Source organism: Marmota monax, unplaced genomic scaffold (genome assembly GCF_021218885.2).
Source record: "Marmota monax isolate L192 unplaced genomic scaffold, Marmota_monax_Labrador192_F-V1.1 WCK01_AAM20220418_F8-fsc00035, whole genome shotgun sequence".
Lineage (NCBI taxonomy): Eukaryota > Metazoa > Chordata > Mammalia > Rodentia > Sciuridae > Marmota > Marmota monax.
In genome coordinates this window covers 16165377-16309555 of record NW_026691961.1, presented here as the reverse complement: position 1 = coordinate 16309555, position 144179 = coordinate 16165377, and the positions used below count along the sequence as shown (strand labels likewise).

At 40.0% G+C, this 144179-nt stretch overlaps 2 protein-coding genes, 1 long non-coding RNA gene and 3 pseudogenes across 7 annotated transcripts; 4 read left to right on the top strand and 2 right to left on the bottom strand.

Moving 5' to 3' along the window:
- Positions 1-2637: 2637 nt before the first annotated feature.
- On the top strand, positions 2638-3628 carry LOC124080850 (RING finger protein 11-like; annotated as a pseudogene).
- A 64220-nt stretch (positions 3629-67848) lies between these two features.
- On the top strand, positions 67849-69155 carry LOC124080786 (eukaryotic translation initiation factor 4E-like; annotated as a pseudogene).
- A 21472-nt stretch (positions 69156-90627) lies between these two features.
- Positions 90628-125666, top strand: Gspt1 (G1 to S phase transition 1). Of its 3 annotated transcripts, none has more exons than XM_058579941.1 (15): positions 90628-90647; positions 103230-103271; positions 103363-103404; positions 104127-104345; positions 105663-105696; positions 108518-108595; positions 110738-110918; positions 111654-111808; positions 111941-112081; positions 113410-113503; positions 114749-114829; positions 117180-117353; positions 118115-118204; positions 118560-118728; positions 121037-125666. In XM_058579941.1, the coding sequence occupies exons 3-15, from the start codon at positions 103383-103385 to the stop codon at positions 121087-121089; spliced, it is 1491 nt and encodes a 496-aa protein (XP_058435924.1). In that variant the 5' UTR covers positions 90628-90647; positions 103230-103271; positions 103363-103382; the 3' UTR covers positions 121090-125666. The 3 variants fall into 3 exon arrangements, with proteins under 3 accessions (XP_058435924.1, XP_046301750.1, XP_046301743.1); XM_046445794.2 differs by lacking the exon at positions 90628-90647 and adding an exon at positions 90720-91282 and having other exon boundaries at positions 104130-104345; XM_046445787.2 differs by lacking the exon at positions 90628-90647 and adding an exon at positions 90721-91282.
- Positions 99514-118566, bottom strand: LOC124093379 (uncharacterized). The gene is made up of 3 exons (XR_006851952.2): positions 118065-118566; positions 117653-117790; positions 99514-99970 (listed from the first exon to the last, which is right to left on the bottom strand). It is a non-coding gene; the product is annotated as an uncharacterized LOC124093379 (long non-coding RNA).
- LOC124093363 (small ubiquitin-related modifier 2-like) lies at positions 110107-110573 on the bottom strand (annotated as a pseudogene).
- A 6274-nt stretch (positions 125667-131940) lies between the features above and the next one.
- Positions 131941-141345, top strand: Rsl1d1 (ribosomal L1 domain containing 1). Of its 3 annotated transcripts, none has more exons than XM_046445761.1 (9): positions 131941-132113; positions 132734-132873; positions 134963-135098; positions 135632-135780; positions 135864-135965; positions 137317-137410; positions 137490-137618; positions 138361-138636; positions 140625-141345. In XM_046445761.1, the coding sequence occupies exons 1-9, from the start codon at positions 132009-132011 to the stop codon at positions 140943-140945; spliced, it is 1452 nt and encodes a 483-aa protein (XP_046301717.1). In that variant the 5' UTR covers positions 131941-132008; the 3' UTR covers positions 140946-141345. The 3 variants fall into 3 exon arrangements, with proteins under 3 accessions (XP_046301717.1, XP_046301730.1, XP_058435919.1); XM_058579936.1 differs by lacking the exon at positions 131941-132113 and adding an exon at positions 132574-132596; XM_046445774.1 differs by lacking the exon at positions 138361-138636.
- The last annotated feature ends 2834 nt before the right edge of the window (positions 141346-144179 follow it).

The following is a 144179-nucleotide window of genomic DNA, read 5'->3' as shown; positions in this document are numbered from 1 at the left end:
GCATGCAGTTACACACAGCAGTTCTGCTCACAGTGGCCAAGTACTCAAGAAATCAGGATGTGCTCCCATAGGTGAGTGAACAACAGAACTGCAGATCATTTGTGCTATGGAGGCTCTGGGGTCTCTGAACATCCCCAGGCCTCTGCTCTTGTCTGCACCTAGATCACCTGACCTGCCCTTACCCTGTGCTCCACAGTGGGGCAAAGTGGGTTCTATATGAAAATACCTATAGATACAGATGGTAAACTCAGGAGAAATGCAGGGACAAAGACCCAGGTCTGAATCTTTACCCATAGGTACCTCCTGGGGAAGGATAGCCAGAGATAGAGGCAACTGTAGTAGCCCCACAGAACCCACCTACCAGGAAGAACCTGAAGGCAGCTCCTAGGACCCACCTTTGATCAGCTTGGAGGACCTTGTGCTGCACCTTAATTCCCCCAACACAACTTATGCTTGTTTCTTTCCACAGGCAGCAACTGCATTCTGAGCAGAATGATGTTATTTGTTTGGTATTGCATAAAGAGCTGGGCCACTGCCTAGTCTGGAGGCATAGCCTATGAAATTCACTGTTCTGGTTATTCTACAAAATAAGTTTGAACATTTAAGCTGAAATAGAGCCCACCATTACATGCCATGATCTGAAAGAATGGTGCTATGGTTTGAATCCTTGACCTCTACTTTTTATGTTTCCAAAGTCCTAGAGTCCAGAAAGCCCAGGGATGCACAAACCACCCCCTTGCATCACCTCCAGCCCCCTATCAGCCATCCACAGTTTTGAACAGCCAAGTTGTCCCTGTTAATCTCAGCAGGAAGGGTCCCTCAGGAAGGCATAGAAGAGGATGCTCCGCTTGGGTCAAGAAATCTCACCTGTGTCCACTGGGCCCACACTGACCCTTTAAGGAGTGAGAGTAATTTGGCTGGGGGCCAAACCCCTCTTCTCAGGAAGACTGAACAAAGACAGAAGGAGAGATGGGAATGAAGGGACTGGTTGTCAGGACACTAAGAATGGATACCTCTCCCCACAGGGGTTGAGTACAGGGACTAAGGAGGGACCTCCTGCTTTCATGCAGGGCCTCCGATAATTGCATAGACACCCTTTCTAAGGAGGCCAAATCCCACTCAAGGTCAGCTTTACCATATCTAAGACAAAGAAGGAGGGATTACATTAATGTTAAAGGCCACAGGATATGTATTACTTTTCCAGGCTACACTATTGATATTATTAATAATGAAGGAAACAGGGAAGTTATTGTATTAATTTTAGTTGCTATAATATCTATATAATATTAACATTTAAGGACACAGGGCAGTAGTGTATCTGTATTAGATACTGTATTAATGATGTTATATTAACAGTAAAAGATGAAGGGCACTAATATATTGATTTTCAATGTTACTGTACAGATTTCATGTTAATATTAAAGGTCAGCTATTATATTACTTTTAGATGCTATAGTATGGATATTATATTAAAATTAAAGGTCAGGGGCTGGGGCAATAGCTCAGCAGTAGAGTGCTTGCCTAGCACATGTGAGGCCCTGGGTTTGATCCTCAGCACCACATACAAATGAATAAATAGAATAAAGGTATTTAAAAATACTTCCTTAAAAATAAAATCAAAGATCAAAGAGTACCTATTATGTTAGTTTTAAAATCTATAATGCTGATATAATGTTAATCATAAATGTCACAGAGCAGCTATAATATTACTATAGGATGCTATAGCATAAATATTTTATTAAAATTAAATGACACAGAAAACCTATTATATTAGTTTTAAATCTATAATAATGATATCATATTAATTATAAATGTCACAGGACAATTATTATATTAGTTTTGAATGCTATAGTATGGATATCATATTCATATCAAAGGTCAAAGTGCAGCTGAATCCAAAATTATACAGGCAGTCAGTAAAGATAGGTATATTGAGTCAGATCAGATCAAGGAGGCCAATTACAGTTAGTGCAGGATGTTGGAGAGGGATTGAAATGCTAATGCCTTCAGAGCCCTTTCTCCACCCTTATCAAGATAATCTGCCCCTGCTCCAACCTGTTGCTAAGGTAACCTGCCCAGGAATTGTCCCTCCCTAGAGGAGTTGTAAAAGTTGCTAGTTAATTCACCCTGGGCCCCCTTCCTGCCCAGATGCTCCACTTTGGCCTCTCCAGCCCATCTGCTTCTCACCTTTTGGCCATCCCACTGAGCATCTCCTGGGCCTAGTCATATATGCATGAAGGAAAGAGATAAAGGGAAAACAGCAAAAGAACAAAGGAAGCCTAAGATATATTAAAAGGCTCTTGGGATTCCAGGATACCAGTTATGGCCCCTAACCCTCCTAGGAGAAGTTTGTTACCCCTTTTTAAATAAACCCTATTTTATATGCTTGCCTCAGTGTGCTTCTCTAATGTTATACTTCAACATGTGAAGAAGCAGAACTCGTCACTGGTATCACAGCCATTTTATCAATTTTAAATGTTCTAATATAGAGAACATATTAGCATTAAAGGCCACAGGTAAACAATTATACCACTTTTAGTTGCTTGAGTATGAATATCACATTAGTATTAAAGTTAAGAGGGCAATTAATATATTAATTTTAGGAGAAGACCGTCAGAACAGTGCAGAGATCACACGCCCCAGCCCTGGAAGATGGGGAACTGCCTCAAATCCCCCACTTTGGATGACATCTCCCTGCTTCAGGAGTCTCCGTCTGACAGGGCTAGCTTTGGCGAGGGGATGCAGCCGGATCAGGAGCCGCCACAGACATATCAGGAACAAGTTCCAGTTCCAGTTTATCATCCAACACCTAGCCAGACTCCGTTAGCAACTCAGCTGACTGAAGAGGAACAAATTAGGATAGCTCAAAGAATAGGCCTTATACAGCATCTGCCTAAAGGAGTTTATGACCCTGGAAGAGATGGATCCTAAAAAAAGATCCGGGAGTGTGTGATCTGTATGATGGACTTTGTTTATGGGGACCCAATTTCTGCTGTGCATGCACATCTATCACCTGGACTGTATAGATGACTGGTTGATGAGATCCTTCAGGTGCCCCTTCTGCATGGAGCCAGTTGATGCAGCACTGCTCTCATCCTATGAGACTAATTGAGCCAGGGTCTCTCCTCTGACATCAAGTGAACCATCATTTTTGGTGGTTTTGATCTTTCGTCACTGAGCCCAAAGAGCCAGGGATTAGGAATTAAGATCACGCACAAAAAGTTTCCTAAAAATTCCTGGATGGCTGCAGATGTTGAGGAAAGTATGTGATATTTTAGAAACTTAGGAGGGGAAGTAGGATGGTATTTTTATGTAAAGCCTTGACCCAGTGTTTAAGAATATATTTGTATTTAGACCTTGTTATTGCTCTAGTACATAGGAATTGTGTAAAGTGTTAAAGCAACTGTGTATGTTTAAATTGTGTGTGTTGAAGATTAAGAAAAACGATAGTGGTTATTTTTCCTAAATGAAATAACTTTCTTCTCTCCATCAAATTTTTTTCTGAAGTTAATGGCATTTGGGTCAAGGTTTTATTAAAAGCTACATTTTATAACACTGGCACAAAAAAAAAAAGTAGTTTTAAGCTTGTTTGCACAGTTCCTTTTTTTCCATTGGAAATGGAATTCATTGCCTTAGGTCTTTTTAAATAGTGTATCATTGTTGGGGCTGGCTCTATGCTTGAAAACCAGTTCTATATTCTGTTTGCTGTTAGGAAATGCAGAATTTTAAGTGATCTCCTAGCTTGTAAGCAAACTGATATGCACTCTCCCTTTTCTATATAAAAATGAGATAATGTGTCAATAAATCAACTCAGCAAGGTGGGTTTAATATTACCCTTTCCTATGTGTTTTATCTAATTCTTTTGGTTGTTAATATGGTGATAAATGAAAGTCAAGGTAAATTTTAAATATTAAGATTTCTGATTTATGGAGCTTGAATTATGCCACCATGCTTATGTAAAAATGAAGGTGGCACCATGGTAAAACTTAATAAGAAGTAGTTTCTCAGTTGTAATAGTTTTGATTTCTCTTTCTTGTAATCTCTCCTTCCCTGTTGTCTTGAACCATAGCAAAAGGATACTGCATCTCTCATTACTATAGTGATGAGGTTATTGAAGTTATATAAACACATCTCAGTCTCTGTTTCTTTGAAAGGTATCTGTTAAGTCCTGCTAGGTGATTGACAAGATTAAGTAGGGAGAATAAAGGTAAATGTGATTCATGTTTTGCACACAAATGCAAAATTTTATAACCACATGACTTCATAGTTGTGATCTCAAAAAAGGAATTTCTCCTTTAATTTTTTTTGTAGTTAATGTAAGAATACTCTAAATCTCTAAGCTTCTGAAGTGTTAGAGGTAGGGATGGTCTAGTAAAGATGTAGTAGTAATGTTTATCCATTTAGCATGTGTTTATTTTTCCTTATGTACTCAAGGTGATTTATTTGTTCAGCTCAATGATATTACAGCTAAAAAACATTCATTAGCAAAAGGAGAAGCAGTCTACACCGAACAGAGGAATCAGAAATGTTTCTTATTTTTGTTGAATTGAATGTTTGACTCTAACACTTTTCTACATACAAAACATAAGTTCCTTAAAGATTCTTCATAATTGTATTATAGAAGAATTTAGTATGTCATAAGTACTTAATTTGACATTCAACTGTAGTAGCCATATGTTGTTTGATTTCCTTATGAGCACCATGATGGAAACACTCAAATGAATTTGAAAAAAATTGGAAGAAATTAGATTATTGGGTTCTGTTAAATTGTTAATGTATCTTGCTTAAATTTTTGTTCATTAATTTATATCCATCTGATTATATAAAGTAAATTTGGAGGAAAAATATATATATTAATTTTAGATAAGATTATACAAATATCATATTAGTTATTAGCCATAAAGCAGATATTATATTAAAGTACTATAATATGGATATAATGTTCATATTAAATGCCACAGGGCATCTATTTATCTGTTTTAGATGCTATAATATGGACAATAAATAAATAGGAAAATTGACCAGGAAATTATTATATTGGTCATAGAAATATATACAGGTCATAGAAAGGATGATATATTAATATTAAAAGTCACAATACATCTATTACATTGGTTTTAGAGGCTATAATATACATATCATATTAGTATTAAACACTACAGGGCAGCTATTATATTAGGTTTTTTTTCTTTCTTTTTTTATTTGTTGCTCAAGAAAATACAATGATCTTGACATATCATACATTCGATTCAAATGGGGTATGAATTCTTATTTTTCCACGTGTACAGATTGCAGAATTACATTGGTTATACATCCACGTATATACATTCAGCAATACTAGTGTCTGTTGTATTCTTCTGCCCTCCCTATCCCCCCTATTATATTAGTTTTAGATGCTATAGTATGTACATCACATTAGTATTCAGGGCCATAGCACAGCTATTACATTAATTTTAGATACTATAGTTTAGATATCTTATCAGTGTTAAGGGCCACAGGGCAGCTATTATACCAGCTTTAAAAGCATTTAATATGGATATTACACTAACATTATAGGTCATAATGCAGCTATTATGTTAGTTTATAATGCCAAAGCACAAATATTATATTACTATCAAAGTCCATAGAACAGTTATGAAATTAGTTTCAAGTGCTATACTATGGATATTATATTAAAACTAAAGGCCAAAGGGCAGTTAAAGTATTAGTATGAGATTTTGTAGTACACATGTTATATCTATTTGAATTAAAGACCAAAGTTTACCTATTATATTAGTTTAAGATGTTATTTTATTACTATTACATTAACTCAAAGGCCAGATGTCAGCTATTATATTAGTTTTTATGCTATTCTATGGATATAATATAAATATGAGAGGCCACATGTCAGCTATTACATTAGCTTGAGATAGCAAAGTATGAATATTACATTGATGTTACAGACCAAAGGGATGTTATTTTATCAGTTTTAGATATTAATATGTGAATAGTACACTAGTGTTAAGGCCACAGGATATATATCATATTAGCTTAGGATGCTATAATATGGATATTAATTATTATAAAAGGTCAAAAGGCAGCTATTATATTTATTTTAGATGCTATATTATGAATATTTTAGTACTATAAAGGCCACAATGTGGCTATTTTATTAGTTTAGATGTGATTTATACATATATATATATATATATATTAGCTTTAGATAAAATAGTATGGATATTATATTAGTGTTGAAAACCACAGGGAAGCTATTACTTTAGGATGGTAGAGCATGGATATTTCCATAGTATTAAAGGACACATGGCAGATATTATATTAGTTATAGATGTTATAGTGTGGACATCATTTGGTTTTAGAGACCACAAGGCAACTGTTATAATAGTGTTAGCATCTATAGTTTCTATATGATATCAGTTTTTAAGGCAAGAGGGCAGAATTTTATCAATTTTAGAAAATTATATTAATATAATATAAGGCAATAGTTACCATAAGGCAACTATTCTTTTAGTTAGAGATTCTATATGATGGATATTATATTAGTAACAAAAGACATAGGGAAGCTAACTAATGAGTTTTAGAAGACTCAATAGGGACATCATATTAATATGAAAGGCCAGACAGCAACTATTATATTGAAGTGGCACCCTCTCTCTCCACAGAAAAAGTCTTAACTGGGCTTCTCCAGGAATTCTCACCATGGCTGATTTTGGGATTGTCAGCCAAAGAGTCTCTGAGAAAAAGTTCAATATGGATACATTTTCTATTTTCTGGTTGCTCTGTTTTCCTTGGCCACTGGCCAAGAAGATACCAGCACTCCAGGTGCTGGGCACCCCCTTAATAATTTTTCACAAATGTATCCAGTATAGTAGTGTTACCGCTGTTGACCGAGTCCTTGCTTCCCCAGTGTTGAAGAATAACACCAAAGAAGCATGCCGAGGCAAGGTCAGAGTAGAAATTAGAAGTTTATTAAAGGACAGCAGAAAAGACTTCTCCCAGAGGAAGAAGGGGACCCAAGAGGTGGAATCCGTGGAAGTAAGGTTGTTTCCCCTTTTTATAGTTTTGGTGACGGAATGTAGGTTGGAAGGCCCGAGGGGTGGGACACAGGTGGGCCAAAGAAGTAATCTGGTCAGGAAGGACTTCTGAGTCAGCACCTTTTTGCTGGGGGCTGTTCATTAACATTTCTTTGAGGTGGACTTTGGAATAGGGCCTTTTCGGGACTTCATTAACATTCCATGAGTTGTCCTGTGTTTTCCCTGAGTCATTCTCCGCATGGTCTCCATTTTAGATTTCACTCGATATTAGATTTATCTAACTACGCTGACTACCTAACTTTAAATCTGGCTTCAGTAGTTTGTAGAAATGTGCTAATGAGGCTTCTGGCCTTGAGCTGGGCTTCACAGAGATGTATACATTTTTTAAGATAAGAGAAGATACCAATTGGGCTCCATAGTAACAGCTGGCAGGGGAAGAAAGAAAGGAGAGAAAAAGCTCTCCCTTTCTCAGGTGTTGTCCTTGAAGTATTAACTTGCCCAAAACAGTGAAAGAAAAAGCTGCTTTTGTGTAAACTTCTGCAGACTTGAACTTCTAAGCCCCTCCCCTTACATGCTGGGTATAAAACTCTGAAATTACCTGTATTCAGGGTTCAGGGGATTGATTGATTACAGCAAAGGCTGTACCCTCTGAACATGGCTGCAGCCAAATAAAACTGTTTCCTGCTATCTTCAGTGCCTTGCCTCATTTGTCCCTACTACAATATCTGTTTTAGATGCTAAAATATGGATCTCATTGTAGGCCATGATGTAACATGTGGGGCATGTTGCATCAGAAAAGAGGAAAACCTAACTTGCTACCCGCTTTCCTGTCCTGGGGCCACATGTGGCTAAGATAGCACCTGGCGATCAACCAGGAGGTGGTGCTGTGGGTGGTGATGAAAAATCAGAGGACCTCTAGGATAGGCTCAGAACCCTTCTGCCCTCGTGGACAGCTCATGTCTCCCATTACAGCCTGTAGGATGGGTGTACATGTGAACTCTCCCCACCCTGCTGACCTTTATCCTGATTGACTCCTGTACATTATATTAGCTGTGTGTTTTCTCATTAAATGAGATCCTGCTTTGACTAGTCTCCCTGGCGCCTCTGATTGTACTCCAACGAGGGAGGGCTGGGTGTGGGTGGCCAGTCGACTTTTGCCTTTCTTGGTTTGTCCTGGTCAGGGCAACTATTATATTAATATTAAATGCTTCCTTATGAATTTCATAATAGTATTAAAGACTCAGGGCAGCTATTATATGAGCTTTAGATGCTATAGTACAAATATTATATTAAAGGCCAAAGCACAGCTATTATATTTATTTCAAATAGTATATTATGAATGTTATATTATCAAAGTCCACATGGTAACTATCATATTAGTTTTAAATGCTATACATATATTATTTTAGTGGTAAAGGCCAGTAAAGGCAGGTATTATATTAGTTTTGGATACTGCACTATGCATATCATTAGTATTGAAGGCCACAGAGAAGCTGTTACATCACTTTCAGATGCCACTGTATGGATATAAGTATTAAAGGCCATAAGAAAGCCATTATATTAGTTTTAGGTTCTATATTATGAATATTATATTGATATGAAGGCCAAAAGACAGCTGTTATTTTAGATGCTATCATGTAGATACTATCTTAGTATTAAAGGACACAGAGCAGCTATTATATATTCAAAACTAAAGGTAAATATGTTTATTATATTAATATTAAAAAACCCAGACAGCTGTTATATTAGGTTTAGATACTATATTATGGATAGCATATTAGTATTCAAGGGCATAAGGTATCCAGTATACTAGTGTCAGATAATATGTGATTATTACTAAGGGCACATATAACATCAATATTATATTAATGATTATGATATTAATTTTTAAGGTCACAAGGCACCTATTACATTAGTTAGAGATGGTATCATATGATTATTACATTAATATTAAGAAATGCAGGGCATCTGTTTTTAGCTTGAGATGTGATAGAATGAATGAATACATTATTATAAAAAACCATTGGCAGCTCATATATTAGTACAGAATTCTAAAGTGTAATAATACATCAATATTAAAGATCACAGGGCAGCTATTGTATCAGTTTTAGAGTCTATGATATGGATATCACAGTAGTATTAAAGAACACAGGTCATCTATTATATTAGTATTAGGTGCTGTAGTATTGACATTGTGTTAGTATTAGAAGCACAGGGACATATGTTAGTTTAAGATGCTAATTATGGATATTATTTTAATATTAAAGGACACAGGGAATATATATTAGATTATTATTTTTAAGTTAGATTACATAAGACAGTATGTATATTACATTGGTATTAAAGGCCACAGGATAGCTCTTCTGTTAGATTGAGAGGCTATTGTATGAATATCATATTACTGTAAAAGACTACAAGGCAGCTATTACTTTAGTATCAGATGATATAGTATGGATATCATACAAATATACCAGCCACATGGCAGCTATTATACAAATTTTAGATTCTATATTATTGATACTATAACATTTTTAAACACATGGCAGCTATTATATTTTAGATATTATATGTTGAATATCATTAGTATAAAAGATTACAGAAAGCTAATATATTAGTATTTGATGCTATAGCATGGATATTACATCAACATTAAAGGCTGAAGGGCAGCTATTTTATTTATCTAAGTGCTGTATTATTGATAGTTTTTTAATATTAAAGTTCACAAATCAGCCATTATGTTAGAATTAGATGCTACAGTATAGCTATCACATTAATAATAATGCCACAGGGCAGCTACTATATTAGTTTAATATGCTATAGTATTGATATTACATTGATAATGAAGACTATAGTGCAGCTATTATATTAGCTTTACATGCAATAGTATGCACATAATATTAGCATTAAAAGCCACAAGGCAGTTATTATACTAGTTTTAGAGGCTGTACTATGAATATACTTAGAATACTATAGGCCAAAATAGTTATTCTATTATCTTTAGATTGCATATTATATTAGTATTAAAGACTATAGAACAGCTCTTCTGTTTTAGATGCTATAGTATGAATATTACATTATTATTAAAGACCACAAGAGAGTCATTTTGTTATATTTATATGTATATCATTAGATAAGAGGAACTAGTCACATTTTATTAATTTTATTACTTTTAGGTGCTATCATACAGATATCATATTAGTATTCAATGTCACAGGGCAGCTATTATATTAGTTTTAGACTGTATAGTATGGAGATCATATTAGTATTAAAGGCCATAGGGCAGAAATTGTATTAGTTTTAGAGGCTATAATATGAACAATATAGTATGGATATTATATTATTATTAAAGGTCACAGGGTAGCTATTACATTAGTGGTAGACTATATAGAATAGAAATAATGTTAGTATTAAAGGCCATAGGGCAGCACTTATATTAGTTTTAGAATCTATAATAGGATAATATATTAATTATAATCACCACAGGTGTTATGGTTTGGAAGTGAGGTGTCTCCCAAAATTCATGTGTGGACAATTCAAGAAGGTTCAGAGAAGAAATTATTGGGCTATAAGAGCCTTAACCCAATCAGTAAATTAATCACCTCATTGGATTAATTGAGTGATAACTGGAGGCAGGTGGGGTGTGACTGGAGGAGACGGGGCATTGGAGGTAAGCCTTTGAGGTATATATTTGTATCTGGCAAGTGGAGATCTATCTAGCTAGTGAGCTAGCTAGCTATCACCTTTCTGATCATCATGAGAACTGCTTCCCTCTACCACACTCTTTCACCATAAGTTCTTCTTCACCTTGAGCTCCAAAGAATGGAACCAGCAATCTGTAGACTGAGACCACTGAAACCATGAGCCCCCAAATATCCTTCCCTCCTCTATAATTGTGCTGGTTGGGTCTTTTAGTCAGAGCAGTGAAAAATCTGAATAAAATAAATTAGTACCAAAAAGTGGAGTCATTGCTGTGACTAACCTCACCATATGATTCAGAAGCTTTTGGAGCTTTTTTGAAATTGGTGCAAGGAATTTTGAGATGCTCAACAGTGCAAGCTGAAAATGGTTTAGACTGTTGTAAGCAGAACTTAATGACCAATTCTGGTGGGAGCTCAGAAGACCAGAATGCCAATGGGACCAAGAACAGTGAAGACAGGGCTTGAGAGAGCTCAGAGGAGGATACTATTGGTAAGTGGACTAAAGGCCATTAATGTTATGTTCTGGCTGAAAAATTGTCTGCATTTTGCTTATATCCTGAGATTTTCTGTGAAGCTGATTTTAAAAGTGATGATCATCTTAACCTGGCAGAAGAAATGTCTAGGCAGCATAGAATTCAGGAAGTGGCATGGGTATTGTTGGTGGCTTTTAACCAAGTTTATTGTGATATTCAGGAGCTGCTGGGGATGGAAACAGACATTGACAACAACCACATGGTGCTGTTTCTTCAGGAATGTAGGATGCTGGAGTTAGGGTGTCTTGGAGGTTTCCACCAAGATTCCAAAGGAAGGCCTGGGAGACAAGGCAAAGTGCAGCAGGGTTGGAGTCCATGCAGGCAGCCCCTGAGAGGGCAAAGTGTGGAGGTGTGAGGAGGAAGCCAAAGCTGCAGTGGAGACCCCCAAGATTAAGAAATGCCAGAAATGTGGGACATCATCCTAGGAAAGCTGCAGGAATCAAGCAGAGACAAACCAACAGAAAGCCACTTGGCTACAAACAACAAGGCCTCAGGGGAAGATCTACACAAGTCCTTTGGAGAGAACATCATGATGCCATGTTCTCCAGATGCCAGCTACAGAACTACAGAACTTGTTTTCCCAGCTGGATTTCAGTCTTAGTTTGTTCTTATCCCTTCTTTCTATGCCCCCTATTTTTTTAAATGGAAATGTTTGCTCTGTACCATTATATATTGAATACTTCTAAATTGCTTTTAATTTTATGGGAGCTCAAAATGCAATATTGCCTTGACTTTGAACTTGAACTTTGAGCAATATTGGAACTGTTGAGACTATGGGGACTCTTTGGAATGGACTAATATATTTTTCATTCTCAGACAAGTTTGAGATTTGGGGGACCAGGGGCAGAATGCTATGGTTGGATGTGAGGTATTCATGTGTAAGACAATGCAAGAAGTTTCAGAGATTGGGTTATAGGAGTCTTAACACATCAGTGAATTAATCACCTGATGGGATCAATTGAGTGGTAACTGAAGACAGGTGAGGTGTGGCTGGAGAAGGTGGGGCACTGGAAACATCTTTGGGGATATATTTGTATCTGGCAAATGGAGATCTCTCTCTGATTTGTGATCATAATGAGAGCTGCTTCCCTCCACCACACTTCCACCATGAAGTCCTGCCTCATCCTGAGTGCCAAGGAATGGGTCCAGCTGTCTGTGGCTTGAGAACTCTGAAACTGTGAGCCTCAAAATGAACCTTTCCTCTTCTACAATTGTGCTTTTAGTCACAGCAATGAAAAATCTGACTAAAACAAGAGGGCAGATATTTTGTTAGTTTTGGATATGACATGTGGATGTCATACTAATATTAAAGGCCACGGGACAGCCATTATATAAGTTTATATATCATAGTTTGTATATTCTATTAATATTAAAGGCTACATGGCAGATATTATGTTAGTTTTAGAGGACAAAAATATAGATATTATGCCAATATTAAAGGCCACAGATCAGTTATTTTATTAGTTTTAGAGATTGAAGAATGGCTATAATATTAATATTGAAGTCCACAGTACAGCTATTATATTAATTTTGGATGCTATGGTATGGATAAAATATTAGTACTAAAGGCCACAGGGAAGATATTAAATTAGTTTTAGATGTAATACTATGGATATTCCAGTAACATAAAAAGTGACAGAGCAGCTATTGTATAAATTATAGAAAATATAGTATAGACATTATAATAATATTAAAGGCTAGAGGGCAGCTAATCTATTAGTAACAGATTTTCTACACTATAGACATCAGATTGGTCTTTAGCACCACTGCATAGCTATTTTATTAGTTTCACGTGCTACATGTGGATAAAATATTAGTATTAAGGCAATAAGACAACTATTGGTATTACATGCCTCACTATGGGTATCATATTAATAATAAGGTCACAGATCAGCTACTACATTCATTTTAGATGCTATGTATGGATATTACATTAGAATTAAAAGTCACAGGGCAGATATAATATCAGGTTTTTGATACTGTGCTATGAATATAATAACAAGCCACAAGGCAGTACTACATTAGTTGTCTATGCTCTAGTATGGATATTATATCAATATTAAAGGCCATTGGACAAATATTATATCAGTTTTAGATGATATAGTATACATATTAGTTTTAGATGCTACAATACCTGTTTATGAAACTAATATCATATTAGTTTTAAAAGCAACAGGACAGATATTGTATTAATTTTAGATTCTTAATAAAAATGTTACATAAATATTAATATATTAGTATCAGATGCTACACTATGGACAGTACAAATAAAAGGAAAAATGCAGCTATCACTTAGTTTTAGATGTTCTAGCAAGATATCAAAGTAATATTAAAGGACACAGGATTAATTATTATATGAGCTTTAGATACTATGTAATAAATATTGTATTAGTATACTTGCCACAGGCCAAGTATTATATTCATTTCAGATGCCATGGTATTAATATCAAATTCATGCCAAGGCCTCAGTGCAGCTATTGCATTAGTTGTAGATGCTATTTTATGGGCATCATATTAGCATGAAAGCAACATTGAAGCAATTACATTGGTTCTGGAGGCCACACTGTGGATATCATATTAATGTTAATGGCCATAGAAAATGTATTTGGATATTATATTAATAATAAAGGAAAGAGGCCAGTGATTTAATGAGTTTTAGTTGCTATAGTATCTACATGATATTAACATGAAAGTTCACAGGGCCGCTAACATATCAGTATTAGATGCTCTACTAAAGATGCTATATTAATGTTAAAAGCCACAGGGCACTAGTATATCAATTTTAATGCTATTGTGTAGATATCATGTTGGTATTAAAGATCATAGGGCAGCTATAATATTAGTTTTAGATAGTATAGTATAGATATTATGTTAAAATTAAAGGTCACAGGGCAATTGTTACATTAGCTTTAAAATCTATAATACTTATATAAATTGTAAATGTCACAGGAAAACTATGATATTAGTTGTGAATATTATGGTATGAATATCATGTTAGTACTAAAGGCCATGAGACAGCCATTATATTAGATTATAGGCCACAGTGTACATATTATATTAATATTAAAGGCCACATGGCAGTTGCTATGTTAGTTTTTTTTTTCTTTTAAATGTATATTTTTTTGGTGGAGTTTTCTTTTTTTTTTAATTTTTTTTTAAGAGAGAGTGAAAGACAGAGAGAGAGAGAGAGGGAGTTTTTTTTAATATTTATATTTTAGTTTTCAGCAGACACAACATCTTTGTTTGTATGTGGTGATGAGGATCGAACCTGGGCCACATGCATGCCAGGCGAGTGCGCTACCACTTGAGCCACATCCCCAGCCCCGCTATGTTAGTTTTATAGGTCAAATAATGCATATTATATGAATATTAAATGCTACAAGTCAGTTGTTATTTTAGTTTTATGGCTAAAGTGTGGATATTATATTAATATTAGGGTTAGATGGTCACAGGCCATCTTTTATATTGGTTTTAGAGGCTGTAATATGGATATCATATTAATATTAAAGACCATAGAACAGACAATATATTAGCTATAGAAGTTATAATATGGATAACATAATGGTCTTTAAGGCTACAGGGCAGCTATTTTATTAGTTCTAGCTGCCACAGTATTGATACTGTATTAGTATTGAAGGCAACTGAACAGCGATTATATTTATGTTAGGTGCCACACTTTGGATATCATATTAGTATAAAAGGCCACAGCACAGCTCTTATATCAGTTTTGTATGCTACAATATGAATATCATGTTAGTATTAAATGCCACAGGGCAAATATTATATTAAATTTTGATGATACAATTATAGATATATCAGTTATGAAGGCCACAGAGCATGTATTATATCGGTTTTAGATGCTACAGTTTGGATACTGGATTAATATTAAAAGGATACAAGGCAGCTATTATTTCAATTTTAGAGGCCACCATATGGATATTATATTAATATTAAACCCACAGGAAATCTATCAATTTTTGATGTTTTTATATGGATATCAAATCAGCATTAAATGCCACAGGCAAATATCAAATGAGTTTTATATGCTATAATATGAATATCATATGAGTACTAAAGACCATAAGGCAGCTGTTCTTTTAGTTTTAGATGCTATAGTATTAATATCTTATTATTATAGGCCACAGGGCAGCTATTATATTAGTTTTATATGCTACATTAGTTTTAAAGGTCAGTTATACAGCAAATATATTACATAAAATTTAGGTGCTATTTTATGGATGCCATGTTAGTACTAAGGGCACAGGGAAGGTAGTATATTAGTTTTAGAAACTGTAGTAGGAATGCTACATTGATATTGAGGGCCAGAAGAGACCTATTATATTTGTGTATGGATATAATATTAATATAGAAGATTATTAGAAGTCACATTATGTATGTATGTATATATGAATGTATGTATGTATATTAATATATTAGTAATATTAAAGGCCACAAGAAAGCTATTTTATTAGTTTAAGATATTATACGATAGAGGCTGGGTTTGTAGCTCAGAGGTAGAGCACTTGCCTAGCACATGTGAGGCACTGGGTTTGATCCTCAGCAGCACATAAAAATAAATAAATAAAACAAAGGTATTGTATTCATCTACAACTAAGAAAAGTATTTTAAAAAATTAAAAGATGTTATACTATGAATTTTGCATTAATAATAAGTGCCATGGGGCAGATATTAGTGTCAGTTGTAGTAGTATGGATATTACATTAATGTTAATGGTCACAGGCAGGTATAATATTCATATTTGATGGTTTATTATGCATATTACATTAGTATGCAAAACCAATGGGCAACTATTGTATCAGTTTGAGACACTGAAGTATGAACATTTATACTAATGTTAAAGGCCCCAGGGTAGATATTATATTAGTACAGATATAGTTGTATTGGTACTGCATTAATATTAATGGCCACCAGGCAGGTTTTATACTAATTTTAGATGCTATAGTATAAATACCAATTAGTAATGAAGCCACTGGGTACCTATTATATTAGTATTTGATTCACTAATATAGATGTCATATTAATATTAAAAGCCACAGTACATATATTAGTTTAAGATGCTATTTAGCTTAAGATGTTAAATTAATACTAAAGTTCACAGGCCATCTATTATATTAGTTTAAGATGCTATACTAAGGATATTGCTTTAGTATTGAAAACTCAGGGTAATTATATTATAGCTTGAGCTCAATAATGAATATCATTTTACCACAAAAGATTACATGAGCTATTACATTAGTTTTCAAACCTATGACAAGGATTTATATTAAGATTAAAGGCCACAGAGCAGCTATTAATTTTGCATGCTATAGTATGGATATTATTGAGTATTAAAGACATAAAACAGCTATTAAATTAGTTTTACATGCTATAGAATTGATATTACATCAAATTTAAAGGCCACAGAGCAGCTATTATATTTATTTTAGATGCTATTATAGAAATATTATATTACTGTTAAGGACAGCTAAATATGGGTAGGGGGATAATATTAGGATCAAAAGCCATAGAGCAACTATAATATTAGTTTACTATTAGTTTTAAATGCTATAATATGGATATTATATTAGTACTAAAGGCCTCAGGGCAGGTATTTTATCACTCTAAGATGATAAGAATATGAATATTACATTAGTATTAAATATCCCAGTACTAAAATTGTGTTATTTTTAGATGACACAGTATGGATAATATTCTAGTATTAGATTTCACATGGGATTTATCATATTATTTTAGATGCTATTGTGTGGGTACCATTTAAGCACTAAAGGCCATGGTGAGCAATTATATTAGCTTTATATTTTATATTATGAATAACATGAATACTAAATGCCACAGGGCAGCTTTTGTTAGGTTTAGATGCTGTAGGATGGATATTGTATTAAGATTATAGGCTACAATAGAGTAATTTTATTAGTTTTAGCAGTTATAATATAGATATACTATTAATATTAAACTGCATAGGTCAGTTATTTTATTAGTTTTAGATGCTACATTATGAATATGAGTGTCAAAAGGCCACAGGGCAGGTATTATTTCAGATTTAGAGGACACAATATTGATATTATATTAATAACCACAGGAAGCTATTTTATTAATTTTAGATGCTACAGTACAGAATTAGTATTAAGGATCAGATGGGGGCTGGGATTGTGGCTTAGCGGTAGAGTGATCACCTAGCACATGCGAGGCCCTGCATTCGATCCTCAGCACCACATAAATACAATAAAGATATTGTGTTCAACTACAAATAAATAAATAAATAAATAAATAATTTTAAAAAGGTCAGATGGCAGATATTGGACTTAGATGATCTCTAGTGTGAATATCATATTAATATTAAATGTTATAGAGCAACAATTATATCAGCTTCAGAGGCTATCATTTTATCATGTTGGGTATCATGTTACTTAAGGCAAAGAAGCAGATATTTTGTTAATTTTAGATGCTATTTTACAGATATCATATTAGTACTAAAGGCCATTATATGTTAGATGTTGATGCTATACTATGGATATATATTAATATTGAAATTCACATGACAGCCACTGTATCAGTACTACGGGCTACAGAAGAGAGGGCAGCTATTATATTCCTTTCTGATGCTATAATATGATCATTATTTTATTATTAAAAGCTTTATGGCAACTATTAGGTTAATTTTTGATGCTATAATATGCATATCATATTAGAATTTAAGGCCACAGGCAGTTATTATATTATATTCTGATGCTATAATATGGATATTTTATTAGTACTAAAGTGTCCAGGGAATGTATTACATTAATTTGAGATGTTATAACGAGGGTAAAATAATAATACTAAATCTATAGGCAGCTAATATACCAATTTTCAAAGCTATCATATGGATAATGTTAGTATTAAAAGGTCATGGGGTGGCTACTATATCAGTTTTACATGCTATAATGTAGACATGATATTGGTGTTAAAGGCCACAGTGAAGCTATTTTATCAGTATTATCTAATAATGTGAATAAGATATTAGTATTAAAAGACACAGGGCAGGGGCTGGGGATGTGGCTCAAGCGGTGGCACGCTCACCTGGCATGCGTGCGGCCCGGGTTCGATCCTCAGCACCACATACAAACAAAGATGTTGTGTCCGCCGAAAACTAAAAAATAAATATTAAAAAAATTATCTCTCTCTCTCTCTCTCTCTCTCTCTCTCTCTCTCTCTTTAAAAAAAAAGACACAGGGCAAATATTATATAAGTTTTAAATATTATAATAAGAATATCATATTAGAATTAAAGGTCACACAGGAGAGCTCTTACATCACTTTTAGATGCTCTAGTATAAATATCATGATAGTATTAAAGGCCACAAAGCAATTATTATGCCAATTTTAATTGCTAGAGTGTGGATAATAAATTAGTATTAAAGGCCACAGGCTGCTTTTCTATCAGTTTTAGATGTGATAGTAAAGATATTATTTTAATATTAAAAGCCACATGGAAGCTACTATATTAGTCTTATAGGTATTATATGGATGTTATATTATTATTAAATGTCACAGGGCAACTGTTATGTTCATTTTATATGGCATAGTATCAATATCATATTAATATCTAAGAGCATATGTTAAATGCCATAAGGTGTATATTATATTAATTGTAGGTGAAATTTTATGGATACCATATTAGTACTAATGTGTGGGGAGCCATTCTCGCACGTGATTGGGCACCTCCCTGATTGGGTGTGAGGCGTTCTGGCCAAACTGTGTCGGAGCTATCCCCACCCTCTCCAGGTGCGAGAGCCTGTCCATGTGGGGGTGTGACTGACCACTGGCCCTGAGACCAATCACTGACCCTGACCTTGGAATGCTGCTGCCCCCCTGACCTTCATTGGATGGAATTTTCCCCTGAATTTCTTGTTCCCCAATAAAAGGCCACTCCCTGGCGTGCTCTCTCTCTCTCTCTCCTGCTAGTCCTGAGTAAGCCTTGTTGCCCCACCGGATGGTTCGAGGCGAGAGCTAGAGGGAGGGCCATCTTGGACCTGGTCATAGAAAAAGGTAATTCAGTCTATGTGTTTATTTTGATCTCACTAGTTAACTTCTATGCTACGAACCTCTTATATGAAACCAGCGTGCTGGTCGCGCAGTGGACTAATGGTACTGGCAGGTACTATATTAATTCCGGATGTTATAATATAAATATTATAGGAGTATTAAAAGCCACAGGACAGCTATTATATTAGTTTTAGATGCTATAGTATGAATATTATATTAATATTAAAGACCATGATGGAGCTGTTATATTAATTTTAGAGCCACAGTATGAGTATATTAATATTAAATACTCATTTATTTTATTTTTTTAAAGAGAGAGAGAATTTTAATATTTATTTTTTAGTTTTCAGCGGACACAACATCTTTGTTTGTATTGAAAAACCAACCTCTACCTCAGAGCAAAGCCTGTCCAAGGAAGGGACATGACCTTTGTCCTTGGAAAGACCCACAGAGCACTCCTAGGCACATTTCCACCCTGCTAAGTTGTTTATCTACAAATAACAGGAGAGATCTGCTGCGCCAGGTGTCCCTGACTCAGTCAGGCTAGGTGGGGATCCATAGCAACCCCCTAGCAGCCACCAATCAGCATGAGACACAGAAATACCTGGGATGCCAGGTGACCCTCCCAGTAGTTTATGGTGGTTGATAACATGTTGGGAAACCATGTAGTTCAGCACATACACCCCTTTTGGCTTAAACCAATCAGTTCAAACAAATTCCCCTCTTGTAGTAACGAATCACCCCTACCCAACTTGTTCCCGCCAGTGAATGTGCTAATCATGTTTTAGAGTTGTTATTTGATTTTCCAGCGGTGTGTGATGATTTGCTAAGAGATGTTATGATGTATGTGGGGGTCCCTGCCTTCTCCAAAGAATGTATAAAAACTACTGCAAACCCTGGGCTCGGGGCCTCTCAGCGTCACCAGTTGCTGTGTGTGCGCGCGGAGGACCGAGCTAGCTTGCAATAAATACCTCTTTGCTGTTTACATCGATCTTGGTCTCTGGTGGTCTTTGGGGGGTCCCGAATTCGAGCATAACAGTATGTGGTGCTGAGGATCGAACCCGGGCCACACACATGCCAGGCGAGCACACTACCACTTGAGCCACATCCCCAGCCCTAAATACCCATTTTAGCTATTATATCAGCTTTAGATGCCACAATATGGATATAATATTAAAGTTCACTGGGGAGTTACTATATCAGTTTTGAATCCATAGTATGGATGATAACATACTAGTATTAAAAGACCACAAATAATCTGTTATTTTACTTTTAGAGGCCACATGATTGATATTATATTAATATTAAAGGCCATAGGGCAACTATTATATTACTTGTAGTTGCTATATTATGGATATCATCATAGTATTAAAGGACATAGTGCAGGTGTTGGGTGCAGAGCAGGCTGAACTGTGTTGTCTGCAGGGCAGGCTGAACAGATGTTGGCTGCAAGATAGCGCACACACTCAAACCCCCCTCTATCTGGTCCTTTATCACCTGTTTGCCTCAATTCTGAACATTCAACCCTGCTCAAGGCTGAACACTTAACCCCCCTGCTGAGAGCCATTGCCAAGTAGGTATGACGCATGGCATGACCCAGGTCATTTGCAGTGACACTGCATGTAAGGTGACCTTGCTCAAGGACCAGGGCGGATCCAGGTTTAGGGTGTATCCTGCTGGGATTAGGGAGTATCCTGCTCCTTGGGTTTAGGGCGGTTCCAGGTTTAAGGTGTACCCTGCTGGGAATAGGGCGTATCCTGCTGCCTCAGGCGCGCCGCTCCTTGAGTTCCTGTTGAGTTCTCCCTGGATTCAGAGAGTATTTGGGATTCAGAGCCCGGTGGAGTGTGTGGATTTTGCCCAGAGTGTGGATTTCCCCAGAACGTGATTGTAGAGTGCTGGGGTGAGTTCAAGAATAAAGAGTTGCTGTTTGAATCTACAAGGTGTGAGTGGCTCGTGATTTTGTGCCCAGTCAAACTGCGGCAACTTGGCAGCTTGCAGACCCAGAGGCCCCATTAGATTTGGGCTATAAAAACTCCCTCCTGCCAGGCCCCCCTCTCTCTTGCTCTCTTTGTCTTTCTTGCGGGCGCTCTTTGTCTCTCTCTTGCTCTTGCTCTCTCCCTCTTCATCTCTCCTCTTCTCTTTTTTCTCTCTCTCTCTCTCTCTCTCTCTCTCTCTCTCTCTCTCTCTCTCCCCCTCTTTCCTTCTTTCTTTTCTCTTTGTTGCACTGCTACAATAAAGATCTTTTGGTTGCTCCAAGTGTTGTGATCACTTTTCTTTCATTTGGTGCCGAAACCCGGGAGAGGGTTAAAACTCACTTTTGGGTCCCTCTTCCTTCGGAAGTGCCACTCACCGGACAGCCTGAACCCATTTTCTTGACCGCCAGAACTCCATCCACCACTGACCTTCAATTTGTGAGTTTCCCCTTCCTGGAGTCCTAAACCCAATGGTGGTGTCAGGAGGATTTGACCGTTGATTGTCCAGCAAACCTCTTTGCCCACCTGTGGGGAGGAAAACACCCCACCACAGCCTTTAAGGCTACGGTGGCCCTTAGGGACTCCTTCCTAGGGCAGAATACCAGAACTATGCTGGTAGTTTACCAGCATAGGCTTTGTAGGTCTCCCTCAAAGGACTGTGTAACCTCCAGGGACACATAACAGAGAACTGAACATCACAGTCCACCCAGACCTTCACTATCTCGGTGGCTATCCTAAAATCCTAGTCCTCACACCTTCAAGACTCAGCTGCCAGAGAGACACCCTCCCCTTCCTCTCTCTTCCCCTGTCTCTCTCTTTCCCCTCTTTCCAGCCCTGGGAGTATCCGGTCTCTCCAGGAGGGGTCCCGAAAAGCCTTGGCCAAGGTCTCCCACGGCTCCGGCTCTGTCCAGGATGAGAGCTTTGACTGTCAGGATTCGGTGACGACCAATCTCTGCAGCTCGAACCTGCCACTAAGGCACTCCTGATTTTTGGCTCTAGCAGGGATGCCCCTTTTGCCAATAAATAAATAAATATAGCACCCAGGCCTGGCCCACTTATCCCTTAGACAACCAAAGCAGATGGCCCCCTTTTGGGTCCCTGGATCCCTCCATTCTAAGGGATCTCTACAATTACTGTGAGCATTCGAAACAATGGGTAAAAAGCTGCTATATCAAAGCTTTCTTCTTGCTTGTGCTCTCTACATCTCTTGCAGACCTCTGCAAATTTTTCTAGCTTGCAAACCAACACCCACAACCACTGATCCCCAATCTCCTCCTCCTCCAGACTCATCCACTACTTTTGATCCTATTGATGAATTTCCACCCTATCGCCTGGCTCAAATAGGTCCTCACCCTGAACCTTATGCCCCAGCCCCTCCACTGTCTCCCCCACCTGAACAACCTGACTTCTCCTCTCCACTCACTAGATCAAAAACCTAAACAACCGCCTTTCCTCAAACCATTGCCTCTTTTCTGAGGTAGAGGTACTGAAGGAATCCTTTCACCCACTCACTCCTCTCTTCTTATGTCAGCACCCACACCAGGTCCCACCAGGTCCTCTTACCAGCTAACCCAAAGCTCAAACAAGCTGAGGAGAGCCCTTGGACCCCTATCAGAGATCTGGTGAAAATGGTCTTTAAAGTTGCTTTGTCATCACCGAAAACAGGTTACTAAGAATTGTCCCTTACAGGCTTTTTGGGATATTCACTCCTATCCTCCCCTCTGCTCTACCTGTTCTACTGCTCAAGTTTTCCTTGCTAGGGAAAATCCTATTCTTTTACATCTCCTTTCTCATTCTCAGATCCACCGAGCTGCTCTCAGCCCCGCCTTCCCGTCTTCCCCTCCTTACCCAGGCCCACAGAAAAATCTTAACTGACCTTCTCCAGAAATCTTCACCACAACTGATTTTAGGACTTTCAGCAAAAGAATCTCTACAAAAAAGTTTAATGTAGATAAACTTCCTATTTTCCTGTTGCCCTGTTTTACTTGGCCACTGTCTGGAAAAAATCAGCACTCCAGGCACTGGACATCCCCTTACTAGTTTTTCACAAAATATGTAAACAAGGCCTGTGGCCTTGAGCTGGGGCTTCAAAGAGAAGGCTACATTTCTAAGATAAGGAAGTTACCAACTGGGTTCCATGATAACAGCTGGTGGGGGTGGGGAGGTTGGGGGGAAGAGGAGAGAAAGGGAAGAAAAGGCTCTCCCCCTCCCAAGTGTCCTTGAAGGGTTAACTTGCCCAGAATAGAAAAAAAAAAAAAACTGCTTTTTATGAACTTCTGCAGACTGAACTTCTGAGCCCCTTCCCTTACATGTTGGGTACACAATTCTGAAACAACCTAAACTTGGGGTTCAGGGGATTAATTGATTACAACAGAAGCAGTGCCCTCTGAATCTGGCTGCAACCAAATAAATCTATTTCCCTATCTTCAGTGCTATCTTAGGTGCCTTGCCTTGTCTGTCCCTACAACAGTATAATTCTATATACCTAAACATTGTTCATGTTTTCATGAAATGGTCAACAGATGTGATTAATTGTGTGCTGCAAATAACAAAATATCTCTTATTAAAATGGAATAATTTGCCTGGGTTCAGAAATTTACAAGGATTGTTTCAAAGTGTGAATAAAGAAGGAGTTAACAGATAGGAAAGAGAAATTAGAAGGTTCTAAGTATGGCTTTAATAGAAGGAAAATATGTTTCTAGATAAGAGAGTCTATATGATTAAGTAAATAAGAGGATATAAGCAAGTGATAAAGAAGGTCTACGTAAGTTGGTTATATATGTAAGTTTTTTGAGCAAGTAATCTTGAAGGAATTAAGCATTATACAACTATGGTTAAACAACAACTGTTATTTTGCAATATTATAATATGTTATTTCTTTAAGAACTAAACTTGATTAATATAAAAACATCAATAGTAATTGTGGTACTCTTACTCTTCTCTGTATATTAAATGTGTTCATATTTTCCAGATATAAAAATCTTTAAGATAGAAGCTTTTTTAAAAAAAAGTATATCAAGCTGGTGTTCTCCAAAAGGTTGCATGGTTATTTTAGGCTTATAAAAATAACATATTGGAGATTTATTTATATCATTAAATTTTCTATAACTGGACCTGTTATCCATAAGATTAATATAAAGTTCTATACACTGGGTACAATTTAAATGTAATATCCTATTGTGTGAGTTAGTATTCATATGACCTCAAGCAACAATATGTAAATTTTATAAAATGATATTTAAAAACAAAGATCAGCTTCAATACTAGAATACCTAAGATTTATAATCTTAGCCTTACCTAAAATAAGGCTGTGCTTCCCATCTTACTAGATGTCAGAATGACTCCAAAGTAGGCCAGACTTCAGCTAAAGCCCAATACTCTTAATTTAGGGTGAAACTGACTTTGCTGGATGTTTATGATCAAGACTTAAAGTTAAATTAAAATGGCCAAGAAAACCAATATTTGGCTCTGGCCCTCTGAGTCAGTCTGAATCCAGGGAACAGGGAACTTCTCTAAAGAGCTTTGCAACTCTGGGCCACATAACCTCCTGATCAGGGAGATTATTGAGACCACTGGAGAATGAAAAGCCAATCAGTGCACTTGCTGTGCATAGGAGGGTCATTGGAGACAGGAGACATCCCTGATGCTTCCAAGGGAAGCCACATGGTCAAGCAAGACCTAGACCCATCCTAGTGCAAATGGCACTAGCAGAACTAAGAAGCTGCTCTCAAGTTCCCCCACAAGCGACCCCTATGGGAACTCGGCTGACTCTTAACAATCGATAGAAACAAAGTCAATTTTGACCAACTTGATCTTAAACACCTACCAAAACCAATTAAGCCAAAACACAGTCATTTCTGGGAGTAATAAAGGACAAGAACAGCTAGAAAAGAGGAGACAGCAACTAAGCCAACAGGCTCCATTGGGAATGTTCAGTCAAGTATGGCCTTGGCTCCTCCCCCTCACAGGACCCCTATTAGTCCTCTATATGTTTTTCCTAATAGGACCATGTCTATTAAATTGCCTACAGAAGTTCATGCAAGATCAGATACACAAATTCACCAACAAGCTCGTCAATCAACTACTTCTTTAAGACTACCAGCCCTGATGCCCAAGATGGAGACCTATGACTCATGACCAACTCCTCTGGCTCCAGAGACTCTGTGCCCATCTAAAACCCTCTCTAACCCCTTTTTCCAGTTTTCACAACCCCTCTTTCACTTCCTAGGAATGAGAACTACTCTCCAGCATGTCCACTCTACTTATTCTGTCTGTTCTACAGTATCCCCACAAGGAAGCATCAAACCTAAACTCCCCCTGATACCACCATGTCTCCCACCTTAAAAAGGCACTTGTTCCAAATGTCCAGTCCTGGACTTCCACCACACCCACTAAACTCAAAATTTCTCATCAACCCTCTTCTTCATTTACTAATCATTATTCTCTCTCAAATTTTTATCTCAAACCACAGATACCGCTTCTACATCCAAGCAACATGACACCAGGATGACACCACCCACTCTCAGTTTATGGGTCAAGGCAATTGCCCTTCCACTGGATGTAATTGGTCTGTCACCCTTACCATTACTGGATTCAACCAAGCCACCTCCAATACTTCCTAGAGTCCCTGCTACAGGACCAGTGGCTGATACCAAGAATCTCCTCCATCCAGGACTGGTTTGATGCCATCAAGGACTTGTGGCTTCAAGGAATTTTTATGGACTTTACCCCTACCATAGTAGTTGTCTATAGCCACTGAGTGTTATTTCTGGCTGCCCTGGTGTTCTCAGACATGTCCCCCGAACATTTCTCCACTTCCCCTTCTAGGTCTAACGCCACCCACCATTAAGCAGGAAGTAGCCAGAGGACTTTACACGGTCCCCCGTATTGCTTAGAAAAACAAAAAGGGAGAAATGTTGGGTGCAGAGCAGGCTGAACTGTGTTGTCTGCAGGGCAGGCTGAACAGATGTTGGCTGCAAGACAGCGCACACACTCAAACCCCCCTCTATCTGGTCCTTTATCACCTGTTTGCCTCAAGTCTAAACATTCAACCCTGCTCAAGGCTGAACACTTAACCCCCCCTTGGGCCAACAAGGCAGCTTGCAGACCCAGAGACCCTATTAGATTTGGGCTATAAAAATTCCCTCCTGCCAGGCCCCCCTCTCTCTTGCTCTCTCTCTCTTGCTCTCTTTGTCTTTCTTGCGTGCGCTCTTTGTCTCTCTCTTGCTCTTGCTCTCTCCTCTTCATCTCTCCTCTTCTCTTCTCTTCTCTTTCTCTCTCTCTTCTTCTTCTTTCTTTTCTCTTTGTTGCAATGCTGCAATAAAGATCTTTTGGTTGCTCCGAGTGTTGTGGTCACTTTTCTTTCAGCAGGTATTATATTAGTTTTGGATGCTATAGTATTGATATCATAATAGTATTAAAAGCCAAAAGTTAGCTATTAAACTAATTTTAGATGCTATATTATGGATATTATATTAGTACAAAGGGTCAAAAGACCACTCTTATATTATTTCTAGATAGTATAGTATTATGTTAGTCAGCTTTTCCACCATTGTGTCTCAAAGTCCTGACAAGAACATTTTTAGAGAATAAAAATTTTATTTGGCACTAACAGTTTCCAAGGTTTTGAAGCCAGATTTAAAGTTATGTAGTCAGTGTAGTTAGGTAAATTGGGTCTAATATGGAGTAAGATCTAAAATGGAGGTCATGTTGAGAATGAATTCCGGGAAAAGTTGAACAACTCTTGGAATGTTAATGAAGTCTGGGAAAAGCCCAAGGCCAGAGCCCATCCCAAAGAAGTGTTAATGAACAGCCCCCAACAAACTTGAAGATGCTGACTCAGAAGTCCTTCCTGCCCAGATTACTTCTTTGGCCCACTGGTGTCCCACCCCTCAGGCCTTCCCACCTACATGCCATCACTGAAAGGACTATAAAAAGGGGAAATAACCACACTTCCACGGATTCCATCTCTTGGGTCCCCTTCTTCCTCTGGGAGAAGTCTTTTCTGCTGTCCTTTAATAAACTTCTATTTTCCACCCTGACCTTTCCTCGGTGTGCTTCTCTAGTGTTATACTTCAACATTGGGGAAGCAAGGACTCATCACCGGTCAATAGCGGTAACAGTTTCAGCCCATAGAAGGCCAACTCCATTGCTGTGGAGCAGGAAAGCAGCTCAGAATGTGGCAAACAGGAAGCAGATAACAGAGCTCTGCTCATCAGGAACAAATACACCCCCAAAGAATGCCCCCAGTAAACCACCTCCTCCAGCCACACATTACCTGACTACAGTTTCCATCCACTAAAACCCTATCAGTGGATTAATGGACTGATTGGGTTAAGGCTCTCATAACCCAATTATTTCATGTCTAACCTTTCTTATGTTTTTTACACATGACATTTTGAGTGACATCTCATATCTAAACCATAATATTCTGCTCCAGCCCTCAAAAGTTCATGTCCTTCTCACAATGCAATATACTTTGAGTCCATTTTCAAGAGTTTAGAGGTTCTTAATGTAAGGGTAAAAGAAATTGAAGTTAAAGCATAAAAGCTAAAGGGTAAAAGACCGGGTGTTGTAAAGTTTCTAAGCTGCAAGGTCTGAGTTAAAATGTAAAGGATTAGGTATTGTTAGGTTTCTATGCTACCTGCAAAACCTGAAATTTCTGTAGCTGTTAAGACAATGCTTGGAACTGCCCAGTAAATATTTCCCCTTACTATTTGGATTGTTTAATAAGGGCTCTGTGTGGTCGCACATAGGCATTGCAGGGCCTGGACCAATCAGTTTAAATGTAACCCCCTCCTTAGGAATGACCTATCACTCCAGCCTGACCTGTTCCCACCAATGAATGAACCAATCATGTTTAGGAGTTGTTGTTCAATTTTCCCGTGCCTAATGATGATTTGTTCTGATGTATACAAAGCCCTCCGCCCTCCCCAAAAAGTGTACTTAAGCAGTGCTCAGCCCCTGCTCGGGGCTCTGGACTGCTTTCCCTTCTTGAGTGGGCACGGAGCCCCAGCATGCTGGTTCAATAAATCCCCCTTCTGCCAATTGCATGAGTGGTCACTTGGTGGTCTCTTTCTCTGACGTTTCGTGGGACCCTTACATTAACAGTTCCAGCATTCCCCCAAAAGTCCAATTCCAAAGTCTCTTCTGAGACTCAAAACAAAATCACAGTGTGAACCCCTGTAAAAATCAATATATACATACATACAATATATAATGACACAGAGTAAACATTTCTATTCCACAAGGGAGAAATAGGGGCATAGAGAGAAGAGATGGGACCAAAGCAAGACCAAAATCCAGCTGGGCAAACAAGACCTGTATTTCCACATCCAGCATCTGAGGCATATGGCATTGTGATATTCTATCCAAAGTGCCTGTGTAGCTCCACTCCTATCATTTTGTTAGTAGAAGTCTACATGGCCTCTTCTTGGCCTGTCTCTGCTCAATTCCTTGAGCTTTCCTTGGCAGATGTTTCATGATACTGGCATCTCTTAATCTCAGAATTCTTCAATGCAGTTTCATCTTCCTTCTCATTTTTTCATTCATCTGCCTCTCAGGGGCTACCTGCAGGGACTCCAACCCTGTTACAATTTGCCTAGTCTCCCAGGTTTTTCTTTGACATCTCCATGGAAGCCTCCATGACCCCCTTACTCCAGCATCTTTCAATCCTACAGAACCAGCACCACATGGTTGAGTTCCCACTATCTCAAGTAGCAGCTAAGCCTCCTGAGACCATGGTTTCAGCAGCCTCTAGGTGCCTGAGACTCTAAGTATGGTGAAACAACTTCCTAGGCCCCCTTGTGCAAACAGGATGGGGATGGTCTTGCCAATTCCTGAGATGCCTTCAGGCCAAATTTCCTAATGTCTCTGTGTAAAGCATTTAGCATCTCTTTTGTGGTTCTAATTTCTTCTCAGTTTGCCTCACACTTTTCTGACAAAACTGCAAGTTATTCAAATCTTTCTTCACTGATTTATGATCCTGATTATCATAGTAAACTTGGCCAAAAGTTGCCAGAAATATTTTTGTCACTGCCTGAATGCTGTGCTACCTTGAAATTTGCACCAGATTATTTACACTATCACCTTTAAATTCAGCCTCCCAGAAAGTCTCAGAAAAAAGCAAAATATACACAACTTCTTAACCAAAATTTAACAAAAATGGCCTCTCATCCTATTTCCAATACAGTTCTCTTCTCCTGAAACCTCACGAGTCCAGTTGTTACTGTCTATACTCCTCTCAGCATTACAGACTTATGGGCTTTCACCAGAACCCCCCATTAAGCTCCACTTACAACATTCTAAAGCTCCAGCCGGCATCTCTAAACTTTTCAAAATTTCTTCCCCCAAAAAAAACAGCTTCAAAGACTTCTGAACCCCATGTGACCATGTGCTGCTATTTACAGCAATTAACCCACTCTAGGTACCACTTTGTGTTTTAGTTAGCTTTTTCTGCCACTGTGATGAAAAGACCTGACAAGAAAAATTTTAGAGGAGGAAAAGTTTAATGGGTATTCATAGTTTCAGAGTTCTCAGTCCAAATATGACCAACTGCATTGTTCTTGGCCCAAGGTAAGACAGAACATGATCATGGCCAAAGGGTCTGAAAGAGAAAAGCTGCTCAGGGCATGGCAAATAAGAAGAAAGAGATCTCTGCTCACCAAGAACAAAATATAACCACCAAAGGCATGTCCCCAGTGACCCATCTCTCCAGCCACACCCTAAGTTAATACCCACCCTAAATTAACAGCCTCTGGTTAAACACCACTTAATCCCAATGTGTGAGTTAATGTACTAATTAGGTTAAGGCTCTCATAACCAAATCTTTTGACATCTCACCTTTCTTCCACTGTCTTAGCAAGTGATTTTGGGGAATTTCATATCTAAACTGTAACAGATATAGATTTGATATTAGTATCAAATACTTTGAAAAGTACAAATCAATACTTTGAAAGGCCAAAGCTTAGCCATTACATTACTTTTAGATGCTTTAGTAATGGATATCATATTAAAGACAACAGGGCAGCACAGATGTTATTATGGAGACTATATTAGTATTAAAGGTCACAGGGCACATATTACATCAGTTTTAGATAATGTATGCCTATTATATGAGTGTTAAAGGCCATACTACAGATATTATATTAATATAATAAGATGCCATAGTATGAATAATATATTAATATTAATTGCCATATGGCAACTATCATATTACAATTAATATTCTATTATGGATATTATATTAGTATTAAAGGTCAGGGAAACTATTGTATCACTTTAGATTCTCTAGAATGGATAACATATTAGCATCAAAGATAATGAGGCAGCTATTATATTAATTTTACAGCCCACAGGATGAATATAAAATCTTAAATGCCACAGGGCAGTTATTATATCAGTTTTAGGTGTTATATATTGGTATCATATTAGTATTAGTTTTAAATTCTCAAATATGGATTCATTTTAATATTAAAGGCCATAGGAAAACTATTGTGTCAGTTTTAGATGATGATATAATAAGAACATCATATTAGTATTAAAGACCACAGCTCAGATATTTTATTAGTTTTAGATTCAATAGCATGGATATTCCATTAATATTCAAAGCCACATAGAAGCTAGTGTATCAGTTTTAGAACAAATAGTATGGATATTGAATTAGTATCAAAGGCCACAGGGAGCTATTATATTAAGAAGTAATATTAGTCTTGAAGCCAAAGTTCAGCTACTATAATAGTTTAAGATGTTATGTTATTAATATTAACTTAATTCAAAGGCCACTGGGCAGCTCTTATGTTAGTTTAGATGTTATACAATGGAAATATATATTAGTAAGAAAGCCTGTAGTGGAGCTCTTATATTACTGTTGGATACAACACTACAGAAATTATATTAATATTAAAGGCCACAGGGCAGGTATTATATCAATTTTAGATGCAATAGTATGAATATTATCATAGTTAGAAAACCAAAAAAAAGGACCTATTATATTAGTTTTAGATGCTATATTTAGATATCATATATGCATAAAATGCCACAGGGCAGCTAATATATTAGTATAAGATGCTATAGTATGGATATTACATCAATGTTAAAAGCCACTGGGCAGGTATTATATTGATTTGGATACTATAATATGGATATCATGTTACTGTTAAAATATTATAGTGTGGCTATCATACAATTGTAAATTTATTATGTTATATTAATTTTAGATACTATAGTATGTATATTAACATAATACCCATAAGGCAGATATTAGTTTTACATGGTATATTATGGGAATAATATAGGTCACAGAACACTTACTTTATCAGTTTTTGATACTATAGTATGAATGTTATTAGTATTAAAGGCCACAGCATAGCTTTTATATCAAATTTACATGTTATAATAAGTTTTAAATGCTAATTTATGAATGTTATATTATTATTAAAGTCCACAAGGCAGTTATTATATTAGCTTTAGATGCTTCTGTATGGATATTATATTCATATTTAAGGCCACAGGACAGATTATATTTGCTTTAGAACTCACAGTATATGGTAGAGGATAGGAAAGGTAGCAGAATACAACAGTTACTAATAGGGCATTATGTAAAAATGTGGATGTGTAACCGATGTGATTCTGCAATCTGTATTTGGGGTAAAATTGGGAGTTCATAACCAACTGGAATCTAATGTATGAAATATGATATGTCAAGAGCTTTATAATGTTTTGAACAACCAATAAAAAAATTAAAAAAAAAATTTAAAAAAAAAAATAAATAAATAAAAAATAAACACACAAAAAAATAAATAAATAAAATGTATGGCAAAATGTGAGGGTAAAACCAAATGACCAAGTGGTTATAGATATTGAATATTTGTTTGCTCTTATATACGGTGAGCTGGGAGCTGGCTCATACCGACCCATGCAAGCCAACTGCTAAATGTTCAAGAATTTCACAAGTCAGTTGTTAAACAAAGCCATTACTTTAAATTATTAATTTGGAGTCTGGCATGGTGGCACATGCCTATAGTCTTAGCTGCTTGGGAGGCTGAGGCAGGAGGATTGCTTGAGCCCAGGAATCGAGATCCCGTCAGGGGAAAAAAAAATTAAATTACTATACACAATTGATTGAATTAAGTTTAAGACAAAGGTAATAAGTGCTCAAATTAATCACTTCCTAATTATTTTTGCTACATTTTATTATTGTTGATGCTCTTGAGGTTATTTTTTGTCTATTGTATAAATGTGGTAGAAATACTATAAAAATTAGTACTACTGTGCATTTCTTCTCAACTCTGTATTCAGTAAAATTATACTGTTAAGTTTAATTCAGTCATGGTAGGAGTAAATACAACACAAATGTGAGCAAATGCTACAAATCAGGCTTCCCTTGATTCCAAAAGTGGTTTGTTAATCATTTATCAGCACACCACTTTTTATAATATAATAAAGGCAAATTTAAAATAAAGACTTGATTTGAGTTCAAAAAAAAAAAAAAAAGAACTCACAGTATGAACATAATTGAATGCAAAAATCAGCTATTGTATTAGTATTACTTGCCTCAGGCCAAGTATTATATTCATCTCAGAAGCCATGGTATTGATAGCACATTCATGTCAAGGCCTCAGCACAGCTATTGCATTAGTTGTAGATGCTATCTTATGGGCAGCATATTAGCATGAATGCAACATTGAAACAATTACATTGGTTCTGGGAGCCACACTGTGGATATCATATTAATGTTAAAGGCCACAGAAAATGTATTATATTAATTTTCCAGGCCACAGTTTTGATAATATGTTAATAATAAAGGAAACAAGTCAGTGATTTAATTAGTTTTAGTTGCAGTAGGATCTACATCATATGAACACTAAAGTTCACAGGACAGCTATTATATCAGTATCAGATGCTCTACTAAAGATGTTATATTAATGTTAAAAGCCATAGGGCACTAATAATATCAATTTTCAATGCTATTATGTGGATATCATGTTAGTATTAAAGATCATGGGGCAGCTCTTATATTAGTTTTAGATGTCATAGTATGGATATTATATTAAAATTAAAGGTCACAGGGCACCTGTTACATTAATTTTTAAATCTATAATATCTATATTGTATAAATTATAAATATTAGAAGAAAGCTATTATATTATTATCAGCTACTATACTATGAATATTACATACTATGAATATTATATTAATATAAAAGTCCACATAGCAGTATTATATTAGTTTTAGATTATATAATATGGATATTATATTGATATGAAAGGCCATATTTTATTAGTTTTATTTTATTAGTTTTAGAATATATAATATAGATAATATATTAATTATAATCACCATTATAATAGGGCAGCTATTATATTAGTTTTGAATATAAGACTGATCACAAGTTTAAGACCAGCCTCAGCAACTTAGTGAGGCCCTAAGCAAATTAGTGAGACCCTGTTTCAATTTTTTTAAAAAAGGGGGTTGGGGCTGCTCTGTGGTAGAGCACTTGCCTTGCAAGTGTGAGAAACTGGGTTTGATCTTAGAACCATATAAAAACAAATAAAGGTATTGTATTAAATCCAAAACTTCAATTATTACATTAGTCCATATACAACTAAAAAAAATGACTGGGAAGCTATTAGCAGCTATTATATCAATTTTAGAAGCTATAGTTGGGTATCATAATGGTATTAAAGTTATTAGGCAATTATTGTATTAGTGATATATTCTACACTATGAATATCATACTAGCATTAAACACCATCATGTAGTTATTTTATTATTTTAAGGTGCTATGGTATGAATACTATATTAGTATTAAAGGCCACAGGACAGCTCTTATGCCAGTTTTAGATACTATATATGGATATCACATTAGAACCAAAGCCACGGAGCAGCTATTATATCAGTTTTCAATGCAATGTTATGTTTAACATATGATACAAAAGGCCACAGAGCAGGTATATCAGTTTTTGTTTCTTTTTTATTGGTTGTTCAAAACATTACAAAGCTCTTGACATATCATATTTCATACATTAGATTGGTATATCAGTTTTTGATACTCTAGGATAGATATAATAATAGTATTAAATACAACAGGGCAGCTATTATATTACTTTTAGATGCTGCAATATAGATATCGTATTAGCTATGAAGGCCACAAGGCAGATACTATATCAGTTTTATTTTTATTTTATTTTATTATTTATTTATTTATTTATTTTGGTTTGAACTTAGGGGATTGAATTTAGGGGAACCCACATCCCAGCCTTATTTATATTTTATTTAGAGACAGGGTCTCACTGAGTTGTTTAGCACCTCACTTTTGCTGAATGAAGCTGGCTTTGTATTATATTTCCATGATCTTCCTGTCTCAGCCTCCTGAGCCACTGGGATTACAGGCATGTGTCACTACGCCTGGCCCTATATCAGTTTTAGATGCTATATCATGGATATCATATTAACATTAGAGGCCACAGAGCAGATGTCATATCAATTTTAAATGCTATATTAGTCTTAAAGGAAACAAGAGCAGCCACTTTATCAGTTTTTGATGCTCTAGTATGGATATCATATCAGTATTGAAGGCCTTGAGCAGGAATTATATTGATCCATAGTGATATAATTCCTGCTCCATGGCCTTCAATACTGATATGGATATTGCATTAGTATTAAAAGCTATGGGGAAGTTATTATATTGACTTGAAATGCCATTATCTTATTTTATTAATTAATGGAATCATTTTATTATAAAAGGCTACAAGGCAGTTATTTTAATAGTTTTGGAAGATAGAACACAGATATTATATTAACATTAAAGGCCAAAGGGAAGCTAGTATATTAATTTTACATGCTGTAAAATTAATGCTGCAATATAGATATCATATTATCATAATAATATCATAATAATATTAAAACCACAGGCAATTATTATATTATCTTAAGATGCAATAGGATGGATTTTATATCAATATTAAAAGCCACAGGGCATGTATTAGATTTCTTTCAGATGTTATACTATAGATATTATATTAATATTAAAGGTCACAGGGAAGATAAGTATTAAGTTTTAAATACCATGGATATGATGTTAGTATTAAAGACAATAGGGCAGGGGCTAAGGTTGTGGCTCAGTGGTAGAGCACTTGCCTAGCAAGTGCAGGGCCCTGGGTTCAACCCTCAACACCACATAAAAATAAATAAATAAAATAAAGACAACAGGACAACTGTTATATTATTTACAATGATAAAGTATGGATACTACATTAAAACTATAAGCCACAGGGCTGCTATTTTATTAGTTTTAAATGCTGTAGCATGGATATAATAAAAGAATTGAAGGTCACAGAGCAGGTATTGTATTCATTTTAGATGCTGTAGTATGGATTTCATATACTATTAAAAGGCCACAGGGCAACTATCATTTCAGTTTTAGGGGGCACAGTGTTGATATTATTAAAGACCATAGGGCAGCTAGTATATTAGCATTAGATGCTATATGTGGATATTGTATTAATATGAAAGGCCACAGGAGAGCTATAATATTACCTAAAGAGGCCACAGTATGGTTATAATATTAACAATAGTGTCACAGGCAGCTCCTACAGTACTTTAAGATGATGTAGTATACACAACGTATTAGTATTAAAGCCCAGCCAGGCAGTGGCACATGCCTGTATTCCCAGTGAGTTAGGAAGCTAAGGCAGGAGGATTATAAGTTCAAGACAAGCCTCAGCCACTTAATGAGTCCCCAAGTAATTTATCAAGACCCTGTGTCAAAATAAATTTTAAAAAGTCTAAAAAGGGCTGGGGATAGGGTTAAATGTCCCTAGTTTCAATTTCTAGTACCAAAAGCAATGTATTAAATCCAAAACTTCAGTTATTATATTAGTTCTATATGCTATACTATGTATATCCTATTAGTGTTAAGCTATTATAGTCATTTTAGGTACTATAGTTTGGATATCATATTACTATTAAATGCCAGAGCTATAGGCATTTAGTTAAGTTATATTAACTTTAGATGCTATAGTATGGATATCATAATAGTATCAAAGTCCACAGGGCACTATTATATTACTTTTAGATTACATAGTATAGAGATTTTATTAAATTTAAGGCTAAACGTCATGGGGCTGATATCCATTTTAAATGCTATATTATAGATATCATATTATATGGATATCATATTCAAGGCCATAGAGTAGCTATCATATCAATTTAAGATGCTATAATAAGGATGTCATATTGGTATTAAAAGATACAGGGCAGGGGCTGGGATTGTGGCTCAGCAGTAGAGCACTTTTCTAGCATGTGTGAGGCCCTGGGTTTGATCCTCTGCACCACATAAAAAAATAAATAAACAAAATAAAGTTATTGTGTCCAACTACTTCTATTATATCAGTTTTAGATGCAATCATATGGGTATTACATTAGTGGCTACAGGACAGATATTATATTAGCTTGAGATGCTATAGCATGGATATTAATTTAGAATAAAAGACTACAGGGCATCTATTATATCAGTTTTGTGCCAATCACCACCCGTTCCTGAGTCACCATGCCAATCAGCACCTGCCACGTCACCAAAGCAACCCTTCTTAAGCTGAAGCTTGCAGACTCACGCTGCTGCTCTCTTCCTCTCCTTTTCTGCTCTCTTCCTCTCCTTTTCTTCCCCTTCAGGCAGCCCCCCAATAAAATCTCTTGGTTGAATTTCCATCTCGAGTGAGTCACTTAACTTTCATTGGATATAGTTTGGATATTTTATTAACATTAGAGGTCACAGGGAAGTTATTATATTAATTTTAAATGCTGGGTATGAATAATGGAATAGTATTTAAACCTCAGGGCAGTTATTATATTAGTTATACTTGCTATAGTATGAATAGTACGTCGATATTAAATCCTCAGAGCAGCTATTATATTAACGTAGATGCTGTAGTATGGATATTATACTAATATGAACGGCTACAGGAGAGCTATACAATCCTATTCTGCAGCCACAGTATGCATACATTAATACTAAATGCCACAGAGAAGTTTTTATAGTGCTGAAAAATGCTACAGTAAACATACTACATTAGTATTAAAAGCTAAAGTTTAGTTATTATATTAGTTTTAGATATTATAATATATTTATATAGTATTATGAAATCATAATAGTATTGGCAGCTATTATATCAGATTCAGATGCTACATTATGGAGAATTTATTAATATTAATGGCCAAAGGGCAGCTATCTTATCAGTTTTAGATGCCAAAACAAGTCATCAAATTAATACTAATGGCTGCAGGACAGCTATTATATTAGTATTAAGACCACAGGGGAAAATATGAGATATCAAGAAATTTGTAATGTTTTGAACAACCAACAATAAAAAATTAAAAAAAAAAAGACCACAGGGGAGATATTATATCCATTTTAGATGATAGAGTATATATATCTTATTTGTATCAAGGCTACAGGGCAGCTATTATATCAGTTTTAGATGCTACACTAAGCAGTTTTAGATGTTCTACTAGTATGATATCATATTAGTATTAAAGGCATCATGGCAACTATTTGTTTTAGGTGATGCAGTATGTATATTATTTAGTGTTAAGACTACAGTACAGCTATTATTTTAATTCAGATGCTACAGTATGATATTATACTAATATTAAAGATTACAGGGCAGCTATTTTATCAGCTTAAGATGATATAATATGAGTATCATATTAGTATTCTATATATTATATTATATTGTATTATATTACATTACATTACATTACATTACATTACATTATTAAAGGCCACAGGGCAGCTCTTATATTATCTTTGGATACTATAGGATGGATATTTTGTTAGTTTGGAAGATCTCAAAGCAGCCATTATATCAGTTTTAGATGTTCTAGCATGGATATCATATTAGTATTAAAGGCCCAGGTCAAGAATTATGTCACTTTTAGATGTTCAAATATGCATAACATGTTAGTATTAAAGTCAACATGACAGATGATATATTAATTTCAATTGTATAGCATAAATATCATTAGTTTAATGGCTACAAAGCAGATATTATACTAGCTTAATGTACTATAATAAAAATATTATGTTAATATTTTTAATTTTTTTATTAGTTATTGATGCTCCTTTATTCATTTATTTGTTTATATGTGGACCTTTATTCATTTATTTTTGTTTATATGAGAATCTCGAACCCACTGCCTCACACATGCTAGGCAAGCACACGACCACTAAGCCACAACCCCAGCTAGCATGCTAATGTTAAAGGCCACAGAGCACCTGTTTATCAGTTTTAGATTCTATATCATGTATATTAAATATTAAAATCCACCAAAGAGTTATTATATTGGTTTCACAGACTGTAGAAAAGGTGTCACATTCATATTAAAGGTCATGGGATATCTATTACATTGGTTTTAGAGGCCATAATATGGATATCATATTAGTTTTAAAAGCTACAGGGGAACTATTATATTAGTTTTAGATGACATAGTATGGATATCACATTAGATTTAAAGGCCACAGCCCAGCTACTATATTCATTTTAGGTACTATACTTTGGATATCATATTAGTATTAAAGGCCTCTAATGGCTCTGATACCTGTTTTTGATGCTATAATATGGAAATTGTATTGATCGTAAATGACACAGAGCAGATATTTTATCAGTTTTCCATGCCATATTATGGAGATCATATCAGTAACAAAGGCCACAGGACAGCTATCATATTAGATTTAGAGGTCATAATATGGATGATATATTAATAGTGAAGTCTGGGCTGGGGTTATGGCTCAGCAGTAGCACACTTGCCTGGCATGCGTGAGGCACTGGGTTTGAGTCTCAGCACCACATATAAATAAATAAATAAAGGTCAATCAACAAATATTTTTAAAAAAATAGTGAAGTCTATAGGGAAGTTATTATATTAGTTTTACATGCTATCACAAGGTTATTATATTAATATCAAAGGGCAGAGGGAAGCCATAAGATGGATATAATATCTGTATTGGAAGGCCACAGGACAGCTTTTAAAATAATTTCAGGGGCCATAATTTTTATATCATATTAATGTTAAAGGCCACGGGGCAGGGGCTGGGCTTGTGACTCAGTGGTAGAGCACTTGCCTGGCATGCATAAGGCAATGGGTTTGATCCTCAGTACCACATAAAAATAAATTTTAAAAATAAAGGTATGTGTTCATCTATAACTTTAAAAAATATTTTTAAAAGGCCACAGGACAGGCTGGGGTTGTGGCTTGGTGGTAGAGTGCTTGCCTAGCACATGTGAGGTACTGGATTCAATCATCAGCACCACACAAAAATAAACAAATTATGGGCTGGGTTTGTGGCTCAGTGGTAGAGCACTCACTTAGCACATGTGAGGCCCTAGGTTCAATCCTCAGTTCCACCTAAAAATAAATAAATAAATACATAACTAAATAAAATAAGGTATCATGTCCATCTACAACTAAAAAAAATTTTTAAAGGCCACAGGGTATATATTATATCAGTTTTAGATGCTAAATTATGGATATTATGTTAATATAAAAGGTCACAGGGCACCTATTTCATTAGTTTTAAATGCTATCCTATGGATGTCATTAGTATTAAAGTCCACAGGGCAACTATTATAATATTTTAAGTACCAGAGAGCATAACATGTTAGTATTGAAGGCCACAGGAAGCTATTGTATTAGTTTTAGAGTCCACTGTATGGATATTACCTTAGTATGTAAGGCCATAGTGCCACTACAGTATCAGTTTCTGATGCTGTATTATGTATTTTATATTAAAATTAAAGGCCACAGTGCAGCTATTATATCAGTTTTAGAGGCTGTAGTGTAGATACCACATTTGAATTAACGAGCAGAGGTCAGCTATTATTTTAGCATTAAGTGCTATAGTATAAACATCATTTTAGTATTGGAGGCAAAAGTACATGAATCAATTTAAGATGCTATATGTGGACATTACATTAATATTAAAAAACACAGGAGATCTATTATATTAGATGAGACAGTATGTATGTTACATTAGTATGAAAGGCTATCGGACAGCTACTATGTTAGATTAAGATGTTTTGATACGGAGATCACATTACTGTAAAAGACCAAAAAGCAGTTATTATATTAGAACTAAATGCTATAGTGTGTGTATTATATTAGTATTAGAGACCAAAGGTCAACTATTACATTTGTTTTGGTTATATTTTAGATATCATATTAATATGAAAGACCACAAGACAGCTAATATATTAGCTGTTATATTAAAGGTTTCAGGGCAGTTACTATGTGTTTTATGTGCTTGAGTATGGGAATTAAATAAGTATTAAAGGCCACAGCTCAGGTATTATATTAGTTTTAGAAGCAACAGTATGGATATCATATTAAGATTATAATATATTACAAGACCACAAGGCAGCTAGTATAACTATAATATTCATATAAAGACCACAGGGCAACTATTATAATTATTTTAAATGATTTAGTATGGATATTATAATAGTTTTAAAGCCACAAGGATGTCATTATATTAGTCATAGAGGGTATAGTATAAATATCTTTAGTATTAAATCCACTGGGTATGGGAGACCACTCTGAATGATTCATATCTTCCATCCCAGAATGGAGAAGCTTTGACCATCACTGCATCTCATAGTGACCTGGACATTTCCCTGGTCCCAGAAGTTTGAGGACATGTCTTCAGACATAGGTGTGTCACCCTATAGCCCCTTGGGTCAAATTACACTTACCTGTCCTTTGTAACCCTGCCCCTTCTGAACTTTTCTGGATGGAATGTTCTAAGAATAAAGGTCCCCCCAATAAAAGCCCACTTCTGAATGTGCTCGCTCTCTCTCATGACTTTTCCTTACTCTCCCATTTGGGGAGCTCAAGACCAAGAGTGGAGGAGCCATCCTGAAGCTTGTTTAAAGGTAAAGTGTGTGTCTGCATTTTATTTGGTGTCCCTGGAAATTCACACAAGCGACCATGAGTTCAGCTGCAGCAACTGGGTACTTATTGTATTAGTTTTAGATGCTATAGTATGGATATTATTATTATTAAATACCACAGGGCATCTATTATAATATTTTCGGTATCATAGTGCATATCATATTAGCATTGAAGTCCACAGGAAGCTATTATATTAATTTTATAGGCCATAGTATAAATATTATATTAGTATCAAAGGCCACAAGTCAGCTATAATATCAGTTTTAGATGCCATGTTATGGGTTTTATATTACTATTAAAGGCCAAAGGGCAGCTATTATGCTGGTTTTTGATGCTATATATGAATACAATATTAGTATTAGCAGGCTAAAGAACAGCTATTACATTAATTTGAGAGGTCACAGTATTAATATTATATTAATGTTAAAGGCTACAGAGCAATTATTACACTACTTTTATATGCTATGATGTAAATATCATGATTGTTATAGGTTACAGGGCTTCTATTTTATTAGCTTTATATGCTATAGTATGGATATTACATTAATAGTAAATGTCAAAGATCAGGTATTATATTGGAATTAGATTTCATCATGTAGATATTACATTAGTATTAAAGTCCACAGGGCAGCTGTTATAGTAGTTTAAGGCCATGCATGTATATTGTATTAGTATTAAAGATCAGCTAATATATTAGTTTCAGATTGTATATTATAGATACCACATTATTATGAAAGACCACAGGACAGCTATTACATCAGGTTTAGATGCTATACTATGGAGATTATATTAGCACTGAAGTCCACTGGGTAAATATTACATAAGTCTTAAATGCTATAATATGGATATTCCACTAAAAATGTGTTAATATTATATTAATATTAGAGGCCACAATGTAGATATTGTATTAGTATTACAGGCCACAGTTTGGACATTCCATTAATATTAAAAACCACAGGGCAGTCATTATATTGCTATGAGGGCACCGTGTACATATTTTATTACTGTTAGAGAGTATGATTCTGATATTATATTAGCATCTAAGGCCACCATATGAATATTATTTTTTTTTTTATTTTTTAAAAATATTTATTTTTTAGTTTTCGGCGGACACAACATCTTTGTATGTGGTCCTGAGGATCGAACCCGGGCCGCACGCATGCCAGGCGAGCGCGCTACCGCTTGAGCCATATCCCCAGCCCACCATATGAATATTATATTACTGTTAGAGGCCATAGTATGGATATTACATTAATATTAGAGGCCACATCGTGGAAATTATGCTAATGTTAAAGATGATAGGGCTGAATGTAATATAGCTATGGGCACTCTATTACTATCAGAGGCCACATGTGGACATGTTAGTATCAAAAGTCACTATGGATAATGCATTAGCATTAGAGGCTGCATATAAATAACATGTTAGCACTATCACATCCCCATATCAGTAGCATTACCCCCGGGTCTGGGAAGGTGACGCGCCCTCTGGTGGCGGCTGGTACTCAATTCAGGACACTGCAGTTCAGAGGTGCACTTGTGTCCCCTCCTGGCATTCCTGGGAAATAGATGAACTTCAGTACTGTATCCAGATTATTCAAGGCCAATTTTGGAAATTCAAACAGAAATGAAACCCATTAAACACTATTTGTCAAAGAGTAGTGATTGAACAAGCTTTTAGAAATTATATTCAGTGAAATGAATATATATGCAAACCAAAATTTCCACAAAAATTGGCTCACAATCATCCATAACTAAAATCTGAAAAAAATAAAAATAAACAGAAACAGAAGAAAATCCATGTAATCTTAGAGAGTGGTAAGTGTGTGTGTGTGTGTGTGTGTGTGTGTGTTTGTGTGTGTGTGTTCACTCTGGAACTGGAGATCAAATGCAAGGGCTGCATACATGTTGGACAACCTCAGCTACAATACTCAGCTACATCCCTAGCCCTTGGTGATAAGTTTTAACACACAATACTAAAAGTAAGTTGACATAAGAAAATATTGATAGCATGGATTTTATAAAATTAAATTTTTACCAAGTGTGGTGTTGCATGCCAAGAATCCCAACTACTCAAAAGGCTGAGGCAAGGAGATTGCAAATTCAAGGCCAGCCTGGGAGATTTTTAAAGGGATGGTGTATAGCTCAGTAGTAGAGCACTTGCCTGGCATGTGTGAGGCCCTAGGTTCAATCCCCAGCATCACATGAAAAAAATTAAATTTCATACTCTGTGAAAGAGAGAACAAAAAGAAAAGCTATAAACTGAGATAAATTATTTACAATATGCCATTCTCTTGTGCAGAAACATTTTGTGAAGAAGCATACCAGATAACTAAGGCAGACAAGACCATCGAGGAGGTGCAGCTAACTCCCTGTTCCTTAAGTGTGGGCCCTGTATAATGACTTCCTCCAGAAAACACAATGTGGACATGCAGAGAACAGTAACTCCTCAGACAGAAACTTGAAAGGCACTACCTCAGCCAGGTGAGCACAGTTAGTACTAACATGGCATTCACCTTGAGGGTCTGAAATGACAGAGCAGCTGTCCACCTCAGTGACCTGCTTCCCTCAGACTCACAGCCCAGGCTAAACAAGAGAAAAACAAGGAAACATGAAAGGCCCTCCCCCAGCCAGCTGAGCACACTCAGTACTAACATGACATTCACCTTGAGGGCTTGAGATGACAGAGCAGCTCTCCACCTCTGTGACTGCTTCCCCCAGACACATGGCTCAAGTCTAAATGTGAGGAAAAACAAGTAAACCCCAAAGTAGAACAATCTAAAAAATACCTGACAGGTCCTCCCCATGGTGCCGAGATCACTGGAACCATGGAATAGAACAGGGAAGAAGCTATTATATCAACCTAACAAAAATAATTAAAGTAAACCTGCACTTTGTTCAGCTCACAATACTAACATATCTAACCTCTGCTTCTACTAATTTAAATATGATCACATTTTATATATTATAAAAAGTATATGTACTTCAGAGAAACTGTCACCTCAAGAGGAGTCTACAGAGACATGTTGACTGGATGTCATTTGGGGTCCTGGATGGGGTCCTGGAACAGGAAGAGGCAGAACTGAGAATCCAAAGGAAATACAACTTCAGTTAATTACAGCATACTAGTGTTTATTCTTCATGACAAATGGTCTAAGATGTTAATACATCTGAGATAGTGCACATAAATCATCACAAGGAAAAATCAGGTTGAGGCTTTCTTTGAAATTTCTGTATAAAGATAAAGATTCTCAAATAAAACTTTACATGTGGCTACATTTCCAGGCTGGGGTTGTGGCTCCATGGTAGAGAGCTCACCTAGCATGCACAAGGCATTGGGTTCGATCCTCAGCACTTCATAAATGTAAAATAAAGATATTGTGTCCACCTAAAACTAAAAAATAAATAAACATGGCTACATTTTCAGAAACACCTGTTTTTTAATTATTTGTGTAGTTAGTTACTGGTAAATGACACTATTAGCTAGTTCTGTATTTTATTATGAACACAAAATTTATTATAACACAAAAATCAAATAACTCAAGCTAATATTTAATTCAAGACAAGTGCCTCTGTTATGTTCTGTGTTGAAGTAACAATACATGTAAACTTATTATATTTTTATGCTGTCAGTAGGTACTTCTAAAAACTTCATCACTTTAGAGGAAAAAATGAGATTCTATTTTAACTCATGGCTGAATTTTATCAAAAGAGCTGCTTTGTAAAAATACATGTTCCAATGGCAAATTGATTCACTTCAACTTTGGATTAGTCATCCCAAAGAATCCTTGTCTCTATTTTTTCTCTATGCCTACACTTTAGCAATAATAACATAAAATACTTTCCCTGGAAAAAATAGTCAAAGAAAAGAAAAAGGCAGCATTGCATTGATGATGAGTGACACCTTCTGGGCATTAGAGTTTAAAAGGACACCAGTGTTCATCTTCATGATGCTCTGCAAGAAGTGGTGAGCCCAGAGAAGTACAGGTGGCAGTCAACCCAAGAGTGAATTTAGATGCTTCTGTGTTATGGGAAAACATTCTGCCTTCTAAAAATCATAAAGAACTATCAGATGCCCAAACTCTTAAATGAAAAGAAAAAGGTAAACAAGATTGGAAACCAATCTGCCTTGTGAGCAGAGGAGTTTAAAAAGACACAACTGTTCATTTCCTCCATGATATTCTGAAGGAAATGATGAGACACAAAGAGCATAGGTGGCAGCTCCATCCATGCCTGATCTTAGATGCTGTTGCATTATGAAAAAACACTCTACTCTCTAGAAATCATAAAGAATTTTAGATGTCCAGACTCTTGAATGGTTCAAATTCAGTAGAACTTCTATATCATTTTATTATCACTCTAGCTAGTCATGAAGCTAATCATCACTAAAGGATCTATGGAGCTGTCAATGCAGCTCAGTGGAAGAGTGTTTGCCCAACATGCAGGAGGCCCACAAAAAAAAAGAATTTGTATCTTATTTGTGTAATCAACTAAGAAATGAATGATCACTGCTTCCAGGAAAATATGTAGGACCTGAAACACCACTGAGACTATCAGAATAAAAATACTCTTGCTATGAATCACATAACTAGACTATCATGAACAGCAGGGACACATCATAAAGTATGTTCATATTAAAGCATATGATTGAAAAAAAAAGGCTTTATTGACTGTTGAGAAGAAAAAATGGACATAATATAGCTTATGAAATTATTAACACATTGGAAACATGATACTGGCATCAAACTCCTCCAGGACATGCCAGGCACATGCCTGTCATCCCAGTTACTTGGGAGGCTAAAGCAAGAGGATCATAAATTTGGGGCCCATATGGGCAAGACCATGTCTCAAAATTAAATTTTAAAAAGGGCTGGGGATGTATGTAGCTAAGTGCTTGCCAAGCACATACAAGGCCCTGAGTTCAACACCCAGTGTGAAAAAAAATTCTCCAGGCCACACATCTGATCATAGACATCCATTGCAGGAATAGAACAGGGAAGAAGCCATTATATCAACCTCCCAAAAATAATTAAAGTAAACCTGCACTTTGTTCAGTTCACAATGCTAACATATCTAACCTCTGCTTCTACTAATTTAAATATGATAACATTTTAAATATGATAAAAAGTGTATGTACTTTTCTAATAAACCCAGCAGATATGCAAGAGATATTGTGAGATATATATATATATATATATATATATATATATATATATATATATAAAGTTTTTAAACATATCTCTGGATACCTCTAATACAATACACTCTGCTCTAAAAGCCAACTTATAATCATATAGGGGCACAAACATTAGAATACAATGTAATTATGGCACTTCACATGAAATAACTCTTAAGTGATAATAAACATATAACCTCAAAGGAAGAAATTCAGATTTCTGAACTCAAAACATAATGGTATATTTTCAAGTGATACTTTGAACAGATACAAAACACAAATAGAGTTCTCCAACAAGAATTCCTGGCAATATACAGAGCATCATACTCATCAGAAGACCCAATCCCTTGCTTACAATGAATAAAAGAACTAATTTTTTATAAATGTAAAACTTTAGGGGCTGGGGATGTTGTTCAGTGGTAGAGCACTTCCCTAGCATGTATGAGGCACTGGCTTCAATACTCAGGACCACATAAAAATAAATAAACAAATGTAGAACTTTAATAAGACATAGGGATATGCTTTCCAAATTGAAAAGTAGAAAAGAAAATGTCTGTTTAAAAATTGTTATTTTTAGTAAAAATATTTCTTATTTACAAAACTCAGCTATTGACTTGTCTCTTACATGTTGTAATGACTTGAGTCCTAAGGAAACTTCATCTGCAGTGGTTTTAAGAATCATGCAGGGAGGCTGGGGAGGTGGCTCAGTGGTAGAGCACTCACCTAGCACATGCAAGGCCCTGGGTTCAATCCTCAGCACCACGTAAAAATAAAATAAAATAAAGGTACTGTGTACAACTAAAAAATAAATATTAAAAAAATATTTGGGGTTGTGGCTCAGTGATAGAGTGCTTGCCTAGCATGTACAAGGCCCTGAGTTTGGTCCTCAAAACCACATAAAAATAAATAAAATAAAAGTTAAAAAAAAAAGGAATCATGCAATATAATAATTGACACTGAAATTTTTTCTTAGAATAATTTCATCTAAATCTGGAAGAGATATTGTGGTGTATATATGTAAATACATAATGTTTTTAAACATATCTCTGGATACCTCTGATGCTTGAGTTCTGCCAAATGACATTGTGTGTGTGTGTTTGTAAAAATATGTGTGTGTGTGTGTGTGTGTGTGTGTTGCTGTGATGGAACCCAAGGCCTCTCAATTGCTAGGCAAGTGCTCTGTCACTGAGCTGCATACCCAAAGACATCTCAATAAGCAGAAAATAATTAAAATCATTTAAGATTATCATGAGAATTTTCAAACAAGACAAGTCTCTCAATGAAAAACCAAAAAAGCTGAAAGCATATTTTTAAAATATTGCTGATGGAAAACAGCAGAAGTTCACAGGATTAAGAATTCTGTAGAAAACTAAAAAGAGAAGAAATTAAAAATAACTGGAAACCTGGTGGACATGGGGCATTTCCTAGGAAATACAGACATTGCAAAACACTAAAATAAGAAAACTCAATCAATCAATTAGCATAGAAAAGTTGGAACTGCTGCTTAGAGATCTCCCACTGGAAAAGACCTTGGGATCATTAGGGCTCACAGCTGAGTGTTACCTGACCTTTCACAAATTCTGATTTTATTTCAAATGTTTATGATTTAGATTAAAAAGGTGACTTTCCTAAATTCTGTTTATTTTCCATCAAAGCCTGATATAGTCAAGATATTTCATCCAATGTAGAATGTCAATGTTTATACAACAGGCTATTTTGTGCACCACTGCAAATGTATTGTCAATCAGTGCCCTGAGCTGTGACTGTGAGAGGTGGGGCCTGGAAACAGGGTAGGATCTGGAGGAGGGCCACAGTCTGGACAGGGCAGGGATCTGGAGAAGAAGCACAGCCTGGAGAAGGGACAGGGGCCTTGGGGGAGGGGTCTAGGGCAGAGTCTGTGGAAGGTGTGGTCTGGAGGATGGGGTGGGGTCAGGAGAAGGGAGGCAGAGCCTGGAAGAGGGGTCTGGAGGAGGGTAGAAGCCAACAGGAGAAACAACAGATGGTGAGGAATAGTGTCCTTTATGGTCACTAGCTCAGAGCCCCTCATTCTCTAGCCTTCCATCCCAACAACTTACCCCAGGGAAACTGACCTGAGCTGGGCAGAGGCAGCGACAGCCTGCCTGACCCACCACCCTCCACCTGGTACAGTAGGCACCATCAGCTTCACTGAATCCAGGGCAGAAGTCCCTGGGCCATCCACCACCCCTGCCTGCTCTGTACCAGCCACCTTAAAGTGCATGGAAGTAGCAGGTATTCCACTGAAAGAGGAGAGGACCCAGGTATAGTGGTATACACCCATAATCCCAGCTACTAGGGAGACTGAGAAAGGAAAATCCTAAATTTGAGGCCAGTCTAGGTAATTTAGCAAGATCCTGTCTCAAAAAAAGAATGAGGATGTTGCTCACTTATAGGTGGTAGAGCACTTACATAGGATACAAGAAATCCTGAGTTCACTCTACTCTTTACAACATTCTACTCCTTAGGAAAAAAAAATATTTTTTTTTAAGGAGAGAGATACACTGTTATTATAAAACCCAATTCCTTTTATTCTACATTTATCATTATCATTTAAATGCATTATCATGTTCATGGGCAATGAACTATTTTGGCAGAAGCTATAGAGCACTTAAAAACTAAAATGTAAGATGCTATTTATTATAGATCAATCAATTCAAGATAAATAATTTCTAAAATGAAGATGTAAGTCAGTGGAAAAGCTAGATTGGGCTCATAGAAACCTGACTCTCCAACATATTGGTGCAGGCACTGACTTCCTCAACAAGATCCATAAAGTTCAAAAAATAAAACCAAGACTCAATAAGTGGGATGCCTTCAAATTAAAATGCTCTGCCCTGTAAAGGAAATAGGATCATGAAGAGAGCCCCTCAGAATGGGAGAAAATCTTTTCCATCTACTCTTCCAACAAGGGATTAATATCCAGAAATATAAATAACTCAAAATAAGTAACAACAGAAAAATGAATAGCTCAATACAAAAATGGGTGAAAGAACTAAGCAGATATTTCTCAAAAGGAGAAATACAAATGGCAAATTAAAAAAAGAAGGTTCAACATCCCTGGCAATCAGAGAAATGCAAATCACATCTACATTAAGATTTCATCTCCAGTTAGAATGGCAAACATCAAGAATACAAAAAATAACAAACTCTGGTGAGGATATGGAGAAAGGTACACTCACCTGTTGTTTGTGGGACTGCAGACTAGTGCAACCAACCACTATGAAGAGCAGTACAGAGATTCCTCAAGAACCTAGAAATAAAGCCATTACATGATCCAGCTGTTCCGCCCCCCTTTTTTTGGTATTTATCCAAAAGAACAAAAATCAGCATGTTATAGTAATACAGCCGTATCAATGTTTAAGCCAGCACAATTCACAGTAGTCAAGCTATGAAACCATCCCAGGTGTCTGTCAACAGATGAGCAGATAAAGAAAGCATGGTATATACACACAACAGAGTTTTCAATGGCCATAAATAAGAATGAAATTACTGCATCTGCTGGTAAATGAATGGAACTGAAGAACATCATGCTAATTGAAATAAGCCAGACTCAGAAAGCCAAGGGTCAAGTGTTTTATCTTATATACAGAAACTAGAGATAAATAAGGAAATATAAAAGGGAGCAATCCCATGAAGATAGAAGGGAGGTCAGTGGAATAGAAGGGGATGTAGGGGGAGAGAGGAGGGATAGGAAAAGGGAGGAACTGCAGAATGAAACTGACCAAACGATCTAAGTACATATACAACTACACCACAGTGAATCCCCCTCCATGTCTATCTGTAAACCACCAGTTTAACAAAACACTAAACAGAAGGAAGACCACTAGAGAAATGGGAGCAGGAGGAAGGAGGTGGAGAGGGAAAATGGAAAAACTGGGGTGAAATTGAACAAATTATATTCCATCCATGTCCACATACATCAAACTGGACCCCACTATTATGGATAAGTAAAATGCACCAGGGCTGGGGTTGGGCTCAATGGTACAGCACTCACCTAGTGTGTGTGACACCCTGGGTTTGAGTCTCAGCACTAGATAAAACTAAATAAATAAATGTATTGTGTCCAACTACAACTAAAAAATAAATATTAAAAAAAAACATTTTTCAAAAGAGGGAAAATACACATATACTGACAATTAAACTGGAATTTTCTCAACCAAAGAAAAATTTGGTTCATGAGTTTAGTTCCATGGGATAAATTTCTTAATATTTTTAGGTGTAGATCAAACAAATACCTTTATTTTATTTATTTATATGTGGTGCTGAGGATCAAACCCAGTGCCTCACACATGCTAGGCAAGCACTCTACCAGGAAGCTACAGCCCCAGCCCTGGAATATATTTTTAATAAATAAATTTGTTAAGAATAACATATTAAACTGAAATAAAGCAGTGGGCTGTTAACACATGTGCTTTTCCATATTTCCGTATTATTTTCTTTTCTACTATTTTGACAGTGCAAAAACAAAAAAAGAATCATTAAAACAATAAGGAGGGCTGAGGTTGTGGCTCAGTGGCAGAGCACTTGCCTAGGATGTGTGAAGCACTGGGTTTGATTCCATGTATCAATAAATAAAACACAATCCATTGACAACTAAAATAATACTTTAAAAAATAAACAATAAGGAAAACAAGTAATGGAGTCTCTCCTGGGCTTAGAACCCTCATTCATCATTCCTCCTTCATACCATCCAGGTTCTCCATGAAAAATCTGGGTAAGATGAAGAGGATGAGGGGCTGGGGCTGGGGCTCAGTGTTAGAGCACTTGCCAAGCACGTGCAAGGCCCTGGGTTCAATCCTCAGCACCACATAAAAGTAAATAAATAAAGATATTAGGTCCAACTATATCTAAATTTTATTTTAAGTTGTGGCAATATATACATAATGCAAATTTTTAAAAAAAGATGATAAGGGTCACAACCTAAGGCAGGACCCTACTGCAGAGCCAGCCTGAATGAAATGGTGAAGGAGCAGGGCCCACAGCCAGGCCATCCTCAGCTCTCAGTCCCAAGGTGGGGCTCTCTCCTCACCAATACCACATTTCCCACACCTGCTGCGGGTCATTCCAGAAGCTTCTAGTGCATCTCCCTGAGGCAACTCTGAGAACAAGAGAGCTCCAGGGTTCCCTAGAGACATGACCCACAGTGTCCCCGAGCCAGGCGTCCACCTGAGGTAGCTCTGAGGAGAAGGGAGCTCCGGGCGTCCCTAGACACATGACCCACAGTGTCCCCACGCCAGGCGGCTTCCTGAGGTAGCTCTGAGGAGAAGGGAGCTCCGGGCGTCCCTAAAGACATGACCCATGAGGGTCCCTGAGCCAGGCGGCTCCCTGAGGCAGCTCTGAGAAGGGACCTCTAGCATCTCTAGGGACAGGACCCACAGTGTACCTGAGCCAGGGGTTACTCTCAGGCAGCTCTGAGGAGAAGAGAGCTCCAGGGTTCCCTAGACACATGAACCACAGTGTCCCCAAGTCAAGCATATCCCTGAGGTAGCTCTAAGGAGCTCTTGGCATCCCTAGACACACGACCCACAGTGTCCCCGAGCCAGGCGGCTTCCTGAGGCAGCTCTGAGGAGAAGGGAGCTCCAGGGTTCCCTAGAGACATGACCCACAGTGTCCCCACGCCAGGCGTCTCCCTCAGGTGGCTCTGAGGAGAAGGGAGCTCCGGGCGTCCCTGGAGATAAGACCCCCAATGTCCCCGAGCCTGGCGTCCACCTGAGGTGGCTCTGAGGAGAAGGGAGCTCCGGGCGTCCCTGGAGATAAGACCCCCAGTGTCCCCGAGCCTGGCGTCCACCTGAGGTAGCTCTGAGGAGAAGGGAGCTCCAGGCGTCCCTAGAGACATGACCCACAGTGTCCCCACGCTAGGTGTCTCCCTCAGGTGGCTCTGAGGAGAAGGGAGCTCCGGGCGTCCCTAGACACATGACCCACAGTGTCCCCACGCCAGGCGTCCACCTGAGGTAGCTCTGAGGAGAAGGGAGCTCCGGGCGTCCCTAGAGATAAGACCCCCAATGTCCCCACGCCAGGCGTCCACCTGAGGTGGCTCTGAGGAGAAGGGAGCTATGGGCGTCCCTAGAGATAAGACCCCCAATGTCCCCACGCCAGGCGTCCACCTGAGGTGGCTCTGAGGAGAAGGGAGCTATGGGCGTCCCTAGAGATAAGACCCCCAATGTCCCCACGCCAGGCGTCCACCTGAGGTGGCTCTGAGGTGAAGGGAGCTATGGGCGTACCTAGACACATGACCCACAGTGTCCCCAAGCCAGGCGTCCACCTGAGGTAGCTCTGAGGAGAAGGGAGCTCCGGGTGTCCCTAGACACATGACCCACAGTGTCCCCAAGCCTGGCGTCCACCTGAGGTGGCTCTGAGGAGAAGGGAGCTCCAGGCGTCCCTGGAGACATGACCCAGTGTCCCCGAGCCAGGCGTCCACCTGAGGTAGCTGTAAGGAAAAGGGAGCTCGGCCCCTCCTTGAGGGGTGACCCACAGTTTCCAGGATCCAGGCTCTGCCCTGTGGGTCCCGAGGAGAAAACTCGCCTCTCACCCTGAAGGAGGTGGACTGGCGTCAAAGATGAGGGCGACGCCCCGCCCCTGATGGCCACGAGCCCCGATGGCCACGCCCCCCAGGACCTGCTCATGCTCAGAAGTGGTGCCCACCCCTAGGTTCCTGGTAAACCTCAGCCCTTTCTCCACTCTCAGCTGTTACTGGATAAAACCTGTCCCCACTGCTGTCACAGGCCTGGCGGTGTTGTCTCTGTCATCATGGAGTGGAATCTCAGGAGAGGAGAAAAGAGAGTCCAAAAGCCCACCTCCCTGTTCACCGGAAAGCAGGGAGCTGAAACTCCAGACCCCAGCTCTTGTGTTCCAGCAAAAGAAAATTTAAAGTCAGACACCAAAAGTCATGCAGGAGAGGTTTCTTAGAAGTGAAAGTGAGGTGAAAATAAACTAAAAGTGAGGCTTCAGCAAAAGCACTCTCAAGGAGGAGAGTGGGCCATCTCCCGGCAGGCAATAAAAGAAGACAAGGCTGTCCCCATGCTTCATTAATGTTTGATCTTTACCAGGAGAACTGGGAACCACCTCTGTACTCTGCCAATCAGGTGTTCAACTCCTCCTTCATGTTGGGCAGTGCAGTTTTTGACCTTAGCTGGTCCTCTCCACAACTGTCACGGTGGCCATCTTATTTAGGGGGCTTCATCTACAAGTCAGTTCCATGTTAATGTGGGCGATGTTAGGTCGGTGGTGGGGACTTGGTGGGGACTTAGAACAAAGCAGCCCGCAGGGGAAAGGAACATCAATCAGGTGCCAGCGGAAACGCCTGTCAATCATCGAGATCTCCTGACTAATGTCTGTCAATCAGCAAGACCCCCTGGCCAATCCTGGAGTTTAACCAACTCCCCTGACCAACTCCAATGGGACCAGGGACCCTAAGAACACCTTTTTCTGTCCCAAGCCCTTCCCTTCCTGCTGAAAGCCCCATAAAAGTCCAGTCCAGTCAAGCTTCCATTCGGTTTCTCCTCAGACCCTTCTGTCCATTTTGTCGTCTGATCGACTTCCACCTGGGAGTGATGTCTCAATAAAGCCTCCTTCAGCGGCCTTTTTAAATCTCCCTCCTTTGGTCTTGCCCGCCTTGCCTGATCTGACAGGCACTGGGGTTAATTGCTGGTCAGAAGTTACCTTAGTGTGACTGTGCTACTAAAGGGATCCTCTGTAGTGGCACCCCCTCCTCCACAGAAAATCTTAACTAAGTTTCTCCAGAAATCTTCACCATAATTGATTTTAGGACTCTCAGCAAAAGAGTCTCTATCTACAAGAGAGTTCAATGTAGGTAAACTTCCTATTTTCCTGTTTCTCTGTTATTCTTGGCCACAGACTTGGAAGAAATCATCACTCCAGGTGCTGAACACCCCATTACTAGTTTATCACAAACATTTATCCAGTTTAGTAGTTTGTAGAAGTGTGGGGAGCCACTCTGAATGACCCACACTCTCCAGTCCTGAAGCAAGAGGCTCTGACTGATCACTATATTTCATGGTGACTTGGGCATTGTCCCAGCTCAAGAAGTCGAAGGCATGTCTTCAGATGCAGGTGTCACCCCTGAGGTTGAGCTACACTCACCCGTTCCTTTGTAATACTACCCCTTTGCCCTGTTTGGGATAGAATGTTTCATGGAAACTCTCTTTTGTGTGTTCCCTTCTCTTGCTCTGCCTTTGGGTGTGGCCTTCCTAGATATCAGTCAACCTGCTGACAGCAGACATCAGGAAACCCAGTTCACCTGGAGAGACCCTGAGTGTTTTAGTCATAAGAAATGCAATAATTTGTGGTTCATATGGGACTCCAGGACGATTTTTAGAAATTTAGTGGATTTGGAATTTCTCTCCAGAAGTTAAGCGTGCAAAGGATTGCAGAGTATTGTGAGCTGAATTGTAGAAAGTAAGTGAAGTAGAAGAAAAATCTGTGACATTAAACTTTTTAACATTTGGGAATAGTTTGTCTTTAGAAAAAATTATTTTTATAATTCTAGAGACTCTAAATGTAAAGATTATTAAGATGATTAATGGGATATGTTAAGTCTTCTCCCACGGGGAAAGTGCTTTTGTGGACTTTTTTGGATTGTTTTTGTGAATTTTTATATTTTGAAACATTAGGTAAAGATTTTGGGGGGTTTATATACTAGAAGTCTATACTTGGAGAGTGAGAAAAGGGGAAGGAAAATTTTGTGATGAGACTTGATACAAGGATTCTTTACCTGTAGAGGAGTGAATTTTATTTTTCTATTGTTTTTGTGAATACTCAGAAGGTTTATACTGAACCTCTTTGCTACATTCTTGTCCTACTGAATCAGAATGGCTGGAACTCAGCCACTGTGAACAAAAGACCTTTAGCTGCTGTTCCCTGAGGTATCTGTAACTAGACTCACTGCCAGCAGTGCTTTTAACCCTTAAGCATCCTGGCCTGGGTGCCAAATGAAGACTGCCTTAAAATCTGGTAGTAACACTGGCGTCTGCCATTAAAACTCACTTTTAAAGTCCTCCATGCTACAAGGAAAAGTACAAAACACAGGAGAATACAAGCTGCAGAGACAAGGCAAGCTGCTACCCGCCCCTAGGATCCTGGGGGGGACGGGGGAGGGGGAATAGAGACAAATCTAACAGAATCCACCTGGCTAGGGAAGCTCAGGGAACCTTTGCCCCAACTCTGGACAGCAGGCTCCGTGCTGTTTCCATTACCATGGTAACCACTGGAAGCTTGGCAGAGTGGGCTTCCTGGTCCCGCCTCCCGCATTTAAAATTATTTTTGAATTAAATAACCTGATTTTCTCTATGGTTATGTTACTAACTAATGCTATTGATGAGAGGTTTCCAATATATGCTTTTTTTATATTTTGCTTTTAATTTTGAAGGTTACAAGGGTGCATTTGCTTGTCGCAAGAACAAAAACCAGAAATGTTCTTTGATGAACATAAAACCCTTATTCTCATTCCTAAGTAATTACAAAAAATAAAATATACATAAGGATCTTATTCCAGCTACATCATGTGACATCACACATTAAGAGTGCACTCCTAGTTAAAAGTAAATTGAAATGGATCCAAATATCTCAAGAACCACATGGTTACATAAAGTTAATACAATTATAAGTTATGCCCTTATTATTAATATTTTTCTAGGTATTTTGATTACCTATAGTTATTAATTCATAAAATAGTTACCATATATGTCTAATTGCTTAGTTAGTATATATTTACCTAATTGCTTTTCTTCAACAGAAAACATATAATTTATAAACTTCTTATACATGCATTTATCTGATGTTCTGCCTTAGCTCCTCTGCTTCTGTTTACAGATATTTTAGGTACAGATGTTTTAGATAAATATATTTTACTATAAATTTGCTTTCAAGAAAGAATACAACCTTCAAGTAATCTCTAGTTCTCAGAGTTATCATACAAACTTTTTTTTTAAGAGAGAGTGAGAGAGATAGAGGTAGAGAGAGAGAGAATTTTTTAATATTTATTTTTTAGTATTTGGCAGACACAACATCTTTGTTTATATGTGGTGCTGAGGATCGAACCCGGGCCGCACGCATGCCAGGCGAGTGCGCTACCGCTTGAGCCACATCCCCAGCCCCTATCATACAAACTTTTTTAAAAATATATTTTTTAGTTGTAGTTGGACACAATACTTCTATTTTTTAATTTTGTGGTGCTGAGGATTGAACCCAGCGCACCACACATGCTAGGCAAGCTGTCTACCACTGAGCCACAACCCTAGCTCCTGTTTAAACTTTTATAAGATGATAAACAAATATAATTCTATCTACAGAAATATTCAAGGTCTTTAACTATATATTCGTTGATATTTCTTCTTATCAAAGTACAAAAATTGGTTTAGATTCTAAAGTTTTCAGAAATTATTCCAAAGTATAACCAGGAAAAATTCTAAAAGGAAAAGATGCTTCAACTGAGATGAAGCACACATTGGAGGTCCTAAGAAAAAATAAAAAATCATCTTTGGCTCTTTATATTTTAGATTTTAATAATAAAAGTATTTTCCTAATCCAGAAAATCTTTATATCATTATCCACACAGATGATATAAAAAGTTAAAACAAGGGCTGGGGTTGTGGCTCAGCAGTAGAGTGCTTGCCTCGCATGAGTGAGACCCTGGGTTCGATCCTCACCACCACATAAAAATAAATAAACAAAATAAAGATATTTTGTTCATGTTTAACTAAAAAAAATATTTTTTTAAAAAAAAGCTAAAACAATTAAAAAAGAGATTTTTATGAACTGTACTGACTATAAAAATTTTAACTGATTAATTCAAGAATATTTCAGGATATTTCCCTAATTTTACTATGCTAATGTGAGCTAATATTTTGTCCATATTTTGACAGATGAAAAACCTACTAAAATGTTTTTATTTCCATTAAGGAAGGTCTTTATTGCCTAATGATTCTTACTGTTTAATGTGATGTAAAAAAAAAAAAAGACAAATCCTTTAACAAGGCCTCTGGCCTTGAGCTGGAGCTTCACTGAGATGGCAGGGGAAGGAAGAAAGGGGAGAAGCAGCTCCCCCCTTCCCAGGTGCTGTCCTTGAAGGGTTAACTTGCCCAGAACAGTGAAAGACAAAGCTGCTTTTGTGTGAACTTCTGCAGACTGGGAACTTCTGAGCCCCTCCCCTTACACGCTGGGTATAGAGTTCTGAAACTACCAGAACTCAAAGTTCAGGGGGATTGATTGATTACAGAGAAAGCTGTGCCTCTGAACCTGGCTATAGCCAAAGAAAATCTGCTTCCTGTTTGGAGTCTTGCCTGGTCTGTGCCCTGCAGCACTTCCTTTCCAGAAAAATGGAGCCACTTTAGCCATAATGTGTAGCTTCACACCAACCTCAGTGGTCAGAGTTAGTCCCATTACTCCTTTTTTTTGACATGCCTTCCCATTAGCTCCTCTGCTTCTGTTTATTTCTACAAATTAACTACCACCTTGGCTTTCTCATCTACTTTGGAAGTAGTTTGAAGAACACTTGGGACTTTGCCTGCATTTCACTGCTCATTGCTAGCTATTACCTAATACCTGCACCCCAGCCCTGCACTCCACCAGGCGAAGCGCTGCTGCAGCCAGGGGCCAGGTGAGCAGAGGTGCAGACATGTGCAGCTGCAGGAGCTGGGAAATTCACTCATGCACCCAACAGAAGCCCAGAAACAGACCGCTGCAGAGGTCTCTGGGAAGTGTGGCTTTTGAGACAGAGTGACTTAGCCAGAGGCTGCCCCATTTTCAGATCATGGTTTTTAAGAAAAGAAATTAAAGCTGGATGTGGTAGCACACACCTGTAATCCCAGTGGCTCTTGAGTCTGAGGCAGGAGGATCACAAGTTCAAGGTTAGTCTCAGCAATTTAGTTAGACCCTAAGCAACTTGGCAAGACCCTGCCTCAAAATAGAAACTGAACAGGGCTGGGTTGTGGCTCAGTTGTTAAGCACCTCTGAGTTCAATACCTCATGGGGAAAAAATAAAACAGTTTAATCTCAGCTCTTGGTGACCACTGTCAAGGGGAGGAGAACTTGACTTCAGATCAAATCCTCTGGTGATTCTTGGAACTGCAGGCTTCAGCACCCTGCCTTGGGGCATTCTAACTAATTCTAAATAATTCATTCTAGATAATTCAGCTCTAATCATTGATGCCCCTGGGAGCTGCAGGCTACACTTTCATTCAGAATTCCCAGGGATTCTTGACTGTGAAATCTGGTGTTCTGCCCACACACCCTAGCCACAGAGGACGTGAGAGCTGTGTGCCACAAGCTGGTCCAGGCACCTGGAAGACCCTGGCAGTTTCACCTGGTGTTCTGCCCATGCAGCCCTTGACACAGAGGACCATGGGGCTGTTTGCCACATGCTGGTCCAGGTGCCCTGGAGGACCCTGGCAGTGTCACCTGGTGTTCTGACCACACAGCCCTTAGCACTGAGGACCATGGGGCTGTGTGCCACATGCTGGTCCAGACACCCTGGAGGACTCTGGCAGTGGCATCTACTTTTCCTCCCACACAGCCCTGCCACAGAGGACCATGGAGCTCTTTTTGCCCCATGCTGGTCCAGGCACCCTGGAGGGCCCTGGCAGTGTAGTCAGGTGTTTTGCCAATGCAGGCCTCACCCCAGAAGCCACACACTCCAGGATTCTGGCTAGTGCAGTCCAGTATTCTACAATGTGGCCCTCATTGCAGAAGTTTCTGTAAGGTGCTACATGGGAGCCCCTAGGGATTCTGGGAAGTGTATTCTGCCTCACCATAGAGGCTTCTGGGAGCTGCAGGCCCCCAAGTGCCAGGAACATTGTAGTTTGGTGCTCTGTTGGTGCAGACCACATTATAGTGGCACCTTAGAACTCTGACCCCCCCATGAATTCTGGGCACTGTAGTCCATATTACTCAGGTAGCCCTGACCTCAGAGTTCTGTAGGCCATTGACTATTCTGGGTAATGAAGTCCATGCTATCTAAGTGGACCTCACCATCAAGGCTCCTGGGATCTGCCTGGACACCCCAGATACTTTTCCCTGAAGCCCTCAACAGGAAGGTATCTGAGTGCTCCAGGGCTCAAGGGATTCTGGGCACTGTAGTCTGGCCTTCTGCACAGCCCTCACTGTGAAGGCCCCTGGGAGTTGCAGGCTGCACACTCACCTGGACAACACCACCCACCAAGGATTCCAGGTAGTACAGTTAACTTCTCTGCCCTCCAGTTCTCACCACAGAGGACCCTTAGAGCTATAGCCCTGGAGGGTAGTGAGTCACGTAGTTCTGCCCACTCACATCAGAGGGTTCTGGGAGCTCAATTCCCCCTTAGGGTTGTAGGTACTTCAGTCCAACAGCTTGCTCAGTCACCAAAGAGGGTTCGGGGAGCTATAGCCCCTGAGGATTGTGGGTAATGTAGTGCAGTGTTCTTGCTCAATTACTACAAAGGATCCTGGGAGCTGCAGCCCCTGAGAGTTCTGGATAGCATAGGACCTATGGTTTTGCCTGCACAGCCCTGCTGGGAGGACCACAGAGCTGCAGACCCCATGCTTTCCCTGGTTCCCTAGAGATTCCAGGTAGTGCTCTACCCACACAACCCTCACCACAGAAACTCTGGGAGTTACAGGGTATGCAGGGATCCCCAGGGATTCCGAGCACTGAAGCCTGGTATTCTGTCCTTGCAGCCCTCACCCCAGAGGTTCCTAAGAACAGCAGGCATCCAAGGGTAATGGGTAGCACAGTTTGTCATTTTGTCAGTACAGCCATCACTCCAGAGGTCCCTGCAAGCTGCAGGTCCTGAGGGTCACGATAACTGCCATCTGTCATTTGACCTATGCTGCCCTCACTGCAGAGGGCTCTGGTAATGGCAGGCCCTGAAGGATTCTAGGTAGGACAGGCCATCATAACCTTTGCAGCTCTCACCCCAGAGTCTCCTGGGAGCTGCTGGCTGCATTCTCTCACAAACCACTCACCAAGGCCCCTGGAAGCTTTGGGCCATGTGCTTGCCCTGGTACACTGAGGATTCTGGGTAGCATATCCTGCCCAGCCAAGAATCCTCTACAAAGGCCTCTGGGAACTGCAGGCCACACAGTTGCCAGGAACCCCCATTATTCAAGGTAGTAGTGGTCTGCCCATGCAGTTCTCACCAGAAGCTCCTGGGAACTGTGGGGCCCTGAGGATTCTAGGCACTGCTGTCCAGCATTCTGCCCACAGGGCCCTCAGTGTGTGGCCCCTAGGAGCTACTGGCCCTGGTACCCCAAGTATTATGGGTACTTCAGCCAAGAAACTGCCCAGGAAGCCATCACCACTGTGGGACTTGTCAGAGGGCCCAACCCTCTGGGAACAGACTCACCCAGCAAACCCCAGCATCATCCAGTTTCTCTAAAAAATTGTAGTCATGTAATGGAAAGAAGTCTTTAATACAGCCACAGTTGAAAATAATCATAATTCTTTAATATCTAATACCTAACTAATACACAGATTTCTCCAGCTATTTAAAATAAATTTTAGACACAGACAAATCAGGTTCCAATAGGAGCATGCAGGATTAATACATCTTAAGTCCTTTACTTGTGGTTAATTTACACTGTAGATCTTCAAGTCTGTGTTTTGCTTCTTTGTTTGATTTTATCTCATAGTGCCTGGGATGGAGGCACTCCACCCCTGATCTATAGCCCCACCCACAAGGTTCTTCTTGTAACCAACACAAATACAATATTTACACTTAACGTAACTTTGAATTTTAACACATCAGCTTCTCAATATTTCTCAAGTACTTAAACCTATAAGAAAAATTAGTCATTAAAACATGAAAAAGAGCAAGCAATGAGGTGCACATTAGCCCTTCCCCTCAGGCTCCAGTGGGACTCCAGGCACTGGGCCCTCCCTGCACCATCTTGAGTGGCCATCTGTGTTTCTTCTGTGTCCTTGGATTTCTCCCCAAAATACACTCAAGCCACACAAAACAACTGAAGTGACATAATGATGAGCAGCCAAAGCCTCAGTGAGGAAAAGTGTTGTAAAAGAAGTTCTACTAAAATATTAAATGGGAAAGCAAAGGACATGGCAGACTTCTTCCTCAGTACACAGGCAGTGCACAGGAAGCTTCTTCCTCGTGTTTTCCTCACATGGACCTGGGTCATCCTGAATCCACAGTGGAGTCTCCATGGGTAGGTGCCAAGGAGAAGGAAGCTGTGGTGCTCACCACAGACATATCCTCCAGGCATCCCCAGGCCATGGTGTCTCTCCACATGGGTCCCCAGGATAAGGAAGCCCTGGTCCCCACCTTAGATAGAGCCCCCAGGCATCCCCAGGTCATGATGTCACCCCAAGAAGGTCCCCAGAGTAAGGAAGTTCTTGTCCTCACCATAAGCAGAGTCCCCAGGTATCCCCAGGCCATGATGTCTCCCCAAGTGGGTCCCCAGGATAATGAACATCTGCTCCTCACCTTAGGGCCCCTAGGCATCCCCAAATGTGGCATCTCCCATGTGGATCCCCAGGAGAAGAAAACTTGCAGAGGACACAGAACATGACCCCGCAAAAGCAGGTGGTCTGAGAAAGTTGTTATGCACGCCCCCTGCTGGCCACCATGGGCAGCGCAGGGCACCGGATGCTCAGCGTTCAGAGCTGCCTCTGCACACCCTAGTGCTAGTCAACAGTGAAGCTCTGAAATTCATAGTTCTGATTATTTCTGGTCATAATTTTATAAATCAAAAAGAAATAGAGGTATGGGGGCTGTATCAGTGGCAAAGCTCTTGCCTAGCACATGTGAGGCACTGGGTTTGATCCTCAGCACTGCATTACATACATACATACATACATACATAAAATAAAGACATGCTGTCCATCTACAACTACAAAAAAAATTGTAAAAATAGAGCCCATCCTATGTCTTGATCAGAATGGATGGATATAGAAAGCTGCAAAGTTCTCGGCCCCTAGACAAAATTCCACTGATTTCCTATATAGTAGCAATCATGTAGAGGAAAGAGTGAAATGTGTAAACTGGAATAAGAGAATTTTAAATGTGTTAACATGTAAAATAACACCCCCCAAAATTGAAGTACCTGCTTTCAGAAAATCTTGAAATAATAAAAGAAATCAAATGCAATATAAATAAATACAGAGATATTCCTTGTTCAGGTCTCAATGTAATTAAGATAAAGTTATCTCAAACCCCTCTGCAGATTCAGTGTGTTCCCAGTGAAATTCCTTGCAAGCTGTTTTGGAACCTAGGATACAGATGCACCTCAAGAAGGCACAAATCTAGACCCCAGAACCTGTCAAAATACTCCATAGACTTTCATTTAAAATGTGAAACTGCAAAACTCTATAAGACATGCATGACCACATGTCTCATGATGAGGCTTTAAATAAAATCCCCAAACAAATCCATGAAAGACAAAACTGATAATGTGAATTGCATTAAATTACTCTGCAAAAAATAATATTAAGGAAATGAAAAGACAAGTCAAAGACTGGGTGAAACATCTGGAAAGCATGTGTCTAAAATAAACTTGTGTCCAGAACATAGTAAGATACTCAGCAATAAGAGAACCAGTGGGTAAAATCTGAACAGACAACTCTCAAGAAAGTATGAGATGGCAAAGAAGCATAAACAGGATTCTTAGCATCACCTGTCGTGAAGAAAGCACAAACTAAAACCCCGAGATGCACTAACATCTACTAAGCTGCTAAGGTCTTTCCTTAAGTGCAGCATCCACCTTGAAGATGATGAGCAGCCACAGGCACTCTCGGGCATTGCTGGTGGAGTGCACAACAGCTCACCACTATCAAAAAGCTGGCCATTTTCCCCAGAGTTAGACATGGTGTCACCACATGATCCAAGAACATAGGTATGGCCTCGAAAACACATCTAGGTAACAGCATGCAGTTACTTATAGCAGTTCTGTTCACAGTGGCCAGATACCTCAGAGGATGTCCCTGCCCATGATGTGGGGGGTGTTCAGAGGATGTCCCTGCCCAGAGGGTGGAGGGGGCTGGAGGACTTCAGAGGACATCCCTGCCCAGAGGATGGACACACCTGACCCCACACATCACACTCTGCAGAGAGCAGACCACACCAATGCTCCAGTGGCACCACAGCCACCAGGTGGGGAAAGAGGATGGCTCCTGAAGGGCTCGGGGGAGCTCACTTGCACTGTGTCCCACACTGATCCCTTGTTTGTGTGTTTAATTGTTGGCCTTCTGTTTTGTCTGCTAATGAATCAAAAGGCCAAGGTATGGACCAATTTCCCCCCTGGAGGGGGAGTCCCCTCAACCCTGGGTGCAGTGGGGAGCTCCCCCTGACACCCAGGTTAGAGGGGACCTCCTTCCTGGAAGGTGAGTCCCCTCTCCCCTGGGTGTGGTGGGGAAAAGTTAAAGATGGAATTACTGTATGAATCAGCAACTTCATTTCCAGGTACACATGCAAAACAATTGAAAGCAGGTGAAGTGGCACCCCCTCTCCACAGGACGGTCTTAACTGGGCTTTTCCAGAAATCTTCACCATGGCTGATTTTAGGACTGTGAGCAAAAGAGTCTCTGCAAAAGAGTTCAATGTAGATAAACTTCCTAAATTCATGTCACCCTGTTTCACTTGGCCACTAGCAGAGAAGATTGAGCAGCACTCCAGGTGCTGGACTCCCCCTTACTAGTTGTTCACAAACGTTTCCAGTATAGTTCTTTGAAGAAATGTGCAAACAAGGCCTCTGGCCTTGAGCTGGGGCTTCACAGAGATGTCTACATTTTCAAGATAAGTTACAAATGGGCTCCATGGTAACAGCTGGCAGAGGGAGGAAGGAAAGGGGAGAAGAAGCTCCCTCCTTCTCAGGTGCTGTCCTTGAAGGGTTAACTTGCCCAGAACAGGGAAAGAAAAAGCTGCTTTTATGTGAACTTCTGCAGACTGTGAACTTCTGAGCCCCTCCCCTTACATGCTGGGTATAAAACTCTGAAACTCCCTGAACTCAGGGTTCAGGGGATTAATTGATTACAGCAAAAGCTGTGCCCTCTGGACCTGGCTACAGCCAAATAAAACTGTTTTCTGCCATCTTCAGTGCCTTGCCTCGTTTGTCCCTACAACACAGGGACTGGAACAGATATTTGGACCCCAAAGTAGACAGTGATAGCTAACTGTTCGTTTGAGCAGTCAGAAGATGGAAGCAATCCAGAAGTCTATGGATCGCTGAATGAATAAACAAAATGTGCTACATTCATTCATAGAATATTATTCAGTCTTAAAAAAGGAAAGAAATTCTGACACATACTACAAAATGGGTGAGCCTCAAGGACGTTATGCTACATGAAATAAACCAGACACAAGAGGACAGATACCATGCAATCCTCCTACATGAGACATGTAGGGTAGTCAAATTTGTAGAGACAGCAGAAGAATGGTTAACTGCAGCTGGCCCTCAGGGAGAAAAGAGGAATTATTGGGGGTCCTTAGTTTGGGGTTTTTCTTTTGTTTTGTTTTGTTGTTTCTTTGCAGTACCAGGGTTGGAACCCATCTAAGCAAGCACTCTACCACTGAGCCACAATCCCAGTCCTTCTTTGTTTTTAAATTTTGAGACAGGGTCTCACTTAGTTGCCCTAGCTGGCCTTGAACTTTCGATCCTTCTGCCTCTGTGTCCTGAGTAGCTGGGATTACAGGTAAGTGCCACCACTATGCACGTTTTTCTTGGTCAGAAATTATTGCTTAATGAGTCCACAACTTCAGTTTGGAATGATAAAACCATCCAGGACTTAAAGGTGGTGATGGTTGTACAACAGCCTGAATGTGCTCGGGGCTGCTGTACTGTACACTTTAAAAATAATTGAAATGGTTAATCTTATGTAGATTTGAAAATCATGAGACTTTTGCAGTCTACTTTTCCTATAAGGAACACATACTCTTGCAACCTTAACAATTTCAAAATATGGATGAATGGGCGGGGTGGTGGCCACCTGCGGTCCCAGCTACTCAGGAAGCAAGGCAGGAGGATGGCTTGAGCACATGCACAGGAGATCCTCTGGGACTTCATAGAGAGATGCCCTCCCCAACAAAACAAAGCCAGATGTAACACGAAATCAGCCAGGTATAAGAATCAAAATAGTTAGGCATTATCATCTATCTGAGAAAAAGGAATCCTGATTATTTACTCATTCAGTATTTATGGAGTTTCTACCAAGCCCTGGGCACACGCAGACTGTGAAGGCACAGCAGGGAGTGATGGAAACTCCTGCTCTCAGGGATTAAGGAGAAAGAAACAGTGACCATCTTAGATGGTGCTGGGAGGGGCAGGGCTGTGGCTCAGTGGTAGAGCACTTTGCCTGGCCCATGCAAGGCCCTGGGTTCAATCCCCAGCATCCCAGCAACACAAAATAAATAAATAAAAAGGAAAAATGCTCTAAGAAATGGAGACCCCAGGGCTAGGGCTGTAGCTCAGTGGCAGAGCACTTGCCTTGCAGTGTGAGGCACTGGGTTCAATCTTCAGTGCCACATAAAAATAAACAAATAAAATAAAGGCCTGCTGTCCATCTACAACTACAAAAAGAAAAATTTAAAAATTTAAAAAAGAAAAGAAAAGAAATGGAGAACCCAGATGCTCTTCAACTTGCAGTGCAGGGTTACATTCCAATAAACCCACATTATTGAAAATGCATCAACGCAGCCAATCTGCCCAGCAAGCGTCTGGCCAGCAGAAGGCAGGCCCCACTGCGTCCATTGTTTCCCACTGATGGCAGGGTTGACTGGGTGCAGGGCTCACTGCCACTGCCCAGCTTTGGCAGAGACGATCAGAATGCACATTGCTAGGCCAGGAAGACATCAGACATAGAGCATTTTCCTAGCTTGTGTGTGGTCCTGGGTTCAATCTATAATAGGGCCAAATAAATACATAAAACCTTTAAAAGGGGTCTGGGGTTTTCTTGTAATAATAATAATCCATGGACACTGAAATTTAAAATACAGTGTCATTTACAGTAGCTTTTGCAGAATAACTGTTGTTGGGACACTTCAGATGCAGCATTGACTTTGCAGCTGGCTCTATTATCCCACCTTTGCTGGGCTGTCTCCTTCCAACCTCAACTTTTCCTTTCTCATTGTATATCAACACACTTTTTGATAAAAAGTGAGATATTTCATATTATTCTCCTTCTGCTTACTAGGAACTCTATGAAATAGGCTCAAAAACAACATATCAAAAGCAAAGGGTGGCATGGGACTAAAAGAAGGTGGCTGTGTTAATCACATAGCTCAGAGTTTCAGTCGCACTGTAGAACTGAAGAATACTCCGTCAAAGTTATTGCCACAGAGAACAATTTGATTCATCAAGGTGTTTATGAGGTGATTACATTGCAGTTGCAAGCTGTGCCTCAAGATTTGCATGCCTTACTTATGTAGGAAACAGTTTACAAACAGTATGGACAAGAACCACTCTCTCACAGTGTTGTGGGGTTTTTTTTTGTTTGTTTGTTTTTTAGGTTTTTTTGTTGTTTAGTTTTTGGTACCAGGGATTGAACCCAGGGGTGCTTAACCACTGAGCCACATCCCCAGCCCTTGTTTTATATTTTATTTAGAGTCTAGCCAAGTTGCTAAGGGCCTTGCTAAGTTTCTGAAGCTAGCTTTGAACTCGTGATCCTCCTGCCTCAGGGCTGGGTTTTTGTTCTGGAGACTAAAAGCCTCAGGGGCTACTCCAGGTAAACCAGGCTAACTGGGCTGCATGAAATAACCACACAAGAGACACAAATACCTTTTTCATTGGGGTCACTGGGACGGCTCCTCTGACCTCAAGGGTCCACAGGAATAGAGTGAGAGCACGCACTGACCCATTTTATTGAGGAGAAGCTATTCAAATGAGGCAAGGGGTCAGGTTTCAGAGGGCTGAGTCTATCTTCATGATGTCCACTGTCAGCAGATTGACTGACACCTGGGTAGGCCACACACAAGGGCACAGTAAGAGAAGGGGACACACACAAGGCACTGCCACTGGAAGATTCTATCCTAAACAGGGCAAGGGGTTATGTTACAAAGGGACAGGTGAGCATAGCTTCACCCATGGGGTTGTAGCACCCATGCACGAGACATCGACCCCCGCACCCAAGAAGGGTGGGGAAAGCTCTGCCACATTTCTGTGACTGAGCGCCTCAGCACCCAGCCGGAGAGAGTGACTCAGTCACATGCAAGGTTGGTCTCCCACACTCAGCCTCCCGAACAGCTGGGATTACAGGCATCTGCCACGCGCCCAGTTTACATAGTGTTCCTTGCAAGGTGTCACACCTTCTATAAGGTACTCTGCCTGGGAGTCAACAATGTCCACCCAACGGGGATGGGAACCGTTAGCCATATGGATGTCGAGTTGGAGGAATTCCACTAGAATTTTTTTTCTCCAGGATTCAGTCCCAGGATTTTCCCTCTAGGAGCAATGTGAGAATGACCTGGCTTTAAAAAGTAGGGTAGTGATCGATCTAAGATGGCGACTGTGGAACCGGAAACCACCCCTACTCCTAATCCCCCACCTACAGAAGAGGAGAAAACAGAATCTAATCAGGAGGTTGCCAACCCAGAACACTATACAAAACATCCTCTACAGAACAGATGGGCACTCTGGTTTTTTAAAAATGATAAAAGTAAAACTTGGCAAGCAAACCTTTGACTGATCTCTAAGTTTGATACTGTTGAAGACTTTTGGGCTCTATACAACCATATCCAGTTGTCTAGTAATTTAATGCCTGGCTGTGACTACTCACTTTTTTAAGGATGGTATTGAGCCTATGGGGGAAGATGAGAAAAACAAACGGGGCGGAAGATGGCTCATTACATTGAAGAAACAGCAGAGACGAAGTGACCTCGATCGTTTTTGGCTAGAGACACTGCTGTCCCTTATTGGAGAATCTTTTGATGACTACAGTGATGATGTATGTGGAGCTGTTGTTAATGTTAGAGCTAAAGGTGATAAGATAGCAATATGGACTACTGAATGTGAAAACAGAGAGGCTGTTACACATATAGGGAGAGTATACAAGGAAAGGTTAGGACTTCCTCCAAAGATAGTGATTGGTTATCAGTCCCATGCAGACACAGCTACTAAGAGCGGCTCCACCACTAAAAATAGGTTTGTTGTTTAAGAAGACACCTTCTGAGTATTCTCATAGGAGACTGCGTCAAGCAATCGAGATTTGGGAGCTGAACCAAAGCCTCTTCAAAAGCAGAGTGGACTGCATTTAAATTTGATTCCATCTAAATGTTACTCAGATATAAGAGAAGTCTCATTCACCTTAGTCTTGTACTTCTGTGTTCATTTTTTTTTTTAATTTTTATTATAGTGTCCACTATCCCAATCAAAGAATTACAGTCCACATCATCCCCAGAATCCATGAATGTGTTCCTGGCCCATTCTGTATTAGCTTAGTAGAATTACCATTACAAACAAGTTTTACCCATCCACAATATTCAAAAGAATTTGCGTTTCTATACCTTAATAGGAAAAAAATTGAGTTTATGTTCCATTTTATGCAGGGGCATATTTTGCTGGTTTGAAAGAGTATGATGCATACAGTTTTCTAGCAATTTTCTTTGTTTCTTTTGACAGCATTATCTTTGCTGTACTTTTGCTGATGGCTGCTAGATTTTAATTTATTTGTTTCCCTACTTGATAACATTAGTGATTCTGATTTCAGTTTTCCATTTGTTTTGCTTTTGTTTTTCCTCATGTAACATTGGTGAAGGATCCAGGAATATGACACAAAGGTGGAATAAACATTAATTTTGTGCATTCTTTGGTAATTTTTTTGTTTTTTGTAACTACAAAACTTTGCTACAAATTTATGCATTTCATTCAAATCAGTGATCTATGTTTGTGTGATTTCCTAAACATAATTGTGGATTATAAAAAAATGTAACATCGTAATTACATTCCTAACTAGAATTAGTATGTCTGTTTTTGTATCTTTATGCTGTATTTTAACACTTTGTATTACTTAGGTTATTTTGCTTTGGTTAAAAATGGCTCAAGTAGAAAAGTGGTCCCATTCATATTAAGACAGTGTACAAAACTGTAAATAAAATGTGTACAGTGAATTGTCTTTTAGACAAAAAAAAAAAGTAGGGTAGTAGGGTTAAAAATATTCCTGCCTTCTTTTTAAAAATCTTGTATTACTGTGGCACAAGATATGTAACATAAAATTTACCATTTTAAGTGTATAGTTCAGTGTCCGGTTCATTTGCCTTGTTGTGCAAACATCACTGGCATCCGTCTTTCCATCTTGTGTGTGTGTGTGTGTGTGTGTGTGTGTGGTGCTAAGGAGTGAACCCAGACCCTTGGGATTACCAGGCAAGAGCTCTTCACTGAGCTATACCCCCAGCCCAAGCACCATCCATCTTTAGAACTTTATCATCACTCCAAACTCAGACTCTGTACCCATTAAACTCTGTCTGTACCACCCCTTCAGCCCCTGGTGACCATCATTATGCTTTCTATCTCTGGGAATATACTTATCCGAATATACTACATAAGTGAAATCATATAATATTTGTCCTCTTCTCTCTGGCTCATTTCAACTTAGCATGATGTCTTCGAGGTTTATCCATATCAGAGCATGGGCCGTATTTACTTCCTTTTTAAGGCTGAATAATATTCTTTTTAAAATTTTTGTATCAGGGATGATCCTAGGGGTGCCTAACCATGGAACCACATCCCCAGCCATTTTTATTTATCTTTTATTTAGAGACAGGGTCTCCCTAAATTGCTTAGGGCCTCACTAAATTGCTGAGGCTGACCTTGAATTTACAATCCCCCTGCTTCAGCCTCCTAAGCCACTGGGATTATAGGCATGGGCCACTGCACCCGGCTGAATAATATTCTTTTGTGTGACTATAGCACTTTGTTTGTCCATTCATCTGCCACAAGACACCCAGACACTTGGGTTGCTTCTACCTTTTGACTCTTGTGACTGAGGCTACTAGGAATGTGAGGATTCAGATAGCTCTCAATTATTCCGGTTATACACCCAGAAGCAGAATTGCCTATAATTCTGTGTTTACTTTTTTGAGGACTCACCGTAGCATTTTCCACAGCACTTGCACCACTTCACATTCCACCCACAATGCACCGGGGTCAGTTTCTGCATTTCCTCCCAGATGCTTCTCTTCTACTGGCTTTCTCTGCAGCAGCCATCCAAAGTGGGGGGGGGGGCGGTGACGACATCTCACTGTGGTTTAGATTTGCATGTCCCTGATGATTAGTGATGTAGAGCTTTTTTTTTCCCCTGTGCTTCTTGACCCTGTGAATATCTCCTACCAAGAAATGTCTATCCAAGTTCTTTGCCCACATTCAAAGTGGGTTGGTTGTTTGGTTTTTGTTGCTGAATTGTAAGAGTTCTTTATACTTTCTGAATTGTAACTCCTTATCAGGTGGATAATTTTAAAATCGTATGGATGATATTTTTCCTGTTCCCTAGGGTTTTTAAACTCTTTATAAGTAAGAGAAAGAAACGGATCATGGGGGGACACTGCGATGAGCTACACACCGTGGAGTCATAGGATATTGACTTGGTATTGAGCCTGGTAAATCCAGCTAGGTATGCATAAATGTGAGAGGCACAGAGACAGAGGATGGCCATTTAAATAGTGCAGAGTGGCCCAACAGAATACAGGTGGAGCCCGTGGCTCCCTTAATGGGACCTTTCACATTCTGCTTGCTCAGGAGGGTTCCAGGGTGGAGGACTTGCTGCCCAATGTGGTAGTGGATGGGACTATTTAAATTAGTTTAAATATATTCAAATAACCTTCAATTCCTTGGTCTCTCTAACCACATTTCTAAGCCACAGCATAGATATGGAACATTTCCATCACTGCAGAAAGTTCTAGTAAACAGCTCTGGTTTAGAAATAGGGGGAGGGTTATTTTGTTTTGTTTATTTTTGCCACACGCAGTGACACATGCCCATCATCCCTGCTGCTCAGGAGGCCGAGGCAGGAGGGTCGCTTGAGCACAGGAGTTTAGAGCCAGCCTGGGCAACATGGTAGGACCCTGTTTCTTGAAAATAAAAGAGAAAGAAAGAGTGAATGAATTTTTTAAAAATTAATTAATTTATTTATTTAATTAGACCTATAGGACAGCAGAATGCATTTTAATTCATTGTACACAATTGCAACACAATTTTTCATTTCTCTGGTTGTACACAATGTAGCGTCGCACCCTATGTGCAGTACCTAGAGAAACGATGTCCATCTCATTCCATCATTTTTCCTGTCCCCATGAATGGATTCTTTGTACATCCTGGACCCCTCATAGAAGACCAGGTACTAAACTAAGGAAATGGCAACCGATTTCAGTTCTGAAGACAGTTCTGATACCAGCACCCAAAAACATTTCAACAAATTCAGCTAAATGACCTAATTGGCTTTCATTTATGATTCATAAATCAAGTAGCTTCTCATCTAAAGAGGGCCTGGAGGGACAGTGGTTTTTATGAGAGGGCCTGAGCAGAAACAAGGAAACAGGCTGACCCTGTTGGTAAGCGCAGGTTTGCTCTCCTTGTAGAGTTGAGTCAGGGGTCCTTCTTACCATGCCAGCTAAACCTGGCCTGTTTGAGAAGCTGGCTCTCATCTCTCTCCTGCTTTCTCTCTTGGAAGATCAGATAAAAAAAATAGTACAGGTTTGGCCAGTTTTTAGCATGAGTGACTCCATTTTGGTTTGATCTCAGCAGAAGCTGAGTCCAAACCAATGGCCTCCAATGATTTTTTCTTAATAGTGTCTTCTAATAAGAGACTGTGCATCTGCCTCCAGGGCTCTGCACCCTGTGATCTGCCTCCAGGGCTCTGCACCCTGTGTAGGCCATGAGCACCTCTAACCATTCTTTAAAGCCCACCTAAGTACCACCACCTTTTGTGGGAAGCTTCTTCAGCTTCCGGGTAGCTACTCAGGGGGCTCGGTGCTACTTCACCTTCTCCTTTGTTGATCAGAAGAGTTTTGAGTTAGAGAACTTTACGGTATCCCAGGTCCTGTGCTGAGCCTCCATCCAGATGAATCCATGCAACCCTGGCAAATAACCCTGTGAAATCTGGATTCCCCCATTTCACAGGTGAAGGAACCTGAGATGCACAGAAGTCAAGATCCTTGCAGAGCTGGAATGAAGCAGAACAGGAACTGAATCCGACAGGCCTGCTTAATCCAAAGCCCATGATCTTAACTATCATGTTTCATGTTCATTTATTTGTCACCTGTAGTATCTGTCCGCGAAGACTGTGAACCCTTGAGAGCAGGGGCCATGTCATCATCTGGAGCTGCCCAGTCTGGCAGAGAGTGACAGGTAATGTTTGCTGGATAGTTAAATTTTAACAAAACACAGAGATCCTTTCAAACCTCTTATCTCACCTTTCAAGGGAAGACTCACGCCTTCTAAAATAACTAAGGTGACACAGAGGGACAGGGAGAGAAGGGTGAGACGGACAGCATGCCTACCCACCCACCTCACTGCAACTCACCTCTCCCCAAAGCCACTCTTATAGCCTCGTCCCTCAACCAGCCAAGCTCCATGTCAGTTCTGAGGTCCACAGCTCACCTGACTCCACCCCCAGGCTGTCTCATGTCTGTGACAGCAAAGCCACCCCATCCTCCAATATCACGTTTACAGCCAGCTTTCCGTAACTTAAAGCTCCTCGAGGAGTCCTCTCACCTTCCATCTTGACATCTCCTCCTCTGCCTCTCCGCCTGCAGGTCTGTCTTTCCTTCCTCTCGGCACATCAAATACCTTGACTTGTTTTCCAGAAATTCTGTGGTGCGAGACTCACTGCAGAAGACAGAGCTACTGTGTATGTCATTCTTTCCAAACTGGCTCTCTCCGACAGGTTGTGGATGTAGCTGAGTGGTGGAGTGTTTGTAGCCTGTGTGAGGTCCTGGGTCTGATCTCCAGTAAAACACACACACACACACACACACACACACACACTTTCCCTCTGCTTCTGCCCCACAAAGATTAGTGCCCCCACCATGCCCTCCTCCAAATACTGTTGTTAATATTCTCAAAGCCCTGTAATCTCAGCAACTCAAGAAGTTGAGGAAGAAGGATCACAATTTCAAAGCCAGCCTCAGCAACTTAGTGAGGCCCTAAGCAACTCAGCAAGACTCTGTCTCTAAGTAAAATATAAAATAGGACTGGGGATGTGGCCCAGTGGTTGAGTCCCCCTGGTTCAATCCCTGGTATCCCCCCAAAAAATAAAAAATAAAAGGACTGAGATTGTACTTACCCCAGTAAATACAAAAACAAAACAAAACAAAAACTCAAAACCCTGAATCATGACCTTTTTTTGTTCCTAGTACTGGGGATGGAACCCAGAGCCTGAGCATGCTAGGCAAGCACTCTACCACTGAGCCACACCCTTACATTACGACTTTGCTAGCTCCCTAGAAAGCGTTCATATTGTCAAGGGCCACTGATCCCTTGGCCTGTTCCTTGGGACCAGATCAAATGTCAGTCAGCACAAGGAGCTCATTTCTGGCCCCTTAAGTTCCCCATCTCACAGAGATCAAAGTCAAAATCAAATCTTCAGCAGGATTCCTCATATTGTTCGGAAGTGAAGTTCATCAAGCCACAGGGATCTGCTAGTGTTTCCTGAAGCTGGGGACAGTGCCACCAGAGGCGCCTGAATGGTGCTAGGAGGAATATGAGAAGCTTGTGTGTGGTGAAGGGATGCCGTAATTAAATCGCATTGAATCAAATCAACAGACAGTTCCTCTCCTTTCCATTACCTTTTGAGCATCCCAGTTGGTTCTACCAGACAGTCTCATTTGGATTCTACTCCCTTAACACGTCTCCAAGGCTTGCTGATTTCCATTTTGAATGAAGAGAGTGGACCTTGATGGGTTAGAGCATCTGGCCCAAATATAACAATATTTTATTTCCTTTGCATTTTCAAAATTTCCTTCTTTTCGTGGCGAGGGACACTTGTTTTCATTTCTTGTAGTAATCAAGTTTCCATTTAAAGTAAATTCATTTGGTGACAAAGGCTGTCAGTTTAAAGAAAAAGCACTAAATAAATAACAGTCCAGATGGTAAGAGCAGATGGCAAAAACACAGAGCTCGAAGCCTGAGAAACCCTGGTTAAGGAGCCCGGGTTTGGGATCGGCCGGCCTGGTGTGAATTTCAGCTGTGTTCCATGATAGCTCTGTGATCCTGCGCCAGTTACAGTTTCCCTTCGGACCTAGTTAACCTCCTAAGGGGATAATCCCAACCCTACAGAGCAGTTGCATGGATTCAAAGAGACGTGTCAGCAAAACCCAAGCACAGATCTGACTCAGAAACACAGTCCCGCCTCTGGGCTAACTCCTGTCTTGGTAAACCAGAGTCAGCTGTTGATCCGCCCTGGTCTAGGGGGCCTACTGCAGGAGCAGGCCCAGCCCCCAAGGCAGGTCAAGGATGGTCCCCCCCGGTGGTTCCCTGCTTCTGCCCATGCCCACTCTTGGCTTCCTCTGCTATTTGCTCACATGTTCCAGATTGGTCATCCAGTCAGTGGACTGCAGCTCCTGACCCTCCCTCCTGAGAACCACGGGTGGATCTTTTTTTTTTTTTCCTTAGTACCAGGGATTGAACCCAGAGGGTCTTAACCACTGAGCCACATCCCCAGCCCTTTACATATTGAATTTTAAGAAGAGTCTCATTAAGTTAGTTAGGCCCTCACTAAGTTGCTGAGGCTGGCTTTGAACTTGCGATCCTCCTGCCTCAGCCTCCCAAGTTACTGGAATTATAGGCATATACTACTGTGTCCACCTGGATTTGTTTAAAGATATATATACCAGGGATTGAACTCAGGGGCACTTGATCACTGAGCCACGTCCGCAGCCCTATTTTGTTTTTGTTTTTTTTCCTATTTTGTATTTTGTATGTGGTGCTGAGGATCGAACCTGGGCCGCACGCATGCCAGGCAAGCGCACTACCGCTTGAGCCACATCCCCAGCCCCCTATTTTGTATTTTATTTAGAGACAGAGGGTCTCACTGAGTTGCTTACTAAGTAGCATCTCGCCATTTCTGAGGCTGACTTTGAACTCGCAGTGCTCCTGCTTCAGCCTCCGGAGCTGCTGGGATTATAGGAGTGTGCCACCGCACTTGGCTGTTTAAAGATCTTATTTGGCTTTATTTTTTATTCTAGAATTAGGCAACCCTTCATTCCATAAAATAGAATAAGTGTTCCTTTGGGCTGAGCAGAGGAGGTTTGTTTCGTAGACAAAAAAGGGCTGAAGAAAGCAGAAACAATTAGACCAAAAAGTGGATGGATCATTTCAAAGTTGCTTTCCTTGTAAGGGGGCAAGAAGACAAAATAATAGAAAAATAACTGATTGGTGTTACATCAGGCTACTTTTTTTTTCCCTGGAGAAAATTAGAACAGAGGGAAATTCATTATCATGAAGACTGAAACTGGCCTGTCTGAAAATTTTGGCTACTTACTTTCCCTCCTACCTTCTCAGAAAGTCAGGTAGCGACTTAATTTCAGTTTGGTGAAGGGGAATTTTAGCAAGAGTGACTATTCAGGTCAGTGCAGAGCTTAGATCAAAATGATATCTCCTGTAATTTTTATTTAGCACCTAAAAGATCTGGACCTACCGAGCCCAAGAGATTGTTGAATGAATGCACACTTATACATTTTAATATGTGAGTATTTTAAAAACAAGTCCTTGCTTTCATATACTTGTTCAAGGACGTGCTTATTACATCATGCCTATTATATTATGAAATGATGTAATGCTCTATTACATTATGAAATGTGATGTCACCTCTGCCTTCACAGAGTAGATGATAAACAAATGGACCAGTGACATAAGATTATGTCATTATTTACATCTTTATTTTTTTAATATTTATTTTTTAGTTGTAGTTGTCAACACCTTTATTTTATTTATTTATTTTTATGTGGCGCTGAGGATCGAACCCAGGGCCTCGCACATGCTAGGCAAGCGCTCTACCGCTGAGCCACAACCCCAGCCCCTACATCTTTATTAAATATGTTGTGGGGCTGGGGATTTATCTCAGTTGGTAGAGTGCTTGCCTTACATGCACAAGGCAATGGGTTCAATCCCCAGCACCACATACACGTGTACACACATACATACACCTGTACACACACACACACACACACGCACACACACACATATATATATGTTAGGTAGTTATACATACTGTGGTTGAGGCCTCTTTGCTAATCACCATTTAGATCAAGACCTGAAGGAGGTGAGGCTTAAGTGTTCCTGCACAGGAACTAGTACATGCAAAGGTTCTGGGTGGGTGGGTGGGTGGGTATATTCTTGGCATGTTTAAGCAAGGTCAGTGGAGCTGAGCAGAGGGATCAGAGAGGTGTTTGGAGCCAGGAGAGGCAGGGCTTTGCACTCTGTGCTGAGGATTTTGACTTTCATCTTTGAGAGATGGGAGATCATCCGATACAGCATTCTGAACAGAAGAATGACCTGAGATGACCGCGGCCACTGTGCAGAGAACAGGAGATGGGAAACCAGAGCAGAAGCAGGGAGCTTGGCTTGGCAGGCACATTCGCCACGCAGCCCTGCAGGCCTCGACTGTCACTTGTATCTAATGTCACTCCACACTCCACCCTCCTTCTGGCCCTGCTGCCTTTTCAACATTCTTTGTGTCCCAAGAATGACATGAAACCAGTGTCTTTGAGTGGCTGTGAGTCTGCATTTTTGTCATAGCGTGTGTCAGAACCTCTTTTTCGGTTTGTTTCTGGTACTGGGTATTGGACCCAGGGATGCACAACCTCAGTCCTCTTTCTTTTTCTTTTTCTTTTTTTTTTTTTTAGAGACAGGGTCTCACTAAGTTGCTTAGAGTTTTGCAAAGTTGCCCAGGCTAGCCTTGAACTTGCAGTCCTCCTGCCTCAACCTCCCGAGTGTGCACCACATATCCATCCAGCAATTCCACTTCTAAATATACGACCCCAAAGAAACAGCAGCACAGACTCCGGTACATGTGCACCTATCATGGCAACCGTCAGTCACAACAGCCAAAAGGGGGAGGTGACCTAAGTGTCCATCGATAGATGAATGAATAAGAACATGCAGTCTCTCCATCAGTGGATCTAAGTCCACCTTACAAATGAACAAGGTTCTGCGGGGCGGGGTGGCTCATGCCCATCATCCCAGCAGCTCCGGAGGCTGAGGCAGAAGGATTGCAGGTTCAAAGCAGCCTCAGCAACTTAGCGAGATGCTGTTTCTAACAAAGACTGAAGATGTGCAACCCTGGGTTCAATCACCAGCGCTGAAATAAATAAATAAATAAGATGATATTTAATTGTGTGTTGTCTATATTTTACTATAATTTTTAGAAGTTAAAAAAATTGGGCTGGGTATATAGCTCAGTGGTACAGCACTTGTCTGGCACGGTGAGCTATGGAGCTATTCCATCCTCAAAACCACAAAAACAAAAAACCCTAGGAACCTAGTTACCCAGTTGGGGGTTTTCTGTTCCCATCTACAAAGCACTTTCCCTAACAAAGTATCTAGAAAAAAATTGTTCAAGGACAATTTACATATAAAACATACCAAGCAACATGTTGACAGCTCAGGGACAACGGATCCTGAATTCTGCAAAATTGAATCAATTTCTCCAAGTCAAACGATTATTATTGGGTTTTCTCTGTTCTCTCAGGTTAAGGGTCTTTTACAGGCTGGGGCGGGGTATGTAATGGGTCTGTGGTTAGCAATGAGCCAGCTATTTCCAGCACAAAGGAGGGAGCGGGTTCCACCTGGTGATGGCTGCCCTTTACACTCCTTTGGGTAGAGCTGGGCAGAACTGGCCAAGGGCCTGGTAGTTCCCTTCTATTTCAAGGGAACAAACCCCTGAAATACAGGGAAGCCCAGGGGTGATCGATCACTAACACCGCGTGAATTTTAGTCCCTGGAGCCACCTGGGGTCCGCAGGCTACGCTCTCTCCCTTCAGATGGTGGCTTGCAAAGGGAGGTCTGCAGTGGTACAGAAGATGGATCACTCATGGGATTGTCTCCGGGGAAACCAGAACAGCTGGTTTGGAAAAGATGGTCAACCCACAGGAGGAAGGCAACATCTGCACCTGAACTGGTCAACGGGCTCTCCTAGAGGCAGAACTCTCGGGCTCAAGGTCAAAGCAATGACATTGGCATTATCAAGTCTTATCAGCGTCGTCCTCACTGTGGGCTATTGATTCAGTCCTCTCTTTTCAGTCTCACCCAACACAGCCTTCTTGGTGACGTGTATGTGTTTTATTGGTCATCGAGACCCCTTTTTCCTGCTTCTGGGTCATTTCACACCATCCTGTCTCTCCACTGAACCAGACAAAAACAACAAGCGTGGTGAACTTGGGTGGTGGTCACACAATGGTGACGATACCAGAATCAATGAATTGTACCCTCAAAGTGGGCCCATTATCGGACAGATGAGTGATATCTCCATAAAGCTATTAAAAAGAGCTTAAGCAAACCACATAAAGCCAGAAAATTACACTAAAATATGAACCTGTCAATTTATCACAGTATTTATTGACAATTCTGACAAAATGTTTGCCAGGTTAAGGAATTAAGTTGCAAATATGGTACTTTCTATTTTAATTATCAGGGCTAACATTACTCTGGTTCTGAATTACTTATGAATAATTCAACTGGGTATGTACAGCAAGAACAAAAATTCAACTGAGGACTTGGTATCATCACTTCTGAGTTGTACTGAACACTACAACTGATCCTCCAACATCATTGTTTGCTTTCCAAAGATAATTTGCCAATAGGGCCAATGGTTCTCAAACTTGGTGTCATGTAGAATTACAGGGATGTATTTAAAATACATCATTGTGCAGATCCCGTGACCAATTAAATAAGAATCTCTAAGGATTAGTTATGTTTAAGGTTCCACCTGGAGATTTTAATGTGCAACCAACAGCAAAATGACTGGTTAAAGAGATCTTCTTTCCACCGGGGAATACCACCTCACACATGTTTGCCTGTGTATTAAAAAGAAAGGAAGAGGGCTGGAGATATAGCTCAGTTGGTAGAGTGCTTGCCTTGCATGCACAAGGTCCTGGGTTCGATCTTCAGCACCAAAAAGATAGAAAAGCCAGGCCCATTGGCACACACCTGCAATCTCAGCTATTTGGGAGGCTAAGGCAGGAGGATCACAAGTTCAAGGTCAGCCTCAACAACTTAGCGAGACCCTGTCTCAAAAAAACCAAAAGGGCTGGGGGTGTAGCTTAGTGAGAGAGCACTCCAGTAGCGCAAAAGAAACTAGCAAAAACAAAAGACAATGAACAATAACAACGAAACAGAAAATAACAGGGAGGTGAGGATGTGGAGAAATTGGAAAACTTGGCCTTCCCTGGTAGGAATGTCAAAGGTGCAGCTGCTACAGAGAAACCGCATAATGATTCCAAGTAAAAGTAAGTCAGTCAACACATTTAGCATGCAATTCTAGACAGACACCGAAAAAATGGAAAGCAGGAATGTGTTCATCCTTGTTCGTGGCAGTTATTATTCATGGTAGCCAAAAGGAGGAGGCAACCCACAAGCATCCATCAAAGGATGAATGGACGAGCAACACGTGGGACTACAGACGATGGAATATTATTCAGTCCTCAAAAAGAAAGATCTGGGCTGGGGATGTGGCTCAAGCGGTAACGCGCTCGCTTGGCATGCGTGGGGCACTGGGTTCCATCCTCAGCACCACATAAAAATAAAATAAAGATGTTGTGTTCTCCGAGAACTAAAAAAACAAATATTGAAAAATTCTCTCTCTCTCTCTCTCTCTCTCTCTCTCTTTTTGAATAAAATCTATCTTTAAAAAAAAAAAAAGAAAGAAAGATCTGTCACCTATATGGACAACCTGCTATATGGACAACCCTGAGGACATTATGCTCAGTGAAATATGCCGGTCACAAAGGGACAGATACTATATGTGAGGTCCTAGAGTAGTTAATTTCACAGATAGCAAGTAGAGTAGTGGTCACCATGGTGTTGGGAGAGGTCTTCAATGGGGACAGAGTTTTAGCTGGGAAAGATGGAAAAGTCCCAGAGGGGGATGGTGGTGATGTTTGCAGAAGAATGGGACTGTGCTCACCGACACCCGACTAAGCACTTAAAAATGGCTAAGAGGTGATTTTATATCACGTGTACTTACCACAGTGGAAAAGAGAGAGAGAGAGACAGAGGTTCCTTGTCAGCGATACATTATGTGACTGAATCTGAGTCTGGGCCAGTGACATAGGAGAAAGAACCTCCTATAAGAGCTCTTGGAAATGTCTCTTCATTCCTAGAAAAACTGCAGGTGAAATGCCCTTTCCTTCCCTCCCCACCTCTTTTTTTTTTTTTGGTGTGTGTGTGTGTGTGTGTGTGCGCACGCGCGCGCTGAGGATTGAACCCAGGGACACTCTACCACCAAGCTACATTCCCGTCCTTTTTATTTTTATTTTTGAGACAGGAACTTGGTAAGTGGCTGAGGCTGACCTTGAACTTGTAAGGCTCCTGCTCAGCCTCCCGAGTCTCTGGAGTCACAGCTGTGCACCAGCACACCCAGCTAAGGTGCTCTTTCTTATTTCTCTCTTGGCACTTGGCATCGGGAACTCTGCAGTCATCTTGGGACCAACTTTGGGATGAAGCCAACACCAGTCCAGGATGAGTGGAAAGATGTCAGACAAAGGGTAAGTCGGTGGTAGAGCACATGCGTAGAATGTGGAGGGTTCATCCCCAGCACCAAATATTAATTTTTTTAAACAGTAAGTCCTTGATGGTATCACGAAGGACTATGCAGTCTGTCCTGTCTTGAACTCACAACTATGTTTTCTGACGGTAGAATTCAGTTTGAATTTAAATTTCTACAACTTGCTTAAGAAAGGATCCTAAGACTTGGACAAGTACTTCTGGTAAAACAAAAACAAAACAAAAAATGGGAATAACCTAGGGGCTGGGGTTGTGGCTCAGTGGTAGAGTGCTCCCCTAGAATGGGTGGGGCCCGGTTCGATCCTCAGCACCACATAAAAATAAAGGTATTGTGTTGTGTCCATCTATACCCAAAAAAATAAATATTTTTTAAAAAATGGGAATAACCTAAAAGTCTATCAGTAGGGAAATGGATAATTTTCTACTGGAGATGTACGTCAGTGGTAGAGCACTTGCCTAGCATGCTCTGAGTTCTGGGTTCAGGTCGCAACACCACAATAGATAAATACATAAATAGAAGTACAAACAGAGATGGACGCACTTTTCATAAGTAAAGGCCAAATGCTTGAAGTGAAAGCAAGTTTTATGTATTATATGTAAATTTTAAAATAGTAATGTACCTTTGGTATGCCTTATGTAAATGTGTTTTAAAATAAGTTGCATGGATCACATTAAATATGTGATAACAGAATTGTAGAATGGAACTAGGTTGGGGGTCAAAGAGGCAATGTGGTATTAGAATTGCTTTATTTCTGATCTTAAAATATAAAACGGTGTCAAGATGTTGATAATGGGCAATCTTGGGATTCTAGGTAGGCTATGTTATAGTTCTGTGCACTGGCCTATATTTATAAAATTCTCAAAGATGAAAAAAAGTCCCCCCTTAGCACAACACAGTGGCAGATGACTGTAATCCGACAGGCTGGGGAAGCTGAGGCAGGAGGATCCAGAGTTCAAAGCCAGCCTCAACAAAAGTGAGGTGCTAAGCAACTCAGTAAGACCTTGTCTCTAAATAAAATACAAAATAGAGCTGGGGATGGAGCTCAGTGGCCAAATGCTCCTGAGCTCAATCCAGGGTGTCCTGCCCACAAATCCCCCCTTCCCCAATTCTACTCCAGCCCCAGACACATTTCATCAAGGAAGGAAGATAAACTGGGAACCCAGGCTCAGGTCTGTAACTTTGCATGGGTTCCAAGAGTTCGGAAAACATGCCTTTTGGTTAATATGAGAATTTCTAACCTGTTAACTTTTTATTTTAAAATAATTACAGACTCACAAGAAGCTACAAAAATATCAGAGAGGTTCCATGTACCTCTGACCCCGCAGCCCTACTCATCATTTTGAATGACAGCTATGATGCAGAAGTCAGAACTGGACAGCCGAGCCACGCAATTAGCTAGACTCTACACCTTACTGGGATTTTATCTGTTTAACTCTTATTTTTAAAAATTTATGTTTTAGTTTTAGTTGGACACAATACCTTTATTTTATTTATTTATTTTTATGTGGTGCTGAGGATTGAACCCAGGGCTTTGCACGTGCTAAGCGAGCACTCTACCACTGAGCCACAAACCCGGCCCCTGAACTCTTATTTTTTTTTAGCTTCTTTAATTACAAATGCAATTTAGCTTCAACAGATGAATGGATAAACAAATTGTCTTATCCATGTAATGAAATATTACTCTGCCCTAGAAAGGAAGGAAGGAAGTGCCTGATGCAGTGGGGCACACCTGTCATCCCAGCAATTCAGGAGGCTGAGGCAGGAGGATCAAAATTTAGTGCCAGTTTCAGCAACTTAGCAAGACCCTGTCTCAAAATAAAAATAAAATGGCTGGGGGATATAACTTAATGGTAAAGCATCCTTGAGTTTGATCCCCAGCAGCACAAGAAAAAAAATAAAAATAATGAAGTTCTGAGACCTGCTATAGCATGAAAATATGGACATAAAAGAAGGCTGACACAAGTCATTGTGATGTTGGATAGAATAATAGATACATATTTAATACATTTGGTCTCTGTCCCCAGTTCTTAGCACAGATCTCCTAAAACCCTTGGAAGTTCCTGGGCAAACTTGGTGGGGGTTGCATGTCTTGTTTAGTATTGGGCCTTTGACCCTGGTCCTGACATGGAGCTCCTGATCCCTTGCACTTTCCTGGGTGATAGGAGAGGGTTTTGTTCTAAGGCAGCAACTCCTCATGGGTCCTAGCTGGGTGCTGACCACCAGGAAGACCAAGCCCATGGTGAGGAACTTGGAACTTCCAGCCCCATCCCCAACCTTAGGGAGGGGAAAGCCACTGGAGGTCAAGTTAGTCACCATCGGACAATGATCTAACCAATCGTGCCTGGTAAGGAAGCCTCTGAAGAAACCCAGGAGAGCAGGATTCAGAGAGCTCCCTCCTACCAAGCACGTGGGGGTTCCCGGAGGAGGGTGTGCCGGGAGAGCATGGAAGCCTCACCTCTTCCCATGTATCTGGCCCTATGCATGTCCTCCATGGTCATCTGTACCCTTTGAAATATCCTGCATGATAAATGGGTAAAGTCGAGAACAGTGTTTCCCTGAGTCCTGTGAGACGCACCCAGAAATTCACCAAACTTGAGGAGTGGGTGGTAGGAACCCCAAGTCATAGCTGGTGGTTCAAAAGCACAGATGACGATCTGGGACTTGCTGGTGGCATCTGAATAGCAGCAATCCTTTTGGACTATGGGGTGTGCAACGACTCCAGGGTCAGAACTGAGTTACATTATAGGACACACTGCTGGTGTGTCCCCTCAACTTTGGTGACCCATTATCATAAACAAGCTGTGCCATTAACATAGAGGAGACACATTTGTGCATTTTCACAGTATCAGAATGTCTCAGGCTACACCACTTTCATGGGTTGCAATTCACTGAGGATGTGCTGGTCACTTGGAAGTCACAGGCTGGGCTATCACAGGTTCTTTTATGCCAGTCTTAACCATAACAATAAAGCCACACATCACACTTTACACAAAGATATAAATAGGTTGCAGAAAGACTAAGAAAGGGTTAAGGTAGCCACAGGGTTTGAGGAGTGACCCTGAGAGCACAGTCAGGGAGACTAGTGCAAAGGGGTGGCTGCAGGAGGTCAGATGCAGCTGGGACCCAGCTGAGGAACTTGGTCAGGGTGCAGAACCTACTCTCAGCTGGGGTCTTCAACCACAAGACTGAGCTGAGCCGACACTAGGGCCAGAGGACCAGAGGCATGTCCCCTGTAGATCTACTGACACCCCCGAGGGCCTTTGGGCCCCTGTATGAAGCCTTCTGCTTCTATTTAGGGCTCCAGGTGTGAGGATTACATCTGAGAGATGGATCAACTCTTGGGCCTAGTTCTTCTGGTGGGTTTGATACTCCCAGACATCCATTTGCTTATGATTCGATTTGATAAGTTCACAGGTGGCCATTTTTTATGAGCACGATTAATTCATTCATCAATTTGTACCTTATCTTCATACTTTGTGTCTGGGGGTCATTCCTTTCTGTAAGTTCTGCATGTTGCACAGCTAGTGGTTATCTCCCTGCCCAGAGGAGTTATCAAGTTCTTCGGCCTTAACACTCACACTCAGAAGGGAGTAGTAGCTCAGGGCCAGCTGGGTTTGCAACAGCCTGAGGCTGCTGTTCTGACAGGATGGGGGAGCTCAGAGCAGGGCCCAGCCGGCTCTCCACACCCCAGGTGAAGTCCTCTGTGGTGAGTGGTGAGTGCCGTGTAAGGAGGAAAAAAAAGCTTGGGTGTTTTTTCCATCCCTAATATCCACATATTATGGGATTCCATTTATAGTAACTGTTAAGAATAGGGTCAATTCTAGCAATGAGCATCGGAATCGGCAGCAGCTTCTCAGTGGTTACGGGGTTTCCTCCTGGGGTGCTGAAGATGTTTTAGAAATAAATAGAGACAGTAGTTGAAAACACAATGAAATGTGTTGGGCTCTATTATTATTTTAATAATATTAGTAGTAGTAGTAAAATAATAATAATAATGACATGTAAATGATAATAATATTTAAATAATAATGTTGTTTCTTTTAATAGTGATATACCACTGTGGCTCAGTGGTAGAGCACTTGCCTAGCATGTGTGAGGCCTTGGGTTTGATCCTCAGCACCACACAAAAATAAATAAATAAAATAAAGGTATTGTGTCCAGCTATAACAACAACAACCAAAAAAAAAATGAATGTGTTGAATGTCACTTCACTATTCACTTTAAAATTATCCCTTTTAAATTTTAATTAATTACTTTTTTTGGTCCTGGGGTTTGAACCCAGGGGTACTTTGCCACTGAGATACGTCCCCAGCCCATTTTATGTTTTATTTTGAGACAAGGTTTCACTAAGTTGCCTCGACTGGCCTGGAACTTGTGATCCTCCTGCTTCAGCCTCCCGAGTAGCCAGATGACGGGCATGAGCCACCATGCCCAGCCAAAATGGGTAATTTTATTTATGTAAAATAATTAAAAATAATCAAACATTGATTTTAATAAATTTTAATGCAATTTATTGCTCAGGGTGGCACCTCAATAGTTAAGTACATGATTAGCATGTGTAAGGCCCTGGGTTCAATCCCCAATACCAAATAATAGAAGTTTTTAAACAACCAAAGCACTTGTAAAACATTGCAATTCTTCTCCTGAGTTCTCTCTTGCACTTCCAATCCGCTCTCACAAATACACCTTACCTTTACTGTTTCTTTTCCTTTGGGGCAGTACTGAGGATGAACCAGGGCCTCACACAAACCCTCCACCTTTAAACCATTTTCCCAGCCCACATTTGCAACTTAATATGTACCTTTTTGCACTTTGAAAAATGTTATGCCAGGCACGATTGCCACACCTATAATCCCAGCAACTCAGGGAGGCTGAGGCAGGAGGATTACAAGTTCAAAGCCAGCCTCAGCAACTTAGTGAGGCCCTAAGCAACTTAGTGAGACCCTGTCTCCAAATAAAATAATAATAATAATAATAATAATATACTTAGTAAACACCCCCCACACTCTCCCCCAAAAGAAATTTTATAATGTCCAAATAAAATGTTTTCTCCTCTACTAATCCTTTCCTGAGCACTCTATCCAGCCCAGGCAATGTCTGGTGCCCAGAACACAAAGGAGAGTAACACACTGATGGGTTGGGCTTTAGTGAGAGGATGGGGCCCTTAAGCATGGGAATGAATAGCCACTTCACATCCTGATGAAGTATTGTGAAGAAAGGAGCGATCTGGGTTGGTAGAGGACCAGGTTGGCTTGGGGAGGGCTCTGCTCTGAGGATAGGACTTGGAAGCTGGTGGATAGCAAAGAATAGAGATGTGAGGATGTAAGGCAGAGCAATGAAGGGAGAGGGAAAACTAGATGCTCTTAAGGCAGCTCATACCAAGAGCACATTGCACACTTAGAGACACAGCTATGTTTGGATGTCCACAGGAACCTGGTTGCAGGAATCCACTTCTCACACCAAAATTGGTGGAAGCTCAAGTCCCTTATATAAAAAGGTTAGTATTTGTTTACAACCTACACATATCCTCCCATATGCTTTAAGTCATCTCTAGCTATTTATAATACTATATGATATAAATACTTGTTACACTGTTCTATTTAGGGAATTTTTTTAAAAGTCTGCATCTATTCCATAGAGACACAATTTTTAAATTTTATTCTTTGCAGTGCTGGGGATGGAACCCAGAGCCTCACACATGTGAAGCAAGCATTCTATCACTGAACCACATCCCATGAATTTTTTTTTCTGATGTATTTTAAAAATATTTTTTTAGTTCTACATAGACACAATGCCTTTACTGACACGACCCCTCGCCGGCAAGAGAAAACACGACACAGGATTCTTCTTTCAGCAGTTTATTCAGGCCTTGTTTCATGTATCATCTTCTAGTGACCCCCCGCCGAGCGCCCAAGCATAGCCTAATAAAGCTTACTCAAGTCCAATCCAAAGCTGCCACGCGGGGTTTTCTCATAGGGTGTTGAGGGACAGCACGCCAACTCTCCCAAATAAGGAGTTGTTTACCAAGATCCACAACGGAGACCGGCGCCATCTTCTAATGGCAGCAACGGTCTACAAACACGGCTCACCACACTTTACTTTGTCTATTTATTTTTTTAATGTGGTGCTGGGGATCAAGTGCCTCATGCATGCTAGGTAAGCACTCTACCAGTGAGCCACAACCCCCAGCTCCCCAAGTATTTTTGATCCATGGTTGGTTGAATCCACAGATGTGAAACTCGTGGATATGGAAGGCTAAATGTATTATTTTTCCTCTGCTCCTCTGTTTTGTCATGTATTTTAAATGTATTTCTATTTTAGCACTTAGTCTGTCGTCTGTTTCTCTCTCTCTTTTTTTTTTTTTTTTGCATTGGGGATTGAACCTAAGAGCTCTTGACCACTGACCACATCCCCAGTCTTTTTATTTTTATTTGGAGACAGAGTCTCATTAAGTTGCTTAGGGCCTCACTAAGTTGTTGAGGCTGGCTTTGAACTTGTAATCCTCCTGCCTCAGCCTCCTGAGCTGCTGGGACTACAGGCACATGCCACCACCCCCAGCTATTCATATTTTTGCAGAAAACGATCTCAAGTATGGAACAACACCAGTGTCCAGTTGTGTGACACACTCTCATCTGTTAAATCCCTGGTCAAGCAGTGAATTTTCATATCAGCCCATATTTGGAAGCATAAGAGATGGACTCAGATTTCAAAAAGCAAAACAAAGCACTGTGCAGTTCATTTAAAAGTACAAATACTGAGACCCTGAAGCATTTTAAAGAGATTATAATTATCAAAGAAGGAAAAGAACAAAAGAGAGGAGCTGAAGGTGTGGCTTAGTGGTAGAACCTGTGCTTAGCATGCACTGGGCTCCAGACTCAATCCCCAGCACCAAAAAAAAAAAAAAAAAAAAAACAGAGAGAGAGAAGCAGAGACAGAGAGAGAGGAGAGACTGCTAGGCATCCCAGCTGGCAGCTGGTAAATTTGCATAGGAAGATAGGAGTTACCTGTTGTGAGGTGGTTCAGACCCTGAATGAGCATAGTTCTGCCATGTAAAGCTGCTGTCAAACTAATCCTACATATACATTCCTGTTAGTACATCCTTGGAAAAATATCTTTTAAAGTTATTAGGCCTGTGTCTCAACAGCCCTAAATGAGTAGAAAAGAGGAGGATCATCCAATTTAACATTTATTAAGCACCTTTTGTATGCCTGGCATTGCATTAGGCAATAGCAATATAAAGAAGATTAAGAGGGGCCGGGGTTGTGGCTCAGTGGTACAGTGCTTGCCTAGCACGCAGGAGGCACTGGGTTCGATCCTCAGCACCACGTAAAAATAAAGATAAAAAAAATAAAGGTATTAAAAAAAAAAAAGAAGATTAAGACCCGGTCCTCAAGTCACTCAGTCTTGGCACAACAGTAATTAACAAGAATTTCTCACTTTCTTGCTGGTGAGGGGCCTGGCAGGTCAAAGCTTTTGAAAACCAATGGGGTGGATTCTTCCCTGAATATCCATAATTATCCTATTTGGAGACAGGGATGTTAATGACATCAACTGCTTTTCTAAGCACCAGTCTTAGCAGTTTCAGCTTTTGTCCTTAGAAAAAACTACTAAGCACAAAGAAGCACTGTCAATTTAATTAGATGTGCAGGGCTGACCTATCAGAGTGTGATCACCCAGTGCCCTAGAAGGGATGGCACAACCAGAGAGGCGTGGTTTCTGATGACAAGCTACTTGGAGAAGGACTGTGTGGTTTACTATTTGCGTCAGCTGTGTGTGTTCCATTTTCTCAGAAGTGGGTTGGGAAGTACAAATCTTGAGTAAGAATGCATTTTATTTCAGACACAATGTTTTTTCTCATGACTAAAAAAAAATGAAAATATTTCATTCAAAGATAACGCATATCTCTTACATATTAAAGAATCTCTGATCTCTATGACAATTGTTAATAAATTCTCTGTAAATCCGAGGGCATTTACTTAATATCAACCTGAAAATGACCATTCTTAAGAGGGATTTCACTGGGTATTCAGGGAACTATATTAAGAGGTTGGAAGCAGAACATTCTATGGGGGAAAAAGCCCACGAAAACAAAAACAAAAACCAATTTCCATAAGATTTCAGGGAGTATGCACTACAGACATGATGAAAATCCTGAATCTTATTCTATTGGAGATCTCCAGTTTCTTTACATTTATAATAATCAACTTCCCACGTGTTATGTGTTAAAGAAAAAAAGCATTCCATAGTTTGCTAGTGTAACATTAAACACCAATTGAATCCACTAGAACATGGGACTTGTTTTAAAGATAACTGCTGGCGTCTTTTCCGATCTATTTCATTAGGCTGAATTCTCTTTTATCTTTACAAAATAAGTGTTTAAAACTGAGACTTAGTTTTTTTGTCTTTTTTTGTTTTTTTGAAGCAACCTAATCTATTTTCTGTCTGTCCACTCCCTTATGGGTAATGTCTAGGTAAGTTAGTTGCATTCCGTCTCCACTCCTTTCAGAAAATAACAATCAACAATGTTTTCCTGCCTTGAGCTCCTCATGTGTGAGTTACAGGAAAACTTAACAGGTACTCAGAACAACACGTTTTCGGACCTCAGTCAGGACTAAATGCAAACTATTTCTCTTTGCTTTTGCATCTTTTTTTTAAAAATGTTTACCTAAACATAGCCTTTAAGTGTGATATGCAGTCACTGAAGAACTATGGGAATACTTGAACAATTCAGACCATTCAAAAGAAAACCTCTTCACCTAATTGCGATTAAAAAAAAAAAAAAAAAGTAGACGCTGCAAAATATTAGCCCCATTAGCTAGGTACGGCCAGATACACGACGGAGCATGGCCATCCTCGGTTTAACTTGCAGACCTCTTGGCAGGGAAGAGGGCGAGATGGAAAAGTTTAGGTGAAGGCTTTTAATAACTAGTCAAACAGACTGTGAGTCATCCCAAGTCTCCAGTTAACAACCCTCCTGCCCGGGCAGGGCCCTTTAAAGAGCCACGCTGCAGTTTAAGCTGTAACTCACACGGGTTTATAGTCTCTTCCGCAAATGAACCTATGAGAGACGCTCCCCATAGGCTTTGAAATGTAGGGCACAAAACTGGCGGGGGCTGGGGAGAAGCAAGGTGGAGAGAGAGAGAGAGAGAGAGACTGTGAGGCTCAGAGGTAGGAAAGGTGACGAGATGGAAGGGGGACTTCGGGAGTGTTTTTTCCCCTTCTCTATATTTAATTGCTATCCGTTTTCCCTGGCCCTGTACTTAAAAACCGGGGTAGGCCCTTCCTTTGGGCCAAAGGCTCGGTCTTCTGACCCGCCGGGAGACTGGCCAGGGCCTGCCCTGGCCTCCACCGGGTGACAAGCGGTGCTGCCGAGCGGCCACCAGACCTCCGCCTCCTCGCGCAGCCTGCTGGGAGCTAAGTCGCTTCCGGCGGCGCCCGGCCCCTGAACTCCGACTCCCATCGGCCCCCGGGAAAACCGCAGCAGGGTCGCGCGGGCGCTGCCGGAACTCGTAGTTCTGTCTTCTGCCGCCTTTCGTAGCCGGAAACGGGGACGGACAGGGCTGGGAACTACCGAGGCGAAGGTACGGGTGGCGGCGAGGGGTCAACCCACCGCCGGGCGTGGGGTTGGCGGTGAGGCAGCCGGAGGTGGTTGGGTTGGGTGGGAGGAGATCCGCTCGCACACACGAGGAGGAGGGTTGAGCCGCCGCGGCCGCTGTCGTGAGTGCGGAGTCGGGACTGGAGCTGCCGCCTCGGCGACGCCAGGGACCTAGTTGCGAGCCGCCGGCACTTCTGCCTCGCCGCCTTCCTGGGTCAGCGCGGCCTGCTTCTCCCCGGCCGGACGCCCCCACCTCCATTTCCCGCCCTCTCTTCACCACACACACGGCCCCCCCAATCATGGATCCCGGCAGCGGCGGCGGTGGCGGTGGCGGCGGTGGCGGCGGGAGCAGCAGCGGCAGCAGCAGCAGCGACTCGGCCCCCGACTGCTGGGACCAGGCGGACATGGAGGCCCCCGGGCCGGGCCCCTTGGCGGCGGGGGCCGAGGCCCAGCGTGAGCACCTCAGCGCGGCCTTCAGCCGGCAGCTCAACGTCAACGCCAAACCCTTCGTGCCCAACGTCCACGCCGCCGAGTTCGTGCCGTCCTTCCTGCGCGGCCCGGCCCAGCCGCCGCCAGCCCCGGCCGGCGCCGCCAGCCACCTCGGCGCGGGAGGCCCCTCGGGTAAAGGGCCGGGCCCCGCGGGCTGGGCGGGCTGGCGCGCGGCGCGGGGCGGCCGCACGTGGGGCGCTGACAGCGGCGCCCGGCGGGGTGGGGGGACCGGCGGGGCGGGGCCGCTGTGGGCCTGAATGGGAACCGTCTGGGACCGAGAGGGCCGCGGCGGTCAGTGCCACGAGGCCCGGGAGTGAGGACGGACGGGGCCCGGGGTCGGGCCGGTGGGCGTTGAGAGCGCCCGGAGTCGGGGAGGACTCGGGCTCGAGTCGCCCCCCGGCCTGGGCCGGGACCTCCGCCGCGCTCCGCCGCGCCCGGGAACCTGTGGCCCCGTCTCCGGTACCTGCGGCCCCAGCCGTCCTCCACGAGTCCCAGGATGCATTGCAGCCCGAGGTGGCCCGGCAGCGGCCGGCCGCGGCTCGGGATCTCCACCCGTGTGTGGGGAGCCGGCGGAGTTCGCCGACGTGTGCCCCCTCTCTGAAGCGGGCCTGGGACTTTCCTCCTTTGTCAGTGACACGTTTGGGGTTCTCCTTGCTTTAAAGTGGCGACTCTACTCGTGCTCGTGTCGGTTTCCCAGTCTCCTTCCCGAGGTTAGTGGACAGGCCGCTCTGTAACCTCCCCGGTGTTAGAGGCTGTGCGACAGGTAGGTGGCCCGCTCTCAGGGTCTGCCTTTGGGGGAGTGTCAGATGCTGAACTAAGTGCTCTTCCCTGGGTGGGCACCTGAAGAACTCTCACTGGTGATTCAGTGAGGATATTGGTGGACTGGATCATAGACTGCCCCAGCTCGTTTTAAGAGTGCATTGTCGATTTCTCCAAGTTCTGATGGTGGTGTGTGTTAGATAAATGGATATCATAAAAGTGCTCTTGAAGCTTGGTTTCTTCCAAAACTTGCTACAGTTTGCTCTCTAGAGGTGAATAGAGTTTGGATGAATACTTTTGTGAAGAATGTATATGAGCACAGTGAAGATTTGGTTGTTTTATTGACTGATATTTCTTTTATTTGTGTGCGGGATTGATGTTTTCCTTGTGTCCAAAATGTACGAATTGTATTGTTGGATTTGAATTTTAGAAATATATTCTGTTTTGGAGTGTTTGGTTTTTGCTGAACAAGGAAACCTCCACTTTTATTTCCTTGTTTTCATCAAGCCTGTTGGCCACCTGAGCTAGCTCACTTAGCAGTTCCTTACAGTGCTTGTTTCCCTGTACTTTACCTTGTAAGATCCAGCCCCTCCTTACTGTGGAGCCACCGGCATCAGTCTTATAGGATTGGGGTTCCATTTACAGCCTATCTGGCTGTCAGCCTATTCATTAAGAGACAACTGTCTACAGAGTGGTGATTTGGAATGGTCATTGTTCAGTGACTAGGCATTACCTCTTATATAGGAGTTTTCTTCCTTCCTGATATTTGCTGGTTTGTAGTTTTAATCCTTTTGTCTGTGACAATGCTAGAAGTTGGAGATATTAAAAATGTGTAGGGAAATGATTGTTAGTAAGAAAATCCAAAAGGAATCATGGTTATTAATTTTTTTCTCTTTTAAAACCAAAAACCTATTTTGGTGTTACTGACTATACCATTTGCTTTTAAAAAATGCTATTTAATGTTTTTTTTTTTTTTTAAATTATCCCATAGAATGTCTGTTTGAAAATGTAAGGATTTTCTACATTAAGGTCAACAGTTATGTGGAACTGTTGGATTGTGTGTTCCAGACCATTCAGGTCCCTAAAATGCCACCATCAGGACACTGTACTTGGAAAAATTAGAAATAGCATCAAGGCTTAAACTTGGTAAAGAGGGAACCAAAAAGTGTGTAATTATTTTTGTAGTGAAGAAATGGACAATATTAGAGTTACAGTACAGCCTCTTTTTTCATTGTTCTTGGTAAGTAAAATTTGTGGTAGGTGTGGGGTGTTTGTTCTTTTTGTTGTTGATGGGGATTAAACTCAGGGCGTTGTGCTTGCTCTGTAGTGCTGTACCACTGAGCTGCTTCCCCAGCTTGAGGAAGAGGATTTTGTATGTCTTTCATCCTCACTGGTTATGCCTGTCTTGAGTCATCTCAAAACTTTGATATTCAGTGTTGACCTTGGATCTCTTTGAAAATTTAAGAATATAGATTTCCAAAGAAAACGATTAAGTATTATTAAGTGTAATTCATTTGAGTACAATTTTCTACAGAACTAAGTAAATTGGCCAGGTGATTCTCATTAAAATGTAGGTCCCAAAATGAACGAAAATGTGGAAAACAAAATTTAATATGTACTAGAACAAACATTTTCTGATAGAATATATTTTAAGTTCCAGTTTGTACCTAGTTCAGTCTTTTATTGTTAGATGAGAAACAGCTTTAGCAGTGTTAGGTCATCAGGGTTACTTGGACTTTTACAGCACCGGAGCTTCAAAAGGTGTTAGTGTTCTTTGCACCACCCCATCCCAAAGCCTCTCAAAACCTTGCCATTGAAAAATGAGTCTAAACTGGGTGTGGTGGTGCTGGCCCATAATCCCAGCTGCTCTGGAGGTTGGTGGGGAGGATCACAAGTTCTAGGCCAGTCTGGGCAATGTAACAAAACCCTGCCTAGAAATAAAATTTTAAAAAGGACTAAAAATGTGATAGAGTGCTTGCCTAGTGTGTATAAGGTCCTGGGTTCAATCCCCAGCATTGGTGTGTGGTGGTGGTGGTGGTGGGGGGGGGGCGATCTAGAATAAGACCAGCAATTTTCAGTTCTTCCTCAGAGAAGGAAGGCATTGTGTCCAAAATGTACAAATTGTATTGTTGGCTTTGAATTTTAGAAATATATTCTGTTTTGGAGTGTTTGGTTTTTGCTGAATACTTTGTTGTTGTTGGGGAGAGACTTTATTCTTCAGTAGTTGAGATATAATGCATATATATATATCTATGGTTCTGGGCGGTTAGTATATTGACAAGTTTATGTGACCATTACCACTTGATGGATGCTTTTCGAATCACTGGACAATCTCAAAAGTGATCTCTCTTCAGGGCCTCTACAGCAGAAGAACAAAATCAAAGTAATGATCGCTTTGTCCATTGGGCTGTTACACTTTATTATTACACCTCCTGTTGAAGACTAGGTGATAGATAAGGTTCTTGAGATTTGTTTTTCTTGAAGACTGAAATGTGTACAGAAACAGTTTGAATATAAAAGTATTGTTGGTTGTCAGGACAAAGAGTAAGATGAGATCACTGATATCTATTGTTCCTGGAGTGTCACAGTGATTAGTATTTTAGTACCATTAGTTATTTCTTTCCCTGCCTTAATATACTGATTATTGGATTTTAGCTCATTTCATGGTCTTATGTATTAATGGCTTGACTGCAAAGATTCAGGATTTGGTGATGACGCCAACTAGCGCTGTGCTAGCTAGATTGAGCAGCTGTTTAAACCATTAGAAATGTTGACGGGGCAGGATGTATTGTACACATCTGTAATCCCAGCTGCTCTGGAGGCTTCAGCAGGAAGGTGATGAGTTCAAGGACAGCCTGGGCAATTTAGTGAGATTGTGTCTTAAATGAAAAGAATTGAGGATCTAGCTTAGTGGTAGAACTCCCCTGGGGGGCAGGGGCTGGGGCTCAGTGGTACAGCCTTCACCTAGCACTTGCAAGGCCCTGGGTTTGATCCTCAGCACCATATAAAAATAAATAAATAAAATAAAGGAATTGTGTCCAATTATAACTAAAAAGTAAATATTTTTAAAATAAGGGAGGGGGAGAACAAAAGAAGAAAGAAAATTTTGATTTTTTGCCTGCAAATAATCCTCTTTGGAGCAATTTTTTTTTTTTTTTTTAGTGTTGTTAGTCTATACTTTATTTGCATTTTTTAAAGAGTTGTAGTTGGACACAATACCTTTATTTCACTTATTTATTTTTATTGGTGCTGAGGATTGAACCCAGGGTCTCGCACATTCAGCGTTCTACCACTGAGCCACAACTCAAGCCTACTTTATTTGCATTATGTTGTCTTTATCACCTTTTCTGAAATTGTGCTGTATGGAAAGACACCAATTAAGATTTACAAGGGCGGGCTGGGGGTGTGGCTCAAGCAGTATCGCCCTTGTCTGGCATGCGTGCGCCCGGGTTCGATGCTCAGCACCACCTACAGACAAAGATGTTGTGTCCGCCGAGAACTAAAAAATAAATATTAAAATTCTCTCTCTCAAAATAAAAAAAGAAAAAAAGATTTACAAGGGCAAGTTAGGGAAATGTAGAGGACATTTTAAGCCTTGATTTCCTTACTTTTGTTTACTAAGAAGGAATGTCTTAAAAATGATAAAATTGTCGGGATGGGTTACAGCTCACCGGTAGAGCATGTGTGAGGCACCACGTGTGTACACAATACAGTAGAGGTCCGTCAACAACTAAAAGAGAAAGCTATTGGACATGTCCTTTAGTCTATAAAAAATAAAATGAAATTGTCTTTCTTGTTGAAGAAAAAGGAGTGCAAAAGGTTTAAGAGTTGGCAGTAGTAGAGTAGAATTTTGTGAGGTGAAATTTTTTGTTCAGATATAATTAATTTAATAAGCATTTAGTTACTCAATGTGGGGTGTTGTGCAAAGCATTTGAAATGACCTCAACATGAATAAGTGGTCCTCAAGGAGCCTTGAAAGGGATTAAAGAGCTGATTTACTCTTCTGGAAGACAGTGTGTTATGAAAGGTATAGAGGGCTTTCAAAGTAGTACAGCACCAGTTATCTTTTTACACTATTTATTACCTCTTTCTTACCAATTGGTAGTGAGTTCTGGACACTGTGTTTCTGGCTAATGTGCCTATTGGGCATGTTAATTAAGAATTTCATCAGGGGCTGGGATTGTGGCTCAGCGGTAGAGCACTCGCCTAGCACAGGCGGGACCCGGGTTCAATCCTCAGCACCACATAAAAATAAAGGCATTGTGTTGTGTTCATCTACACCTAAAAAATAAATATTAAAAAACAAAAAAGAATTTCATCTGTCTCCTCTTAGTTTGTGAAAATCTTTGGGAAGCAAGAACTTGGCCACTAGTTGAGAGTTCTTGATTGTTCTGAGGTCCCCAAACTTTTTTTCTGTCAATTGTTGATCCATACCAAAGCTTCTTAAAAGTTTTGTTCTTGTTTTCAGGAGATTTTAACAAAGCATATAATGGCTTTGTTCTCAGGGAAACTAGTGGGTTCTGTCCTCCATATTGAAGCAGTTTCCCATCATAGTTCTTGAAGGAAAAAGAAACAGTAAGGATTTCTGCATCATCTTTCATAGCCTGGCAATTCCGAATCACATTCCAAATAGGTAATTGTATGTTTCATTTGAAAGAAAACAAAATGTACATACTACTAAGCAGTCTGTATTCTTCTCTTTTGGGTAGATAATTTTTGGTAGAAAGATATTTTTCTGTTATTTTTTGTACTTTATTGGGGCTATCTGAAATGATTTTGATTTACGTGTTTTAATATGGCTCGAATTGTTTTTTAAGTAGGTGGACTATAAAGTTATCTTTTAGGGTTGCTTGAAAAATACCGTGAAATTTAGTTACTTCATGGAAAGAGTCATCAAGTTGAGAGGTGGCATTTCCTTAGTGACTGATTAAGTAGATTCTTAGACTGTTAGGGCTTGGAATGACTCTACTAGTAATGCACTTCTTTTTTCTGAGTAAAGAAACTGAAGCCTCAGAAGCTAAGTGAATGCTAAGGTCACTTAAAAGAGTTAATGACAGTTGATAGTTTAATCTAGATTTTCCAAGTGCTAGTTTAGGGCTTTCTCTGCCGCACCATGCTATTTAATAAAGGAAAAAAGGGCGCACTTAAAAGCTAATCACAACCAGCATGATTAGCTGGTTCTATTTGCTGGAAATTGGCCATTCTAATGTTTCATACTTAAAGGTTTTTGTAATTGTTTTAGGGCTTTGAAAATATTTGTCATATGACACATGTATTGACCCGTTACCTCTGCTGATTCTGCCCCTGATGTTTAGGCTCTGCAGCGTTCTCTTGGTGTTTAGATACTATTGTCCCATTTTACTGATGCCTAAGTTACTGTTTATTAGACACCCCTACTGCACCACGACTAGGAATAAACTCTGCCCCCCCCCCTTTTTTTTTCTTTTTAATGTAGAGACAGGGTAGGGTCTCTCTGATTTGCTTAGGGCTTCACTAAGTTACTGAGGCTGGCTTTGAACTCCTGCCACAGCCTCCCAAGTTGCTGGGATTGCAGGCGTGTACTACCACCAAGCCCCAACTTAAATAATCTTTGTGGCTGAGACACATTCAAAAACTGGACCCATGGCAAGGCTCAGTGGTAAAGCGCTCACCTCACACGTGCGAGACCCTGGGTTCGATCCTCAGCATCACATAAAAAATAAATGGGTGAAATAAAGGTATTTAAAAAAAAAAAAAACTGGACCCATGGGTTTGGATTGCGGCATTATCCTAGTGCTCTGTCTCAGGAGCAGCAGAATGACATCATAAATAGGCAGTCCTGGGCTGGGGTTGTAGCTTAGTAGTAGAGTGCTCGCCTTGCATGTGTGAGGCACTGGGAACAGCTGTTTGCCATTGCTGGTACTATTGTGCCTTTTCTTATTTATTTACGTAATTTTTGAGACGGGGACTTGTGGTGTTTAGATTGGGCCCGAGCTTCTAGGCTCAAGTGAACCTTCCACCGTAGTCTCCGGAGTAGCTGGGACTGTAGCTTGTGCCACTGCACCTCGCTTTGCCTTTTCATTTTGTAGAAATGTTTGGTAATTAATTTAACACAAAGCCATTGATCTTTTTTATGTGTTCTGCAGACTTTTCTTTCTTATGTCTGCTTTTACTGTCTTTCTGTATTGACTATTGGAGAAAAACATCTTGGTGTGCAGTTTTGGTGAGACTATATGTTCACTTGAGTGCCAGGGAAATTTTAGTTCTTACTTAAGCTATATGCTTTAACCTCTCGAGTACCGTATTTCCCTAATCTTTTCTCCAAAAGTTGGCACATTTAAAATCATTTTTATTCTATTAACCTTCATGGAAATTCAGTAAATGTATGGAGGCTAGGATGGTGAAAAAAATGAAGTAATGCAACTGTAAAAAACTAGTAATGGGAACCAAAGGAAAATGGAAATTAATTCAGTAAAAATTGATTGCGTATATAGGACACTGTTCCAACTCATGGAGAAAAGGTCCAGAAATTCATCTATGATGCAGTCATTCGGAAGTCTGTAATCTCCTAGGGAGCAAGAACTAATATATGTGTGAAAGAGGTGTGTTGGGGTTAGGGAGCACGGAATGGAGTAGATGGAGTACTGGGGATGGAACCCAGGGCCAAGCTAAACAGGTGCTGTACCACTGACCTGCATCTTAGCCATGGAGAATTTTTGAGGAGCTAGAACTGTGTATCCAGTACACAGCCACATGTATAAATTTAAATTAATTTTATAAAATTTAAAATTCAACTGTTAAAGTATCCATGTTTCAGATACACGTGGCTAGTGACTATCCTGTCACAGCACAGATACAGAACATTTCCATTAGCGCATCATTGCAGAAACTTGCATTGGATGGCATTTGGCACTCATTTCTCACTTCCATGCTGTAAGACTCTTACAGCCTCTGTGACAGCATTGAAATTGTTTGGGGCTAGGGCTCAGTGGCAGAGCACTTGCCTAGAATGTGTGAGGCACTGGGTTTAATTCTCAGCATCACATAAAAATAAACAAATAAAATAAAGGCATTCTGTCCATCTACAACTACCAAAAAATAAAAATAAAAGAAATTGTTTTGTTCTTTTTTGCCAGGCATGGTGGCACGTGAATCCTAGTGGCTCAGGAGGCTGAGGCAGAAGGATAATAAGTTCAAAGCTAACTTCAGCAACTTAGCAAGGCTCTAAGCAATTTAATGAGACCCTGTCTTAAAATAAAAAGGACTGGGGATATGGCTCAGTGGTTAAGTGCCCCTGGGTTCAACTCCTGGTACCAAACTTTTTTTTTTTTTTTTTTCTTTAATGAACCCATCATTTAACAGGACTGAGAAATTTTAGTTAGGATAGCCACCTTAAACATTTATTTTTATTTATTTATTTATTTGTAGTTGTGGATGGACAGAATGCCGTTATTTTATCTGTTCATTTTTATGTGGTGCTGAGGTTTGAACCAATGCCTCATACATGCTAGGCAAGTGCTCTGCCACTGAGCCACAACCCCAGCCCCACATTAAACATTTATTGCATGTAGAGAGGGTTAAAGATTGGTTTTATACTTAACACAGAAAAACATTTAAATTGCTGATGATATATGAAATATATAGGTTACGCTTTTTTGTTTGGTTTCGTTTTGTTTTTTGTTTTTAGGTTTCAATGGACCTTTATTTTATTTATTTGTATGTGGTGCTAAAAAAAGAACCCAGTGCCTCATACATGCTAAGCAAGTACTGCATCACTGAGCCCCAGCCCTGAATTAAGCATTTTAAAAAAAGGATTAGTCATATGTTTGTGTTTAAAAGATGTAATTTGAATCAAATATATCTTTCATTACCTGCCATGTACATAGCCTTGAATAACTTGTGCGGGATTGATGAGCTGGCCAACTTGGATTCTCCATGTTTAAGTCCTTCATCCATGATAAAACTTTGAGACGAATTTTATATTTCCAGTGGTGGTGGCACAGGCTTGTAATCCCAGCTACTAAGAAGGCTGAGGCAGGAAGATCTTAAATTTAAGGCCAGCCTTGGCAACTAGGTGAAACCCTGTCTCAAAATAAAAATGAAAACCGCTATGTATATATTACAGAGGTAAAGCAACCCTGGGTTCAATTCCCAGTACTAGGGGAAGAAAGAGAATTTATATACCCTGTAAAACTGAAGTGCAGTCCGTATAACAAAATTAAATATTTTTAAAGGAAACAATTCAGTGGTATTTAGTACATCCAGTGTGGTACAACCATCACCTCCATCTAGATCCAAAAACATTTTCTTCACCCCCAAAGGAAATGTGTATTCATTAGTTACTTCCCATTCTGCTCTCTTCCCAGCTTCTGGAAGCTGCAGTCTGCTTTCTGAATCTATGGATTCACCCTATCTGAGTTTTTCATATAAATGGAATCACACACCTTTCTGTGTTTTGTGTTTCACAGTGCTTACATTTAGCCATTTAAGATCCAGATTATCCTCTATGTTAAACCTTAGGCAGTATTGTTGACCAGCTGTCTTCTGGTAAGATCTTTTCACTTCTTGTTTTAGAATTTGTGGTAATGTACCTAGAATCAGAGCCAGTTCATTTACCTTCTTTCTCTAGTAGGATCCTTTTAATTAGTAGTATGGTGTTGAATTCATTGGCTCACTGACTACTTTCCCATTTAGAATTGTTCCCATATTTAAATACTTGATAAGGTTGTATTTCTGAATGTGGAGATAGCATTGAAAAATTTGAAGCCATAATTTTATTCCTAAGGAAGGTTTCTAACTTCACTAGCAAATATGATAAACTGTACAGCAAATATACAAAACATAGAAACCAGGCCGTAATGTTCATCTGCTAACTGAACAAATAAATGACCTTGAACCTAGGAGAACTCTAAACCCAACCTCATTATTTGCCATTATTTGGATATCAGATGCTTTATGGATAAGACTAGAACAAAGTGAATGAGTAAGGCTTGGTTGTGCATGTGTGAAGACTGGGTACAATTACATAGGGTTTAAGTTTAAAGAACATTTTGCTATATATCCTACAGTGTTTGTTTCTCATTGCAGAGATGTTGGTTCAGAAGTGTCACCAGCATAGCCATTGAATTCGTGAGGTTGAGGGTCTGAATGTCTTGGCAAGGTCTTTCCACTGAAGACCTTTAACTCCATCATCACATGCATATCAAGCACTCCACTGTTTTTAGTGCTCGCTGCTGTTTTTGCCATCTGTAGGCTTTACAGTCATAAAACAAACAAATCACAAGGTGTTTTTGAAAAATAAAACTGAACAGATTTTCATTATGCCACGTTATTCAGCCATGGAGATGGTCTCATGATAGATGGCGCTTTCCAGAAAAGTCCCTTACAGACATATATAGTATATGTTAATTTCAGAGCTTTAAGAGCTGATGTGAGGAAGTAGGTGGTCAGTTTGGTTTGGGGAAGTCCAGATATGGCAAGTGGTAAGGAAGCCCACCCGTTGTCTCAGTGTTTTTCCTGCCTTAAAATACTTGGTACATGATAGCATGGTTTACTTCTGTACAGATCTTTAGCGGGGGCTATTTGAGGAAGGGCAAGATGGCACTTGTATAACTTGGAAAAGATCACAGTTAATTCTCAAGTGCCTGTGTATTAGATGGTAGTGATTACAGTATCTGTTTCATAGAGCTTTTTGAGGGATTAAATGATGTAGCAATTAGCACGTAAAGACTTAGTAAAAATCAGTTGCTGTTAAGAGTAAATTGCAGAGCTCACCCCTACCTCCTTTATGTGGGTTTTGTGAGTGTTTAGTGTCCCTGTCTGCCCATAAGAGATACTCGGGAAATGTTAATTGATAGAATTGAGCTGGAGTGGCTCCTTGTAGTGAGTGGGAAATAACACTTGTTGAAACCAAGAGTTCTTAAATTGACACTAAAGTGTAATCTTCTCAGTGGTCCTGTCAGGTAGGTGGTTCATAATTCCAGTGAAAAATCTTCATCTCACAAATTTGTGAGTGACCAGTCAGGATATCAATCCAAGAGTCAGCTCAGGGTAGGCCCCTACCACTGCCTGGCTTTCTCTGATGATGAAGCAGTTTTCCCCTACCCTTAAATTTTTCTTAAAATATAAAAGCAAAAAGAGGTGTATATTGATCCAAAGTACAATTTCTGTCCCCTTACAAGCTTAGTTTAAATGATACCCCCCCATTTCTACTACTGTCCTGCTAATCCCTGTCTTCCGGCTCCTGTCAGGTGTTGCTTCTAGAATCTGCACTACCCTTTTCTCTGCTTGTACCATTCAGTTGTCCTCAGGGCACACTTCTTGCAGTGGTGATACTGGTCTTCCCTCACTCCAGTATGAGTTTTGTAGGTTACAACTTCACCATTTCTGTATCATTTACTGTGTATGGTTTATAGTTCAAATATTTGGGTGTCTTTCTACATCTTGGAGATTTCCTTTAAGGCAAGAATACTTTGACATTGGAGTATGAGATAACTATGGAAACTGGACTGATTGATCTTCAAGTTCTAATGTGGGGCAAAACTAACATCATTGGAATCACCTTTTCTGCAGATATTTTAAGGTCCTATATGTATTTCAGAGACTTTGTACAAATGTCATTTATCTTATTGATATCAAATTTATTTAGGGGATCTTGATAAGATATATGGTTTGTAAGCTCAGGGCTAATTATAGCCTTCTTGAGCTAGAGGGTTACCATCAAGAGAATCTAGAGAAGTATATGTATATTTATTAAACAAAATCAAACTAATTTGATCTGGGCTGGACTACACATTACATTTGCACTGTCTATGAAAGAAAGATTTTATTATAAAGCAAATCAATAGAATAAGCAAACTTTTATAAATACATCTCAATTGCCATGCGTGGTGATGCACGCCTGTAATCCCAGTGGCTCAGGAGACTGAGGCAGGAGGATTGGAGTTCAAAACCAGCCTTGACAACTTAGCAGAGTACTGAGCAACTTGGTGAGACTGTGTCTCTAGATAAATTATTTTTAAAAGGGCTGGGGGCCTGGGGATGTGGCTTAAGCGGTAACGCGCTCACCTGGCTTGCACGGGGCGCTGGGTTCAATCCTCAGCACCACATAAAAATAAAAAATAAAGATGTTGTGTCCACTGAAAACTAAAAAATAAATATTAAAAAGTTCTCTCTCTCTCTCTCTCTCTCTCTCTCTCAAAAAAAAAGGGGGGGGGATGTGGCTCAGTGATTAAGTACCCCTGGGTTCAATTCCCATTAACCCCACCCCCCCAAAAAAAATAAGATAAGTAAAACAATGTTGAGACCTTAATTTTAAATATAACTTATTTCTATTAAACAGCACCTGTGGAACCCTCTCAAGAGGAACAGTCATTGTGTGAAGGTAATTTTTTATAATGGAAAACATTAAATTGTGGTGTGTAAAACTAGATATTCTTTTATAAATATGTATTATATCTCAATCTCTTGTCTAGGTTCAAATTCATCTGTTAGCATGGAACTTTCAGAACCTGTTGGTAAGACAATTTCTGACCATATTAATACAGTAATATGAAACTTTCACTGTCCAGATTTAAGGTTTAAATGTAAGTGTTCCGATTATTGTAATGTCTGCAACTTAAGGCATATTATTGAGTCTTTGCTATTAGGATTTAGAAAGGAGAACTTATCAGGCATAGTGCTTCCTTGATAAATTGAGTGATCACAAATAGTTGAGTGGAAAAATGCTAGAGACAATTTCAGTAGTTGTGTTACTCTATTTGTGAAAATTTTTCCTCCTTTATATAACTTTATTACCCTTAAGGGTTTCATGTTCCCAAGGTGATTATTAAAGTTCATGCCAAAGTTTTATTACTTAAAAAGGAAAAAGAAACTATATCTCCTAAATCCTTTCACGCTTTTCCTTTTATCCCACTGTCAGGTTGTCTTGACACTGGAATAACTAAGCTGTTGGGAATGTTAGCTCTCCTATTTACATTTGGTTTGTCCGTAAAAAATGAAGCCCTGCTAATAACAGCAGTCTCTCGTGGTCTTTGAGTCAGAGCTCTTTGTTATCAGAGTGAGGCTAACTTGAAAGCTATTACCCATTTCTGTTGTGAAAGAGATTTTCCTACTTATGTGTTACTAGACATTAGGAAATGGAATTTACATTGCATAGTTCCACTGGTTTTAAAGCATGTGTATTTTAAAGTATGGCTAAGTCTTTTTCAGAATACTGATTTAAAATGTCTTACTTCAGTAGAAAATGGAGAGACAGAAATGTCCCCAGAAGAATCATGGGAGCACAAAGAAGAAATAAGTGAAGCAGAGCCAGGGGGTGGAGATGGAAGGCCACCAGAGGAAAGTGCCCAAGAAATGATGGAGGAGGAAGAGGAAATACCAAAACCTAAATCTGTGGTTGCACCACCAGGTGCTCCCAAAAAAGAACATGTAAATGTAGTATTCATTGGGCATGTAGGTAAGTTGCAGCTATGGCATTTATAAGAAATGACCAAAAGTATTGGATTCATCAGAGCATAAGACATCTTACTTAGCTGCTTTAAGATACTTAGCGAGCTTCTATTTATTTTGAAGTTTGGGCAGATGAACAACTTGGTAATGGCATGGAAGTGGAAGAAAGTAAACTTCAGTATTTTTGTGTGTAATGTAGTCTGTAGACCACTGATGACTTGACATACTGTGACATCTGTTGATTAATATTCTAAAAAAAATATTTTTGTGTGTGAACTTTAAATTTTAATAGGGTTGACCTTGACCTTGATACTTGGTAGTTTAATTTTGTGTGAATTAAGAAATTAACAATTTGGAGTAATTTGTGGTGATTTGCCAGGTTGCTGCTTTAGCAAAACAAACAAAACCCTATTTATTCAGATAGTCTCTGATTATCTGACCTGTACCCAGAATTGGGAGAAGAAAATAAAGAATTCTGTGCTATTTTTCTTCTATCTTTGCTTGCTTATTTATTTATTTATTGTAGTAGTAATGAGGATTGAACCTAGGACATGATAGACAAGCTCTCTAAACTGAACTATAGACTTGCCCTTCTATAAAAATATTATTTTGAAACAGGGTTTCACTGAGTTGCCCAGGCTGACCTCCGACATGGGATCCTCCTGCCTCAACCTCCCGAATAGATAGGATAACAGGTGTGTGCCACCACACCACCTTCTGCCTTCTTCTTGGTGTCATACACCAAACTTCTTTTTTAGAAGGCAAAATTTTGAAATTTGTAAAGGAACACCTCTCCCATTTGTTAAAAAGTGAAAGGAAGGGCTGGGGTTGTGGCTCAGTGGTAGAGCACTTGCCTAGCATGGGTGAGGCCCTGGGTTCGATCCTCAGCACCACATAAAAATAAATAAAACAAAGGTATTGTGTCCAACTATAACTAAATATATATATAGTGAAAGGAAGGCTATTAGTTCACAGTTTTTTTAGCTTTTATTGCAGTCCTCTAAGGCTTTCCTTGGGGAAGTGTATTTATTCTGTTGCTGCTGGGCTACTAGCTGGACATAGGAGAACAATTTGTTCAGAAGTTCTTTTTATCAGTAGAGCATGTCTGAGCCATTATGGTGCTGTAGGGAGACTTGGCAGCCTCACTTTCCAAAGGAGAAGGTAACTAGGCTTTATGCCCCACGTCCTATCTGTTGTACTTTACTTGCTTTTACAAGACTTAATTACAGATGCTGAAAAATAGCTGCTGTGGTTGTGTTTGCATATGTAGCAGTTGGTTGCTGTTTTTTAACCTGTTGCTGCATGTTGTTGATATTACTTTTAGATGCTGGCAAGTCAACCATTGGAGGACAAATAATGTAAGTCTATCTTTTGTTAAATAATAAAATTAAGTGAATTTCAGGCATTATAAACCTCAAGTTAAGAAGACAATAAAAATCACCTGTAGGGAAGGCTGATGATGTTTAGTGATTTTTTGCAGTGTGCTCAGTGTTAGTATCTTAATCACCATCAGACGCTCAGTAGACATTAATTAAATACATTTCTTTTTATTTTTGTTTGTTTTTGGGGTTTGAACTCGGGTGCACTCAACCACTGAGCCACATTCCCAGCCCCATTTTGTATTTTATTTAGAGACAGAGTCTCAATGAGTTGCTTAGCACCTCACTTTTGCCGAGGCTGGCTTTGAACTCAAGATCCTCCTGCCTCAGCCTCCTGAGCCACTGGGATTATAGGCTTATGCTACTGTGCCAGGCCTAGATTTTTTTTTTTTAATAGAAACTAATACAAAACCCTAGATCAGAGGTAATCTTAGTATGCTTTGAATATGGTCCCTGACTTAAAGTGGTACAAAAGCAATAGTGATTCAATAGAAAAACTACTTTGAATTTTGTTTTTCTAGTGTGGAATGGTACTCCGGTGATGCTGGGCAGACACAGCAAACTGCAACTTCCAGTCAGTGACCACTAGGTTAAACAACCTGCACTCTACAGTTTTCTGGCACCAGCATTTCTGGATATAATGATTATGCCTTTTTACCTCCTATCTGTTGACAAAATGCCCTTTTGTTGGAATACATGAGATATTTAACACTTTGTTATAAAATACTTTGTTAGGGGAATATTTTTCCTAGGTGAAAGCTAATGCAAATGTTCTGAGCATGTTTAAGGTAAGGTAGGCTAAGCAATGATACTCAATAGGTTAGATGTTTTAAATGTATTTTCAGTTTACATTGGGGTACGGCATAACCTTACTTTAAGTTGAGGAGATTTTGTAATTTACTTGGGAATGATGAAAGCTAGTTCTTTTTTCTTTTTTCCTTTCCTTCTTTTGGTGCTAGGGATTGAACTCAGGGCCTTATGCATGTTAGGAAGCACCGAACATTGAGCTCTTGTCTCCAGCCCCACCAGTTCTTAAATCTGGTAACTGAGAGAACTATTTTCTTCATTCATCGGCTCCTTAAATTTATGTGGATTTAATCAAAAGCAGGTAGTCTGGGTAGCATTTTAAGATTACGTAAATCATATTATAGAAGCTATTTAGGTATGAAAACCCCATGGCTGGCCTTTAATATAAAGTATTTAATTTTGGTAGATCTTTATAATTAAAAGACCCTAAATTTTTTTAATTCCCTCTGTATTAACCCCATTTCTTCTAAACTAGGTCATCAGAAGAGCTAGAGAGCATAACATGGTTTGCCTAGTTCAATAATCTTAATTGATAATCTTGCCAATTACTGCTCACTAGTGTCTGGAAATTTGCTTAAAACAGGCATCCTTGACTAAAGCTCATACATAGATGGAAGTGGCATGCCTATTTGATAATGTGTCAGGAGAATATATAATGTTTGTTGGTAGGCTGTAATTTTGGGTGGCATTTCAGAGGTTCCTACATTCAGGACACTGTACTGTCACTGAGAACACAAAAAGGGGAAAGCTAGGAACTGGAAGGCTTTGATTTACAGTGAATGGAGGGAAGTAGGCATCACCAAAGAACTATTTTAAAATTATAGTGTCACTTTGACAGGTATTTGGATAACATTGTTGAATTTTTTTTTTTATAGTGTTTATATTTACTTTGTTCTGTTGTAGTTTTCCAGTGTTAGGAATAGAACCCAGAGCCTTATACATACTTGACAAGCACTCTATCACTGAGCTACACCCCCAACCCTACATTTACTTTTCTAAAAAATTTTCATTCTGGAAATTGTTAGACTTACAGAAAGGTCACGAAACAGTACAGAGTTCCACAGACCCTTCATTGAGCCATCCCTAATACAAACATTCTATATAACCATAGCTCATCAAAACTAGAAAATTAACATTAGTATAATACTATTAACTTAGACAACAGATCTTTTATGAGTTTTTCTGCAATTCCACAATGAACTTAATTCTTAGATCTTCTTAGTTTTCAACATATGACATCTCAGTCCTATGCTTTATAACCTTAGATAATTTTAGGAGCACTATTCATTTATTTCATAGACTATTCTTCAATTAGATTTGACTGCTGTTTTCTCACAATTCTATCAAGGTTTTGCATTTGGGGCAAGAATATCATTAAAAATATGCTGTGCTTTTCTCAGTGCATCCTATAAAAGATCCATGGTATCCATAATCGTATTTTATTTATTCAATATGTTTTATGTAGTACTGGTGACATTAGCCAGGATTGGTTAAGGTGGTGTTTGCCAGTATTCTCCTCTATAAAGTTTTTCCCACTTTCCATGATTTTATCATCACCAGTGGCACATTTACTTTAAAAACTTGTTTTCTGTGGGGCTGGGGTTACAGCTCATTGGTAGAGTGCTCGCCTCGTATAAACAAATAAATAAATAAAGTTTTTGTGTACAACTGCAAAAAAATTAATATTTTTAAAAAACAAACTCGAGGGGTTGAGGATGTGGCTCAAGTGGTAGTGTGCTCTCCTGGCATGTGTGCAGCCCGGGTTCGATCCTCAGCACCACATAACAAACAAAGATGTTGTGTCTGTCGAAAACTAAAAAATAAATATTAAAGAAAATTCTCTCGCGCGCACTGCGCTCTGTCTCACTCTCTCTCTCTTTAAAAAAAAAAAAAAAAACTTGATTTCTGGAGATAATGCCTCTCAAGGGATTTAAAGTTTTTGTTATTTTTACAGAGTAATTGTTCACTTCTTTCTTTCTCTAATCATTTTCAGGTATTTGACTGGAATGGTTGACAAAAGGACACTTGAAAAATATGAAAGAGAAGCTAAAGAAAAAAACAGAGAAACTTGGTAAACTTTTGTGATGCTATAAATCACTTAAGGAAATGCTGCCCACATAATGGTTTTGTAATATTTCCCTTCACCTCATAATACACAGTACATCTATTCCTGGTGACTGTAGCTTACACAGAAAATTTAGAAATCATCCAAACCTCTAGTAATAGGACACTTATTGAATAAATTGTCAATCATCCATTCAGTTGGGACATCATATAACCACCAACAAATTACATTTACAGACTTTATAATATGTAGGAATAGGAATTTTTATTGTTCTTAGGCTATTATATGATCATAATGTAAATAAATACTGGAAAGAAAAAAGTGGGAAAAATAATAACAGTGGTTGCCTTTTAGTCGTGAGAGAAGGGGTTGATTTGTTTTTATTTTTAATGGTACTGGGGAATGAACTCAGGGCCTCAAGCATGCCAGCTAAGCAATTACCACAGAGCTATACTACCAACCCTATTTATATAATTTTTACACAGCAAAGTAATATTGAAATAATTTTCAGCAAGTAACCAGTGCTCCCACATGATAGGTTGGTGGTCTTTACTTTTGAAATATATCCTTACTTTTTACACTCATGACTTGTACTTCGTACTATGTAATTGTAATGTGAATATAAAGGAGGTCATTCTTGCAGCACTCACAATGATACTGGCATTGGTACTAAGTACCTTTCTATGTGTGTTATTAGCTTATATTCTTACTTTCATAAATAACATTTGCTTATGGAATATATAATTGTAGGTATATATAAAAACTCTTTGAGTGGTACTAGTGTGCTTCCCCTTCTCCACCTCTTCCTGCCATTAGGAATTGAATTCAAGACCTCATGCTTACTAAAAAAGCAAGTGCTCCACCTCTGCGTTATATCCCACTAAGTTGCAGAGACTGCCTTTGAATTTATGATCCTCTTGCTCCAGCCTCTCAAGAAACTGGTGTTACAGAAATGCGCCACTGTACCCGCCACATTTTATTCTTCTAATTTTTATATTTTACCAGCCCTGTTTATGACTTAGTTGTATGATGGACACAAAGCAAGATGTCGTTATTTACTTTTCATGGTAGAAGAATGTCCTTTTTTTTTTTTAAACAAGAAGTTTATTTAAACAACAAGATGCTTGACTTGAAGGGAAAACTACCTAGGAATCTTTTTTAAGAGTAATTTACCCCTACTTAAAGACAGATTGCCCTACAATTAACAGCTACGTACAAAAAAGTTATAAAATTGTCCTTGGTTTTACAATGATAAATGAAAAACATTAAAATTCTCCAATCAAATAAGGTATACAAGGATTTTTATGTTCAGGGGTTTTTTTGTTTGTTTTTTGTTAAAACAGTGAGAGCAAAATAACTTACTGGAATATAAAGATAAGAGCTGAATGAGCATGCCACTAATGGAGAAAGGGGATATTTTCACAGAACCAGTATTTTTCCCCATCCCATCTCCATTTGATGTCAATCAAAACATATCATTGGCCATTTAGTTTTTAAAAAAAAAAAATGCAATATGCTTGTGCACATACACCAGTTACTTTATGTACAATAAAGGAATGGGGAAGGGGAAAATGAAAGAATAAAGAAAACTATACTGTAGTAGTCAGGATGTGGTGGAACCAAATTGCAGTTTTCTAATTGAGAATGTATTCTTGGTCTGTAAGAACAGAGTTCTGGAGTAAAGTAGCAGGTTCCCTTTTTAGTAGACACCTCCTGTCTGCTGCTGGAACACATCAATTGTGTCTTCATCCTCCATTTCCAACTGTGCAGGTGTGTCTGTTTCATTAATTGGCTGCCTGTCAATTCGGAATCTGATCTGCCTCATCGACAAACCCTGTCATTCACAATATGCCTTCATTAGTTTACTAATCTTAAACTGCACCACAGAACCATCCTGCCCCGCCACATTCAAGTTAATATGATCGTTGTTCTCAGTCTTGACTCCTTCCTTGGGCTTTTCGTCGGCCATGGTGAGCGCCAGAGTCACCTCAGCTGCCACTTCATAAAAGAGGTACCAGGTCCGCACAGAACGAGCACACAAGCAGCTCCAAGAGCGGCAGAAGAATGAGGCGGCAGTGGTGGATGAGAGAAGAATGTCTTTTAAAAGAATCTCATGTTCTATTATTATTTAATTTGTTTTTTTTCAAGGTACTTATCTTGGGCCTTAGACACAAATCAGGAAGAACGGGACAAAGGTAAAACAGTAGAAGTGGGTCGAGCCTATTTTGAAACAGAAAAGAAGCATTTCACAATTCTAGATGCCCCTGGCCACAAGAGTTTTGTCCCAAATATGATTGGTGGTGCCTCTCAGGCTGATCTGGCTGTGCTGGTAAGAAAGACATTTCCATCTGTGTATTTGTTAGCAACCCAATTTATAGCTTCACATAAATGTCCAAATTCACCTTTCAGAAGTTAGAATGTAGCTTACACTGAACTATGATGTCGTACACATGGTGACAATTTTCATTTTTGTTGCACTAATATGCCCAATAAATCTTTATAATTTACTTCTGAAAATACATTTTAAACTTTCTCTCCTATCACTATTATCTATAAATGTGTCAGAGCTTAGTGTCTAATAAATGTTTAACCTTCTAGCAATGAATAGTAAACCACTCGTTTCTTAAGGCCTTTAGTCATTCCTCAAATCTGACATTTTCCTGTACTAAATCATATGATTTGATTTAAAAAAAAATGTGCGGTGAGTGGAACCTGGGATCTTCTACATGCTAATAAGCACATTAAGGGGCTGGGGATGTGGCTCAAGCGGTAGCGCGCTCGCCTGGCATGCGTGCAGCCCGGGTTCAATCCTCAGCACCACATACAAACAAAGATATTGTCCGTCGAAAACTAATAAATAAATAATAAGCAAGCACATTAAGTGCCCACTCTACCACTGAGCTACACCCCCAGACCTAACCACTCAAATCTTAAGCAACATTCAAAAGCACGTACATTGTAACTTTCTTCTATCATCTTATTTCTGATATAAATGAAAGATGTTTTACTGCTTGAAAAGTCTGTCTTAATGTGTAAGAATAAATTCCTTAACTTCTTGGAATAGGTCATCTCAGCCAGGAAAGGAGAGTTTGAAACTGGCTTTGAAAAAGGAGGACAGACGAGAGAGCATGCAATGTTGGCAAAGACGGCAGGTGTAAAACACTTAATTGTGCTTATTAATAAGATGGATGATCCAACAGTAAATTGGAGCAATGAGAGGTAAGCGTAGATGTCTTTCTGGTCTTTTAATAGATATGCTGGTAAAATAAAACATGGTTTTGCTACTCTATGCATATTTCCCTAGAGTTCATTGGTTGACCTTATAATTGAATTATTTATAAATATTCATAGATATGAAGAATGTAAAGAGAAACTAGTGCCATTTTTGAAAAAAGTTGGCTTCAATCCCAAAAAAGACATTCACTTTATGCCCTGCTCAGGACTGACTGGAGCAAATCTCAAAGAGCAATCAGATTTCTGTCCTTGGTACAAGTAAGTAACCTTTTATTTCTTTTTTTTTTTTTTTTTTCATATTTTTAAACTATGTCTTAGCTGGGCAAGGTGGCACACACCTGTAATCCCAGTGGCTTGGGAGGCTGAGGCAGGAGGATTGCAAGATGCTAAACAACTCAGTGAGACCCTGTTTCTAAAAATGGGGCTAGGGATATGGCTCAGTGGTCAAGTGCCCCTGAGCTCAATCCTCAGTACCCAAAATGTGTGTGTGTGTGTGTGTGTCTCTCTTAATAAGTAACTTTAAGCAAATATGGGCTGGGGCTGGGGCTGGGGCTCAGTGGCAGAGCATTTGCCTAGCACATGTGAGGCACTGGGTTCAATCCTTAGCACTGCATGAAAATAAGCAAATAAAGGCATTCTGTCCATCTATACCTATAAAAAAAATTTGTTTTAAGTATGGCTATACCCTTGACTTTAAAAATACTAGGAACCACTGCCCATTTTTAATTGGGTTGTATTTGGATACAAATTCCCTTATCAAATACATGATTAGAAACTATTTTCATCCATCTTACACATGGTTTCCATGTGCGTATGCACATGCATGCTGTGGATTGAACCCAAGGCTTTCCATTATTACCCACTGAGCTCTACCCCAGCCCTCTTTTTTCACTTGGTATCCTTTGAAGCACACAATGTTTTACTGATGATAAGGTCCAGTTTATCTTTTTATTTTTTCTCCCCCCTTTGGTTGATTGTTCTTTTGGTGTTATATCTAAGAAAACATTGCCTGACCCAAGGTCACAAAAATATTTTCTTCTAAATGTGTTATAGTTCACTTTTATGAGAAGTGTAAGTTGAAGGTCTGTATCTAAATTTTTGCTTTTGCATATGGATGTCCAGCTGTTCAGGCACAATTTGTTGAAAACATGATTCTTCACTGAATTGGATCAATGAAAATCAAATGGCCTTCAGAGGTTATTTCTGGATTTCAGTTCTCTTCTAGTACCACATAATCTAGCTTACTGTACTTCTGATGTTTTAAATCAGGAAGTGTATGTCTTCAATTTTGTTATTTTCTAGATTGTTTTGGCTATTCCAAGCTCATTAAATTTCCCATATGAATGTTAGGATCAGCTTGTAATTTCTGCAAAAAAAGGCAGCTACACAATGTTAAATCTTCCAATTCAAATAAAAGAGAAAGTTTATTGTAGTGTTCTGGGGAGTATGATAACATAATAAATTGAATTAGAAGAGGTCATGGGCAGAATGGAAATATTACAGCCAAGTTGAGTACATTTGTGTAACTTCTTAAAATTTTTGTATTTATGTTGACTTTTCTCTAATGGGTATTGTTTTATTCTCAGTGGATTACCATTTATTCCATATCTGGATAATTTGCCAAACTTCAATAGATCAGTTGATGGACCAATCAGGCTGCCAATTGTGGATAAGTACAAGGTACCCAAAATTTAAAGAAATTGGATTTTGTGGGAGGCAGAATCATTGTTTTGTGTTTATTTCTAATTAGGAAACAATCTTATTAATGATATAATATCTTTTTTTCATGGTACATATGGTATACCATATATATTATGTATGTAGACCATGATTTGTTTTGAGACAGGGCCTCGCTAAGTTTCTGAAGCTAGTCTTGAACTTGCAATCTTCCTGCCTTGGGCCCAGTTCACTGGGATTATAGGTGTGCACCACCATGCCTGGTCAGTGATCACTTCTTAGCAATAAATTCATCACAGATGGGCTTAAAGTATTCCCACGTTAAAGTTGATGGATATTGATACACAGCCTTGTGAAAATATCATGTTAATTTATAATATCACTAGCAGCATATGAGTGCTAGTTTTATCTTAGCCTCACCAATCCAGGTGTTAGTCTTTGGTTTGGCTTTTTGTTTTTCTGTTTTTACTTGTTAAAATAAATAAGCTGGGGATTGAATCCAAGGCCTTTTGCATGTAAGGCTAGCACTCTACCAACTGAGCTATATCCCTAGCCCACAACCTTAATTTTTAAAAGTTTTACAGTAACAATGTGATTTTGTCAATTTTGTTCACCAGTACCTCCCATTTCCCTTCCATCCTCCTTCTCCCTAGTCCCCTTCCTCTACTCTCCTAGATCTGCCCCACCCCCTTTTGTCTCTCTAGTTTCCACATGAGAGAAAACATGACTTTGACTTTCTGAATTTGGCTTATTTCATTTAATATATCGATCTCGGGTTCTGTCTTCCATTCTAATGTTCTTGAACAACTATTGTTTTTCCAAATTTATACAAGAGGAAACAGGCTTAGATCAGGAGAACCTGAAATTGTACAAACAATTCATATCTTCCCTCTTAATGATATTTGCTGTCTTCTGCACCATGCTTCGTTTTTAAATTTTAAGCATACTTAATAATTAATATAATCATACATATGCTTATGACACAGTTATTACAGAGCATTTGTCCCCCTCCCCATGTTTAAGGATAATCCTAAACATTCTACTCCTTTATTATTGGTGCATTTTTAATTACACATAATAGTGGAATTCCTGGTTACATATTTGTACGTGCACACAATACCATTCTACTTTAAGCTAATGATTTTATAAGAAAGTACTATAGAATTTCACTTTGAGCTTGTCAACTGCTGTAGAGCGGCAATAAAGGTCTGAAACATGATTTTTAATTTTATTATCTTATTTGAACAGGATATGGGCACTGTGGTCCTGGGAAAGCTGGAATCAGGATCTATTTGTAAAGGCCAGCAACTTGTGATGATGCCAAATAAGGTAAGAGTTAGTAATGCTCTTTGCTGTTTAGATTTTCTATTGAAAATGTTAGCAAGGAGGCGGAACATCATGGTGGGAGAGGGTGGCAGAAAGAAGCATCTCACAGACTCTACTTGCCAGATACAATATACACTAAAGCCACACCCTTAATTCCCACCTCCTCCTGTCACACCCTACCACTTTAGTTAATTCCATCAGGGATTAACTCACTGATTAGGCTAAAACTATAACCCAATCATTTTCAAACTTAACTTTAAAATAATGATTATGTCTTACCAATGCCAAGTGTAAACTTGTAGAAAAACTATTTAGAAAGGTATTTCTGTTGTTCATTTGAGAAATGGAGGGTTCAGTATTAACATGTTAGAGCTAAAAGATATAGCATGAAGTGCCCCATGAAGACCATCATCGCTACTGTCTTTATAGGCAAGTAAATAGAGATTTGTGCACTTAAGTGACTTCCTTAACATTGAGGAAGCCAAGGAAGAAAACAGGTTTAATTATGATCTAGTAAGCTTTCTCGTTTTAAATATTATAAAATAATATCTCCAATCTTAATTTGTTTTGACCAGAGAATTTACCTTTATCCTAAATGGGTTTTTTTTTTTAATTCCTCCTGCCTTATTGTAAATTTTTTTCTGTTGATGTTTCATTAAAACGTGGCAATATCACTATGAAATATTATTAAATATTTCTGACGGCTCATCTGCTGATATTTGCAGATGACCTGTTGCTAAAACACTAACTGTTTTCAAGAGAGAGGGCTTCTGTAACACCTTCAGAGATATTGCTTGGGTGGGAATATTGACTTGAATCATCAGAACTTCCAAATAGAGATTTTTTTTTAATATTTATTTTTCAATTGTAGTTGGACAATACCTTTATTTTATTGCACCATCGAACCCAGCGCCTCACAGGTGCCAAGTGCTCTTCCGCTGAGCAACAGCCCCCCAAATAGAGAATTTTAATAGATTTAATTGAAGATTTTCTTTTTACCATGCTCATTCCAGGGTCTGTGAATTAGAAAAGGTGTCTATCCATTGCCCAAGTTTAAGTATCATTGGCACCTTACAAATTGTACTTTAGGGTTTCTATTTTAAGCCTACATTTCCTAACATGATCATCACTGCAACTCCAGGCTGACACTGAAAGAAAATAATTGTTGATTTGAGTTTTTGCTCAATTTGGTCTGTAGCACTATCACAAAAGTCAGGGGAACACATAAAATGTATCACCAGTAACAGTATATTAAGAATATTGTGCAACAACTACCATTACTGTCTAGTTCCTTTCCCAAAAGGAAATCCTATATTCATTAAACAGTTATGTGCTTTTCAAGCTTAGTTGTTGCAGCAGTAACTTTCGAGAAGTACTGTTTTAATCAGCTTTTTTGCTGCTGTGATGACTAAAGGACCCAACCAGCACAGTTATAGGACAGGGGGCTGGGATATAGCTCAGTAGGTAGAGTGCTCGCCTCACACACACAAGGCCCTGGGTTCAGTCCCCAGCACCACCAAGGAAGAGTTTATTTGAGGGCTCACAGTTTCAGAGATTTTAGTCCATAGAAGGCCGGCTCCATTCCTCAGGGCTTCAGGGTGAGGGGGAACATCATGGTGGGAGAGTGGTAGAGAGAAACAGCTCACTTCAGGGTGATCAGGAAGCACAGACTCTGCTTGCCAGATACAGATGTATGCACTAAAGCCACACCCTTAATTCCCACCTCCTCCAGTCACACCCTGCCACTTTAGTTAATTCCATCAGGGGATTAACTCACTGATTGGGCTGAAACTATAACCCAATCATTTCTCTCCAAAACTTCCTACATTGACTCACATGTGAGCTTTCAAGGGACACCACATCTAAACCATAGCAGGTACACACTTCAGGTATTTTGTAGTTGTTAGGTCATGGAAGGTAGATCTATTAAGTCCTAGAGTGCCCCAGGAATAAAATTTTACATCCATAAAGTCAAAAGTCAGATATTAAATTTCGTGTTTTGGTTTTTAAAAAGTGAAAAAAAAATGCTAGTTTGTACTCTGTTCTACTTGGAAATTATTAGAATGTGATATTTAGAAGATCACAGGTTAGAGAGTAGGGTAGTTCAGTGGTAAAGGGCTTGCCTAGCATTTTGAGGCCCTAGGATCAATCCCTATTATTGAAGACGGAAAAACTTTCACTGGCAGCTGTACATCTAGAATGAGATATCATATTTACTGTCTTTGCTGCAAGATTAGGATGCATGGTATATTTAATGAATATATATTAATGTGGCGATCATGAGGTGAAATTGGCATTCTTGTGGTCTACAATGCAGTGAATGTCATAAAACCTTTCTTGATTTATCTTAAAGCACAACGTGGAAGTTCTTGGAATACTTTCTGATGATGTAGAAACAGATTCTGTAGCACCAGGTGAAAACCTCAAAATCAGACTCAAAGGAATCGAAGAAGAAGAGATTCTTCCAGGATTCATACTTTGTGATCCTAATAACCTTTGTCATTCTGGACGCACGTTTGATGCCCAGGTAGATTACTTACTATAGTTGTTGTAGTGATGTTAAGAAGAGAAAGAGAAGTTAATTAGAATTTTAGTGTCTTTTGTCTTGAATATTTGTGACATGCCACTTAACCAATATTAGGAAAATTTATAGTAGGAGCCATTTATATATCACCATTATGATGTATATCTCAGTCTTCAAGATGATACAAGTACTTATTGAGTAGGGACTATTTTTTGTGAATGCCTATTTTTGATCAATTGATCAAAATGTAACTAATATTCACTTTGTAAAACAGATACTAGTAGTGATTTATCATTACTTACATTTTGTTTAGTGTCATTCACTTTGACTAGAGCTCAGTTGCCTTGGAAGTTGTGGTTTAACTGCTCATTCATGGCAAATAACTTAGCAGATATGAATCACACACACATTTTCTCCATGTCAGTAGCAACCTGAGCTCCCTGGAGAATGAAAGTGAATAGTTGGTGTGGTTAACAGAAGTTTTGAATACTACTAATAAAGTATGATGACTAATCAGGTTAGATTTGATGTCAGATATATAAGGTTGTTTACTTTTAGTGGATGTTGGTTATTGAGAAGTGGGTAAAGTTATGGCAAGTTCACATCTAGGTAGCTTGTGAGTGGTGGTAATGATTAAAGTTTACCAGGCACTTGCCATTTTTAGTAGAATAGGATACTGAAATTCATGCTTTGAAATTAGGCAATCTAACTCACCTTGTGAACAAGGTTAATAAGAAAGAATTCATCTTTTCCTTATTTGGCAGATAGTGATTATAGAGCACAAATCCATCATCTGCCCGGGGTATAATGCAGTGCTGCATATTCATACCTGTATTGAGGAAGTCGAAATAACAGTGAGTTTATTTTAAACTAATTGGTTTGTTTATTTACTGACTTATTTTAATTTATTATCTTGCTAGGTGTTGTGGTGCAAGCCTATAATCCTAGCAGCTTGGGAGGTTGAGGCAGGAGGATCATGATTTTGAGGACAGCCTCAGCAACTTAGTGGACTGAGTCAAAATAAAAAGGGCTGGGATGTGACTCAGTGGTTAAGCACCCCTGTTTTGATCCCTGGTACCAAAAAAAAAAAAAAAGAGATTGTTTTATCTTAAAAGTTTCTAATGGGCAATTATGATACATTTTTATTTGTACTCCTAAAAGTTGCTTATATTTGGTGTTTTTCTGATTTTCTTATCTTTTCTTGGATAGGCCTTAATCTGCTTGGTAGACAAAAAATCAGGGGAAAAAAGTAAGACTCGACCCCGTTTTGTGAAACAAGATCAAGTATGCATCGCCCGCTTAAGGACAGCAGGAACCATCTGCCTTGAGACCTTTAAAGACTTCCCTCAAATGGGTCGTTTTACTTTAAGAGATGAGGGTAAGTCCTGCTAAGTTGATTTCTAGGATGCCTAGCAAAGTCCACATTGCAACAGGTTCAAAGGAAATGCAGATTTATGTTCCATAATATTTGTCGAATAAATGTTGAGTTGAATATATTGAACAACAAACAGAATTGACCATACTGTATATGAAGTAAAACCTTTAATTTTGATATTTTGTTATTAGAGGGTTTTTAAGGTAATTAAATTTACTAAATGATTTCTTTTTTTTTAACCATACGATTTATTTTTATTTTTTTTTAGTCATACAGGACAGCAGAATATTTTGACATATAATACATACATGGAATGTACATACATCAATCATATTGTCTATTCTGCTGCCCTTCCTATCCCCCTTATTCCTCCCCTCCTCTCCCATCCTTTCTCTATCCAATCTAATGCGACACTTTTTTTTTCTTTTTCTCATCACATCGTATATGTATTCTGCATAACAGTGAGGTTCTCCTTCCATCTTCCGTGCAACTCCCCTTCTCCCTCTTTTTCCCTCCCACCTCTCTTCCCTATTTAATGGTAGTCTTCTTCTCATGCTCTTCCTCCCTATCCCATTTTCAGTCACCCCCCTTATATCAAAGAAGACATTCGGCATTTGTTTTTTAGGGATTGGCTAACTTCACTTAGCATAATCTGCTCTAATTCCATCCATTTGCCTGCAAATGCCATGATTTTGTTATTTTTTAGTGCTGAGTAATATTCCCTTGTGAATAAATGCCATATTTTTTAATCCATTCATCTATTGAAGGGCATTACTAAATGATTTCTATAATGAAAATACAGGCGGGTTAGGGATACAGTTCAGTTGGTAGAGTGCTTGCGTCACAAGCACAAGGCCATCCCCAGAAAAAAAAAGAAATAAAATACAGGCGTATTCATGGCTTTTTCTTTTTTAAAAAAGTACATAGTTTTCCAGAGGTGTGATACTGATCTCCTTTTGTGTGCATCCATTTCTGTCAACCTCTGAGTGATAAAGAACAGTTGTAATTTTCCTTTCAGGTTCATGAAATTCTTTGATGTGAAAACAGATTTAGCTGGGCATGGTGGTACACTTCTGTAATCCCAGCAATTTGGGAGGCTGAGGCAGGAGGATCACAAGTTTGAGGAGTTTTAGGTCACCTTCAGCAACTAAGTGAGACCTTGTGTCAGTATAAAAAATAAAAGATCCAGAATGACTGTTATGAAACTTTTCTTTGTGGGTTGTTAATATTTCTCACTTAGATAAAACTATTTTAAGGTTAGAAAAATTTACATAAAACTCCATGTTCCAGTTGAAATATATAATATTCACATGGTAATTCCAATCCATTCAGCAAAAACTTACTTGAATATCTACTAAGTGTTAAGAACTATGTGAAGCCAGGGTGATGAATACAGTCACTGAACCTTATTTTAGAGAAAACAGTAAAGACAGTGTTTCTTTTACTTTAAATTTCTTATCTTGAAAATCTTGGCAATAGTGAAATTGGATTTTGGCTTAGCTTAGTAATTGTGTTAGTTTATAGTCAGTACCTGATAATCAGGCAGATAGAAGAAAAAAAAATGTAACAAGGATTTTTATCCTAGAAATTTTTTTCCCCCTAAAAGATAACTTGGGTATTTATTTGTTTGTTTGTTTTTAAAGTTTTCATAATACCCCAGTGGTTCTGTATCCTTCTTTCAGTCCATAGGAATACTATTAGAAGAATGTTTTCATTGGATTGCAGGCTACATCTTTTCAGCTGCTAAGGATAGGCATTTTTTTCCTTAGAGCTTTAAATATAATTTCTGCATGAAATTGACCTGTTTTAATTTTAAGTGCATAACTTAGTGGATTTAGTGTTCTTACAGAGTTGTATGACCATTATCACATTCTAGTTTTAGTACACTTAGGACACCTAAAAAGAAGCCTTAAGCCCCCCTTATTCCTACCCTTTAGCCCTAGACAACCACTGATCTATCTTTTATGTTTGTCTTTTTTGGATTTCCATGAAAGAATCATAAATATGTGGTCCTTTTATTAAACTCAGCAGGGTTTTGAGGTTCAGCCATGTTGATACATGTACTATAATTTATTTTTATTGCTCAATGATACTCCATTGTGTGGATAGGCCACATTTTGTTTATCCAAGGATAGTGAAAACCTATCTCTTTTCCAGCCCCCCAAATAAGACCTGCTTAATAAGATTATTTAACCTTAAACCAGCTTTGCTGATAAAGCCAGATAGTTAGTATTTAATACCATACATAGACGTGCTGTTAACTACTGAAAGTTTGTATTTTTTGTTTGTTTCTTTTTAATTTCATTTCTAGGTAAGACCATTGCAATTGGAAAAGTTCTGAAACTGGTTCCAGAGAAAGACTAAGCATTTTCTTGATGACCCTGCACAATACTGTGAGGAAAATTGACTGCAAAAGCCTACTTCACACCGCCTTCTCTTATTTTCTGCCCATTGATAAACTTCTTCCCATATTTTGCAAAGAGAAAATTCACAGCAAAAGTCCACATTATGTCAGCTTTCTCATATTGAGAGCTCTGCTATGCCACTGTGGAATTTATCCCCAAATCTCCCCCCTCCCCTTTCAAACTCTGCTTCCTTGGACAGATTTGGCAATAGCTTTGTAAGTGATGTGGACATAATTGCCTACAATAATGAAAACCTACAGGAATTTTTTATTTTTCATTTTCCCCTTAGGCATAGTCTTTTTTCCCCAGGCAGATCATTCTGAGTGTGCGAGTGTGTGTGCACATGTTACAAAGACAACTACCATGTTAATAAAATATTCCATTTGAAACCCTTTTCGGTATTTGAATTGCTTTTGAATAATGTTTTTTATCTAGATGTAACATTGTTGCATTAGCTTTTTAACTTTCCCAAGTAATTGAATACATTTTTATTACTTGGACTTTTCTAAACTCTTTCCCTAATCACTACTCTAAATGAGGCATTTACAAACAATGTTCAAGTTTGTATTAAAAGAATTAGTTGGATGGACCCCTTCTTTTGATGGTTAATGCATACATATCGTTACACACCTCTATGAAACTGTGACCCTGCTTTACTAATTAGGTCTATCAGTTACTTTCTGCCGATTTATATTTTAAACAGTGAGTTCTTTTTTAAAATAAAAGAACAGCATACTGTTGTTTTGTAAGTAAAACTTAATGAAATTGTGCCCCTACAGAAAATTCCATTAACTGGTTAAATTAGTGGAATTTACAATAAAGAAAGCATGTTGAGACTTGGCAAAAATGCCTCTTTTAGTATTTATAAGAGCTGCATGCATCTAGTATGGAAACTATCGATTACAAGTGCCGGTTCTACAAGTTACTCAATTTACTCTTTGATTCAGTAACTCTGAAGGTTGGAAGATCCTTGCTGGTTAATGCTAGATCCCAATCCAGCAACTCAGTGAACACATACATACATAATCTGCACAGACTAAAATTAACAGTGATAAAATAGAATCAAGCACAGTATAAGTTTTATCTCAATTGTTTGAAAGTGTCTGAGTTTTCTTAAGCATAAAGCAAAAATCTGCTAACCATGACTTGGATGAACCACGATGTAGCATTGTGGCTTTTAGACTGAAGGCTGACTTTCTGCTACAATTATCATGACTTTGAAATTTTTCATGAGAATGAATGGGAAATGGAAGAGATAGTTTCTGGGTTTATCAGAGCCTCCTTCCTGTTGAATGAGTGTTCCATTTATCAAAGACAGTCTCTTTTACATTGTGATTTATCTCTAAATAAGATACTTTGTATTGTATGTTTAATAACGTTCTTTCCCTATAATCTTACTCCTCAGAAAAGAAAAGCCTAGTCAACTATTTCCAGTCATAAATCCTAAAATCTAATATTGTTAATTATGGACTTCCCATTCATGAAATGAATGACCACATCTTAGGGAAAGGGCAAAGTCATTGTCCTACAGCTTCTTCGAACAATACTTGTGGCTATAAATTGCATGAAATTTAAATTTTATCATGTCTGCAAATTTCTGGGCTTTTATTTTTCTGGGAAATATGGGACGTTTAATCAGAACATTCTTTTTGTACTTCCATGTTAATAAGGAGAAATACTAGCAGTTGCTTGGATTTTAATGAATCTTTACAAGTTCAAGAGTCATTGAAATTATTTCCAAAACTAGGTTTCTCTTTTTTAATTGAGCACATTTTTTTTTAAACCACTTACATTTGCTACTAAAACATTTACACTATTGGGATATTATGTGCATGTTGCCAAGACTCTTAAGTGAAATGTGAATGGGCCTACCTCTACAAAATAACAAACATAATTCTAAAGAATTTTCTTGGATTTAATCTTAACACGGTTGCGAGGTTAATCAACACCATACATTTTATGGGCTTTGAAATTCTTCAAGAAGTATTCCCAGTTTAAAGTTGATACATTTAAACCTGTGATTATACTGGCTAGTCACTTGAATAAGGAGATAATGTGTGTGATACAAACTTGCAGTGTGTGCAGATGTTGGATTTTTAAAGAGCAATACAAATTCCTATGCTGTCATTCTGTCTTCTGCAAGTGCAAAATGTTTATATGGTTGACAATGCAAAATAGGGTAACTGGCTGCATATTTAAGATATTACAGACCTAAACATTTCTTCCTCTATACTTAGCATTTATTCTCCATGATTTTGTTTGCATCTTTTTATATTAATGATCTTTATACAACTTTCATGCTAGATTATTTAATTATAGTCCTTTAAATTAATAAACTGAATTTTAAGAGATATCATTGTAGAAAACATCTAAGTAATCGCCATTTTAACCCTATATTTCTTATTGTGGAAGAAGGGAAAAGGTAACATTTCCTGTTTTTAATTTGCAAAAAACTTATCCAGTGAAAATATATGTAAAATCAATCAAAAGAGTTGGAGACTGAGTGTATATTGCCATGAAATTAACTGACAAATAGTCAAGTGTTCTTGAATAATTAAACCCGTGTATATTTCTTGTTTTGAATTAAAAATCTTGAAATATGTGGTAATTGAATGTAAAAATTTAGTAAACTGTAAAAGTATAGGTTATTCACTGTAATGAGGTAATTCAGACTTGTCTGCTAGATGAGAAAACTAAGAACTGCTTTTACAGTATCAGACTTCGAAAGTGAGTTGAACAGTTACTGGCATCCTCTCAGTTGAAGCGCTGCAAATATTTTGGGTCATACTTTCAACCAGATCCAGTTTTGCAACCTAAGAAAAAGTTGAATCTGTGGTCAAAAACTGCTCCCATGATGAACTTTTGTTGGGAAAACAAAAAAACCAAACCAGCTAAACTTCTGGCGATCTTCAGGAACACTAGTAATTACTCCATGATCTTGAATGACTATTAACTCATGACAGCACTCTGGCACCTTTCAACATTGGCATGGACTTGCTCATGGACTGCTGCTTCATGGGTGATAGCTTCATTGCTTTGGGTAGGGATTTAAGGTAGTTAAGGGACAATTATGCAGTATTTATTGCAGCTCTTAACGTCAGGCAACTTTCAACCTTTAAACCCTTTGTGAAAATTCTGGTTACAGCACTATAGCTCTGACTGTAGAATGATTAAATGTCATATTCATTGTTGGCCTACCTTATTAGAATAAACTGCAATTAATCCTCTCACAGACATATACGTAAGGTAGATAGATAGCAGTCAGCTGGATCTGGAGGATGGTTATCTGTCTCCAAATACTGCACTTACTTCCAGCTAATTTTTCAGTGATTCTAGCAGATGCCATCTAATATATTCATGATCTTGTTTCATTTTAGAGATACTGCCTGCCATGGCAGCAACTTGTTAAATACATGTAATTACATATGCACAACTCAAAAGATGTATTAGGTTTAAATTTAGCAGTTATTTATATTAGATTTTATAGTAAGTGGAATAAGAAGTGGGTGTTTTTGGTTTTTTCCCCCAGTAATCCAATTGATTCCATTTGAACCACTGTATTGCCAGAATTCAGAATAGATTTGGTTCAGCTTTTGATGGTTTGGGCTCTAGGGTACTCTTGATTTTCAGTATCCTAGAACTTACTGAGTCTTCCCTTCAATAACTACACTCCTCACATACCTCTAATCCTATGCTTCCTTGAAAAAGTAATACGCTAGCTGAGTTTACTAAGGATTCTGACAAGGGCCTGCAGGTGTGGGAGTGGAACACTTTGTTCTCCAGTGTAAGGTAAAAGCAGACAGGCACTAGTACTGATGAGGCAGAAAACACCAGGATTTTTTAAACCCTGAGACCATGATTGAATTTTCTGCCTTGTCACACATGCCACTGTGTCCTTTAAAACTTAACATGGAAACCTCAGATTTGTGGACAGCACAGGTGAATAACATTTTGTGCTTCCTGAGGCTCCCCTCTGCCAGGCACGTTAGCTTAGTGCTTCAGATGTCAGCCCAAGTCCTTGCTACCTCCTTTCCTGCTGCCCGGGGAAGTGTTCGTGCTGGAGCTGGAGCTCTGGCGCTCCTCAGGTGATGGACCTCACCTCCATTTCCTCCACATGCATTAGGTGAAACAGGTCTGAGCCCGCAAGGTCTGCATTTTAGGGACTCACACATTGAGCCCTCAGAAATGTACACATTTAACCAGTTTCTTCTGTTTTAAAGGAAATGTAGATCTCTCTCAGGCCAGGATTTAGTGACTAGTTTTTACTAGACAGCTGGTTAATACCTAGATCATTTTTTTTAAGAGAGGATTAAAGGGAACTGATTACGTGTGCTGAGTTTTGCAACCTAATTCCAAAGCACGGAAGAGTGCCCTAGGTAGAAGAAACCTTTTTCTTATGATTTGTAGCTACCTACTGTGCCTGACTTGGTGCCTGTGTGAGGATTAAGCCCTTAGTCTGCTCTTGCAATTATTCAAATGACTGAAGTTAAATTTTGCTTTTGTAATACTAATAAAAATTGTCACCTTCCCTTTTGATGGACTTGTCTCTTTGTTTATAATCACCTGTGTTGTAACCTTCCATGATATTTTCTGTAGTCTTTTATTTTGTATTAAGTATTGGGACCATCTACCAGCATATTTGTTGGATGGATCTAAAAAGTTCAGTCAAGGAAAGAATTTACAAACATATCTGCTTCGATATACTCTGCAAAGCTTTTGTATGGTATATGTGGTATGTCGCAAAACAAAAAGCAGCTCCATAGGAAGCATTATAGGAGGGCTAGGGATGTGGCTCAAGCGGTAGCGTGCTTGCCAGGAAGTATTATAGGAGATGCTTCATAATTAATACCACAGTGTGATTTTTATGTGAACACTAGAGCTGGGGAGACATCAGTGATGAATCTGTCAAAACTATGAACCTCTGCATTCAAGACCTCTAACAAAGATCAAGAGACCAAATGGTACTTGCCCCTCGTTATTGTGCAAGGGCAAGAAAAATTACTGATAAGCAGAAGTGGTCTTATGCAGTGGATGGTAGCCATAGGTCCCTTTGCAGACTCCTCTTTAGACCATGAGTTCCTATTTCAACTATTTTTAGATGAAAGCACCTAAAATTTTGGTAGTTGGTCTCTAATATAGATGTTTGGCATTAAGCTAGCCTTAGCTTAGACAAAAGATGAGCAAGCTTGTGATGAAGCAGCAATTTATATTTTTAGTTTTTGATATTTTTTTTAGTTGTAGTTGGACCCAGCACCCTTATTTTTATGTGGGTGCTGAGGATCGAACCCAGGGCCTTGCACATGCAAGGCGAGCACTCTACCACTGAGCCACAATACCAGCCCCTATTTTTAGTTTTAAGTAAACTTTAGTGACTGCCCAGTAACTGACTACATTTTTCTACTTTTAAATGATAAGACTTCCAACGCTATCCATTAAATGTGTCGGTACAGTTTGGTGAAAGAAGAGTTTCCTTAAATGTTTTGCACACCACATTTGGCACATATTGGGTAGAAGACTGATGGAGTTTTATACTTGACACAGGCACTTTCCATCAAAGCATCTTAAAGTAGAATAGCATCAAAACTTTGGATACTGGGGCTTTGTAGTGAAGGATTTACCTTATAAATAATGACCAAATAACAAATTTTAAATCTTTGCAAACCTAAAAGGGCCTTAAAAAGAAAAAAAGCTTACCATCTTTGATGATGTGAAAAAGTAAGTCCTGGAAAAAAACAAAATTTCTATTTATGCTCTAGTGAAGCAGTTATCTATTTTACCTTTTTATGGCCACTTTGATGCTGTGTGGGTAATTTAAAAAGTCATGTGGGCTGGGGGATGTGGCTCAGGCGGTGGCGCACTCGCCTGGCATGCATGCGGCCCGGATTTGGTCCTCAGCACCACATGCAAAGATGTTGTGTCCGCCGAAAACTAAAAAAAAAAAAAAATATTAAAAAATTCTCTCTCTTTAAAAAAAATAAAATAAAAAGTCATGAGCTAGGTCTGGGGTTATACCTCAGTGGCAGAGTGTGAGGCACTGGGTTCAATCCTTACACCACATAAAAACTCTTTCCCTGTAGAATTAGTTCAAAATGTTGGTCTTAAAGGTGAAAATTTTCCTAATTATTGTGAATGTACCTTTTCTTCAAATTCTTTCTAAAGGATTTGCACCCAGTATTATTTGCAATTATTTCCTGTATTCCACTGCAGATAAGATAACCTAAAACAAGGAAACAAATCCTTAGCTGACAAGAATACTTTTTGTTATTCATTTATTTGTGCTAAGATCTTTGTGTTTAAAATCAAACCAAATTTTTTCCTTAATGTGCATAGAGTCTCACTGAATGGGAGTAGGATTGCCGGGTTTCTGTTCTCACGACTAAAAGGCTCAGGGGTCACTCTAGTTAAACTGGGCTAACTGGGCTGCACGAAATAACCACACAAGAGACACAAATACCTTTTTCTTTGGGGTTGCTGTGACGGCTCCTCTGACCTTAAGGGTCCGCAGAAAGAGAGAGAGAGAGCATGCGCTGACCCCTTTTATTGAGGAGAAGCTATTCAAATGAGGCGAGGGGTCAGGTTTCAGGGGGCTGAGTCTATCTTCATGATGTCCACTGTCAGCAGGTTGACTGACACGTGGGTAGGCCACACCCAAGGGCACAGTAAGAGGAGGGGACACACACAAGGCATTTCCATGGAAGATTCTATCCTAAACAGGGCAAGGGGTTATATTACAAAGGAACAGGTGAGCATAGCTTCACCCATGGGGCTGTAGCAAGACACACCCATTTCTGTGACTGAGCACCTCAGCACCCAGCTGGGGAGTGTAACTCAGTCACCCATAAGGTTGGCCTCCCACATAGGATGTTTTCTTTTTTTTGAATTTTTTAATGTTTTTTTTTTTTTTTTTTTAGTTTTCAACGGACACAACATCTTTGTTTGTGTGTGGTGCTGAGGATCGAACCTGGGCTGCCTGCAGGCGAGCGAGCACGCTATCGCCTGAGCCACATCCCCAGCCCCAGGATGTTTTCTTATCCCATTGCTCACATCTGACACTTCTCTTCAATGGAAATATCTTAAGCAATTAGGCAGTTAAAATTTTATAATTTATACAAGCTTAACTCTTGTGTTTAAGGCACTTTTTACCAAAAATGTTACCCTCTGGTTTGAGTTTAGTTAAGAACCCAGCTATTATATATATAATTATATATAAGTATAATTTGGCCTTTTAGGCAAGGGCAATAGAAAAAAATCACATTTGTTTTGCATCCTTCTTCATGTAATTATATTTAGGCTGAATTTTTTTTTTTTTTTAAGAGAGAGAGAGAGAGAGAACTTTATTCAATTTTTTAGTTTTTCAGCAGACACAACATCTTTCTTTGTATGTGGTGCTGAGGATCGAACCCCGGGCCGTACGCATGCCAGGCAAGTGTGCTACCGCTTGAGCCACATCCCCAGCCCTAGGCTGAATTTTTTTAAGATTATTAAGATGGATACAATATCTTTACTTATTTTTATGAGGTGCTGAGGATTGAACCCATGTGCAAGGCAAGCACTCTACCACTGAGCTACAATCCCAGCCCCTTTATGCTGAAATTTTATCAGGCGATTTCACCCTACTTAACTGGGCAAGAGTACAGTACTCCTAAAAGATTTTGTGTTTGTTCATACACTGCAGTTACTTAGAACAAAAGCAATGCACATTACTAACTGCCAATATAGAAGTTTTAGGATGAGAAAGAAATCTTCAAATAATCAGACTCATAGGAGTAATTATGACTTATAAAGAAGTTCCAGCAAACAAAACTTGTAGAAAGTTTTTTTTTAATTAAGGTATAATTTGTATACAGTGAAATGCACAGATTTTATAAGGAGCTTGTTAAGTGTCCACAATTATGTAAATGTGTCCTGTAACACAGAGCATTTCCAACACCCCAGGAAAGTTCCCTTTTGCCCCTTTCCAATCCATCTGCTGCCAAAGTAATAAGGACTGCCTGTTTTTGAACTCTATCCATAGAATGACATAATGTTCTCAATTTTGTCTTCTCCACATCACCTTTTAGAAATTAACACTGTTCCATCGGTAGTTCATTCTTTCATATTGCTGAGTAGTAATAATCCATTTACCAATATCCCACAATTGTAAACCTCTGTCCTTAAAAGAAAATTAATTTGGCTTTCCAATTAGAATTCTTTGTCATGTTGATTGCAAATATAGCTTTCTTGAAGAAAATATATTTATCATCAGAAATGAAAAGTAAAACCAAAGAGAAGAGATTCACCTCTTCTTCATCTACTTTTATAAAACATCAATTTAATGATCTCAAAAAAGTGATGAAATAGCAAATTCCCTTCTGATCTCCCTGTCCAATCTTGAATGCTTACCTCCCTGTGTTCCCTCTGATATGCCATTTCTAAATGATGTACCAATTCAATCATTGGACTGTCCCTATCACAATGACATGTTACCTGGGCAAGTTACAGAACTAACCTGAATTTTTTTTTTTTTAAAGTATTGGTTTTTTTTCTTTTTAAGGAGAGAGAGAGAGAGAGAGAGAGAGAGAGAATTTTTTAATATTTATTTTTTAGTTCTCAGTGGACACAACATCTTTGTTTGTATGTGGTGCTGAGGATCGAACCCGGGCCGCTCGCATGCCAGGCGAGCGCGCTACCGCTTGAGCCACATCCCCAGCCCCTAACCTGAATTTCTAATTACCTTTTGTGTGTGTGTATGTGGTACTGGAGATTGAACCCATGGCGACGGGATCTTGCTAAATTGCTGAGGCTGATTTCAACTTGAAATCCTCCTGCCTCAGCCTCCTAAGTGGTCCAATTAAGTCTCTTTTTTTCTTTAATATTTTATTTTTTAGGTGTAGATGGACACAACACAATGCCTTTATTTTTATGTGGTGCTGAGGATCAAACCCAGGTCCTGCCCGGGCTAAGCGAGTACTCTACCGCTGAGCCACAATCCCAGCCCCTCCAATTAACTCTTAACTCAGGGATAAGTCCTTTTTCCTTTCTTTTTTGGGGGGGCTAGGAGATAGCTTTAGTTTATCAAATTATGTGCACAACTGCTTTTACAGAATTCCTTTTATTTGATCCTTTATGATGTCCTAGCCTCTGTCTAGGGATCGAACCCAGGGGTGCTACATCCCTCTGAGCTATATCCCAGTCCTTTTTATTTTTGAAACAGGGTCTCACTAAATTGCTAAGTTGCTCTAGCATAGTATTTCATAATGTCTATTTGAAATCATCTTAAAAACTGGGCATGGTGACACACCTGCAATTCCAGTTACAGCGGAGGCTAAGGCATGAAGATTGAAATTCAAGGCTAGTTTCAGCTATTTAGGGAGACCCTATCTCAAAATTAAAAAAAAAAAAAAAAAAAGTAAAAGGCTGGGGATGTGGCTCAATGGTAGAGCATCCCTAGGTTCAATCCCCAATACCAGAAAAACAAAGCCTACCTAAGCATGCATTTTGAACTGTCAAAATTTACGATAACAACATTCACCAATTATATACTGATATTAGGTAATAGATTATAGTCCCTACAAGTTGTCAGTTACTTATCTCCAAGGATAAAAAAGACCAATAGTACAGTTAACCAGATTTTTTTTTCTTTCATTTTTTGGGGAGAGAATCCAGAGGACTTTAACCACTAAGCCACATCCCCAGCCCTTTATATGTTTTATTTAGAGACAGGGTCTTGCTAAATTACTTAGGGCCTTGCTAAATGGCTGAGGCTGGTTTTGTACCTGTGATCCTCCTGCCTCAGTTTCCTGAGTAGCTGGGATTACAGGTGTGCCCCAATGGCCTGGCCGATTCACTTTTTTGTTATTGTTATTACTGGGAATTGAACCAAGGGGGGCTTTTTATCTTGAGACAGTATCTCGCTGAATCGCTCAGGGCCTCCCTAATTTGCTAGGGCTGGCTTTTAACTTGTGACCCTCCTGCCTCAGCCCCCCAAGCCGCTGGGACGACAGGGGTGCGCCTTTTAATAGATCACCGGCAGAACGTCCTCTTAGGAAAGGGGCTCCTGAGAACGTGGAAACCTAGAAGGCTTGCGACGCCCACGCTTTCCTCTCTCCAAACGTCTAATGGTAGGTGCAGGAAGACGGAAACGTCGTGGAGGGCCCACCACCAGGCTCCTCGGCAAACCGCCTCCCGAGCCGTCTCCCACGAGGAACAGGCCAGGCGCGGGGCCGCGAGCGCCAAGCCTCCAGAAAGAAGCGGAGACCCTTCCCAAACCGGCCCAGGACGTCTCTGGAGGGCGGCGACGCTGCTCCGTGCGGGCTGCGGGGACCGAGCGGAGGACGCGGACGGTCCCTCCGCGCCCCGCTCGCGGCTCCGGGGCAGCCGAGGCTCGCGCCTCCCGCCAGTCCTGGGGGCGGGGCTGGCTCACCTTTCGGTCCCTCTCGCCGCTGAACGACGCCCCAGGTGTTTGTCCTTCTGAATGTCCCCGAACTGCCACCAGCCCGGGGAGGCGTCCCCAGAGCCAGCCCGCAGTGGCAGGTGCAGGCGGGACTCCGCGCCCCGGCCGCCGGCCCCGGGCCGCACAGGGCCTTCTCCGCCTCGAGGCGCTTTCTCGGCTGGTTTCACGTGAGAGCGACAAGTGTCGCCGCGCCCCGTGCCCCTCGGAAAGCGGGGGGTGCCCCGCGGGGAGGCGCTGCCTCGGGGCCCTCGCCGCCGGCAGCCGAGCTCGCCGCCACCCTGGCGGCCACGGCCGCGCCACGCCCAGGAACCCCACTGCGCGCCCTCCCGGAAATGACGCGGGACTCGGGTCGGGCCCTTAGTTTCCGGTTCCGGGCCTCGCTGGTGCGTGCGCACGAGGAAGCGGCGCCGAGCTGCTGCAGCGAGGCCGCACGAGGTGAGGGCGCGATGGACGGCGCGGCCTCCACCCCAGCGGAGGCCTCGGCTGCTTCTGCCACCTCTGCTTCGACCCCGGCTGCTCCGACCTCGCGGAACCAGCTGGACCAGGAGCAGGTGAGCGGCCCCCGGGAAGGGGGCTTCACAGGGGGACGGCCGGGGTGCACGAGCCCGCAGCCCTAGGAGGGTGGCTGGGTGGCGGTGCCCTGGGACCCGCTGTCAGTGCTTGCAGATAGACGGACCCCTGCTGACCCCGGGCGGCCTGGCTCTGCAGCGGGATTCGCAAGTGTGGCCTGGCGTTTCGGGTGAGACCGAGCCGACTTGGCGTCCCTAGGGAGGTCAGGACGCCTGGCATCTCGTTTAAAACGGGTTTCAGAAAAGCCCGCGGTGTCCCAGCGTCGCCGGAAAGATGATGCGTGTGAACCGCTTTGGCCAGCGACCTGGCGCGGAATCCTCAGGGAATGCAACTACCGTTTGTTTTGCGCGTTTCCTGGGTTACTGGCCTCTTATGGAGGACAGGAGAATCGTGCTTCCAGGCGCCTTGGGTAAACCGCGCTCAGGAGAATACTTGGGCGTCTTGATGGATACTTGGATTCCTGAGTATGTATTTCAGGATCCTAATAAATAGGTGGTAGAGGTAGCCTGTTAGAATAGAGGGTGGAGCAAATATATATATATTGTGAGAGGGACGAATGTTGAATTCGTTTGGGATGATTTAACTTATCTCCACTTTGCAGATTAAAAAGGCATTGGAAGCTCTGTTGACGCATTCCAGGTCCAGGAAGAACGACAATGGCTTGCTTTTGAATGAGAATGAAAATTTATTTTTAATGGTGGTATTATGGAAAATTCCAGAAAAAGAACTGAGGATCAGATTGTGAGTTCTGATTTTTCTACGTTTTTTAATGTGCTTGTTCCTTCTAACAATTGCACCTTTGTTTCTAATGCAAACTTCACAAACTCAAAAATCTGAGACAAAGCATTGATGCCTAAAAGAACAATAGCAATTGGGACTTAAATTATCTAGAAATGTCACCAGTTTTCCTGAGGCTATTAGATGTCCATTCGAAAACCTAGTGCTTGAAAGATCTAAAGCAAGCAGGGTACATCTGTAATCCCAGGGCTTGGGAGGCTGATACAGAAGGATGGCAAATCAAGACCAGCCTCAGCAAAAAGCCAGGCCCTAAGCAACTCAGTGAGACCCTTTCTCTTAAGTAAAATACAAAAGAGGGCTTGAGGATATGGCTCAGTGGTCCAGTGACCCTGAGTTCAATCCCTGGTACCCAAAAAAAAAAAAAAAATAAGGAAGAGAGAGATTTAAAGTAAAATAAGTAGCTCTTAACATATCAAACTGAAATATTTGAGGTCCAGACTCCTTAAGAGAAACTGAAAAGCTTGGCATTGAACTCCTTTTTATAGAAAAAGTACTCTGATTGTATATTATTCCTGCAAGTCAGATTATTCAGTCAGATTGCTTTTCCCTAGATTGGGCAGATTTAGCAAATAAAAATACAAATAATTTTTTTTACTACAAGTAGATTCCATACACTGTTTGGGACCTACTGATGTTACTTTTTGATCTGAAACTCAAGTTTAACAGTTTTTATTCTATCTGGCAACACTGCTTTTCTATCCAGTCTGTCAAAGAGCCAGCTCTGCTTAAGAAAGCAGTGTGTAGGGGTGACTATTTCCTTTCTCTTTTAACCAAGGAAATGTTTCTTCAGAACATGTAGGCCTAAGAAATTCTGTTTAAGACTCAACCGTGGACTGGGATGTGGCTCAAGCGGTAGTGCGCTCACCTGGCATGCGTGCGGCCCAAGTTTGATCCTCAGCACCACATACAAACAAAGATGTTGTGTCTGCTGAAAACTAAAAAAAGACTCAACAGTGTGTGTTTACTGGTTCTTCTTGGTTTGTTCCATGTTGTCCCCTTTTTTTTTAAGTTATTTATAGAGTTAATAATCTTAATAATTATATATGTACTCTTTAGGTATCTTGATGTTTTTTTTTTTTTTTGAGAGAAGGGGGGATTTTAATATTTATTTTTTAGTTTTCGGCAGACACAACATTTTTATTTGTATGTGGTGTTGAGGATCGAACCCAGGGCCGCATGCATGCCAGGAGCGCACTGCCGCTTGAGCCACATTCCCAGCCCATATTTTAACTCTTATTATGTCTCAAATGTTAATTGATATTTTGGTGTGTGGGTGTTTTAGGTGGATTACTTGAATCCCCACCCCTGTGCTGGGATTGAACCCAGAGGCACTGTACACTGAGCTGCATAGCCAACCCTTTTTATTTTGCCCAAATTGGCCTTGAACTTGTGATCCTTCTGTCTCAGCCTTCTGCGTAGCAGGTGTGCACCACCATTCCTAGCACTTTACTTGAATCTTATGTCCCTTCTCCATTTCTAGAAATGCCGTTAGTTTTCTGAGAGCTATTAGGTCTGTTGATCCAAAAAACCTAGTGTTGAAAACTAGTCTTTTTTTTTTTTTTTTAACAGTACTGGGGAGTGAACCTCACACTCCTCACATGTGTAAGGCAAGGATACTACTTCTAAGTTACACCCTGGCCCTAAAAGTATTTCTTCTCTGTTTTGTTACTAGGAATTGAATCCAGGTACCTGCTTTTTTCTTTTTGGTGCTGGGCATTGAACCCAGGGGTGCTTAACCACTGAGCTACTTCTCCAGCCTTTTTTATTTTTTTAAGAGACCGAGTTTTGCTAAGTTGCTGAGGCTAGCTTTGAACTTGCAGTTCTCTTGCCTCAGCCCGTTGAGTAGCTGGGATTGCAGGTGTGCGTGCCTCACTCCTAGATACGTTTCTAGATGTGGTTCTTAGAACAGTATTTGCTTAAATAGCACGGGTGAAGATTATGAAGATGGCACGAAGTGCATGTTTTGGCTAATGTAAGCATCCCCTTCTCTAGAGCCGCGCTTCACTCCTTGGTTCCGTCTCATGTTTTGCAGGTCCTTGCCTCATGGTATTCGATCAGATCTATCAGAAGTCTGTTTATTCACTAAGGATGAGCGCCCATCAATTGAAGAGACAGAACGTTTCTACAGAAAACTTTTGAACAAGCATGGAATTAAAACCATCTCTCGGGTAGGAAGCAGGTTAATATTTTCCAAGTCATTTCAAAGATTTAATTGAAAGGAAGTGATAGTGCATTGCTATATTGTTTAGTATTTTCTGTGTTTTAAAATTTGACTTTTATGGCTCTGAGTAAGATGTATTTTCTGTCTTGCCTGTGATAGAGGAGTTGTTGAGGTTTGTGACCTAAAAGCTAGAGTTTGCATCAGTCACTTATATCTTACAAATTACAAAAAAAATTTTCCATTTATGTCTCTGTCCTCGCAAAGTGTCGTGTCTTTTAGGGAGCATTACCCTCTTTTATAGTTGTTGGTGTTCTTTATTTTCCCCGGGAGCTTTGGCTAGCGTCCTTTGTCATTTGCCTCTCTATTCCTAGCTTTTAGCATAGCACCTGATACATTTTTGGCGCACATGTGTTCAACGCCCTGTGAGAGGCATGGCTTTTAGGACATTTTAAAACTCTGAATACGAATTTTAGCCCAAGTGTTTTTTTCTCCTTGTTTGGGTTTTTAATCTCTTGTATTTTTACTCTTTGTATTTTCTAGATTATCCCTTTCAAAGCCTTAAAAACAGAGTATAAAGCCTATGAAGCCAAGCTCCGCCTTCTGAGTAGTTTTGACTTCTTCCTCGCAGATGACAGAATCCGGCGGCTTTTGCCCTCACACATAGGGAAGCATTTCTACCGCAGGAAGAAGTAAGCTTCTCTGCAGGGACTGGACTTATAGCATAGAAATGATAATGTGTGTGCTGTGTTCTGATTCTCGTGTGTTTTTGTAGAGTTCCAGTTCCTGTGAACCTTCTGGCAAAGAATTTATCGAAAGAAATCAACAGCTCTGTAGGTGGAACTGTCCTAAACATCTCCAAGAGTGGTTCTTGCAGGTGGGCAACAGACATTTGGGGCCTCTTTAAATCTTATAGTTAATAGTGATTTATCCACTTTTTAGAGGGGCACTGTTTATGAAACCAGGTTCTTCCATTAAAGCCAAAACCCCTTCCTTAGAAGTATTCGGCTCTCTCAGGTAGGGCTGCTTAATAGACGTTTCTCCTCTGGTGGAAATGGTCTCCATCACTGCTGGCTCTCGACAGTAGCCCCTAGCCACATGTGGCTGCATCTGTGGAACTGAGTTTTTTACATGATTTTAGGTAGGCGCATGTGGCTAGTGACTGGTGAATAGGACTGATGCTTGGGCAACATCAGTGTAATTCAGAGTTTGCATATCATCCTTGAAGTGAAGTTCTGCCTCAGTCTTGGTTTGATTTCTTATTATTGAATTCAGTGTCCCTCTTCCATCAGATTTTACAGCATGTTTGCTTTGTCTCTTGGTTTATTTATTTAGTTTTAATTGGTGCATTGTGCCTAGTGGTGAGATTGTTACTTATGTGTATGGGCACACAGTATAGCAGTGGGATTTGGTCAGTCTCGCTCCCCCACTGGCCTCTTGGTTTGATCTTAATCTGGGACACAGAGGTAGGTGGAGGCCCCGTGCCCAGACTTGAGTGCCAGGAAGCAACTTTTAAGGAGTGATTTCCTCTCAGCTTTAGATGGTAGGGAGTGTGGCGCAGACAGTGTGCCTCAGGTAAACCAGAGAGGGGTAAGCAAGGCGGGTGGGCTCTGGTCCTGTCTGCCTGGGGCGGACCAGCAGGCAGCTGGGCTGGCGGGGCCAGCCTTGGGCTGAGGGAGGTGTGGGGCACAGCTGCAGCTTGTCCTCCTTGCACACCTCTCGCTGTGCTTTGCTGGAGGGACTGGCTAGGCTCTTGCCAGAAAGTGCTGTTACTTGAGAGGCAGGGACTCTCTTTTGGGTGACAGCTGGGTCCAGGCAGTGGAACTGTAAGGTAGCCAGTGAGCTTCCTGGCGGTTCCCTGACAACAGCTGCAGGGCCCAAGCAGCCTGTGGGTTTTGTGGGATGGAGGTGGACCTCCCATGGCGCTGCCTGCGGGCCTGCCCAGCCTTCCACAGTTAGGGGCCAGTGCTTCAATCACCCCTGTGTGGAAAGACAGTGAAGACAATTTAGAATGAAAGATTATTATAATCTTTATTTAGAACTTACTTGGAGCCTAAGATTTTAGCATTTCTCTCTTTAAAAAAAAAAAAAAAAAACTTCAGGTTTTATGTATTTTTATTTCTCACAGACATTGCCTGTGGTTGTTGGGGTTTTTTGTTTTTTGTTTTTTGTTTTTTTTTTTTTGACATTTTTAAAATTTTTCATCTAGTAACTAAATTAAATTTCAGCACTATACGCATCGGTCACACTGGGATGCAGATTCAGCACATTATTGAAAACATCATTACCATCACAAAAACTCTCTCAGAGAAACTGCCAGAGGTAAGGTCTGACGAGTGCATCCATTGATCCTTCAAACGAAGCACATTGCACACAGGTGACATTCTCCTCTCTGTTCCAGAAGTGGGAGAGCGTGAAGCTTCTCTTTGTGAAGACTGAGAGGTCTGTTTCCCTTCCCGTCTTTTCCTCTTTTGTCAGCTGTCAGAATGAGAACGACAGAGTGTCCTTCCGTAAACTGAAGGAAAAAAAGGTTAGTCTGACCTTAAACGCTGGATGGGCTTAGAAAGGTCAGGGTTGGAGCTTGGCTTCCAGAGGACTGCTCAGTCTCCATCACTGCCCTGCATTCCTGGGGGCTGTGCTTTTGTGTTCATTGTTCCCACTTCGCTCACGAGATTAGTTAATACTGGTGTAAATAATTGGCAATTGGCTCACACAGCGAAAGTACTGGACGTGGAACCCTTGGGCACTCACTCGACCTTTGATTTGCATCCCAGCCTTGTTTTAGATTTTTGGTCTTTGAGGCAGGGTCTTGCCAAATTACCCAGGCTGGCCTTGAACTTTGATCCTCCTGCCTCAGCCTCCTACATAGCTAGGATTACAGAAATGCACCGCTGAGCCTACCCTACCTGTGTAAATATTTTGTTGTTTTTAACTTTTGACTACTGTCTGAAATGGGGGGGAGGTCAGGATTCCCTTTAATAACGGCTTTCCTGAGCTAATAGTTCACAGACCATACCATATAATTTGGGGTTACTTATTACTCACAACTGAGAATGGTTTTCACCATCTGCCAGTGTGCAACATGCTGCATGAGGTGCGTCTTGGCCAAGAGTTGGGAATGAAGCGGAGTTGAGGTGCAGGTGCTCTCCTCTCAGTATTGCTAAGGTTTCCCAGGAGATGATGAGTACCCAGAACCGCCAGTGCTGACTCTGTGCCACTGGTTTTTCTGTAGAAATATTCACCGCTAAAATTATACTGTTGGTTGTTGGTAGGAAGCAAAGCAAAAAGAGAAAGAGAGAAAACTCCGTGAAAAACAGAAGTTGAAGAAGAAGAAAAACAAGAAGTTAAGGCAACGGGCTAGGGAGGCTGCAGCCCTAAGTAAAGGTGACGCTGCAGCACCTAAAACTGGGGGTCCAGCGAAGAGCCCTGGGTCCCAGAAGAAAAAGACCAAACTGGTAAAGCCCCAGTTAAAAGCAACAGATACGTCTGATGAGGAAATTCCACAGCTGGTACCAATAGGCAGCTTTCTGGCTAAAGAAAATGTTAAGGTATTTTTATTGACATTTATTCACAGTGAAATGTTTTGTGACTGCTATGTCAATGACAGAAGATGAAAATTACTAGAGTAAGCCTCGAGAACCGTGATTATAATCTGTAAGAATAAGAAACATTTCCTATGGATTTAAAAGGCAGACAAGGGTGGAAATTTGGGTATTTATTTCTGTTCCTAAAAGTAGGTCTTGTCTCAACACATAATTAATCTCAGGAAACTTCCTAGATCCTGCCGTGAAAACCTCGCACCTTGACTCCTCGCCCTGGGCCTGCAGTGGCTCATTGTAGGAATCTGGGTTCGTGGGTTTTTGCAGATACCTTCAAGTAATATATATGTTTTAGTCATAGGTGGACACGATGTTTTATTTATTTATTATGTGATGCTAAGGATCAACCCCAGGGCCTCCTACATGCTAGGCAAGTAAATGTTCTACCACTGAACCATAACCCACTCCCACTTTTTGGATCCTTGATAATCTTTCTACTCATACATTATCTTGTCCAGTTATTGGGGAGCTCTTAAAAATAAAGGGGAGTGGTAATAGGTCCCTAAGAGACTAGAACATTGCCCTTGTGTGTTCATAGAAGACTTAGTGCTCCTCTTAGCTGAGCCTCTACCTGCTGTGGCACATGGTCCCCACCAGGTGGGAGCAGAGGTTCCTTTAAGTTTTTCGAGGTTTTGTGTTTTCTGTTTTCGTACAGGGTTTTGAACCCAGGGGCACTCAACCACTGAGCCACATCCCCAGCCCTTTTTATTTTTTTATTTTGAGACAGTGCCACACTAAGTTTCTGAGGCTGACTTTGGTTTTTTTGTTGTTGTTTTGTTTTGGGGTTTTTTATTTTGTTTTTTTTTGTTTGTTTGTTTTGTTTTAGAATTTTTAATATTTATTTTTTAGTTCTCAGTGGACACAACATCTTTGTACGTGGTGCTGAGGATCGAACCCGGGCCACACGCATGCCAGGCGAGCACGCTACCGCTTGAGCCACATCCCCAGCCCCTGAGGCTGACTTTGAATTTGCCTCCTGCCTCAGCCTCCCAAGCCACTGGGATTACAAGTGTTTGCCACCATGTCCAGCTTGAGTATTTTAATATATAAGTGATCGTAGTAGTGCTCATAAACTCTGAATGTTTTTAGAAAAAGCTGTTCTGTTACAATGGGACTGCCAGGTGACGTGTTAGGACTTAAGTGGGAGCACAGCCAGCCGGGCCGCAGTGACAGGCCCCTGGGAACCACTCTGGGAGGTGTGATCAGGGCAGTAGTGCTCACAACTTCTGCCCACTGAGGAGCAAAGACAGGGTGCGTCTGTGTCCTGGCAGCAACGTTCCACGTTTACTAGGAATCATTTTTAATACTAGGGGTGGTTATAACAGATTAGGATTCTTAGGGAGTTTTATTTTTGTGTTCAAATTTTCCATAATAATACAATCTATACTCTGTGTTTACATAAAAACAAAGCAGCCCACTTCTTAGTTGGCCACACAGCCCATGGCTAGGTCCCACCAGCAGCCATCTGGGCTGCTGGGGAAACCTAGGATCCCTGGCATGTGGCACCCCACCCCCCATGAGCCTCAAAACCTGGCTCTGGGGGTGGTTGCTAGTAGTCTCCTGGCAGGGTTCTCTACACCTGCTCTGAAAGCCCTTCCCCAACCCTCCTGAAGAGAATTCACTGTGCCTGGAGCAGAGCCAGCAGGGGTCACTGTCACCTACTGTTCCCCCAAGACTTGTTTCCATGGTTCTCCCCTCAACCACTGGGAAAGGTGGTTTCCCTCATTGGACCAGGGAGACTCTGGGTTCCTTTCACAGTCAGCTGTGGCCCGTGACTGACTACAATGTCTGCAAAGCAGTAGAAAGGGCCGGTTCTCCATCTGCGTGCTGAGATCGCCTTAGGAGTTCACTCAAAAGCAGTAACCCTGGAACAGATGCCAGGGTTGTTTGTTTATTTGTTCCCGATTTAACTCTCTTCTTTTTGGATGCAAAACCAGGCCACAGGAAAGAAGTCTCCCAAGAAAAGTCTTGGTCCCAGCACCCCTCGTGCCAATAAGAGAAAGGCCCCGCCAGCTCCAGAGACCCCGGAATCTGCAGAGCCCGAGACCCCAGGAAAAGGCCCAACAAAGCAGCCAAAAGTGGAACAGAAGAAAACAGAAAGAAACCCTGCACTGGGGAAAAAAGACCTGAGACAGACTCCAAAAAAGCCAGAGGCCAAGCTCTTTACTACTCCCAGCAAATCTGCAAGAAAATCTCCCAAAACCCCCAAACAGTGGCTGAAGAAGGCCAAAGTAGCCCAGTCAACCCCAAATCAGTGACTCTCCCAGCCGGAGCGGCGATCACCCCAAGAGCTTTTCAGAAATACTTGGGCCCTGGGCTGGGTGGAGTGCTAGAGGAGCACACCCACGGCCCTGCGTGCCCTCCCTCGCACCACAAAGAACCAATTAAAAACTCAGTCCTGACCCCCTTGCAACCTTCTCCAAAAGGGTGGCCTGTACCTAAATATCTTAGAAACCTGCACTGGGGATTCTGACATGTACCTGGTTCTAAGAGCCAGTGCTTTGAAGTGAAGTCTATTTTTTAATTTTGTCCTATGTATTTGCTAATGTAATAGAGGGAAAGTAGAGTGCTTCTCCATGGTCGTGTTGGATTATTAAAATATAATGTTAATTGCAGTTTTGTTATTTTACTATTAAAATGTAATGTTGGCAGCGTCCAGTTTGACTCAGGCCTATGGTGCCACCCGTTCCTCATATCAGAGGAGTAGTGCACTGATGAGGTTGAAGCTCCTGTGACCCGGTCATTTCACCTCTGAACCTGGTGCGCACATGAGCTTTTGGGAGATGACACTAAACCGTGGCAGATGGTGTGGCTCGTGTTGGGTCTTGGTGGTCAGAGTTAGGCGCATAGGTGGTGAGGAAATGAACACAGACACGTTAATATGGAGAGGCCCCGGGTTGCATCCTGCCTGCTGGAAGAACTTTGTACCATCCATAAGCTTCCTGTTGTCCACGTCACTCACGTGTGACAGTGCCAAGACACTGGAGGCTGGGCCGCGTGTGAAGTCTGTTCAGTTGTCAGATACACTGAGGTGGTAGATGACTTCTCAGCCTTTCACCGGCACATCCCAAGCAGTAAGTGGTGGACTTAGGGTAGTATGAGGTGTCCTTTCAAAGATGACATGGTTCAGAGGCCAGGAGTGAAAGTCAGTCTCACTTGCATTTTTGGCTGCGGTTGGTTGTGGCTCAGCGGGAAAGTGTTCGCCTAGTGCCTCGGCATCACATGTAAACAAATAAATGTATTTTTTAAAATAAATAACGTGATACTTTTTTTACAAAATGTCTAAAATGCAAAACTTAGTGATTCCCGCAATTCCATGGACTGTAGAGGATGGGCTTTTGTTTGTCCTCCAAAGAAAGGTTCTAAGGGAGCCAGATCTCAAAGCCTGCTGCTCTGCAGGAGGAGCACCACATACATAGTCATAATCCCAATGTGATCTAATCTTCAGGGATATCCACATGATTTTTCAATGCCAAGTGACTCTTTGGCCTACAACTTTGTTTTGTTGAATATGATGAGGCCGTTTGCTCATGCATCTAGTATGTGTGTGATATTTTCCCTAAGTATTTTAAATTCCATTTTTTTTTTTTAATCGGGTTGAATTTAGTGGTGCTTAACCATTGAGCCACATTGCTAGTCCTTTATTTTTCATTTCGGGGCAGGTTTTTACTATGTTGCTTAAGGCCTTGCTAAATTACTGACTTTGGCCTCAAACTTGCCATCCTCCTGCCTCAGCCTCCCAAGTTGCTGGGATGACAGGCATGTACAACCATGCCCCACTAGACTTAAAATACTTGACAAAAACACCTGTATTTTGACAAGGGAATGCCACAGTTATGGAATTGTTGATAATCTGAATTATAATGAAAAAAAAAATGTCCGAATACTAGCTATTAGGTTTCCCAGGCTGGAGAAGTATAGGGGACTCTTCCAGCTGGCCAGTGGAGTGGTCTACCCAGGAGCCCAGAAGAGAATAAAACTGTGTGCTGCAGTAACTCACTCTCCTGTGGGGTCGGTGAGGTCAGTGCTGCAGGTTTCCCGAATCCATCCTTCCTATGAGAGAGCTGTGAAGAGAGTAGGATTTTGGCTGGGTATATGGCTTGGCTGGTAGAGCTCTTGTCTAGCATGTACCTGGGTTCCCAGCAACACACGTGCGTGCGCACGCACACACGTACACACGCACAAATAAAGAATTTTTGTGTGTGTGTGTGTGTGTGTGGTTTTTTTTGTTGTTTGTTTTCAATTTTTTAAAAATATATGTTTTTAGTTGTAGATGGACACAATACCTTTATTTTGTTTATTTAGTTTTATGTGGTGCTGGGGATTGAACCCAGGCCCTCACACATGCTAGGTAAGTGCTCGCTCTACCATTGAGCCCCAGCCCCAGAATTTAGTTTGTTTAGAAACTGTAGTAAGCATAAAAATTTAGAGCCTTGGATATATCTAAGGTGGTCTAGATATTTCATAGAGATCACACTGGATTTCGGTGACTGTGAGAAATAAAATGAAGATGCAAAGAATTTGTCAAATGTGATGCTCTCTAATCGCACAACCCAAACTCCCACAGGTATTTAAGGGTTCAACTCCCAAAGGAGTCTTGCCATTCAATTAAACACTCGAAAGTTCTGTACTTCCTACATATTTTTTCTTTAAAATTGATGACCACTCTCCCCTGTCTACAGCTAGTGTTAATATTCAAACAAGACCCTTATTAGAACTTTATGAATCATGAGAAGATCATCAGTGCCTGGATGCTAAAGGAATTAGTGCATGTGATTAAAGACCATAAGTAAAATTTGAGTTATAGTAGTGATCATTTTAATATAATGGTCTGGACAGGGAGAGAAAGTGGCAAATTACTTAAGCGGTTAATTTTAACCTCAGATTGAAACATTTCCGCTCAGCATTTAAAATGGTTAGCACTGGGGAGGGGCTGTAGCCCAGCGGCAGAGCACTTTGCCTAACCTGTGTGAGACACTGGGTTTCATCCGCAGCACCACATAAAGGCATTCCGCCCATCTACAACAGTGTGTGTGTGTGTGTGTGTGATTTTTTTTTTTTTTTTTTTGTAATGGGGATTGAACTGGAGCACTTGACCACTGAGCCACACCCCCAGCCCTGTTTTATGTTTTATTTAAAGATAGGGTCTCACTAAGTTGCTCAGGGCCTTGCTAAATTGATGAGGATGGCTTTTAATTCGCAATCCTCCTGCCTCAGCCTCCAGAGCTGCTGGGATTACAGGTGTGCGCGACTCTGTCCAGTCTCCAAGGTTTCTTAAATGAAATTATTTGGCAGTGAACAAATGCCAGCCTTCCTTAACCTCGCCCCTCTAAATGTTTTCTTGGAGAACGCAGGGCTGGGGATGAGGCTCTGGGGTAGAGCGCTTGCCTGGCATGCATGAGGCCCTGGGGTTCTGTGAAGAACACAGAAAATGTGAAGAGACCCTTGTTGGCACAGGTGGTGCCTCTGAAAATGCAGGCTCCTGGGCTGGT

Excerpts from the sequence above, each read along its gene's own strand:
- Gspt1 (XM_046445787.2), top strand. The coding sequence starts at position 90,961 with ATGGATCCCGGCAGCGGCGGCGGTGGCGGTGGCGGCGGTGGCGGCGGG. Across the intron at positions 113,504-114,748 it reads CAATTGTGGATAAGTACAAG|GATATGGGCACTGTGGTCCT; the intron begins GTACCCAAAATT and ends TTATTTGAACAG. Across the intron at positions 118,205-118,559 it reads TTGAGGAAGTCGAAATAACA|GCCTTAATCTGCTTGGTAGA; the intron begins GTGAGTTTATTT and ends TTTCTTGGATAG.
- Rsl1d1 (XM_046445761.1), top strand. The coding sequence starts at position 132,009 with ATGGACGGCGCGGCCTCCACCCCAGCGGAGGCCTCGGCTGCTTCTGCC. Across the intron at positions 135,099-135,631 it reads GAATTAAAACCATCTCTCGG|ATTATCCCTTTCAAAGCCTT; the intron begins GTAGGAAGCAGG and ends TGTATTTTCTAG. Across the intron at positions 137,619-138,360 it reads GTAAACTGAAGGAAAAAAAG|GAAGCAAAGCAAAAAGAGAA; the intron begins GTTAGTCTGACC and ends GGTTGTTGGTAG.